This window comes from Oncorhynchus mykiss, chromosome Y (genome assembly GCF_013265735.2).
Source record: "Oncorhynchus mykiss isolate Arlee chromosome Y, USDA_OmykA_1.1, whole genome shotgun sequence".
Taxonomy (NCBI): domain Eukaryota; kingdom Metazoa; phylum Chordata; class Actinopteri; order Salmoniformes; family Salmonidae; genus Oncorhynchus; species Oncorhynchus mykiss.
In genome coordinates this window covers 29,906,291-30,032,400 of record NC_048593.1, presented here as the reverse complement: position 1 = coordinate 30,032,400, position 126,110 = coordinate 29,906,291, and the positions used below count along the sequence as shown (strand labels likewise).

Sequence of the window (126,110 nt, the reverse complement as noted above, 5' to 3'; positions counted from 1 at the left end):
TGCACAGAGCTGCTTCTAGAGGGAGAGGGGTGGTGGGGCGGCAGGAGGGATACTGTATGAGCAGCCGGGAGACTTCGTAGTTTAGTTTAGAGTTGAAAGGTAGTAAAATACAGGAGGGGTCTGGTCTTGTGTTTGAGACTGTTTGGGTGTTTTGGGGGATTTGTTGTTGGTGATAGGGATCCCTGTGCCAACCTGTGTACCACCGGAAGGTTCACCCCAGTGGAGCAGAGAGAGAGAGAGAAACAAACAGAAGACATCATCATGGGGACCCAGCGTCTGGTCTCTCTGCCCTCTGTGGCTAATTAACATCAGTGAACGCCCACGTGGCCTTACTCATCCTCATCCCCAACGTTCCTCTATGTTTCTCCCAAAGAAAGTTGCTGATGTACAGATGCATCACACATGCTCTCTCTCCCTCTCTCTCTCTCTCGCTCGCTCTCTTTCTCGCTGAATTATGTTCACTGTTAATGGAATGCAAGATATTCAGCATGTATCAAAGCATGAAGACAATTGATGAATGCAACACTTAACACAAATTAAACCCTTTCTTAGGCAGGCAACATCAATGATGTTACACATTTAAATGTTGAAAAGAGAACGAGGTTCAAAGCATGGCATTTATGAAGTGCAGATCCCATCTTTGGTGTTATTATTTTGCTGTCATTTTGTCACACAATTTTAGATTACAATGAGTCATGTCAACTGTGCTCCTCTTGTCCGTCTAATCTAGAGTGTTTTTTTAACAGTCCTTCTCCTTCCCTTTATTTATTGTAATCTGTATAAAAATAGTTTTTATAATGCCAACATAAATACCGTGTTTGTATAAAATGTACACTCACTCAGCCTCCCGAGTGGCACAACGGTCTAAGGCACTGCATCGCAGTGCTTGAGGTGTCACTACAGATAGGGTGCACAATTGGCAGAGCGTTGTCCGGGTTAGGGGAGGGTTTAGCCGGGGGGGGCTTTACTTGGCTCATCGTGCTCTAGCGACTCCTTGTGGCAGGCCAGGTGCCTGCAGGCTGACTTCCGGTTGTTAGTTGAACGGTGTTTCCTCCGACACAATGGTGCAGCTGGTTACACGGGCGGGTGTTAAGAAGCGTGGTTTGGTGGGTCATGTGGACGCATGGCTCGACTGTCGCCTCTCCCGAGCCCGTTGGGAAGTTGCAGCAATGAGACAAGATTGGGGAGAAAAAGGGGGTAAAATACCCCCCCCCAAAAAAAAAATATATATACAGTGGGGCAAAAAAGTATTTAGTCAGCCACCAATTGTGCAAGTTCTCCCACTTAAAAAGATGAGAGAGGCCTGTAATTTTCATCATAGGTACACTTCAACTATGACAGACAAAATGAGAAAAAAAATCCAGAAAATCACATTGTAGGATTTTTAATGAATTTATTAGCAAATTATGGTGACATAATAAGGCCTCACTCATATTTTTAAGTGGGAGAACTTGCACAATTGGTGGCTGACTAAATACTTTTTTGCCCCACTGTATATACACTACTGTTCAAAAGTTTGGGATCACTTAGAAATGTCCTTGTTTTTGAAAGAAAAGCACATTTTTTGGTCCATGAAAATAACATCAAATTGATCAGAAATAGAGTGTAGGCATTGTTAATGTTGTAAATGACTATTGTAGCTGGAAACTTTTGTAGCTATTGTAGCTGGAAATTTTAAAAGGCTAATTGATCATTAGAAAACCCTTTTGCAATTATGTTAGTACAGCTGAAAACTGTTGTTCTGATTAAAGAAGCAATAACACCGGCCGTCTTTAGACTAGTTGAGTATCTGTAGCATCAGCATTTTTGTTGGTTCGATTACAAGCTGAAAATGGCCAAACACAAGTAACTTTCTTCTGAAACTTGTCAGTCTATTCTTATTATGAGAAATGAAGGCAATTCCATGTGAGAAATTGCCAAGAAACTGAAGATCTCGTACAATGCTGTGTACTACTCCCTTCACAGAACAGCGCAAACTGTGTCTAACCAGAATAGAAAAAGGAGTGGGAGGCTCCAGTGCACAACTGAGCAAGAGGACAAGTACATTTGTGTCTAGTTTGAGAAACAGACGCCTCACAAGTCCTCAACTGGCAGCTTCATTACACAGTACCCGCAAAACACCAGTCTCAACGTCAACAGTGAAGAGGCAACTCCGGGATGCTGGCCTTCTGTATTTCTGATCAATTTGATGTTATTTTAATGGACAAAAAAATGTGCTTTTCTTTCAAAAACAAGGACATTTCTAAGCGACCCCAAACTTTTGAACGGCAGTGTATATAAATCAAATCAAATTTGATTTGATTTGTCACATACACATGGTTAGCAGATGTTAATGCGAGTGTAGCGAAATGCTTGTGCTTCTAGTTCCGACAATGCAGTAATAACCAACAAGTAATCTAGCTAACAATTCAAAAACTACTACCTTATAGACACAAGTGTAAGGGGATAAAGAATATGTACATAAAGATATATGAAAGAGTGATGGTACAGAGCGGCATAGGCAAGATGCAGTAGATGGTATCGAGTACAGTATATACATATGAGATGAGTATGTAAACAAAGTGGCATAGTTTAAAGTGGCTAGTGATACATGTATCACATAAAGATGCAGTTGATGATACAGAGTACAGTATATACGTAGACATATGAGATGAATAATGTAGGGTATGTAAACATTATATTAAGTAGCATTGTTTAAAGTGGCTGGTGATATATTTTACATCAATTCCTATTATTAAAGTGGCTGGAGTTGAGTCAGTGTGTTGGCAGCAGCCACTCAATGTTAGTGGTGGCTGTTTAACAGTCTGATGGCCTTGAGATAGAAGCTGTTTTTCAGTCTCTCGGTCCCAGCTTTGATGTACCTGTACTGACCTCGCCTTCTGGATGATAGCAGGGTGAACAGGCAGTGGCTCGGGTGGTTGTTGTCCTTGATGATCTTTATGGCCTTCCAGGGGCATCGGGTGGTGTAGGTGTCCTGGAGGGCAGGTAGTTTGCCCCCGGTGATGCGTTGTGCAGACCTCACTACCCTCTGGAGAGCCTTACGGTTGTGGGCGGAACAGTTGCCGTACCAGGCAGTGATACAGCCCGACAGGATGCTCTCGATTGTGCATCTGTAGAAGTTTGTGAGTGCTTTTGGTGACAAGCCAAATTTCTTCAGCCTCCTGAGGTTGAAGAGGCGCTGCTGCGCCTTCTTCACGATGCTGTCTGTGTGGGTGGACCAATTCAGTTTGTCTGTGATGTGTACGCCGAGGAACTTAAAACTTACTACCCTCTCCACTGCTGTTCCATCGATGTGGATAGGGGGGTGTTCCCTCTGCTGTTTCCTGAAGTCCACAATCATCTCCTTAGTTTTGTTGACGTTGAGTGTGAGGTTATTTTCCTGACACCACACTCCGAGGGCCCTCACCTCCTCCCTGTAGGCCGCCTCGTCGTTGTTGGTAATCAAGCCTACCACTGTTGTGTCGTCCGCAAACTTGATGATTGAGTTGGAGGCGTGCGTGGCCACGCAGTCGTGGGTGAACAGGGAGTACAGGAGAGGGCTCAGAACGCACCCTCGTGGAGCCCCAGTGTTGAGGATCAGCGGGGTGGAGATGTTGTTACCTACCCTCACCTCCTGGGGGCGGCCCGTCAGGAAGTCCAGTACCCAGTTGCACAGGGCGGGGTCGAGACCCAGGGTCTCGAGCTTGATGACGAGTTTGGAGGGTACTATGGTGTTAAATGCTGAGCTGTAGTCGATGAACAGCATTCTCACATAGGTATTCCTCTTGTCCAGATGGGTTATGGCAGTGTGCAGTGTGGTTGAGATTGCATCGTCTGTGGACCTATTTGGGCGGTAAGCAAATTGGAGTGGGTCTAGGGTGTCAGGTAGGGTGGAGGTGATATGGTCCTTGACTAGTCTCTCAAAGCACTTCATGATGACGGAAGTGAGTGCTACGGGGTGGTAGTCATTTAGCTCAGATACCTTAGCTTTCTTGGGAACAGGAACAATGGTGGCCCTCTTGAAGCATGTGGGAACAGCAGACTGGGATAGAGATTGATATACATACATACATTCACTGGCAAGATTATTAGGTACACCCATCTAGTACCAAGTCGGACCCCCCTTTGCCTCCAGAACAGCCTGAATTCTTTGGGGAATTATACAAGGTGTCGCAAATGTTCCACAGGGATGTTGCTCCATTCTGGCGAGATGGCATCACGCAGTTGCTGCAGATTGGATGATGGTACGTTCTTGTTGCGAACAGCCTGTTCAATCTCATCCCAAAGATGCTCTATTAGGTTATGGTCTGGGGACTGTGCAGGCCACTAAAGTAAACTGAACTCGCTGTCATCTTCCAGGCAATGTTTTTCCACTCCTCAATTGTCCAGTGTTGGTGATCGTGTGCCCAGTAGAAACGCCTCTTCTTGTTTTTAGCTGATAGGAGTGGAACTTGGTGTGGTTGTCTGCTGTAATAGCCCATCCGTGACAAGGACCAATGAGTTGTGCGGTCCAAGATGCCACTTTGCACACCACAATTGTACTGCGCCTTTATTTGTCTGTTTGTGGCCCACCTGTTATATTGCACAATTCTTGCCATTCTCTTTTGACCTCTCTCATCAATGAGCTGTTTTTTCCACCAAGACTGTCGCTGACTGGATATCTTTTGTTTGTCGTGCCATGCGTGAAAAACCCAGGAGGGCGGACGTTTCTGAGATACTGGGTCCGGCGCATATGGGCCCATTCTAAATCAAATCAAATCAAAATGAGAGTGAACAGAAGAAAAGTGAGTGAACAGAAGAAAAATCTACATCAAATCAATATTTGGTGTGACCACCCTTTGCCTTCAAAACAGCATAAATTCTCCTCGGTACACTTGTACACAGTTTTTGATTGAACTCGGCAGGTAGGTTGGCCCAAACATCTTGGAGAACTAACCACAGTTCTTCTAGGGATTTAGGCATGTGATCAGGGCTCTGTGGGGGCCATACCATCACTTCCAGGACTCCTTGTTCTTCTTAATGCTGAAGATACAGCGAAAGTCATTGAGAACTATGTTTGGGGTCGTTGTCATGATGCATAATACATTTGGGGCCAATCAGATGGTATTGCAAAATGGATAAGTATTTGCAGCCCCAAACTTGCAAGGAACCTCCACCATACTTCACTGTTGCCTGCAGACACTCATTTGTGTATCGCTCTCCAGCCCTTCGGCAAACAAACTGCCTTCTACTACAGCCAAATATTTCTAATTTTGACTCATCAGTCCAGAGTACCTGCTGCCATTTTTCAGCATCCCAGTTCCTGTGTTTTCGTGCATAGTTGAGTCGCTTGGCCTTATTTCCACATTGGAGGTATGGCTTTTTGGCCGCAAGTCTTCCATGAAAGCCACGTCTGACTCCTCCGAACAGTAGATGGGTGTACAAGTGTCCCTCTGTTTTCTGACAATTCTGAGCTGATGGCACTTCTGGACATCTTCCAATTACGAAGGGAAGTAAGCATGATGTGACTTTCATCTGCTGTAGTAAGTTTCCTTGGCCGACGACTGAGTCTACGGTCCTCAACATTGCCCGTTTCTTTGTGCTTCTTCAAAAGTGCCTGGATAGCACACCTGGAAAGCCCTGTTTGCCTTGAAATGTCTGCCTGGGAGAGACCTGATGCAGTATAACTACCTTGTGTCTTGTTGCTGTGCTCAGTCTTGCCATGGTGTATGACTTTTGACAGTAAACTGTCTTCAGCAACCTCACCTTGTTAGCAGAGTTTGGCTGTTCCTCACCCAGTTTTATTCCTCCTACACAGCTGTTTCTGTTTCAGTTAATGATTGTGTTTCAACCTACATATTGAATTGATGATCATTAGCACCTGTTTGGTATAATTGTTTAATCATACACCTGACTATATGCCTACAAAATCCCTTACTTTGTGCAAGTGTACCTTCAAAAATTGATGCTGTTTTGAAGGCAAAGGGTGGTCACACCAAATATGGATTTGATTTTTCTTCTGTCCTGGCGTCCGCCAAACCCAGATTCGACCGTCGGACTGCCAGACGGTGAAACGTGATTCATCACTCCAGTGAACGCGTTTCCACTGCTCCAGAGTCCAATGGCGGCAAGGTTTACACCACTCCAGCCGACGCTTGGCATTTCGCACGGTGATCTTAGGCTTGGAAACCCATTTCATGAAGCTTTGACGAACAGTTCTTGTGCTGACATTGCTTCCAGAGGCAGTTTCGAACTCGGTAGTGAGTGTTGCAACTGAGGACAGGCAATTTTTACGCGCCACATGCTTCAGGACTTCTGTGAGCTTGTGTGGCCTACCACTTCGTGGCTGAGCCGTTGTTGCTCCTAGACGTTTCTACTTCACAATAACAGCAGTTGACCGGGGCAGCTCTAGCAGGGCAGATATTTGACAAACTGACTTGTTTGAAAGGTTGTATCTTATGACAGTGCCACATTGAAAGTCACTGAGCTCTTCATTAAGGCAATTCACTGCCAATGTTTGTCCACATACTTTTGTACATATAGTGGATATGTATGTACAGTAGCTAAAAGCTATGTATAGCTAGCTTACCTTACAGAAACATTTCATATACAGTGTATTTGAGGTTTAAAAAGGCTTCCCGTGTAGCTCAGTTGGTAGAGCATGGTGCATGCAATGCCATTTGTGTGGGTTTGAGTCCCACAGGAGACTAGTATGAACTTAACTTACTCTGGATAAGAGTGTCTGCTAAATGATGTGATTGTAGAGTTAGAAATTTCAGATTTAATTTTCCATGTATTAACTCCTACAAAAATAGGCAATTAATTATAATCCACAAAATGATTCACATTTCATGTCGCTGCAGGATTATTTTCCTGCTGTAGAAAACTGCCTCAAATTAAGATCCTACACCTGTAGGCAGCGTGTTTTACATTCAAATACACCCTCTCTATTGTTGACTGCACTTGATATTACATTTCTTAATTGTTATGTAAGGCTTTGAGGTCCTCCCGAGTGGTGCAGTGGTCAAAATCACTGCATCGCAGTTGTGCCGCTAGAGATTCTTGGTTCAAGTCCAGGCTCTGTTGCAGCCGGCTGTGACCAGTAGACCCATGGGTCGGCGCGCAATTGGCCCAGTGTCATCCGGGTTAGGGAGGGTTTGGCCGTCAGGGATGTCCTTGTCCCATCGCGCACTAGCAACTCCTCTGGCGGGCCAGGTGCAGTTTCCTCTGATACATTGGTGTGGCTGGCTTCTGGGATAAGTGGGCATTGTGTCAAGAAGCAGTGTGGCTTGGGTTGTGTTTCGGAGTACGTATGGCTCTTGACCTTCACCTTCATAAGACTGTAACTACCAATTGGATACCATGAAAAAGGGGTAAAAAAAAATTAATGGCTTTGAGGGAAAACACCCTCAGAAAAGCATTCTGGAGGTATATAATTTCGCAGACAGAAAGACCACCAAATCCCTCATTTTATTAATGTCATTATTAATCAATTGTATTATCTGATCTCAACCTGTTTTCATTGGCTGGTCACCTGAGAGAGCAGGTTGGGAGAGGGCCATGGCTGAGAGGAGTCAGGGCTGAGGGGGAGGCAGGACAGTGAGAGAGAACGACGGGTAAAATGAGCAGATAGCCCCAGGGAATGAGGCCAGGGATGCTTTTGTGGCACTGTATGGTCAGAGTGTCTGCTCCGCTGAGCACCAAAGGGGATGACCGATACTGGTGAGCCATCTCGCTGTCCCATACCACCACTGACAACAAAAGTAAAACCACTTATAAAAAAATCGACTTTCTGAAAGCAAATCCGCGGCCCACACACATGCTCTTGAGATGTTTAAATTTGAACTTGTGCTGAGACATAACTGACTTAACAGCACTACTGATGGGTTCCATTGACTGAATGTGCTGTACACATTGCAATCTTTTGATCAAATTGATGAGCAAACAAGATTATATTGCTTCTTTGGGTAATGCTCTCTCTCACTCCCTCTCCTTTTCACACCCTCTCTCATGCACACACACACACTTTCTCTCTCTCCCTCTCCTCTTTCCCCTCTTTCTCTCTCCGTTACTCCCTCTTTCTGTTGATGTATGGTCTAGGTGACAGGTAAAACAAACACAGGGCCAATCGATGCTGTAAACAGGAATGGAACGAGGTTGTAAATAAGCCATCATAGCAGAGGAACAGGACAGCTAGGCGGAGGAGGAGAGGAGGAGTTCATTTTTAATTTCCTGCTTTAATATCTCATTTGCCTGTCAATACAATCAATAAAATCACACTGCATATGATAAACGCCTCCCCCTTTCACAAGAATTCTGTTAAACGCAGCAAAACTTTCAGAGGACAGGGGGTCCTGCGCAATCTCACTCAACCACTTTCATCAAATCCAATGAACATTTGACTTGACAGGAAATACTCCAATGAGCCACACAGAACTGAGATGAACAGATAACTAGTAACCAGTTCAAAGTATTTATACTGTTTATTATAAAGTGGGTGGTTCGAGCCCCGAATGCTGATTGGCTGTTTATTATGCGGCCTTGATGATGTCATCTGTGTTATCATTGTTATGAAATATTATATGAGGTAACCAACCAACCTATGATTAATATGTTGATATCATTCATCCCAACAGGTCTATTGTGGCTGTTTTCTCTCTCTCTTCTCTGTAGCACCACCTGGGTTCCTTGTTCCTACTGTTGTTGTTGCTGGGGGGAGAGTAAAAGGCTTCACACTGGGACTGCTATAGTAAGGTTGAGGACAGGGAGGTGTGGGGAACGGGGAGTTGTGTTGAGTCAGCACACACGTCTTGCCTGGCCTTTTATATGAAGAGGCCAATCATCACACAGAGGCTAACATAAATCACAGACATATCAAAAGTATGTATGCAGCATCCACATAGCCATTCAGTGCAGACACAAAGAGAGAGAGAAGGGCCTGGGGTTGGTACAAGCACACACAGCAGGGTGTGGAGAGAGAGAGAAAGAGGGAACAGTGGGGGTGCAGAAAGAGGAGCATCTCAGCAACACCGCACCCTCTCTGTTTGTGGTACCCCTCGTCTGTCTGGGGGGTGAGCTATTCTCCAAACAGGGCTCACCTCCCACAGACTCCAAAGACGTGTGAAATTACTAGTTAAGGATTCCTTTTGAAGATTCTCAATTAGAGATCTAATTTTCCACATCACTGGGTCAGTAGGGGACGGAAATATTGGAGGTGGAGAAGGTTGGAGGAGTTGCCATAGATGCATATGGTTAGAAGTGGTGTGTGTCTGTTGAGACTCTGGTAGAATGCTTTCTGATATGTAGTCCAGAATGTGTATTAAATGGATCTGCTTTACTCCTTCAGACATCTCTGGATTAATCCCTGTCACTCAACTCTAATTCTATTGTAGCATGACAGGGTTACATATCAAAGACCAGCATCTAAGGCCACATTTTGGCTATCAACATGTGTATACAAAAAGGTTCAATGTGCTTATGCTACACTCATAGAAAAAAATATGCTATCTAGAATCTAAAATGGTTCTTCGGCTATCCCCATAGGAGAACCCTTTTTGGTTCCATATAAAACCCTTCCCACAGTGAGCTCTACATAGAACCCAAAATAGTTCTACCTGGAACCAAAAAGGGTTCTACCTGGAACCAAAAAGGGTTCTCCTATGGGGACAGCCGGAGAACACTTTTGGAAACCCAGAATATGATCCTTAATGGACAATCCAGAACTGTAATCCATTAATAGTATTTATTTTACAGCATATTACCAGTATATTACTACCATATAATACAATTAACACACCATACAATCATACAAAAATAACAAATTGTAGAGTTTTTATTTCAGTATCCTCTCCCTTGTTCAGATCACATGTTGGACAAACACCCACTAAACTAGTGGGCTTGTCAGGCTGGCTGACTGACAGAGACAGCACTTGACAGGCTTCCATTGAGAAGATGACACAACAGCTCTAAAGGTTTCAGTCCAGCTGGCAGAGTGGGGAGTGGATACTTTAACATCCCTCTGAGCTCTTCCTGCTGGGCACAACTGTAATGATGACTGCCCCAAACTGTTCTATCCTGACACATACACAATGCAGTATTAGATCAATCTTAATGATGATGATAATGAGGGGAGGGATGAGGGGGGACTGACTGGTTGTGAACAATGTGGTTGCACTCCACTCCTCCTGTTTGCTTTGCGTGGTTCCTCTCTACTCTTCTTGTCACCTTTCTCCCCCCCCCCATCTTCCACTACTCCCTGCCTCGCAATCCTGGTATGAATCAACTCAAATGTAATCATTATGCTACACTGACACTGTTTGTGCACAAGGGCGAGAATGTAGTCAACACTGCATCCCTCAGTGGTTAGAGCTAGCTCCAACACACAGAGAACCTATAAAAGGCATCGGGCTTGTGAGGACTCTGTGACTGTATGCACTGTGAAGTCCACACTGCGATTCAGCTTCAGTTCAATAGAGAGAGATGGGGAGAGGCTAATAAGAGCAGTGGCGTCTCCACAATGCAGTTGATTGTGCTGCCTTTGAAATGATGGCGCTGCATGCGTTGTCTCTGTGCGTGCCTGACCGAACCCGTAATTGCACACACACAAGAGAGAGAAGGCCTTGACCTATATCACAGATGGACACAACAATTCATGACAGTTCAACATCCCAATAGACAAGGCTGTCCATTTCACAGCCTCAGTGTCTGATGCCCTCAGGCCTGCATTGTAAATTCCTCTGAACGGTCCCCTCACTTACAAGGGACAGTAGGCTACTAAGAAAGTACTATTGGGTGGGGCAGCTTGTTTATTTGAGGACAGAAATATGCTTGTGTTGGTTAGTTAATCCCACTGCCTGCGGTCCTACATCCCCCATCTCCCCCACTGTCCATCCCATTGTGTTTAACCTTGTCAGAGATACGCTGTAGCGTCCCATTAGGTTCTCTCTGCTGTTTCCAGATAGGGTTGAGCATTATAAGCTCATTTAGAATGACTTTCACTTTTTAATAAACTGCTCACGGCCCTGTAGATCAGATACTGAGGGAGGTGCACTTAACAATGACAGAGAGAAAGATGAGTCGTTATTTCATAGGAAATTATACCAACCAAAGGGCATCCGCCTGAAACCCTCTCTTCTGTGTGCTCCCTTTTCACCTCTCCTCCTCTAATTTGACATGTTTGACACCTTCAGCAGCCGTATCATCCTCTGCTCAGCGCTGAGAGAGAGACAGAGAGAGAGAGAGAGAGAGAGGAGAGAGAGGCAGAGAGAGAGAGAGAGAGAGAGAGAGAGAGAGAGAGAGAGAGAGAGAGAGAGAGAGAGAGAGAGAGAGAAGGAGAGAGAGGCAGAGAGAGAGAGAGAGAGAGAAGGAGAGAGAGGCAGAGAGAGAGAGAGAGAGAGAGAGAGAGAGAGAGAGAGAGAGAGAGAAGGAGAGAGAGGCAGAGAGAGAAAGAGAGAGAGAGAGAGAGGTGGGGCTGGTGGGTGGTCAGTCAGGGCAGAGCGGGGCAGGATGATGATAATTGGTGTTAGGGGTGGGGGTCAATGTAACATCACAGACAAGGGACAGAGAGTAAAGAAGACAGGGGTCATCCCTCACTCTTACCCTTTCTCTCTCAAATGAACCTGAAATGAAGGGATGAGAATAAAGGGGGTGGGGGTGAAAAGAGAGGGAGATGGAAGAGGGGGGTTGGCCAGTATGTAGGGCGAGGTTAATGGAATTGCAGGAGCAAATTAAGTTAGGGGGGTGAAATGGCATTTGAATTGAAAATGCCATTTTAGCCGTTGAATCGATGTACTGCTTCGCTGTCTGAGAGCCTGTCACAGTTGGGGATGGGGTTAGTGATGACTCGTGGTATAGGGGTGAATGGGTGCAGACTGAGTGAGGAGAAACTGGGGTAAACTGCTGTTTACGTTCAAGGAATTGGAAACAAAACATCAACAATCTCATTTATTTCAGCCCCGAGACCAATGCTGTAGTTGCTTAGGTTACCGTTGCACATCTCAGACAAATTAATACTGAGCTAGAAATTAATTGGTTTTACGAAATGAGTTTTTTTTTTAAAAATGTTACCAATAAACAAACAACCGATTAATCATTTCCTATATATCTGTAAAAGGTTATGCAAAGACTAGACATACCTCGAATCACTTTCATCAGCATGCAATGGAAGCATTTTGCAGAGGACGTGGGGCAGCCAAATTGAAGATGAATATGTCCTCTTATTTATTATTATGGAAATGGTTTTAATTTGTTTAAAAGGAAACACAACAGCTTTTCATTAGCACAAAAGACCATCTGAGTGTTTCAAGCAATAACCTCCATCAATCACGAGTCACAAACCAAATCGACATTCTAATTACCATAGAAAGAACAGAGTGGATCCCTAGCATAGCCTAAGGCAGGTATAATTATGATATAAGGGACAGTTCTGGTCCAACTCAAGGTGTCACAAAAAAAACAATGAACTCAAAAGAATGTTCACAACCACAAATAACAATAACTGTAGCAACCCTGTGTTTATAAACGTGGATATTGACTTTGCTACTTCAGCATGCTTTTGTGGCACAATCGATGCCTTGCAGGGCTACGGGTCAGAAGGTGGAGGGTTCGCCAATCACCACGGACGAGCTCACTCTCCTTGCCTGTTTCATTACACTACGATCAGAACCGGCTGCAGACAATGATCAGCTAGGGGATATCAGATTTTTTACATTTTGATGCTATATTTATAATTATATAAAATATATGCTACAAATTTCCCACCAACAGGTTTCTGTGCCAATCAGTGGTGCCCCGTCATCCAGGGCAGGTGGGGCAGAGCCCCACAGTTTTTGCTCAAAATAAAATGTAAAATAGGGGCCTCCCGGGTGGCGCAGTGGTTAAGGGCTCTGTACTGCAGCGCCAGCTGCGCCACCAGAGACTCTGGGTTCAGGCTCCGGCCGCGACCGGGAGGTCCGTGGGGCGTCGCACAATTGGCCTAGCGTCGTCCGGGTTAGGGAGGGTTTGGCCAGTAGGGAAATCCTTGTCTCATCACGCACCAGCGACTCCTGTGGTGAGCCGGGCGCAGTGCACGCTAACCAAGGTTGCTAGATGCACGGTGTTTCCTCCAACACATTGGTGCGGCTGGCTTCCGGGTTGGAGGGCGCTGTGTTAAGAAGCAGTGCGGCTTGGTTGGGTTGTGCATCGGAGGACGCATGACTTTCAACCTTCGTCTCTCCCGAGCCCGTACGGGAGTTGTAGCGATGAGACAAGATAGTAGCCACTAAACAATTGGATACCACGAAATTGGGGAGAAAAAGGGGTATAAAATAAAATAAATAAATAAAATAAAAAAATACCATGTTTTGCATGTTATTTTGGCATTAATACGTGCCATAAATCAGTTCATAAATAATAATAAATAAAGCCGCATACAAACATTTTCTCTTTTTTGATTTCTTGAGTAAGGCAGCTCCAAAACGTAGGTGTTTCAGCCTAGTTCAGTGCTTTCTGTAATGGTGGGGTAGCCAGCGGAAGATACAGAGCATAGGTGTTGGTAATGTTCTCTAGTTGCGCCGTGATTGGCTCAGTGTTCTGTCACTCATGGGACACTACGTCACCGCCAAGTCTAAGGGTAGAGCTTGAAAATTCAAGCCCCTTGGGTGCTGCCATAGAAGTACATTAGAAGTGCCCATCCAAGAAGGCTCAAGACTGTTGGCCACAGATAAAATGACATCAAATCACGTTATATCTACGGTAGCTTTGATTGGATCACTGACGTCATCATGATTCAACCTTGTTTTTTTCTGAGTTCCCAGTTGTCTTGAAAGCACCATAAATCCAGAGAATGTCAGACTTTGATGACCAAGTTTGATGATTTGCCCACGAAGGACCACCATACCACCTTCCTGTTCAAGTGAGCACAGCACAACAAGGTGAGTCCAAAAATGTCTTGTATGCTGCTGTATAATGATGTAATATATGTAATATATGTATATATATGTAATATATATATGTATACTATAGCTAAGAAAGTAATACTATGTGTATGTTGTGTCGTAAGCTGTTAGTAGCCCATGTGCCTCACCTTAATAATTTGGTATATTTTCCCCTCTTAATTTTGCTTACTGTTCTGACTTGGTGGTACACATGTAGCCTATAACCTGTTTTAGGGTTCTCATTTCCTCCCTGTAGGCCATCTCCTCGTTTTTGGTAATCAAGCCTACCAGTGTAGTGTCGTCTGCAAACTTGATGATTGAATTGGAGGCGTGCATGGCCACGCAGTCATGGGTGAACAGGAAGTACAGGAGAGGGCTGAGAACGCATCCTTGTGGGGCCCCAGTGTTGAGGATCAGCGGGGTGGAGATGTTGTTTCCTACCCTCACCACCTGGGGGTGTCCCGTCAGAAAGTCCAGGACCCAGTTGCACAGGGCCAGGGTCTCGAACTTAATGACGAGTTTGGAGTGTACTATGGTGTTAAATGCTGAGCTGTAGTCAATGAACAGCATTCTCACATAGGTAAGATGTCCAGATGGGTTAGGGCAGTGTGATTGCGATTACGTGTGGACCTATTGGGGCGGTAAGCAAATTGGAGTGGGTCTAGGTTGTCAGGTAGGGTGGAGGTGATATAATCCTTAACTAGTCTCTCAAAGCACTTCATGATGACGGAAGTGAGTGCTAGTCGTTTGGCTCAGTTACCTTAGCTTTCTTGGGAACAGGAACAATGGTGGCACTCTTGAAGCATATGGGAACAGCAGACTGGGATAGGGATTGATTGAATATGTCCGTAAATATGTCCGTAAACACTGGTCTGCGCATGCTCTGAGGACGTGGCTAGGGATGCCGCCTGGGCCGGCAGCCTTGCGAGGGTTAACACGTTTAAATGTTTTACTCACTTTGGCTGCGGTGAATGAGAGCCCGCAGGTTTTGGTAGCGGGCCGTGTCGGTGGAACTGTATTGTCCTCAAAGCGAGCAAAGAAGTTGTTTAGTTTGTCTGGGAGCAAGACATCGGGGTCCGTTACGGGGCTGTTTTTCTTTTTGTAGTCCGTGATTGACTGTAGACCCTGCCACATACCTCTCGTGTCTGAGTCGTTGAATTGTGACTCTACTTTGTCTCTATACTGACACTTAGCTCGTTTGATTGCCTTGCGGAGGGAATAGCTACACTGTTTGTATTCGGTCATGTTTCCAGTCGCCTTGCCCTGATTAAAAGCAGTGGTTCACACTTTCAGTTTTGCGCGAAGGCTGCCGAGCGTTTCCTGTTTTAGTTTCAGTCTATAGGCTGGGAGCAACAAAATGTAGTCGTGGTCAGATTTTCCGAAAGGAGGGCGAGGGAGGGCTTTGTATACGTCGCAGAAGTTAGAGTAACAATGATCCAGAATTTTACCAGCCCGGATTGCGCATTCGATATGCTGATAAAAATTTAGGGAGCCTTGTTTTAATCCCCAGCTACAATAAATTCAGCCTCAGGATATGTGGTTTTCAGTTTACATAGAGTCCAATGAAGTTCTTTCAGGGCCATCGAGGTGTGTGCTTGGGGGGGATATACATGCCCGTGATTATAATCAAAGAGAATTCTCTTGGTAGATAATGTGGTCGGCATTTGATTGTAAGGAATTCTAGGTCAGGTGAACAAAAGGACTTGAGATCCTGAATGTTGTTATGATCACACCATGACTCGTTAATAATAAGGCATACACCCCACCCTTCTTCTTACCAGAGAGATGTTTGTTTCTGTCAGCGCGATGCGTGAAGAAACCAGGTGGCTGTACCGACTCTGATAATGTATTCCGAGTGAGCCATGTTTCTCTCTGGAAGCCAACCCTTAATCATCAAATATTGTAAGAGCTTTCGGTTCTTATGGTTCTGATTTGGTGTATTAGGAGAAAACTTTAAGAACGGCCCATGTTCGGAATTCTGTCGCTGTACATTTCAAAAGTGCAGAACAAATAGTTATATTGACTACGTCCATCCTAGCTCGCTCATTAATGTCTTAATTTCAATTACGGATTGCCTCTTATTTGCTTATCATCCTCTTATGCCATAGTTTCTACTTCTCAATTGTCAGTTGAAACCACATTTGTTTAAGCAAGTCAGCCATATCAGCTATGTTTTTTAAAAAGGCAGTAAATGAGGCTGAATGAACTGTTTCGTGGCCAGAAAAGGCTCCACTGATAGCCAGGTGTAGTAGTGGTAAGGTGTTGGGTGTCAACAGTGTGCACAACTGGTCAACTGAAGTCAGGTGCAGGAGAGCAGAGATGAGTGAACAGGCACACTTTATTTGGCATAAGGAAAACAGTCGGACGCAACTGTGTAACGACACTCCCGCCAAAGGCAAAAGCGAATAGCGCACTTGTCACACAAATAATGTACAGCATACAATACCACGGGTTCCAAACAAGACCCGGCGAAAAACCAGCATGAAGCGTCACACATGACACGTAATGAACAATTACACACACAGACATGGGGGGAACAGAGGATAATATACACGGAGAGTGATGAGGGGATGTAAAACAGGTGTGCAGAAAAACAAGACAAAACAAATGGAAAATGAAAAGTGGAGCGGCGATGGCTAGAAGACCGGTGATGTCGACCGCCAAGGGCCGCCCTAACAAGGAGAGGAGGCGACTTCAGCGGGAGTCGTGACATTGGGACAGCTTTATGTAGGCCCTAACAGTTTGTGGTCACCGTTTGTCACCGTTATAGTGCAATTAATGTATTGTTTAGTGTTGTGTTGTGTATTGGCTTTCTTGCATGCATCCGACATTAAAAATATTTGCCCCACCAAGATTTACATGCTAAAATTTCCACTGGTCCCAATGAACCACACAACCAATAAAAAAATCATACCAACTTCGGGCACTTCAGTATCATGGTTTGCGTTTTCAACACCACAATAAAAATACTATGTCAATCTTAACAAACAGAAAATACATCCCTCCCTAGTGTACAAAAGAAAGTAGTGCACTGTTTTCTGTCAATATACCTGGTAAAATAATGGTTAATAAAAAACTCTAAGGGGGGCCCTATAAAATCTGTGACTTTCTTCTCCCAAAGTCTCTTTTATGTTTTCCCAAAGTATGGGATTTTTTTTATTTTTACAATTGTTCTTCGAGAAACAACAAAATTGGATGCTCTTGTCACGCCTACTCCCGTTCCCTCTCTCCGGGATTCGACGTCACCGGTCTACTCATCACCAGTACTGGCAACCCACATAATGCACATCTGGCAACCATCATTACACACAACTGCTCCCCATAGTTATGCACACCTGGATTTCATCATTACCTAAGTGGCGCAGCGGTCTGAATCTCAGTGCTTGAGGTGTCACTACCGACACCCTGGTTTGATTCCAGGCTGTATCACAACCGGCTATGATTGGGAGTCCCACAGGGCGGCGCACAACTGGCCCGGTGTAGGCCGTCACTTTATATTCCCCTTTATTCAGCCCTCAATAGCCTCAGTCTTCAGGCAGTATTGGTTTTGTTTATGTTCATGTTTCTTATTGACTCCCTGCATTTACGTTACAGAATATTGCCCCTGGGCACTGTCCCTTTTGTGGCCAGGTGGGGCACCAGCATCCCAACCTGGGGTTCACTAGAGCAGAGGGGCGGCCCCTTGACCTACCGTCTCCCAGGGTAGGTGTTACACACGTCACAGCACCACTCACCCTCACCATGGGAACAATTCACCTTCCCTTCCTCATCACCACCGCACCCGTACACAAAGTCATCCTCGGCCTCCCGTGGCTTCAACTTCATAACCCCACCATCTCCTAGTTGAGGATGAGAATCATCGCCTGGGGACGAGGATCTGCTTTCCTGCACCTTGTGGTTCCACGATGGTGGAGGGTCCTGTGAGTGCCCTCCAGCCTATCAATCTGTCCTCCCGAATCATAGACCCTGTGTGCTGGGACGTAGATGTAGACATCTGCCAGACTGGAGAGGGAACCCGCTCCTTCTACCTGCCCCCTAGAGAGCATCCATGTCCCCATGGGGGTGAGAGATCAGCTGTTGACCTGGGCACACACATCCATCACCGCTGGACACCCAGGAATCACCCACATCATCCAATCCCTCTCCGGTAAATACTGTTGGCCCACCTTGGTGCAGGACGTCGCTCACTATGTTAACTCATGCACCGTTGGTATCCAATCCAAATCTCCCTGGCACGCTCCAGCAGGAAAACTACTTCCCCTTCCTATGCTTCAGCGGCCTTGGTCACATCTGTCCAAAGACTTTGTAACTGATCTCGCCCTTTCTGATTGTTTAACCACCATTATGGTCGTTGTTGACAGATTCTCTAAATCCTTCCGTTTTATCCCTCTATCCGGTCTACCAATCGCTTTCTAGGTCTCTGAGGCACTATTCCAGCAGGTCTTCAGGCACTAATACCTTCCGGTGGACATCGTTTCTGACCGTGGTCCTCAATTCACGTCGCGGGTCTGGAAAACCTTTATGGAGAAGCTGGGGGCCACGGTCAGCCTCAAATCAGGATACCGGCCTCAGTCCAACAGGCAGGTGGAGAGGACCAACCAGGAGCTGGGGAGGTTCCTAAGGAGTCACTGCCAGGACCGGCAGGGGGAGTGGACCCGGTTCCTTCCCTGGGCAGAATACGCCCAGAACTCACTTCATCACTCCTCCACCGTGCTGACTCCCTTCCAGTGCGTTCTCAGATATCAGCCGGCCCTGGCTCTGTGGACTCCGAGCCAGACCAAGGCCCCTGCAGTGGTCAGAGTGGTTCCAATGTGCAGAGAAAGTGTGGAGCGATGCCCACGCGAGGCTCGGGTGCGCTGCCCGCCGTCAGAAGGATCAGGCGGACCACTACCGCAGTGAGGCTCCCGCGTTCCATCCTTGTGATAGCATCTGGCTCTCCAGCCTGTTGGACTGAGGCCGGTATCCGGATGTGAGGCTGACCGTGGCCCCCAGCTTCTCTATAAAGGCTTTCCAGACCCGCGATGTGAATTGAGGACCAGGGCTCTGTCTGCCCTGCCGGAAGCTGAGCCGGTTTGTGGGGCCCTTCAATAGTCGACCCTTCAATAGTCGACCAATTAGTCTACTCCTTACACTCAGTAAGATATTGGAGGGTATTGTGAGTAGACAAATGTGGGAGTGTATGGAAAAGAATGATCTGATTACAGCCAATCAGCATGCTTATCGCAAAAACCATTCCACTACCACTGCATTGGTTGACATGACTGACCAGTGGCTCAATGCTATGGATAATGGCAGGTTTGTAGGTGTACTATTTTTAGATTTCAGTGCAGCATTTGATTTAGTGGATCATGAAATTATTTTGACAAAATTAATGCATTATGGTTTTAAGGAGGTAGCATTGAATTGGGTACAGTCATATCTAACTGACAGGAAACAGTCCACCTATATCAATGGTTCATTTTCTTCCCCTAATGTGTTAAACTGTGGAATACCGCAGGGCAGCTGCCTTGGGCCACTTCTCTACTTAATATACACCAACGACCTTCCCTATGTCTTGGTTGAAACTCAAACTACTATATTTGCAGATGATACTACAATTTATGCAGCAAGACAATCGGTTCAACAGGTACAGCAAGCTTTGCAAGGAGATTTGGAGATTATCAGGAAATGGGTTTGCCAAAACAAACTTGCTTTAAACACCAAGAAAACCAAAGTTATGTTGGTCTGTTCAACTAGGAAAAGGCCAAAACAGCATGGGATACAATTAAGTATGGGAGGAGTATAAATTGAAGAAGTGGCAGAAACCAAACTACTGGGAGTGCAGCTAGACAACTGCTTATCATGGTCGTGTCAAATAACTAATCTATGTAAAAAAAATATTAAAACAGCATGCATAATCAGAAGGATAGCTAAATATTTACCAGGGAAAATCCTTCAGCAAATAACACAGGCATTGGTTGAGAGTCAAGTGAACTATTGTTCGGTGGTCTGGGGAAATGCATCATCTAGTGAAGTTAGGAGGCTGCAGAATGCACAGAATAAAGCAGCAAGGATTGTTTTAAGGCGGAGATATGGTTCTTCTGTTGCAGTCATGCGCAGTGTTCTTGGTTGGTCATCAATCGACAAGATAATTGAAAAAAACATGCTTATCTTATTTTATAATATACATCATTTAAAACGGCCAAGTTCTATTCACAATGGTATTCAGTTGGTAAGAGACAGACATTCCGTAAATACTAGGAATAGATTGTCCACCATCTATGCGTTATCCAGACAGAAAAAATAAATGGGCAAAAGAACATTTCGATTTAGAGCAATAAAGAAATGGAATAAATTAACTGAGCAAACTAGAAACCTTTCAATATATAAGTTTAAACATTATTTAAAAACAATTTAAATATAGTATATAGAAATGTTGTGGGATTATAGTAGATGAAGAATCATTTTTTTTAGATTATTTTTTTTAGATTATTTTTTTTAGATTGAGTATTTATTGGGTCATTATGCTAGTGTATTATGTATGTTTGTAATAGTGTGTTATATGTGAAAGTGTGTTTGTATTATAAATTGTATTTTAATGTTAAGGACTCTTGGAAGATTAGTCCAAATGGGGACTAAAAGAGATCCTAATAAAATAAAATAAAATAAAATGTTAATGAGGTAACTTACCATTTACAACTCCCCACCAACTACCAGATCTCACCCTCTTTTCATGTTTCCCTCCCCAGGCCGGTGGTTCGTGGTCCCCGCTGCCTATGCCATCAGGTCCCTCCCTACTGGACTCCCAACGTTGTGGGGGTAGGCTTCAGTACCTGGTGGACTGGGAATGGTATGTCCCAGAGGAGCGCTGTTGGGTTGCGGAGGCCGATATCCTGAACCCCAACATTATCTGCGATTTCCATCTCCTCCGGCCCGCTCCTCGCCCTTGGGGCAATCCTGTGTCTGGAGCCGAGCATCGGAGATGGGAGGGGAGGGTACTGTCACGCCTACTCTGGTTCCCCTTCTCGCTCAATGTCGCCGGTCTACTAACCACCGGTCCTGGAAACCCATATTATGCACATCTGGCAACCATCATTACGAACACCTGCTCCCCATCGTTATGCACACCTGGACTTCATCATTACCTTGATTAGTTCCCCTTTATTTCGCCCTCAGTAGCCTCAGTCTTCAGGCAGTATTGGTTTTGTTTACGTTCAGTACGCTACTCCTGTTTTGTTTATCTGCATGTTTCTTATTAATAAACTCACCGTCTGCACCTGCTTCCTGACTCCCTGCATATATAGGTACCAGCTCTGAGTCCATATCAATGCACATTTTTTTAGGTCTGGAAGAAAACAAACACATGTGGATTTGTGAATGTAATTCCCCTTTAATTGCGCATCTTGCCCTTTAATTGCACATCCATCAAGTGAGGAATGTGCATCTAATATAAGGGCTAGTGATGGTTCTGTACCGCTGCTGCTCATTTCATGGGAAAGTTTAAAAATAACAAATATTAGATACAATTTATATACTTACTCATGATATACTTCTGCCAGGTAAGCCTACTTTGCAGTTAACATTTAATTGAGAAGGTTTTGGGGAAAGTATTTATATCAACCCATAAGATGGTTATCACATAATAGCTGCTCGGACTGGAGGATGCAGAGAATTTATTAAGCTTTCCAGAAAAACTGGGCCTGCCAGGAGCTATGTGGCCATATTATTATAGGATGACTTGGGAGAATCATGATCTGCAATAGACAGCGCATTCAGTATCAAAAGTAAAAATATAGCCAGTATGCTAGACCTTATAAATTGTTGAGATTAGGCCCACAACTGATCCAAATGGAATAAAACATTCAAATCACAGGTCTTTTGAGACGCTATTCAAATTACATTTTCACTGCAGAATTTTGCACTCTTGAAAACAATAATGCAATTATATCTTGCATTGTGGTGTTGTTGTAAGTCAGACTTGGGTAGGAAACTTGCATTGCCCCGATCAATAGGAGGGCTTTTTGAGCTGCACGCTTCATGTCTTCATTGTTCTTTCATGCGCAATAATGCACCTGGCCTCTCCGGTTTGCTGCCTATCAGCTATTCCCATTTGTTCTTGTGGATTCATATTGAAAATGTATGCAGCTTTAAATACTTTTATGTGTGGTATGATTGCTAGTTGACCTATTGCAGATCCTGATAAACGATTCACCTACCACTATTGACACTATGAATGGTGGATACAGGGCAGGATATACAGTTACACTGGTAGACTATGTAGTGCATAAGGGAAATACCAAAACACCTTGGTAAAAGGAAGGCGCCCGCAAGCAGATGAGGAAATTTGGCTAGGATGGAAGAAATATTCGCAAAAGAGCGAATGTAAACCAGGTAAAAACCGCACTTCCCTCCCCTGTGCCCAATAAAAAACAACACAACCCTCCCCAAAGCAAAACAAACAGTTTGACAACCCTCCCTAAATATAAATCTGTTCCTAAATATAATCCAATTCAATATTGATCAATGATCATGATAACCCAAGGCTCTCAACAGCCGAGCTATTCAAATGAAATGTGTATTAATGTTTAAAAAGTCTTGGCATAAAACAATGAAAGATAGTTTTGTTATTTTTCAAGCTATTCAACTGCCAGTGGTAAAGTGGACGCTTACTGCAATGACAGGAAAAGGAGAGAGAGAGTGTACTGTGATTGGGTGTGTGTGTACTGTTCACACACTCTCTAAGTCAGATGTCTCAGACCTACTCACAGATGTTGACTGTTGCAATATTAAAGTGTCTTGTGCAAATGTCATTGAGTGAGAGGCAGGGAGAGGTAAAAGGGGACAGGACAGACACTGAGGATCACTCTTACCTCCTCTTCTCCTTATGACAGATGGCTAATGCAGTATTCAGCAAGACATCTCCCAAAGCATAAGGACACTAACACTGCCACCCACACATGCTGTATGGAGAAGCGCGCACACACACACATGGGTAACAATAACAAATCAGACACTGAATATACCTTTAAGCATGGCGAAGTTAATAATTATGCTGTAAATGATGCATTAAACCACCCAGACAAATCCTAGATGCAGTTGTCCTTCTGAACTGAGCTGCAGGACAGGAAGGAAAATGCTCAGGGATGTTACCATGAGGCCATTAGTGATTTTAAAACAGCTACAGAGTTCAATGGCTGTGATGGGAAAAATATTGTAGTGACTCTACAATAATGACCTAAATTACAGAGTGAAAATAATACAAATATACACAATAAAAATATTCCAAAACATGTATTCAGTATTCATAGCCTTTGACTTATTCCACATTTTGTTACAGCCTGAACTCAAAATGTATTAAATATATTTTTCTCACACAATACCCCATAATGACAAAGTGAAAACATGTTTTTAGGAATTTCAGCACATTTATTGAAAATTAAATACAGAAATATCTCAATTACATAAGCATTCACACCCGAGTCAATACACGTTTGGCAGAAATTATAGCTGTGAGTCTTTCTAGGTAAATCTCTAAGAGCTTTGCACACCTGGATTGTGCAATATTTTCCCATTATTCTTTTCAAGCTCTGTCAAGTTGGTTGTTGATCATTGCTGAACAGCCAATTTCAAGTCTTGCCACAGATTTTCAAGAAGATTTAAGTCTAAACTGTAACTTGCCCACTCAGGAACATTTACTGTCGTCTTGGTAAGCACCTCCAGTCTAGATTTGGCTTTGTGTTGTAGGTTATTGTCCTGCTGAAAGGTAAATTCCTCTCCTGGTTACTGGTGTTAAGTAAACTGAAGTAGGTTTTCCCCTAGGATCTTTCCTGAATAAGACTCACAGCTGTAATCGCTGCAAAAGGTGTTTATAACATGTATTGACTCAGGGGGGTAAATACTTATCTAATCAAGGTATATTAGTGTTTTATATTTCATGAATCTTAATTTTTTTTTAGAATTTGTGGAGATCGTTGATAAAAACATGACAATTCAATCCCACTTTGTAACAATAAAATGTGAAGAAATCCAAGAGGGGTGTAGACTTTCGATAGGCACTGTATGTTAGCCTTGCTTACGCATATTCCTTCCATGTTTTCCCCTGCGCCAGCAACACATCCGTCAATGTGACTCTAGTGCTCGGGCTTACAAATGAGCACTCACCACCAGTGACCTTGCATGCGGACACCCTCTTGGCCTCCAGTCACATGATTGCTGGTTTTGCCTTTTCTACCTGATAGCACTGGAACTGTTTGGGTTCAGTATAGAACATGCTGGTGATGGAATGTTTCTTCCTCGGGTTATATGGTGCACAGAAGTCATGTTTAGGTACCGGTACTTAATAATGAAAGGAGTTTTTAGAAATAAATAATACAATTTTGATGGCAGAGACTAGAGAGTGGTAGGTCTGCCATGAAATCAACCTTGATGCATTGACACAAGTAGAGCTTCTCTACTGTTTTAATTATTTAAAAGCTTGGTGGATGAATGTAAGACAAAGTCTATATGAGGTGTTTGCAGGGCTCTGAGGTCTGCCAAAGCAGTTTGCATGGGTCTGTGTTAAAGGGCTGGCTGTATCTGCTCAAGTATACATTTAATCCATCCCAGTGTGTGTGTGTTCGCGTGCTCTCTTACCAAAGGCAGGCTCATGCCTTGGGTCATTTCCAAGACTGCAGATTGTACTGTAATTATTGGAATGGTCATGATTTACAGTTTCATCCATATCCATCTGTGTCACGTTCAACATATCACAATTTCCCATTGAAATGATCCACTCAAGTATAGTTTTGATTAATGGCAAAATGATAATCACGTTATAGCCATGTTGTCTATTGGTTTTCAATGGCTCATTGTGCCTGTTGGCCTGCTACTGGTAAGCATCCTACTGCCCCCTGCTGGTTACATTAATACTAAAGTCAATTTCTGTCAACCGTCACAAACAATACTGTACCTCATGTAACAAATATTTCCTGGATGCATAAAATGCAAGACAAAGTTGAATTAAAAATATACATCAATCATTATCTCCTAAGCAAAAGGACTCACGGCAAATTTATGTAAGAGACTAAGAACTGAAGAAAATGAATAAATATTGAGTAAAATCATTTATTTTTCTCCACATTTAAGTGTTCGACACAAGACAAAGCATTACAAGTTATTGTGACATAGTGTATCTCAATATCATGATATGCTTTGAAGAACATTTGATATTTTTTGCCAAAAAGGACAATACATGGCATGGGCAGTAGCTCATTAAAAATAGTATCTCAAATTCATAACATTAAAAAGACAACATACGACATCAACAGCCAAATGAAAATACAAACAATAGCATAGAACAAAAGCACAGTTCCCGACATAAAATAATGTTTATAAGAAATAACGAAAAAAATATATATTTACTACATTAACTTGCAATAATGGTTTACCTGGAGACTAAGGAAAAGAGCACATATAATACCCAGAACCAGTCACGCTGCGCACACGCAAAACAATCAACATGCATACAGCACATACACTCAAACCCACCAAAGGTAAATCAGTCTGAAAACCATTACCACAGCATCAGAAAAACACATCACAACCCATAAAATGTAATAAATACTCAAATAAGCATTGTGTTTAAAGCTGAAATGTGTATCACTGATTAAATGACTACATTTGTGCGATATCCAGGTACAAATCTAATCAACAGTCAATATATTTGGGTAAAAAAGTGATTGGTAAATGATCAGTGTAACTGACATTCAATGATAAAATACCGAAATGTCTTTAAAAAAACACAAAATTCTTTAAATCAGGGTGACAATTCTTACTCACAGTACAAAATAATTCATATTTTGATTTGTCCCTTTGAGAAATATAGCGAAAAGTTGCTCTGCTCATAAGAACTCAACACCATGAGCTGTAGGGCACTGTCATCTGTTCATGAGAATATAAAATCAAATCAGAATGTTGATCATAACCCAGTGTTTATTTCCCCGGTTTATCTTATTTAGTCAGAATCATGATGCTTGTTCATTAATGAAGCACACATATTCACACACAGGACAATGGATGGCGTTATTTGACTTGCAGGTGAACTTCAGTGAACCAGTTAAGTATACACAGCGAGACCAATGTCAATAGATCACTGAAATCTCAAGCCAAAGAGAATGATACTAAGGTTCCTGTAAATTGGCAGTATGGGACATCTGGGTCACAAAGACTGCGTCCCATGGACTGGGAACATCACGCAGGGTCAAAGTTCACTTGAACAGCTGTCCGCAGTAATAATAATAGATTTTCTCTTTATATAGTACAGTAGCACCATTATTTCTCAATCTCAACCACACCATTAGATACAGTGAGAGACTTCCAACAGACTCCTAACCACTGCCTCGTTTTGTCATGCGATGAGTGCTGTGTATGTATCTACAAGTGCTCCGGTGTAGAGGTCATGACCTCCCTATGTATATATGGCTTGTGCTCATTATGGCTCCTCATTTCCCTTTACCTCTCCCTCCCGCCCGCCTGCCTCCCTCCACCCTGCCTCCCTCCCTCCCTCTGGTACTGAGAACATGTTAACATCAGGATAACTGCATGCTCATCATCATCACCCTGGCAAGGTGACTGAAACCTTCATTAGTATGACCTTAAAGCCAACAGTCTTCCATAACCTACCATACTGATATTTATCCTCTAGACCAGAGTTATGAAAACACTGGTCTAAAGCTTATTTCCATTCAAGAAATTACATGTTAGTTAATTTCTTGGGAAAATTAAATGAGATGGTACAAGCTACTGCAGTTTACTGCAAATGGTATAAACACATATAGATAAAGTCATTGCATCATTACGACAATGCAAAAAGCATCGTCTTTCTAGAAAACAGGGAGGTGAATCCTGAAATATTTAACTAGTCTCATAGTTGGTTCATAAATAAGCTCTTAGACTTAGAATTTGGAGATTCTAGATGACTTTGGAATTCAAATCAAGTCATCTCTGGTCTTTCAGAGACAGTATCCCAATCTGTCATATCTGAATTAATGTGCTTCCTTCTTCTAACTTTATTCCTCCCACTCTTCCCCCTCCTCCCCTTCTAGTGCTTTTCTAGCTTCGGGGGCAGAGTTTGGTGTGGTGGCTGGTTTTTTGAGTTTGTTGCAGCGGCAGAGGCAGCTGAGGAAGAGGAAGAAGAGGATGAGCAAGAGGAGCTCCGTCGAGTCTCCACACCTGTACTTGTCATCTTGAGCTTGCGTCGCTTTGCAAGGGGGGCGTTGTCAACACTCTTCAGAAAGAAGCCCTCCCTCTTCCCCTTGTTGAATGCCTAATGGAGAGAGGATGTACATACAATATTATAAATTGGGTGAATTGAGCTCTGAATGCTGATTGGCTGACAGCCGTGGTTTATCAGACCATTTACCACGGATACAACAAAACATTTATTTTTACTGCTCTAATTACATTGGTAACCAGTTTATAATAGCAATAAGGCACCTCTGGGGTTTGTATATGGCCAATATACCACGGCTCAGGGCTGTGTCCAGGCACTCCGCCGTGCTGAAGAACAGCCCCGCATACCCTTTATTATCTTCCTATAGTGCTTTTTTATATTGTGTTCTCTATTTGTTTTACTCCAACATTTAACTTAATTTTTGATTGAATACTTTTTTTATAGATGTTGCACTGTTGGAGAGGAGAGCTGGCGAGTAAGTAAGCATTTAATTGTAATGCGTACAATACGCTATACTCTGCATATGGCAAATAAACTTTGATTTGATTGGGAGATTCAAAAAATATATATAAATAAAAGAACACAAGGAATGTAATCTACTGGTTATAGAAAATGTATACTTTCTTCCCACTGGAATTCCATTACCTTGTAGGTGGCGTTGACATAGGAGCGGACAATGGGGCCGCTGGACTCTAGCACATCTGGGGTGCAGAGGGGGGTGGAGGATAGGATAGCCCCGCCCTGCAGCCAGCTGTTCTCTCTCAGAGCAGACAGCTTGAGACGCCTCTCTGGATCCACCGTCAGAAGCCCTGAACACAAACAGGAAGGAAGGAGGTTCAGAAGAGTTAGGGAGGGAAGGAGGGAGGTTTAGAAGAGTTAGGGAGGGAAGGAGGGAGGGAGGTTTAGAAGGGTTAGGGAGGGAAGGAGGGAGGGATGTTTAGAAAAGTTAGGGAGGGAAGGAGGGAGGGAGGTTTAGAAGGGTTAGGGAGGGAAGGAGGGAGGGAGGTTTAGAAGGGTTAGGGAGGGAAGGAGGGAGGGAGGTTTAGAAGGGTTAGGGAGGGAAGGAAGTAGGGAGGGAAAGCGAAAATGAAAAATATGAAAGGTTGGGAAGGGAGGGGGGTTAGTTTAGAAGAAAGAGAGAGAGAGGAAAGGAAGGAGCAGGGAGGGGCAGAGAAAGCATGACAGAAAAGAGGAAAGTGAGTGAGGGCAGGGCAGGGACAGAAAGGCGGGGGAAATGTTTAAAAGATTGAGTGAATGGAGAAGGAATAATTGCATCGTGATTGATTGATGATTGTGGACTACAGGAAAAGGAGGACCGAGCACGCCCCCATTCTCATTGACGGGGTTGTAGTGGAGCAGGTTGGAGAGCTTCAAGTTTCTTGGTGTCCACATCACCAACAAACTAACATGGTGCAAACACACTAAGACAGTCGTGAAGAGGGCACGACAAAACCTATTCCCCCTCAGGAGACTGAAAAGTTTGAGCATTGGTCCTCAGATCCTCAAAAGGTTCTACAGCTGCACTATCGAGAGCATCCTGATTGGTTGCATCACTGCCTGGCATGGCAACTGCTTGGCCTCCGACCGCAAGGTAGTGCGTACGGCCCAGTACATCACTGGGGCCAAGCTTCGTGCCATCCAGGACCTCTATACCAGGCGGTGTTAGAGGAAAGCCCTAAAAATTGTCAAAGACTCCAGCCACCCTAGTCTGTTATCTCTGCTACCGCACAGCAAGCAGTACCAGAGCGCCAAGTCTAGGTCCAAAAGGCTTCTTAACAGCTTCTACCCCAAAGTCATAAGACTCCTGAACAGCTAATCAAAGGGCTAAACAGATCCCTCTTTTACGCTGCTGCTACTCTCTGTTTATTATCTTTGCATATTTACTTTAACTCCACCTACATGTACATATTATCTCAATTAACTCAACTAACCGGTGCCTCCGCACATCCCTGTATATAGCCTTGCTATTGTTATTTGACTGCTGTTGTTTCATTTTTTGTTACTTTTTATTTTCTATTTGTTACTTAACACTAAAAAAACTAAAAAAACTTCTTAAAGCATTGTTGGTTAAGGGCTTGTAAGTAAGCGTTTCACTGTAAGGTCTACCTACACCTGTTGTATTCGGCACGTGACAAATAAAATGTGATTTGGATCATGTCAATGAGTGAATAAGGATAATGTAAGGGATGCAGAACATACCTTTCACAAGCTCTTTAGCCTCCCCTGACACACCCTTCCAGGCTTCTCCAGCAAACGAGAAGTCTCCCTCTTTAATTTTATGCATGATGTCAGCAGCATAAGAGGAGGTCATCCCCGCTCGCTGCTGCTGCTTACTCTGGAAGGGCACCTGTCCTGACAGCATGGTGTACTGCCGGACGGACGGACACACACAGTCATTAATAACATAACGATAATTAGTTTTACTAATGACACATTACAGAGTCAGGTTGGGAGAGTAAGTACCAGGATGACCCCAAGGCTCCAGAGGTCGCAGGCCTGGTCGTAACCGGTGCTGTGGAAGAGCTCAGGAGCAGCGTACTGCAGTGTGAAGCAGGGAGTCTGCAGGGGGGCGCTGCCCGCAGGGCACACCCGGGCAAAACCAAAATCTATCACCTTCAGCACCGAGTCCTCCCCCTCGTCTGCAAACAGCACATTCTGAAAAAGAGAAAAGGAAAGAGAGAGAGCGAGCGAGAAAGAAGTGAGTGGGCCGTGCAGGAACAACACAGTCAACAGAAGGTTACAGTCATTGGCTGATGTAATGGAGCAACAAATGTCAATTTATTTTAGCCTGAACCAACAAAATAAAATCATAAACCTGATAGGCCATGCTTAGTGGTTTTTACAGCATTGCTAAAGACTTTGATCTCATCATACTAACTGGCTACAGGCTTTGGTTGGTACAGAGTACTATTGCAGCAAACTCAATGACTTATTTCGGGCTATACATTTCTATAGAATATATTTAGACTCCCTCTCTCTCGCTGTCTGTGTCTGTCTGTTGGCCCACCTCTGGTTTGAGGTCTCTATGCACCACTCCAGCCTCGTGCATGAAGCCAACAGCTGACACAAGGCTCCTGAGCAGCTGACTGGCCTCTGATTCCCCAAACAGCTTCTTCTTCTTGATCCTCTCCAGCAGCTCCCCCCCACGCAGCAGCTCCATCACCAGGTACGTATGGAACTGAGAGAGAGGAGGGAGAGAGAAGGAGGGAGGATGGGGAAAGAGAAGGAGGTGGGGGGAGGGAGAATGGAAAAGAGGGGGTGTGCCTGTAGTGGTTAGTGCTTGAAGGTGGGTGCCTGTAGTGGTTAGTGCTTGAAGGTGGGTGCCTGTAGTTGTTAGTGCTTGAAGGTGGGTGCCTGTAGTTGTTAGTGCTTGAAGGTGTGTGCCTGTAGTTGTTAGTGCTTGAAGGTGTGTGCCTGTAGTTGTTAGTGCTTGAAGGTGGGTGCCTGTAGTTGTTAGTGCTTGAAGGTGGGTGCCTGTAGTTGTTAGTGCTTGAAGGTGTGTCCCTGTAGTTGTTAGTGCTTGAAGGTGGGTGCCTTTAGTTGTTAGTGCTTGAAGGTCTGTGCCTGTAGTTAGTGCTTGAAGGTGTGTGCCTGTAGTTAGTGCTTGAAGGTGTGTGCCTGTAGTTGTTAGTGCTTGAAAATGGGTATCCTGTAGTTGTTAGTGCTTGAAGGTGGGTGCCTGTAGTTGTTAGTGCTTGAAGGTGGGTGCCTGTAGTTGTTAGTGCTTGAAGGTGGGTGCCTGTAGTTGTTAGTGCTTGAAAATAGGTATCCTGTAGTTGTTAGTGCTTGAAGGTGTGTGCCTGTAGTTGTTAGTGCTTGAAGGTGGGTGCCTGTAGTTGTTAGTGCTTGAAGGTGGGTGCCTGTAGTTGTTAGTGCTTGAAGGTGGGTGCCTGTAGTGGTTAGTGCTTGAAGGTGGGTGCCTGTAGTTGTTAGTGCTTGAAGGTGGGTGCCTGTAGTTGTTAGTGCTTGAAGGTGTGTGCCTGTAGTTGTTAGTGCTTGAAGGTGTGTGCCTGTAGTTGTTAGTGCTTGAAGGTGGGTGCCTGTAGTTGTTAGTGCTTGAAGGTGGGTGCCTGTAGTTGTTAGTGCTTGAAGGTGTGTCCCTGTAGTTGTTAGTGCTTGAAGGTGGGTGCCTTTAGTTGTTAGTGCTTGAAGGTCTGTGCCTGTAGTTAGTGCTTGAAGGTGTGTGCCTGTAGTTAGTGCTTGAAGGTGTGTGCCTGTAGTTGTTAGTGCTTGAAAATGGGTATCCTGTAGTTGTTAGTGCTTGAAGGTGGGTGCCTGTAGTTGTTAGTGCTTGAAGGTGGGTGCCTGTAGTTGTTAGTGCTTGAAGGTGGGTGCCTGTAGTTGTTAGTGCTTGAAAATAGGTATCCTGTAGTTGTTAGTGCTTGAAGGTGGGTGCCTGTAGTTGTTAGTGCTTGAAGGTGGGTGCCTGTAGTTGTTAGTGCTTGAAGGTGGGTGCCTGTAGTTGTTAGTGCTTGAAGGTGGGTGCCTGTAGTTGTTAGTGCTTGAAGGTGTGTCCCTGTAGTTGTTAGTGCTTGAAGGTGGGTGCCTTTAGTTGTTAGTGCTTGAAGGTCTGTGCCTGTAGTTAGTGCTTGAAGGTGTGTGCCTGTAGTTAGTGCTTGAAGGTGTGTGCCTGTAGTTGTTAGTGCTTGAAAATGGGTATCCTGTAGTTGTTAGTGCTTGAAGGTGTGTGCCTGTAGTTGTTAGTGCTTGAAGGTGGGTGCCTGTAGTTGTTAGTGCTTGAAGGTGGGTGCCTTTAGTTGTTAGTGCTTGAAGGTCTGTGCCTGTAGTTAGTGCTTGAAGGTGTGTGCCTGTAGTTAGTGCTTGAAGGTGTGTGCCTGTAGTTGTTAGTGCTTGAAAATGGGTATCCTGTAGTTGTTAGTGCTTGAAGGTGGGTGCCTGTAGTTGTTAGTGCTTGAAGGTGGGTGCCTGTAGTTGTTAGTGCTTGAAGGTGGGTGCCTGTAGTTGTTAGTGCTTGAAAATAGGTATCCTGTAGTTGTTAGTGCTTGAAGGTGTGTGCCTGTAGTTGTTAGTGCTTGAAGGTGGGTGCCTGTAGTTGTTAGTGCTTGAAGGTGTGTGCCTGTAGTTGTTAGTGCTTGAAGGTGTGTGCCTGTAGTTGTTAGTGCTTGAAGGTGGGTGCCTGTAGTTGTTAGTGCTTGAAGGTGGGTGCCTGTAGTTGTTAGTGCTTGAAGGTGTGTCCCTGTAGTTGTTAGTGCTTGAAGGTGGGTGCCTTTAGTTGTTAGTGCTTGAAGGTCTGTGCCTGTAGTTAGTGCTTGAAGGTGTGTGCCTGTAGTTAGTGCTTGAAGGTGTGTGCCTGTAGTTGTTAGTGCTTGAAAATGGGTATCCTGTAGTTGTTAGTGCTTGAAGGTGGGTGCCTGTAGTTGTTAGTGCTTGAAGGTGGGTGCCTGTAGTTGTTAGTGCTTGAAGGTGGGTGCCTGTAGTTGTTAGTGCTTGAAAATAGGTATCCTGTAGTTGTTAGTGCTTGAAGGTGTGTGCCTGTAGTTGTTAGTGCTTGAAGGTGGGTGCCTGTAGTTGTTAGTGCTTGAAGGTGGGTGCCTGTAGTTGTTAGTGCTTGAAAATAGGCATCCTGTAGTTGTTAGTGCTTGAAGGTGTGTTCCTGTAGTTGTTAGTGCTTGAAGGTGGGTGCCTGTAGTTGATAGTGCTTGAAGGTGGGTGCCTGTAGTTGTTAGTGCTTGAAGGTGGGTGCCTGTAGTTGTTAGTGCTTGAAGGTGGGTGCCTGTAGTTGTTAGTGCTTGAAGGTGGGTGCCTGTAGTTGTTAGTGCTTGAAAATGGGTATCCTGTAGTTGTTAGTGCTTGAAGGTGGGTGCCTGTAGTTGTTAGTGCTTGAAGGCGGGTGCCTGTAGTTGATAGTGCTTGAAGGTGTGTGCCTGTAGTGGTTAGTGCTTGAAGGTGTGTGCCTGTAGTTGTTAGTGCTTGAAGGTGTGTGCCTGTAGTTGTTAGTGCTTGAAGGTGTGTGCCTGTAGTTGTTAGTGCTTGAAGGTGTGTGCCTGTAGTTGTTAGTGCTTGAAGGTGTGTGCCTGTAGTTAGTGCTTGAAGGTGAGTGCCTGTAGTTAGTGCTTGAAGGTGTGTGCATGTGCATAATATCATCCTTCTGTACCTGATCAGTGTAGACCTCATGCAGTTTGACAATGTTGGGGTGAGCCTCACACTGCCTGAGGGCAGCAATCTCCCTCTGAGTGTTCACTTCCATTCTAACAAGCAGGAGAGAGAGAGAGGCATTCACACATTAAAGGTCAACAACACAAAGCACCTCAGTGCGCCAAACAGCCTATGAAACAGCTGTGGTAATTTCTGTTGTTGTACTTTTATAAGGATCACCATTAGCTAACACCGTAACGCTAGCTAATCTTCCTGGGGTCCAACAACAATTAACAATTAACAAGACATTACAAACACAAATCAAGACTTCACAAATATTCAACAAATAGACAATTAAAATACCTGACAGGAAACACATTTAACATTCAGTTTATGCTTTCTATTTCCGGTCCAGTCATTTGGTCTGTCACATTAGATATTCTTTCTATTTCCTGTCCAGTCATTTGGTCTATCACATTAGATGTTCTTTCTATTTCCTGTCCAGTCATTTGGTCTATCACATTAGATGTTCTTTCTATTTCCTGTCCAGTCATTTGGTCTATCACATTAGATGTTCTTTCTATTTCCTGTCCAGTCATTTGGTCTATCACATTAGATGTTCTTTCTATTTCCTGTCCAGTCATTTGGTCTATCACATTAGATGGATGCGCTATTATTTTTTCTTGAAGGTGGATTTACTTTTTGCCTGAGAAGTATGGATTGGTAAAGAGTTCCATTTAGCTATGGCTCTATATAAAACTGTAGATTTAAGATGATTTGTCCTTGGCTTGGATTGTCTTAGCTTCCCTGAATTTGCCTGTATGGTTTGGTGGTTATGCGTGTTGCTAGTATGTACTAACTGGTCTGAAAAATACTGTGGTTGGTAATGCCAAGCGCCCTACCCCCCTTAAAATAAAAAAAATGCCATGGAATAGGCATTAAAACACAGCAGCGTGAAGTGTGTAATTCATCATGCTGGTGTAATAATGACACATTGCATTAGCGAGTGACAGTGTCTCAGCCAGCCCCACACCCCGGCTGACTCACCTGCGGCTGATGATCTTAACGGCGTACTCATGGCCACTCTGGTGGTGTCGACACTTCCTGCACACAGAGAAGCTGCCCTCGCCCAGGGGTGCCCCCTGCAGGCACAGCTCATACAGCTGGAAGAACGTAGAGTCCTGCAGAGGACAAAAGAGGGAAGTCAAATACAACTGCACAGGAAACTGTAGAATGTGTCCAAATTAAATATTTAAATTGCTGGCTGGACGGATATTTATTAAAGCAGCACAGATTGAGCTCAGGCCAGCAAGACCTGACGTAATACATTCACCTAACAACATTCATACAGCCCGGTCAGGACTAGTTCCATACCGCTAACATAGCACTGGCTTTCCTACAGCCATGTGAGGACTAGTTCCATACCGCTAACATAGCACTGGCTTTCCTACAGCCATGTGAGGACTAGTTCCATACCGCTAACATAGCACTGGCTTTCCGACAGCCCGGTCAGGACTAATTCCATACCGCTAACATAGCACTGGCTTTCCTACAGCCATGTGAGGACTAGTTCCATACCGCTAACATAGCATTGGCTTTCCTACAGCCCGGTCAGGACTAGTTCCATACCGCTAACATAGCACTGGCTTTCCTACTGCCCGGTCAGGACTAGTTACATACCGCTAACATAGCACTGGCTTTCCTACAGCCCGGTCAGGACTAGTTCCATACCGCTAACATAACACTGGCTTTCCTACAGCCCGGTCAGGACTAGTTCCATACCGCTATCATAGCACTGGCTTTCCTACAGCCATGTGAGGACTAGTTCCATACCGCTAACATAGCACTGGCTTTCCAACAGCCATGTGAGGACTAGTTCCATACCGCTAACATAGCACTGGCTTTCCTATAGCCATGTGAGGACTAGTTCCATACCGCTAACATAGCACTGGCTTTCCAACAGCCATGTGAGGACTAGTTCCATACCTCTAACATAGCACTGGCTTTCCTACAGCCCGGTCAGGACTAGTTCCATACCGCTATCATAGCACTGGCTTTCCTACAGCCATGTGAGGACTAGTTCCATACCGCTAACATAGCACTGGCTTTCCTACAGCCATGTGAGGACTAGTTCCATACCGCTAACATAACACTGGCTTTCCTATAGCCATGTGAGGACTAGTTCCATACCGCTAACATAGCACTGGCTTTCCAACAGCCATGTGAGGACTAGTTCCATACCTCTAACATAGCACTGGCTTTCCTACAGCCCGGTCAGGACTAGTTCCATACCGCTATCATAGCACTGGCTTTCCTACAGCCATGTGAGGACTAGTTCCATACCGCTAACATAGCACTGGCTTTCCTACAGCCATGTGAGGACTAGTTCCATACCGCTAACATAACACTGGCTTTCCTATAGCCATGTGAGGACTAGTTCCATACCGCTAACATAGCACTGGCTTTCCAACAGCCATGTCAGGACTAGTTCCATACCGCTAACATAGCACTGGCTTTCCTACAGCCCGGTCAGGACTAGTTCCATACCGCTAACATAACACTGGCTTTCCTATAGCCATGTGAGGACTAGTTCCATACCGCTAACATAGCACTGGCTTTCCTACAGCCATGTGAGGACTAGTTTCATACCGCTAACATAGCACTGGCTTTCCTACAGCCATGTGAGGACTAGTTTCATACCGCTAACATAGCACTGGCTTTCCTACAGCCATGTGAGGACTAGTTTCATACCGCTAACATAGCACTGGCTTTCCTACAGCCCGGTCAGGACTAGTTCCATACCGCTAACATAGCACTGGCTTTCCTACAGCCATGTGAGGACTAGTTCCATACCGCTAACATAGCACTGGCTTTCCTACAGCCATGTGAGGACTAGTTCCATACCGCTAACATAGCACTGGCTTTCCTACAGCCATGTGAGAACTAGTTCCATACCGCTAACATAGCACTGGCTTTCCTACAGCCATGTGAGGACTAGATCCATACCGCTAACATAGCACTGGCTTTCCTACAGCCATGTGAGGACTAGTTCCATACCTCTAACATAGCACGGGCTTTCCTACTGCCCGGTCAGGACTAGTTCCATACCTCTAACATAGCTCTGGCTTTCCTACAGCCCGGTCAGGACTAGTTCCATACCGCTAACATAGCACTGGCTTTCCTACAGCCCGGTCAGGACTAGTTCCATACCTCTAACATAGTACTGGCTTTCCTACAGCCATGTGAGGACTAGTTCCATACCTCTAACATAGCACTGGCTTTCCTACAGCCATGTGAGGACTAGTTCCATACCGCTAACATAGCACTGGCTTTCCTACAGCCATGTGAGGACTAGTTCCATACCGCTAATATAGCACTGGCTTTCCTACAGCCATGTGAGGACCAGTTCCATACCGCTAACATACAGTGCCTTGCGAAAGTATTCGGCCCCCTTGAACTTTGCGACCTTTTGCCACATTTCAGGCTTCAAACATAAAGATATAAAACTGTATTTTTTTGTGAAGAATCAACAACAAGTGGGACACAATCATGAAGTGGAACGACATTTATTGGATTTTTCAAACTTTTTTAACAAATCAAAAACTGAAAAATTGGGCGTGCAAAATTATTCAGCCCCTTTACTTTCAGTGCAGCAAACTCTCTCCAGAAGTTCAGTGAGGATCTCTGAATGATCCAATGTTGACCTAAATGACTAATGATGATAAATACAATCCACCTGTGTGTAATCAAGTCTCCGTATAAATGCACCTGCACTGTGATAGTCTCAGAGGTCCGTTAAAAGCGCAGAGAGCATCATGAAGAACAAGGAACACACCAGGCAGGTCCGAGATACTGTTGTGAAGAAGTTTAAAGCCGGATTTGGATACAAAAAGATTTCCCAAGCTTTAAACATCCCAAGGAGCACTGTGCAAGCGATAATATTGAAATGGAAGGAGTATCAGACCACTGCAAATCTACCAAGACCTGGCCGTCCCTCTAAACTTTCAGCTCATACAAGGAGAAGACTGATCAGAGATGCAGCCAAGAGGCCCATGATCACTCTGGATGAACTGCAGAGATCTACAGCTGAGGTGGGAGACTCTGTCCATAGGACAACAATCAGTCGAGACACACCAAACATGTGGAAGAAGGTGCTCTGGTCAGATGAAACCAAAATGGAACTTTTTGGCAACAATGCAAAACGTTATGTTTGGCGTAAAAGCAACACAGCTCATCACCCTGAACACACCATACCCACTGTCAAACATGGTGGTGGTAGCATCATGGTTTGGGCCTGCTTTTCTTCAGCAGGGACAGGGAAGATGGTTAAAATTGATGGGAAGATGGATGGAGCCAAATACAGGACCATTCTGGAAGAAAACCTGATGGAGTCTGCAAAAGACCTGAGACTGGGACGGAGATTTGTCTTCCAACAAGACGATGATCCAAAACATAAAGCAAAATCTACAATGGAATGGTTCAAAAATAAACATATCCAGGTGTTAGAATGGCCAAGTCAAAGTCCAGACCTGAATCCAATCGAGAATCTGTGGAAAGAACTGAAAACTGCTGTTCACAAATGCTCTCCATCCAACCTCACTGAGCTCGAGCTGTTTTGCAAGGAGGAATGGGAAAAAATTTCAGTCTCTCGATGTGCAAAACTGATAGAGACATACCCCAAGCGACTTACAGCTGTAACCGCAGCAAAAGGTGGTGCTACAAAGTATTAACTTAAGGGGGCTGAATAATTTTGCACGCCCAATTTTTCAGTTTTTGATTTATTAAAAAAGTTTGAAATATCCAATAAATGTCGTTCGACTTCATGATTGTGTCCCACTTGTTGTTGATTCTTCACAAAAAAATACAGTTTTATATCTTTATGTTTGAAGCCTGAAATGTGGCAAAAGGTCGCAAAGTTCAAGGGGGGCGAATACTTTCGCAAGGCACTGTAGCACTGGCTTTCCTACAGCCATGTGAGGACTAGTTCCATACCTCTAACGTAGCACTGGCTTTCCTACAGCCATGTGAGGACTAGTTCCATACCGCTAACATAGCACTGGCTTTCCTACAGCCATGTGAGGACTAGATCCATACCGCTAACATAGCACTGGCTTTCCTACAGCCATGTGAGGACTAGATCCATACCGCTAACATAGCACTGCGACGGACAGTGGATGAGCCCGGTCGCTCTGCTCCCATCTGGCCCTCCATGAAGTCCCCCATCACCACGTTCTTGTTGAATAGAATGGAGGGAGCAACGAAAGAATAGCCCTGAAATGGAAGAGAAGAGTCTTTTTATTATACTGAAAATCCAAAACATACAATATACTTGCAGTGAAGCCGCTCAACAACTACATCACACAAATCACCCAACAGACTCCCATTCAAAAACGGGGATACAAACCCTCCAAGATCCCCCCACAGTTCACCACAGCTGTCCCTCAACCATCCGAGACCCATCCCACAGTCACCCCCCCCCCCCAAGAAAAATCAAACAAAAAATGTAATTAATTCCATCCACCACCCCCAAGAACACCCCCTATGCACCAACAACCAAGAAAATGAGCTCATGAGAAAAAAGAAAGACAAAAGTAAAAAGAAAATAATGCAAAAAACAAAACAAAGGACATCAAGGACAACTAAAATCAAAAAAGGCCAACTGTATATATTTGAGTGCATGTCTGGCACTATTTACATATGTGTGTGTCTGTGTATGAGTGTATTTGAATGAGAGTGTGTATATATATGTGTACAAACATCAGCATCAGCCTCAGGCAAACCAGCATTAGCTGTAAAAACACTGTCCATCAGTGTCGTTCAAACTTACGTTTTATTATGTTTTATACTTTATTTTTGACCATCATTCTATCTCCTGCCAAGCAACTCCACTCCCACTTGTCTCCAATTCCACATCCCAACCCTCAGCCCATCCCACCTATCTGTGCTGGCCACCCTCTTCGGATTTCTACGCAACATACAGTGGGGCAAAAAAGTATTTAGTCAGCCACCAATTGTGCAAGTTCTCCCACTTAAAAAGATGAGAGAAGCCTGTCATTTTCATCATAGGTACACTTCAACTATGACAGACAAAATGAGGTAAAAAAAATCCAGAAAATCACATTGTAGGATTTTAATACATTTATTTGCAAATTATGGTGGAAAATAAGTATTTGGTCACCTACAAACAAGCAAGATTTCTGGCTCTCACAGACCTGTAACTTCTTCTTTAAGAGGCTCCTCTGTCCTCCACTCGTTACCTGTATTAATGGCACCTGTTTGAACTTGTTATCAGTATAAAAGACACCTGTCCACAACCTCAAACAGTCACACTCCAAACTCCACTATGGCCAAGACCAAAGAGCTGTCAAAGGACACCAGAAACAAAATTGTAGACCTGCACCAGGCTGGGAAGACTGAATCTGCAATAGGTAAGCAGCTTGGTTTGAAGAAATCAACTGTGGGAGCAATTATTAGCAAATGGAAGACATACAATACCACTGATAATCTCCCTCGATCTGGGGCTCCACGCAAGATCTCACCCCGTGGGGTCAAAATCATCACAAGAACGGTGAGCAAAAATCCCAGAACCACACGGGGGGACCTAGTGAATGACCTGCAGAGAGCTGGGACCAAAATAACAAAGCCTACCATCAGTAACACACTACGTCGCCAGGGACTCAAATCCTGCAGTGTCAGACGTGTCCCCCTGCTTAAGCCAGTACATGTCCAGGCCCGTCTGAAGTTTGCTAGAGAGCATTTGGATGATCCAGAAGAAGATTGGGAGAATGTCATATGGTCAGATGAAACCAAAATATAACTTTTTGGTAAAAACTCAACTCGTCGTGTTTGGAGGACAAAGAATGCTGAGTTGCATCCAAAGAACACCATACCTACTGTGAAGCATGGGGGTGGAAACATCATACTTTGGGGCTGTTTTTCTGCAAAGGGACCAGGACGACTGATCCGTGTAAAGGAAAGAATGAATGGGGCCATGTATCGTGAGATTTTGAATGAAAACCTCCTTCCATCACCAAGGGCATTGAAGATGAAACGTGGCTGGGTCTTTCAACATGACAATGACCCCAAACACACCGCCCGAAGGAGTGGCTTCGTAAGAAGCATTTCAAGGTCCTGGAGTGGCCTAGCCAGTCTCCAGATCTCAACCCCATAGAAAATCTTTGGAGGGAGTTGAAAGTCCGTTTTGCCCAGCAACAGCCCCAAAACATCACTGCTCTAGAGGAGATCTGCATGGAGGAATGGGCCAAAATACCAGCAACAGTGTGTGAAAACCTTGTGAAGACTTACAGAAAACGTTTGACCTCCGTCATTGCCAACAAAGGGTATATAACAAAGTATTGAGATAAACTTTTGTTATTGACCAAATAGTTATTTTCCACCATAATTTGCAAATAAATTAATTAAAAATCCTACAATGTGATTTTCTGGATTTTTTTTTCTCATTTTGTCTGTCATTGTTGAAGTGTACCTATGATGAAAATTACAGGCCTCTCTCATCTTTTTAAGTGGGAGAACTTGCGCAATTGGTGGCTGACTAAATACTTTTTTGCCCCACTGTATATATCTTTCAACTATGCTGTGATGTTTAACGTACAATTTCAATCTATCTAATCGAAAATAATCCACAGATTGCGAGGTGAAGATAAATACTTTTACTAAGAGTATTAGTATATAAGTAATTGACTGGCCCGGTCTCTCAACAGTACTATTGCTAGGGTCAATTTTAGATCAATGCTACAGTATGCATTTTCAGCCATTCCTGAACCTGAGACCAGAAACAGGCTACCTACCTGAGGGCAATACCAAAATAAATGGTCTATTGATTCTGTATCCTCACAACAAAATCTGCAGAGCTTGGATGATTTTATGCCCCAAATATTCAAGATTTTCTTGGTGGCAAGAATTCTATATAATCATTTTAGCTGAAAAGCACAAAGTCTTGAATCTTGCGTCGTTTTATATATCAAGTAATACACCCTGGACCATGGAATCGGTACATCAAAAATCTCTTCCCAACTATTTTGCAATCTGTATGGCACAGTTGTCAACATCCTGGTCCTCAAATGAAACTGGTATACTTTCCTATTTATGATAGTTTTATTCCTCCGCAAGTTTTGATCCTTTAAAGTGGGCAGACAGACCAGTTCCCTACCTCCTCCAGCTGCCACCAGCCTCCTCCATTTTGGGGGTAATGCTGTAATCAATTGGTTGTACTCTTGGATTGAGCAGACCTTCCCATACAATTCTGATAACTCCATGAAAGACATAACTCTGCCATTACAATTTACAATATAATTTAAGCACAAAATACCCTTCCCATAAATACAGGTATTTTATCAACCAGCACATTTGAGTTCAGCCATAAAATTTGTTGTAATATTTGTTCTATCTTTTCAGGGGGATGAAATTGAAATTGTAGCCAGCTCTGCAATGCTTGTTTAAGAGAGATACTTTGAAAAAAAGTATAATTTTCAATTAATCGAAAATGAGACTTGGCAATCTGCACAAAGGCCATTTTTAAACAATGGATGAGCTTTTCTTAATAATCTACTTGAGAACCGTTTAGGGTTCAAGTAAAACTTTTGAATAAGTGAAGCTTTCAGAGAGAGGTTTAGTGCTTTTATATTTAATAATCTCAACCCGCCTAATTCATTATATAGATAAGCACGCTTTATTTTGTCTGGTGTAGCGTCCCAGATAAAGCAAAATATTTTTTAGCTCATATGATTTGAAAAACAAAGCATCAGGAGTAGGCAGCGCCATAAGTAAGTGAGTAAACTGAGATATGACTAAGGAGTTAAATCAGGGCAATTTTTCCATAAATAGACAGGTATTTACCTCTTCATGGTTGCAGGATCTTGTCTACAAGTTTTCTATTGAAATTCATTGTGGAGAGCTTATTTATATATTTTGTGATATGAATACCAAGTATGGCTACTTCACTGGCAGCCCATTTTATAGGTAAACTGCTGGGTAATGTAAAAGTTGTGCTTTTAAAAGATCCAATAACATTGTACAGTTATCATAATTAGGTTTTTAGTCCAGAGAGTCCATAAAAATTATCTAGATCTTCAATGAGACATAGCAGGGATCTAGCTTGCAGACTTAATATAAAACTTGAGTCATCTGCATACATAGACACCTTTGTTATTTAGCCTTTGATTTCTAATCCTCTAATGTTGTTATTGGATCTGATATTTTAATAGCTAGCATTTCGATGGCCATAACGAATAGATATGGTGTCAGCGGACACCCTTGTTTAACTCCACTTAACAATTCAAAATCAAATCAAATTTTATTGGTCACATACACATGGTTAGCAGATGTAAAATGCTTGTGCTTTTAGTTCCGACCATCCAGTAATATCTAACAAGTAATCTAACAATAACTACCTTATACACACAAGTGTAAAGGAATGAATAAGAATATGTACATATAAATATATGGATGAGTGATGGCCAAACAGCATAGGCTGGATGCAGTAGATGGCATAGAATGCAGTATATACATGAGATGAGTAATGTAGGGTATGTAAACATTATATAAAGTGGCATTGTTTAAAGTGACTAGTGATACATTTATTTAATCCAATTCAAAACTCTCTGAGAAGTAGGCGTTATTTACTATTTTACACCTGGGGTTGCTATATATTACTTTTACCCATTTTATAAGAGAATCACCGAAATTGAAAAAACTACAGGCATTTATAAATAAAATCCAGTCTTACTTTATCAAACGCCTTTTCAAAATCCGTTATAAATATCAGGCCTATTCCTGTGTAATTTGACCTTCACACTGATCTTTCTGTACATTTGTTAATTTGACATTTTTTGTATTATTTAGAAATAATTCTTCAATCAGTGGGAGAGGATGAGATGGAAAAGAGAATATCTGCTTAAAATATTTAGCTTCCTCTTTTAAAATATAATTTGGAGAATCATAGACGACTCCGTCTTCAGTAACGAGTTTCTGCTGGAGATTCAGGAAGTATTTTGTGCATTTTTCTCCATATTCCATCCAGTATGCTTTATTTTTTTTAATAGATTACATTAGATTGTTCTTGAATAAGTTCCACAAGTTCTTTTTGTTTTTCCTGTAATTTATTTTGTATCTCTGGAGCAGCCTTTCTTAAAGTATGGGTCGTGACCCAAAGTGGGTCGTAGACCTGTTAATGGTGGGTCACAAAGTGTCAGAGTACATTTATAATTATTTCATTACTGGAATTGACTTTGGCCAAGTGCAACTGCACTCTCTGTTCAGTATGCTCTCTGCTTAGCAGCTGTGTCTCTACTCTCTGTTTAGTGTGCTCTCTGCTTAGCAGCGGTGTCTCTACTCTCTGTTCAGTGTGCTCTCTGCTTAGCAGCGGTGTCTCTACTCTCTGTTCAGTGTGCTCTCTGCTTAGCAGCGGTGTCTCTACTCTCTGTTCAGTGTGCTCTCTGCTTAGCAGCGGTGTCTCTACTCTCTGTTCAGTGTGCTCTCTGCTTAGCAGCGGTGTCTCTACTCTCTGTTCAGTGTGCTCTCTGCTTAGCAGCGGTGTCTCTACTCTCTGTTCAGTGTGCTCTCTGCTTAGCAGCGGTGTCTCTACTCTCTGTTCAGTATGCTCTCTGCATAGCAGCGGTGTCTCTACTCTCTGTTCAGTATGCTCTCTGCTTAGCAGCGGTGTCTCTACTCTCTGTTTAGTGTGCTCTCTGCTTAGCAGCGGTGTCTCTACTCTCTGTTCAGCGTGCTCTCGGCTTAGCAGCGGTGTCTCTACTCTCTGTTCAGTGTGCTCTCTGCTTAGCAGCGGTGTCTCTACTCTCTGTTCAGTATGCTCTCTGCTTAGCAGCGGTGTCTCTACTCTCTGTTCAGTGTGCTCTCTGCTTAGCAGCGGTGTCTCTACTCTCTGTTCAGCGTGCTCTCGGCTTAGCAGCGGTGTCTCTACTCTCTGTTCAGTATGCTCTCTGCTTAGCAGCGGTGTCTCTACTCTCTGTTCAGTGTGCTCTCTGCTTAGCAGCGGTGTCTCTACTCTCTGTTCAGCATGCTCTCTGCTTAGCAGCGGTGTCTCTACTCTCTGTTCAGTATGCTCTCTGCTTAGCAGCGGTGACTCTACTCTCTGTTCAGTATGCTCTCTGCTTAGCAGCGGTGTCTCTACTCTCTGTTCAGCGTGCTCTCTGCTTAGCAGCGGTGTCTCTACTCTCTGTTCAGTGTGCTCTCTCCTTAGCAGCGGTGTCTCTACTCTCTGTACAGCGTGCTCTCTGCTTAGCAGCGGTGTCTCTACTCTCTGTTCAGTATGCTCTCTGCTTAGCAGCGGTGTCTCTACTCTCTGTTCAGTATGCTCTCTGCTTAGCAGCGGTGTCTCTACTCTCTGTTCAGTGTGCTCTCTGCTTAGCAGCGGTGTCTCTACTCTCTGTTCAGCGTGCTCTCTGCTTAGCAGCGGTGTCTCTACTCTCTGTTCAGTGTGCTCTCTCCTTAGCAGCGGTGTCTCTACTCTCTGTTCAGCGTGCTCTCGGCTTAGCAGCGGTGTCTCTACTCTCTGTTCAGTGTGCTCTCTGCTTAGCAGCGGTGTCTCTACTCTCTGTTCACCGTGCTCTCTGCTTAGCAGCGGTGTCTCTACTCTCTGTTCAGTGTGCTCTCTGCTTAGCAGCGGTGACTCTACTCTCTGTTCAGCGTGCTCTCTGCTTAGCAGCGGTGTCTCTACTCTCTGTTCAGTGTGCTCTCTGCTTAGCAGCGGTGTCTCTACTCTCTGTTCAGCGTGCTCTCTGCTTAGCAGCGGTGTCTCTACTCTGTTCAGCGTGCTCTCTGCTTAGCAGCGGTGACTCTACTCTCTGTTCAGTGTGCTCTCTGCTTAGCAGCGGTGACTCTACTCTGTTCAGCGTGCTCTCTGCTTAGCAGCGGTGTCTCTACTCTCTGTTCAGTGTGCTCTCTGCTTAGCAGCGGTGTCTCTACTCTCTGTTCAGCGTGCTCTCTGCTTAGCAGCGGTGTCTCTACTCTGTTCAGCGTGCTCTCTGCTTAGCAGCGGTGACTCTACTCTCTGTTCAGCGTGCTCTCTGCTTAGCAGCGGTGTCTCTACTCTCTGTTCAGTGTCCTCTCTGCTTAGCAGCGGTGTCTATTCTCTCTGTTCAGTGTCCTCTCTGCTAAGCAGCGGTGTCTCTACTCTCTGTTCAGTGCACTCTCTGCTTAGCAGGAGGGTCTCTGTTGCTGTTAAAATACAAGCAATCATTTTCATTCCGAACTGGAATACAATGCAAGATGCTTTTTGAGGCTGAGAAACTGACTGAGAAGCAGTAGATGTTCTGATCCAGTTTGGCACCCCATACCCGTGAGAGTCAGGGTTCTCAACTGTCAAAAACTGAGCCCAGAATAGACCTGCTTGTTGAAAACTTCAACCAGTCACACACCATTCATTAGGACTGTGTGTGTGTGTGTGTGTGTTTTATGGTCTACATCTGTGTGATGTGATCAAACAGTTTATTCCAGTGAATTATGGTATTTTAACAGCAACAGGTCCAACCTAGACACATATGTAAGAGCTTTTTAATGGGGAAAAATAAACATGAATAGCTATTTTATATGGGTATTTCATTTAATTGTTCTTTGTCTATGTTGCATTTGTTAATGGTCATAAGGGCAATGAAAAGTATCGATATTTACGTAGTTACATGGTTTTGTAAGCTTGGGTCCCAGGAAAACACAGAATTTCTCATTTGGGTCCAAAGGCTGAAAATGTTTAAGAACCTCTGCTCTGTTGTATCGTTTTTATTGCTATCTACCTGTACTATTAGTTTATGCATTTCCCTTGTTAGTCTAGTCTCTTTAGCCAGAAACTGCTTTTTTATTATTGATGAATATTGAATTGAATGACCTCCGATGGTACATTTAAAGGTATGCCAAACAATAAGTGGATTTGCTGTTCCTATATTATACTGAAAAAATTCTGTTATAAATGATTCTGTCTTAGTTAAAAATAAGTTGTCCTCCAGTAAACTTAAAATGTCCAATATGCCCGTACACATGGAAATTATGCTATGTGAAGGCCAATTAGATGATGATCCGATCGCATTCTGTCTCCTATTAAAGCTTTTTTAACCTTTAATGCAAGAGACAACGAGACAAGAAAGTAGTCAAGACGACTAGCTTGATTAAGTCTCCTCCATGTATATCTCACTAGGTCTGGGTTTTTTAGTCTCCAAATATCCACTATTTCTAATGTGTCCATAATATTTGTGATTTCCTTAAGATTTCCTTAAGGGCACAGTGATGATAGTTTGTAGAGTGATTTCCTTTACGGTCCATTGAGGTACTTAACACTGTGTTATAGTCTCCTACCATAATAAGAATAGTCTTATTTGTGGAGGGACTATCAAAAGGTGTCTTCCTGTGACAGTGTAGGCACAGAGTAGGTATTCTGCATATTGCAGAGGGTAGGGTATAAGGGGTACCTGGAACAGTCGATCAGTGCTTGGTGGGGTGCTGGCTGGAGAGTAGAGAGGATTCATGCCAGTGAACTCCTCAGCAAAGTTTCCTGTATCCAGCTCACTCCTGATCTCTGGTTTGAACGGGCTGACTACCTTCTTCTCAGCCAGGTCTGACCAACTGAGACCCTATGAATATAGAGCAATGGAAAGAGTATGGTGAGAGTGTGTGTGTGTGGCAGTTGGAAGATAAAGAGAGGGAGTGAGATGGGCCTAGAGACAGAGCAGGAGTGAAGACGAGCACCTTGAAGAAGGCATGAGTCTTGATGTCTTCGGCCCTTCGGGGCCCAGAGCCCAGTCTCTTGTGGGGGTCTTTGACCAACAGCTTCCTCAACAGGTCCTGAGCCACGGCACCGATCATAGAGGGGAACGGCGGCTCACAATGTAAGATGCGCCTGAGAGAAGGGCAGGAAGGGGGAGGAACGAAAAAGAGAATGAGGGAAGAACAATCACTGTATACACTGTGTAAACCCAGCCCTAATTATAAGCCAACCATTATGGGCCATAAAGAACATGATTGCAAAGCAACACATTAACAGAATATCTAATTAAGCTGCAGGCTTTGTTACACAAAGGACGCAGCACAACTAATTTCTTTGTTATTGTATTCAGACAGTAAGCTAAAAGAGAGGGTGAAACGAGACACCTTTACAATAGATGTCATTATTTTGATAAGTTGCCGAGGGCCATAGACAATGATGAAAGAGTGGGACGGAACCAGTGTTTGTGAGGAGGGGTGGATGACACACAGCACTCACTTGGACACCTCACTCTGGGAGTTCCTCTCCCCCTCCAAGGTGAATGGTGACGCCCCCGTCAGTAACTCAAACATCAGGATCCCCAGACTCCACCAATCTACCGACTAGAGAAAGGAAGGATGATAAAATAAATGAAAGATGACTCTGTGTTCTACAGTAATTGATGTATAATAAAATGCTGTAGCTCACAGCGCATGTCCAAAGTTCTCTCCCTGTGTGATGCGTTAACTCTTACCTTTCCATGACCAGACTTCCCCCTGATGATCTCTGGAGCCATGTACTCTATGGTGCCACAGAACGAATACGTCCTTTCCTTCTGTAGTGGGGAAAATAAACACATGACTCAGTCTGTAGTAACCTAACGTAGCAGGTGTAAAAGAATGCAGTTTTCAGCGGAAAAGGAAGCTAGATTGAATTAGATATATCCCTGAAAACCAGATAAGACTAGTCTGTAGTGACAAACATATATGCATACAGTGCCTTGCGAAAGTATTCGGCCCCCTTGAACTTTGCGACCTTTTGCCACATTTCAGGCTTCAAACATAAAGATATAAAACTGTATTTTTTTGTGAAGAATCAACAACAAGTGGGACACAATCATGAAGTGGAACGACATTTATTGGATATTTCAAACTTTTTTAACAAATCAAAAACTGAAAAATTGGGCGTGCAAAATTATTCAGCCCCTTTACTTTCAGTGCAGCAAACTCTCTCCAGAAGTTCAGTAAGGATCTCTGAATGATCCAATGTTGACCTAAATGACTAATGATGATAAATACAATCCACCTGTGTGTAATCAAGTCTCTGTATAAATGCACCTGCACTGTGATAGTCTCAGAGGTCCGTTAAAAGCGCAGAGAGCATCATGAAGAACAAGGAACACACCAGGCAGGTCCGAGATACTGTTGTGAAGAAGTTTAAAGCCGGATTTGATACAAAAATATTTCCCAAGCTTTAAACATCCCAAGGAGCACTGTGCAAGCGATAATATTGAAATGGAAGGAGTATCAGACCACTGCAAATCTACCAAGACCTGGCCGTCCCTCTAAACTTTCAGCTCATACAAGGAGAAGACTGATCAGAGATGCAGCCAAGAGGCCCATGATCACTCTGGATGAACTGCAGAGATCTACAGCTGAGGTGGGAGACTCTGTCCATAGGACAACAATCAGTCGTATATTGCACAAATCTGGCCTTTATGGAAGAGTGGCAAGAAGAAAGCCATTTCTTAAAGATATCCATAAAAAGTGTCGTTTAAAGTTTGCCACAAGCCACCTGGGAGACACACCAAACATGTGGAAGAAGGTGCTCTGGTCAGATGAAACCAAAATTGAACTTTTTGGCAACAATGCAAAACGTTATGTTTGGCGTAAAAGCAACACAGCTCATCACCCTGAACACACCATACCCACTGTCAAACATGGTGGTGGTAGCATCATGGTTTGGGCCTGCTTTTCTTCAGCAGGGACAGGGAAGATGGTTAAAATTGATGGGAAGATGGATGGAGCCAAATACAGGACCATTCTGGAAGAAAACCTGATGGAGTCTGCAAAAGACCTGAGACTGGGACGGAGATTTGTCTTCCAACAAGACGATGATCCAAAACATAAAGCAAAATCTACAATGGAATGGTTCAAAAATAAACATATCCAGGTGTTAGAATGGCCAAGTCAAAGTCCAGACCTGAATCCAATCGAGAATCTGTGGAAAGAACTGAAAACTGCTGTTCACAAATGCTCTCCATCCATCCAACCTCACTGAGCTCGAGCTGTTTTGCAAGGAGGAATGGGAAAAAATGTCAGTCTCTCGATGTGCAAAACTGATAGAGACATACCCCAAGCGACTTACAGCTGTAATCGCAGCAAAAGGTGGCGCTACAAAGTATTAACTTAAGGGGGCTGAATAATTTTGCACGCCCAATTTTTCAGTTTTTGATTTGTTAAAAAAGTTTGAAATATCCAATAAATGTCGTTCTACTTCATAATTGTGTCCCACTTGTTGTTGATTCTTCACAAAAAAATACAGTTTTATATATTTTTTTTTTAGAAGCCTGAAATGTGGCAAAAGGTCGCAAAGTTCAAGGGGGCCGAATACTTCCGCAAGGCACTGTACATGCACAGATTGCGTCCACACAAATAGAAGCATCAATGAAAAAGGGTTTCCTTTTTTTTACATACCTCCTCCTCCAGGAACTCTTTGCTGAGCCCAAAATCTGTCAGCACTAAATGTCCCTCGCTGTCCAAGAGGATGTTCTCTAACTTGATGTCCCGGTACACGATGCCCAGCTGTGCGAATCATACCGAACAGGAAGTTACATACACGGGATAACATATGATTAACAGAGAGAGGATAGAATCTAGCCTTCACGTAATTATGTAAGATTAACATGTAGGAAGTAAATAGAATGGAATCTCTGCCAAGTAATGTAAAGGACAGAAATGCTCAATAACATACCTTGTGGAGGTGCTCCAGGGCCAGGATAATCTCCCCGATGTAAATCCGCACCTCTTCCTCAGAGAAGTGATCTCGCTGGTACAAGTGTGTGAACATCTCCCCTCCGCTCACATAGTCTACACACACGTGCACAGATACATATAACACTTGAATAGACAAACACAAATCACACACATACACAGGCATATAGACAGAAACATACAGTATACACTAGAGGTCGACCGATTAATCGGAATGGCAGATTAATTAGGGCCGATTTCAAGTCTTCATAACAATCTGAAATCGGTATTTTTGGGCGCCGATTTCCGATTATAAAAAAATATTTTTTATTTATTTATTTTTCTACCTTTTATTTAACTAGGCAAGTCAGTTAAGAACACATTCTTATTTTCAATGACTGCCTAGGAACTGTGGGTTAACTGCCTTGTTCAGTGGCAGAAAGACAGATTTTCACCTTGTCAACTCAGGGGTTTCAATCTTGCAACCGCACAGTTAACTAGTCCAACACTCTAACCATTGCACTCCACAAGTATCCTGCCTGTTACGCGAATGCAGTAGAAGCCAAGGTAAATTGCTAGCTAGCATTAAACTTATCTTATAAAAACAATCAATCACAATCACTAGTTATAACTACTAATCCAGTTTAGCAGGCAATATTAACCAGGTGAAATTGTGTAATTTCTCTTGCGTTCATTGCACGCAGAGTCAGGGTATATGCAACAGTTTGGGCTGCCTGGCTCATTGCGAACTAATTTGCCAGAATTTTACATAATTATGACATACATTGAAGGTTGTGCAACGCAACAAGAATATTTAGACTTAGGGATGCCACCCGTTAGATAAAATACCGAACGGTTCCGTATTTCACTGAAATAATAAACGTTTTGTTTTCGAAATGATAGTTTCCGGATTCTATCATATTAATGACCAAAGGCTCGTATTTCTGTGTGTTATTATGTTATAATTAAGTCTGATTTGATAGAGCAGTCTGACTGAGCAGCAGCAGGCCCGTAATCATTCATTCAAACAGCACTTTCGTGCATTTTGCCAGCAGCTCTTCGCAAGCACAGCGCTTTTTATGACTTCAAGCCTATCCGCCTAATGGCTGGTGTAACCAATGTGAAATGGCTAGCTAGTTAGCTGGGTGTGCGCTAATACTGTTTCAAACGTCACTCGCTCTGAGACTTGGGGTAGTTATTCCCCTTGCGCTGCAAGGGCCGTGGCTTTTGTGGAGCGATGGGTAACGATGCTTTAAGTGTGGCTGTTGTCGATGTGTTCCTGGTTCGAGCCCAGGTAGGGGCGAGGAGGGGGACGGAAGCTATACTGTTACACTGGCAATACTAAAGTGCCTATAAGAACATCCAATAGTCAAAGGTATATGAAATACAAATGGTATAGAGAGAAATAGTCCTATAAATACTATATTAACTACAACCTAAAACCTCTTACCTTGGAATATTGAAGTCTCATGTTAAAAGGAACCACCAACTTTCATATGTTCTCATGTTCTGAGCAAGGAACTTAAACGTTAGCTTTCTTACATGGCACATATTACTTTCTTCTCCAACACTTTGTTTTGCATTATTAAACCAAATTGAACATGTTTCATTATTTATTTGAGGCTAAATTTATTTTATTGATGTTTTATATTAAGTTAAAATAAGTGTTAATTCAGTATTGTTGTAATTGTCATTATTACAAATAAAAAAATGGACCGATTAATCGGTATCAGCTTTTTTTTGATCCTCCAATAATCGGTATCGGCGTTGAAAAATCATAATCGGTCGACCTCTAGTATACACACAGAAAGATACACTTTCAGCACTTCAAGATCATAGCCGGAGTGTTCCATGTATGGGTCTTTTTGACCCAGCGCTCACCCAAGATAAGATGGAGCTTAGTCTGGGTCTGGAAGGCGTAGTGCAGTGTGACCAGGAACGGGGACTGGCGGATGTGCTCCAGCACCTGTCTCTCTGTACGTGTGTGCTCTGCAGTCTTTGCCTTCTGAACGATGGCTGCTTTCTTCAACACCTGAGACATAATCATCAACAGTCAGTCAACCCTCCCATAAATTCTCCCTACATCAGACAATGTCAATGCTTGGGTTGTCTTTGGACCAATGTCACAGAGACTCACCTTCATGGCATACAGCTTCCCTTCATCATGACCACTGTTCTTTCTGACCAGAAACACTTTCCCATAGGCTAGACAGAGACACACAGCACAGAATGGAAAACTCTGCATCACATTTGATTGTAGCCACTACCACCCACCCAGGAGCCTGCACTACATTTAATATAGTTTATTCTTAATGTTCTACAAAAAATAGACAGTAAAATAAAGTTATCCAGGTCTCCAATAACACCATGACCCTATGCTATGAACCCCAGATCGGCACAGTGAGACTCACCTCCTGTGCCCAAGACTTTGAGAAGCTCAAAGTTCTCCATGCCCACTCTCTCAGTATGGCCCGTGAGGTTCGCTGGCATGGGGGAAAGAGTACAGTATCAGTGCTTACACACAACACACACTCGTGCACACACACACCGAGGAAACACAGCTGAGCACAGTAAACTGTAAATATTTTGTGACACCACAACAAACATTGATGGTCTGCTTGCATTCATCCATTGCTGTGATCCCAGGTGTCGGGTCATAGAACTAGGAACCTTGGAACCTCTAACCGCGGCAATTTGACTGTTAAACTCATGGGTACACTCACATAAGGCTGCCTGGTATTATGATGCAATAATTTCCATGGTAATGCATAATGTTCATTCAAATGATGTTAACAGATGTGGCTCATGCAATGGAATGTATTTTTTGTAACGTCAGTAGAATTAATCAACAAAGCAAAGCACACATTGAAGGGTACACTTCCTGCTTTTACTTCCTGCTTTACTCCAATGGGTACACCTGCAATGTCCGCCAGTCCACCATCGACTTGAATTGGGGAAGCCTGTTCTATTCATTCACTGAAATACTGATGGGCAACATTTACCCAAAGTGTATAGCATATTCAAATCCTTTGACAGGTTCAAATAATACATTATGAAACAGTAGTTTACTTTGATGGTTACGTACCATTGGTGATCTCATGTTTGACAGTGCAGGCTTTCCTCCGGATCCCAGTATCAGAGTCCTCGCTACTACTACTATCCGAGCCGTCTCCAGACATTTCAAATGTTTATGTGGCTACTCTTCAAAATAAATAAACCGATTTAGCTGAAGTGTTTTGTATAATAACCTCAGACGCATCAGATTTTATGTAGTCAAAGAAAATAACAAATGTAGCCTTATGTACGAATTAATTTGGGAGCCGTTGCATGCATTATAAACATAGTTTTGTTTTATTTTCTAAACAATATCATTGCTAGACTTAATCCCCTAGACATCCCGCTGTTCTGCCTAATCTACTACTAAAACGAAAATACTAGCGAACACTGTACTAATAATAAACCAGAATCGTACGTCTGTAGCTAGCTAGATAACGGTGTCCACTAGGATGTTATTGACAAACGTTAACTGCTGCTGATCTCTCTAGCACTGATTTGATTACAATATAGCGCCGAACTGACCAGACAGCATTAAACTGGCTACATAGTAGCGAGTGGCCTATCTCTTGCTAGCTAGCTACCTTTTGCAACAATATTTTTGACAAACTGAAATTAGCAACTAGCTAGCTACTCATTTGTAGCTACGCTAACCGGTTATAGACAATTACAGCTAGTTAACTAACCTTCAGTAATACGTCGAAACTATGTAAAACCTCGGCAACTTCACAACCAAACTGTTAACGTCATTAGCTAACTAGAAAGCTAGCTGTCCTGTCAGAGCTAGCTAACGTTAGCTAGCTTGCTGACTGTCGGTTAATTTTAATTTCATAGCAAGCGTACTGTTTATAGCTAGCATGTTGCGAATACCTATTTTATGCTATTTCGTCCGGATAGGATGTGACACACGCTGAAGATATACCACTTTTGAAGTTATTTGACAACAATGATTGTAAAAGTAGGTTAGGTAGCTAGTTGATGTTATGGCTGGAGTAGTCCATAGTACGGAAGCCGCAATGTCACAGTTTTAGGAACTTTTTGGGGAGACCTGTTGGTTAGACCGCTTAGAAGTGGGCTGCTACAGCCTAGAGGTAATACTTTTAGGTCTACTAACTACCCGAAATTGTGCTGATAATAGCTAGCTAAATTATTTGACTGTGGGGATGACAGTAATGGGGATGATGACGATGCTGATGATTATTGTTATGATATTGATTAATGATCAGCTATCATAATCATTCAGTAATATTATATAGTAGGCTGACACATTATTATTCCCAATTGTTTAATCTTATTCCATATAATGCTCCTTGTATTTCTGGCGTGCTTAATAAACCACCAGTTGTTTAATCTTATTCCATATAATGCTCCTTGTATTTCTGGTTTGCATAACAAACCACCAGTTGTTTAATGTTATTCCATATAATGTTCCTTGGTTTGAATGCTGTTTTGCATAATAAACCACCTATATGTGTATGTATGTATGTATGTATCTCCTCTCTGCTGCATGGCCTGCTGGGGCAGCAGTTGGAGTATTATCCCAGGGATTAGCAGAGTTGTGAAAGGTGTCAGGACAGAGGTCACAGACATAGCCCTACTCACAGCTTCCATTGCATTAATGACATCAATCATCATCTTCATAATTCTCTTCCTCCCACTGACTGACACTTACGGAGCACAGAATAACTGATACATTTACGAACGCACCCTTAGAGATAGGGTTACAGGTCGAAAGAGAATATGAGAAAAATAAAATGTGGGAGCAAAGTGTGTGTGTGTGTGTGTGTGTGTGTGTGTGTGTGTGGGGGGGGGGGGGGGGGGGGGGGGTCCAAAAAGTGGAAATGGTAGGGAAAGGAAAGCTGGTCAAAACAAAGACATAATGACAGAACTCCACAAATCAATTAAAAACTTGAACCTTTAATAATTCTCTGTCATAATAGCTCTGTAATAAAGTGCTGTGTTTGTCATATTGCTGAGGGTTACATAGCAGAGCATTGAATCTTTCTACAGTCAGCTTTACATTGCTGTTAGTCTTTTACTCAAAATGTAACATGTGCTTTTTAAAATATTCCCCAAAATGTAAAATGTTCATATAATTCTATCCCTTAGTAATTGGAGATATCTTTGCATTGTTAAGTGTCAACCATAATATTGTTGTGGTATTAACTGAGAGAACACTGCATTGGTGAGGTGGAAATAACCATGCATAGCAACCCCGAGTTATAAAATACAAAATTACAATAATGTGTTTTTTATTTCTCCTTTGGGGAGTATATGTAATTGATTAAACATCAAAAACCCAATTTAATCATGGATAATTGTGGAGGGCTTGGGTTTGGGATGAGGTTAATGTGATTAATGTGTGCCTCTATTTTTTTTGTGTGTGTGTGTGTGTGTGTGTGTGTGTGTGTGTGTGTGTGTGTGTGTGTGTGTGTGTGTGTGTGTGTGTGCAGTCATGGATACCTAAGACTGGGGTGCATTGTCCCCGGACAACTGATACAAAAATATATTAGCCCTCAGGTGACTGAAATAGATTACAACATTCGTGTCACTCGTTTAGGCAGAATTTCTCAAACTCTTTGCCCTAGCACTCCACAGCTAATTCAAATAATCAAAGCTTGATAATGAGTTCATTATTTGAATCAGCTGTGAAGTGCTAGGGCAAAAATCAAAACGTGCACCCCTTGGGGTCCCCAGGACCGAGTTTGGGAAACACTGCATTTAGGGGTAAAACATTAAACACAGAAAAATATCAGCATTAAAATGGATTGTGATGTCAAAGAAATACCAGATTAATTGATCAGTGTCTAGTTAGATTATTTATCACCCAATAAAATGCCACGTTTGTCCCCTACACCACCCTGTCTGAAACATTTAGATTTCTCCACTTTATCTGGCGGGGGTCGCCTAAGCTTCAGTGTCTTCACTGCCCACCTGGTTCAGCTGAAGGAAAACCAGTACAGGAGTCACATACTCCATGATCGTCTCCTTCACCCCTTTCTCCAGCAGGTAGCCCTCAGTCTCAATCTCAGTGTTCTCCTGCCCTGCCAACGCTTCCATGGTTGTCTGCAGGTATCGCAGACTTACCAGCACAGATGACTGGAGGGGAAGGATAGGAGAGGGAAGAGAAGGGAGAAAGGTTATACAGGAGGATGTTGGATATACTGTATTACTACTCAACAGCGAGCTACAAGTATAATTGTGGCCACTCACAGGAGTCCGGGTGCCTTCTGATTGCCACACAGGACATTAGCTCACTTTTAGGTGTATGGGTTGATATGTACTGTATATCTGCACAGTACCTGCAGCAGGAAGACAGACAGGACCCCAGCACCAATAGTGTTCATCAGGCCCATGTAGTAGTTGACTAGAGCTTCCCTGCAGCCGCGGATGTAGATGTTGAGCTCCTCGGTCTGGTGCTCATAGCTGTAGTGGGCTGAGTTGTTGGTGAGGCGGTCCTGGATGCAGGGTCTTGGGGAACTGGGGTTGCAGCAGCTGAAAGGGACCCCATCAAACAGGTAACGCCCATCCACATTGCTCTTAACACGGCTAAAGAAGAAGAGAGGAAGGAAGGGAAGTAAATAGAGAATAAACGGTCTACATCATGCCTTTGTATTACCTCAACCATCTCATTTCCTATAACCTTAATGATTTATTTAAATTATAATCTGACATGGGATTCTTCCTTTACCAAAGACTGTCAGACTGCTCCCAGTCCTCTAATACTCACTCCTTCACTTCCTTAGAGCTAAAGTCTAGGTAGCGGTTGCTGATCCACTGGACCTCGAACCAGTCCTTGAAGTCGGTGTTTCCGCAGCAACGGAACTCCATCTGCAGGCGGTCAATGTTCTGCTTCTGGAAGCAGCGGCCGGGGGTATCTGTGTCCTTGTAGAAGCGGATGCCGTTCTTCAGGCCAATCTTCAGGGAGGACTCCAGGTTCCCCTTCATGGCATAGCTCATGATCACAGCCATCAACATGAGCAGGGTGAAGAGGAGGGAAACACCCCAGTAGGGTTGCATGAAGGTTTTCCAGCGGGGAAAGCGTCCGGCATCCAGCGCATCCTGGCACATACGGCCTGCGAAGTAGTTGATACCCAGAGAGGCCAGACCCACTATCATCAGGGTGTTGGGCACAGCATGGATCTCTGTGTTGTCCATTACCTGTAGGCAGAAGAACCTCATGCATCAGTGATGCAGCAAACTATACAGTATAAACTGATATGTTAGGCTGTCAACCCATTGATCCCATATTTAAGGAAAAGTGAACATGTAGAGGTCAGTGAATAATCTCATGGTTTACAGTGGGGAACATAACTGAAGGCTATATTGTATAATGGAGGAAATCAATTAGGTTGTTTTTATTTTTACTGAAATTGAACATAAATATTTTCTGCAAAAAGGCTGCATTGAGAGGAATTTTGTTTCTGTTGATGTACTCAACAAGTGCAATAATTGACAGTATATTATTCCAAATACTGTAATCTCAAGAGATAGATGATGAATAGGATCATAATAAAACTGTCAATCACTCAGTCACTCCACATTCTGTTGGTCAGCTCATCTTATCCCTATTATGAGCTTATCACCGGTATGTTCAGACCAGAGACAGTTTCCCCTTGTTCATAACGTTCACATCTAACCACCTATCCAACAGATCTATAGATACCTCATCCCAATCCCACTCATGAGAGCATTATCAAAGGCTCCTGAATTCTACATGAGATGTTATCGTCAACACTCCAATGCCTTTCATTGTCATCTAGAAACACTAAAAAAATGTACTCTTAATTTAAGCTACAATGCACTAAAATAAGGTGTAATGAATTACCCCCCCCCTATTCACCCTCATGCTTTTCGTGCAGTTTATGACCAGAAGTTTACAAGTATCACTCTTTGATTCAGGCATACTGTAGAACTTCACTGAATACACCCTGAGAAAGTTAAGCTTCTGGATAAGTCATAGGCATTGTATTGGAAGAACCCTAGTGGCGTTGTACGCGCTTAGAAAAAAGGGTTCCAAAGGGGTTATTTAACTGTCCCCATAGGAAAACCCTTTTTGGTTCCAGGTAGAATTATTTGGGGTTTCATGTGGAACACTCTGGGGAAAGGCTTCTACATCAAACCCAATAGGCTTCTACCTGGAACCAAAAATGGTTTTCAAAAGGGTTTCTATGGGGACAGCCGAATAACCCTTTTAGTTTCTAGATAGCGAAACATTTTCTAAGAGCGTACAGTGTAAAGCTGTAGAGCATTGCAGTAGCCTACCTCTGCCCTCCTGCGGAGTTCGGTCTTGAGGAAGCAGCCCAGGGTGAAGGTGAACGCTCCGGCCAGTGTGGCCATCCAGGAGAGCAGCCACAGCCCCTGGGCCAGCTTCACCCTCTTCTCAAAAGGGAACTTCATCTTCATCAGCACCATGGAGGTGGTGGGAGCCCACGGAGGCTCCGAGGGTTACTGGGAGAAATAAATTAGGAATGTGGTGATGAAGGGATGATGAGTGGGATCTGTGGGGAAGGAGGAGAGTGCAGCGACTGACTACTGGAATGATCTGAGAGGCGACCTGGAAAGGGTGGGTAAGGTCAAAGGTGAAGAGTATGTCTGGAAAAACTTGAAGTGCAACAGGTAGAATTCAGTTTTAAATGAAGTTGACTGATTCGATGATTGTTTTTCAAAGGAGAGATGGTTAGAGGATTCTTGTAGGAGAAAGATGGGTTTGTAATCCAAAAGAAAATAAGGAATAATCAGACCAAAATTGTTTAGTGAACAAAATCTGTGGGGAGAAATAAAAGCCACAAAATACTGAACAGTGTATCTTAATTGGTATCTCCTGGATTTGTTAGTGGTGGTGTCAAAGTTCACCTGCTTGATCCCCCAAAAAAGTTATTAACGAAAGTCCAGGTGACCCTTCAGTCCTGTTCTAGCACCTGTGTGCCCATGCTTAGGTTGGTGAGACACACTGGATTTGGACGATGTTGGACATCGGGAGAGTCTTAGCACTAATCCCTCACCTGTCCTATTAAACAGGCCTTTCCAATTGGAATCCAGGCCATTGTCTGGTCAGCAAAACTAGCCTCCCTTGAACCAGGGGTGGGGACATAGATGAGCTCTGACTAACCAAATTGAAGATGACAGGGTGAAAGATACTGTATAAGCATGGCCACTGATACATTTGCCACTCTATAACCTCTCTGAAATGTTAGCATGAAGCTAATAATTATTATATATGTTTTTTAACTATGTGTATGGCCTTGCTCTCAAGCACTGTAGTCAACATTTATTGGTGATTGATATCAATTTTGATCAGATTGATAGTCAAATATACAATGGGGAGAACAAGTATTTGATAACCTGCAATATTGGCAGTGTTTCCTACTTACAAAGCATGTAGAGGTCTGTAATGTTTATCATAGGTACACTTCAACTGTGAGAGACAGAATCTAAAACAAAAATCCATTAAATCACATTGTATGATTTTTAAGTAATTAATTTGCATTTTATTGCGCGACATAAGTATTTGATACATCAGAAAAACAGAACTTAATATTTGGTACAGAAACCTTTGTTTGCAATTACAGAGATCATACTTTTCCTGTAGTTCTTGACCAGGTTTGCACACACTGCAGCAGGGATTTTGGCCCACTCCTCCATACAGACCTTCTCCAGATCCTTCAGGTTTCGGGGCTGTCGCTGGGCAATACGGACTTTCAGCTCCCTCCAAAGATTTTCTATTAGGTTCAGGTCTGGAGACTGGCTAGGCCACTCCAGGACCTTGAGATGCTTCTTAGTTGCCCTGGCTGTGTGTTTTGGGTCATTGTCATGCTGGAAGACCCAGCCACAACCTATCTTCAATGCTCTTACTGAGGGAAGGAGGTTGTTGGCCAAGATCTCGCGATACATGGCCCCATCCATCTTCCCCTCAATACGGTGCAGTCGTCCTATCGCCTTTGCAGAAAAGCATCGCCAAAGAATGATGTTTCCACCTCCATGCTTCACAGTTGTGATGGTGTTCTTGGGGTTGTACTCATCCTTCTTCCTCCAAACACGGCGAGTGGAGTTTAGACCAACAAGCTCTATTTTTGTCTCATCAGACCACATGACCTTCTCCCATTCCTCCTCTGGATCATCCAGATGGTCATTGGCAAACTTCAGACGGGCCTGGACATGTGCTGGCTTGAGCAGGGGGACCTTGCGTGCGCTGCAGGATTTTAATCCATGACGGCGTAGTGTGTTACTAATGGTTTTCTTTGAGACTGTGGTCCCAGCTCTCTTCAGGTCATTGAAGAGGTCCTGCCGTGTAGTTCTGGGCTGATCCCTCACCTTCCTCATGATCATTGATGCCCCACAAGGTGAGATCTTGCATGGAACCCCAGACCGAAGGTGATTGACTGTCATCTTGAACTTCTTCCATTTTCTAATAATTGCGCCAACAGTGGTTGCCTTCTCACCAAGCTGCTTGCCTATTGTCCTGTAGCCCATCCCAGCCTTGTGCAGGTCTACAAGTTTATCTCTGATGTCCTTACACAGCTCTCTGGTCTTGCCCATTGTGGAGAAGTTGGAGTCTGTTTGATTGAGTGTGTGGACAGGTGTCTTTTATACAGGTAACGAGTTCAAACAGGTGCAGTTAATACAGGTAATGAGTGGAGAACAGGGGGCTTCTTAAAGAAAAACTAACAGGTCTGTGAGAGCCAGAATTCTTACTGGTTGGTAGGTGATCAAATACTTTTGTCATGCAATAAAATGCAAATTAATTACTTACAAATCAAACAATGTGATTTTCTGGATTTTTGTTTTAGATTCTGTCTCTCACAGTTGATGTGTACCTATGATAAAAATTGACAGACCTCTACATGCTTTGTAAGTAGGAAAACCTGCAAAATCGGCAGTGTATCAAATACTTGTTCTCCCCACTGTATATCTCAAGACCCCAAATCAATATTTTTTTACTAACACATCTGGTTATCAGGAATATACTGTAAAGTCTGAAAAGGATGCAGGTAAGCACTAGTGCAAATGATCTACAAGCATATTGGTAATAAACTCACCAAGGATATACTATACCAAGTTACTATTCCTTAATGGAATTGAGAGGGGGAAAGAAAGAGAGAGAGTGAGAGAGAGAGACAGGGAGAGAGGGGGAAAGTGAGGATAATCCTGTCTAAAGCTCCCGTAACAGCCTCAGCAGGGTGAGTTTAAACTAACATGGAAAACCATTTCCAGCCTAAAAACCTAAGACTTGGACTTCTCTGTTTACTGGGTGGGTTTGTGACAGTAACACCCATTTTAAACTGCCATGATGTGGCTTGCTCTTGACAATTCAGAACGAATATACATGTGACACACTCAATGGGTTGCCACTAGTTATCACAGCAACAATAACCTGCCTATTTCTACAATTTTGATTTAAAACCTAACCCTAACCTTATATTAATACCAAAAAGAAAATGTTTGTTTTCATGAATTTTTACGATATAGCCCATTTTCACTTTGTGGCTGTGGTAACTAGTAACGACCATAAAGAAGGTGGACTGACATGACCTTATGAAAGTACATCAGTGTTAATAAAACCTTGGGACAAGCCAACTCCTAAGTTAAGATAGCAGGTGAAAAAATATGCTAGAGTGGAGTCCCCACATCCGTTTTTCAGGGGAAACGGAAGTTAGGTTGAAAATACGCTGGAAACATCCGCTTCATTGCCAACCACCGCAGAGAGTGCCCCTAAGTTAACAGGCCACTAAAATGGCCTGAGAAATGGGTAGAAAATACATTTACTCATATATTACTCATATCTCAGTAAAGCTGCTGCATGCAGAGAAACCATAAATCAAAAAGTGGCTCCCCATGGTGATAACTGACTGACTGACTCAATCTAACTCTGTCACCTTCTAACATATTCAACTGAATCAATTATGCTAGATGTTTTATGGAATTATTTGATGTTAATAAATTTGTAAATTATAGATGACTATATTTATTGAGAACATTCAGACACATTTATAGGACACAACACAAAAATACAGACAGTAGCAGCTCTACAGTGCTAAACCATATCACACATGGTTTGTTTAAATTAAGATCAACCTAGGGAATTAGAACAAGGTGAAATATGGTGATAGCAACCGCCACTTCTAAATAATAAATATGTAACATATACCGTAAATAGTGGAAATCTATCTATCACTGGTCCTGAAATACACCATGGAGGACAGAGGTATGGATTGGAGGGCGAGGCAGCAGAGAGCACGGCAGCATAGACATCACAACACACTCTGCTTTCCTCAAATGTTGACATGTGACATAGTGACTATGATTCTGGTTGAAAATAGAGATATATGTTCCCAACAACCTATATGCTAGGTTGAAGATAAATAAATGTTGCTTACAGTATTTTTTCAACTTTGCCTATATGCTTCTTCCAATCCATCCAAATATCTTTACTATGGTCACCAGCGGGAAATCCCATACAGGACAAAACAGAAATGTTATGTGGCATAACAACATTGCTTATACTGTATCATACATACACTACCGTTCAAAAGTTTGGGGTCACTTAGAAATGTCCTTGTTTTTGGAAGAAACACTCATTTTTTGATTAGAAATACAGTGTAGACATTGTTAATGTTGTAAATGACTGTTGTAGCTGGAAACGACTGAATTTTAATGAAATATCTACATAGGCGTACAGAGGCCCATTATCAGCAACCATCACTCCTGTGTTCCAATGACACGTTGTGTTGGCTGAGCCAAGTGGATCATTTTAAAAGGCTAATTGATAATTAGAAAACCCTTTTGCAATTATGTTAGCACAGCTGAAAACTGTTGTTCTGATTAAAGAAGCAATAAAACTGGCCTTCTTTAGACTAGTTGAGTATCTGGAGCATCAGCAGTTGTGGGTTTGATTACATGCTCAAAATGGCTAGAAACAATTTTGTTCTGAGAAATTAAGGCTATTCCATGCAAGAAATGCCTAGAAGGCCAGCATCTATGGAATCGCCTCTTCACTGTTGACGTTGAGACTGGTGTTTTGCAGATACTATTTAATGAAGCTGTCAGTTGAGGACTTGTGAGGTGTCTGTTTCTCAAACTAGGCACTCTAGTGTACTTATCCTCTTGCTCAGTTGTGCACCCGGGCCTCCCACTCGTCTTTCTATTCTGGTTAGCCAGTTTGCGCTGTTCTGTGAAGGGAGTAGTACACGGCACTGTATGAGATCTTCAGTTTCTTGGCAATTTCTCGCATGGAATAGCCTTCATTTCACAGAACAATAATAGACTGATAAGTTTCAGAAGAAAGTTATTTGCTTCTGTTCATTTTGAGCCTGTAACTGAACCCACAAATGCTGATGCTCCAGATACTCAACTAGTCTAAAGAAGGACAGTTGTATCGCTTCTTTAATCAACACAGCAGTTTTCAGCTGTGCTAAGATACTTGCAAAAGGATCAATTAGCCTTTTAAAATTATAAACTAACACAACATGCCATTGGAACACAGAAGTTGAAGTTGCTGATAATGGGCTTCTGTACGCCTATGTAGACATTCCATATATATATTTTTAATCTGCCGTTTCCAGCTACAATAGTCATTAACAATGTCTAAACTGTATTTCTGATCAATTTGGTTATTTTAATGGACAAAAAAATGTGGATTTCTTTTAAAAAACAAAGACATTCCTAAGTGACCCTTAACTTTTGAAAGGTAGTGTATCTCACTGGACTGTTGCATGCCTCTGGTGAACACAATGATAATGGTGATTCTGTTTTACATTATGTCATGTTGCTTTTTCCATCATATCAACATGGAGACATAAACATCAATATTATAAGATAAAACATAGTTTGCATGCAAGAAGAATACATATGTGTCTTTGTTTTCCCCAAGGATTCTTAACTATTACTTTAGGAAGGGAATCTTTATACATTTCAGCAGTTGGAACCATTCACACCAGACCACACGATCCATCCCCAAATTCTGTTTTCATTTTATCACCATTAACTAAAACTTAAGAAAGCTTGTTTCCAATCCACCGTGACGTCCAACGGATACTATTTGTAGTAAATATTTGATGGTATACATTGTCCAAACTAGACCTTGCATTATGTCTGTCTGCAGAGGAATTAATTTATGAGGACAAACAAAGTATATCTATGTACATGCCTTAAATCTTACCTAAGGACCTATATTCTGTGAAACACTTGTCGTCTTATCTAACATGCACGCACCGAGAGAAAGACACACACCAACCACTATAATGAATTATGCACAAGAGGTTCTGAAAGGATCTATTTTCTATAAATCAGTGGAATGGGCGAGATTTGGCCGGGGTCTCCATGGTGATGGGAAAGCGCTGGGCTGTGAAGTTCTCGGTGCTCTGCTATGATGAGACGGGAGGGAGGCCTGGACAGTGTTTCCCGGAGAGATCGCACCCGAGAACAGGAGATATCAAAGTGACGTGATTTTTGTTTGATGTTACCTCTGGAGGACATCAAAGCCATTCCCTGCAAAGCGTAACAACAACAAAAAACACACCAGGACATGTTTTTGACTATGAATAGAGAAATATATCATAAATATCAAAACGTGGAACTGGGGATCCTCGATCTCCAACTTGGGCCGCTTGCCTTAATAGCTTCAGGTGCAGAACAAAAATAATATTTTAGTTTCTTTCTTACTTGTTGCTGGCTGTTTTTTAAATTTTGAATAATATTTAGGCCTGGAAAATTTCTAATCAGATTTAAATAATTGAATTATAATTTAAATTATTATTATTTAATTGGTTATAAAGACCAATTATGTTGCTTTATGTTTAAAATACAACATACTCATAGATGAATTATGAATATCAAATGTAACAAAAGTCACTCTTAAGTTTAATTACTTAAACAACTATGCACCAACCCAGTCAACATCTGTGTCTCTGTGAAGAGATCAGGTGTCACAGCTGTGTTCTTTCCCCATTCAGCACTTTGTCCGGTATCCCATGTCCTCCCCCTCGCTGGGCTGCAGCTGGCAGATGAAGTGGTTGAGCATATTTTGGGCCGACTGCAAGTTTTCCAGACTGCTGCCAGGATCTGCCTCCGTGGTATCCACACCGCCATCATCACCCATGTCCCCGCTCCTTGTCCTCCAGTTACGGATGATCTCATCTTCTGAGTCATCCATGGTACCATCCTCTGGTTGGTGGAGGTCCATCATGGCCTCTGTGCCCTTCAGCTGGCCATGTTGCTCCTCCTGTCTTTGATTCTTCCCCCTACAGGAGGGGATCTCATCCAGACTGGCTGACAGGATGCGGATGGGAGAGCCTAGTTTGCGGCTTGCAGTGGCCCTGTACACATCCTCTGTTGGGCCATCAGCTGAGCTCTTGAAAATGGTGGTGAGGGTGACACCATCTCTGGGGGCTGGTAAGGTCTCAGAGCGAATGGTAACATGGAGATGGGGGACCTGCTGGGAGCGGGGAGGGTTTTGTCTGACAATCTCCTCACTCCCTGTCTCTCCTTCTCCCTGCCCTGCCCAGCTAATACGCTCTTGTCTCCACGGTTGAAACGCTGTACCACCATGATGATCTCCCCCTGACCTCAGAACACATTTTGGAGCCTCATCCCCCATTTCCGACCAATCAGATTCCTCCTCTTCTGGCAATGTTCCCAGCGATAGGTCCTCCCCTGTGGCGGTGACCTTTCCATAATGATGACTGTCCATGAACTGGACCGGTGGTGGCGCAGCAGGGAGATTTAATTGATTGACAGAATCATCTCGGTGGAAATGTTGGTCGAAGGCTTCCTGCAGCAATGATGTTACCTAAGGGGTGAAGGAGTAATCAATCGATTCGTCAATCATGGTCAAAAGTTAAAAACACAGAACAGAATACAGGCATGTTGTTGACAAAGAACAACGCACAATTATACATCAAGAAAAAAAAATCTAAACTAAAAGACAACTCATAGCTTCTTAACAATGTTTTTTTTTTAGAAACAATGGGTTATGTAAAACAACATTTATTAACTACATGCAGCTCGAAGCAAAAACAATGGTTTCTATTGGTGGTTTTACTCTCAACTAAAATGGGCATGATGAATAAACAGAAGGTCAAACTAAAGGGAGATTTGGATGGTGAAAGGTAGGAGACATTTTATACTATACAAAGAGGAACATAGTTACAATTTGCTACATTGTGTAAGTGCATACCATGCACTATAGCTGATTTTTATTGCAATATGCATTCCTAGGTTGGGGCTTGAGGGTCAGGCGATCATAGAGGTCAGGTGAATTTGTTTCAGGGCCTGTACTAGTAGTATTTTTTCTGTACTTGGCCTCTATGGGCTGGTTTTGCGCACGTTTTAGGTTGTCTTTTTGTCTCGGCTAGATCTGTTCATCAGGAGTTCTCACGTTAATAGTCTCCATGCTGTGGATGGTGTTCTTGGCTGAGGACAGCTGATCTGTCAGGGATGTGATCCGCTGGTTCAAATGCTCATGCTCCCCGTCCATACTCTGAGCCTGACAGACCACACACATAAGACAGAACAAACATAAACATGATGAAAATGGTGATACAATTTTCCAGATATGTGAACAAAATTCCTTCTATTGACTTATCTAATGTATACTTGTATGCAAAATGAGCTTTTGATCTTCTGGTGCCTCACCACTGAATGAAGCTTCTGCTCCAGGAGATTGTTGGTCTGTTGAGTGTAGGAGTTGTTATCTGTAAGTCTGAAGTGGGAGAGAGATACATAAGGACTGTAAGAGGTACAATAATAGCACTATCTAAGCTTGACAATGTCATGCATATTAACTCAAAATGAATGCTGATTTGAATTTTTCTAAACTTTTGAACGAGTCCCTGTAAAAGACAAATAAAATGGATTGGAACTACCACTCCTCTCTGAACCCCCTCATAATGCTAGAGGTACCCATCCCAATGTCTCATCACACCCATGACCTTTTGAATTTGTCCAGGAGGTTGCTCAGCTCGACACAAGTGTTCTGTAGTTCTGACTCAAGGAGCTGGTGACTGCTCTTAAATTCGGTTCCCATGCACTCCATTCGCACGACAGTCTGGCACAAACTGTGGTGCAGATCCACATTTTGCTCCTGAAGCTTCCTGAATGAAGTAGGAGAGCGGAGGGGGAGGGGTTTAGTGCTCAGTTAGATAATAATGTGTATCGTCAAGAAAATAAGTTTTTTTTAAACTTTATTTTATCAATTAAAATGATTCCCCCAATAAACAATAAGACGGAGATCAAATTAAACAAAATCAAACTCACATTATTCGATTAACCTTAGATGCTTCCTGTATGGGAAGGACAAAACAAAAAAGTATTTACAGTCGTCCACAACATGCATTTCAGAAATAGAAATTGATTCTGCAGCTTCTAGTTAATAGACATTGATAACACATTGTGTGGTAATTTGATGTGCATGAGTTTGCATGTGATCACTTTTTCCATGTGTCATCCATGATTACGTAGTTAGGAAGGAGCCTGGATGTTTAATTCCACAATCGATGGAAAACAAATGAGTGGAACATTCTTACATAATTGCTTAATTAAGAATGTAAAACATGTTCAGCGGTACAAAATGGTCAATAAATATACAGTATACTGTAGATAATGCTTGACATAACTAGCGATAGTGATAAACCCAACCCCCGGAGCAATGTCATACTTTATGTAAAGAGGTAGTTGAGCCGCTGTAGCCCGTCTGCCGCTCGTCCTGACTCATGGGGCTGCTGGTATTCCTGGAATAACCAGACTTGCTGGAATGGGACAATGACTCCAGCTCTGTAGCCGATGCACTGACAGGAAAGTGCTCCTTAGAATGGCTTGATGGGCTGTGGTGACCGTCATGGTGCTGATGGTGGTACTGTGTGTCTGCAGGTGAGGGATGTTGGTGAGATTCAGAATTGGAAGGATGGTGGTGATGATGAGATTCTGGGTTGGTAGAAATGTGATGGGGTTCAGAATGGGAGTGTGAATGTTGAGATTCTGAATGAGAGAGGTGGTGGTGGGAATCTTGGTGGGAACTATGGTGGTGATGGAGAGATTCTGTATGCGAGCCATGGTGTTGGAAAGATTCTGTATGCGAGCCATGGGGATTGTGAGATTCTGAATACGAGCCATGGGGATTGTGAGATTCTGTATGGGAGCCATGGGGATCGTGAGATTCTGAATACGAGCCATGGGGATTGTGAGATTCTGTATGGGAGCCATGGGGATCGTGAGATTCTGGATGGGAGCCATGGGGATCGTGACATTCTGGATGGGAGCCATGGGGATCGTGTGATTCTGGATGGGAGCCATGGGGATCGTGTGATTCTGGATGGGAGCCATGGGGATTGTGAGATTCTGGATGGGAGCCATGGGGATCATGAGATTCTGGATTAGAGTCTCGGTGATGGAGAGATTCTGGATGGGAGCCTTGGGGATCGTGAGATTCTGTATGGGAGCCATGGTGATGGAGAGATTTTGGATGGGAGCCATGGTGATGGAGAGATTCTGGATGGGAGTCCTGGTGATGGAGAGATTCTGGATGGGAGCCGCGGTGATGGAGGGATTCTGGATGGGAGCCGCGGTGATGGAGAGATTCTGGATGGGAGCCCTGGTGATGGAGAGATTCTGGATGGGAGCCGCGGTGGTGGAGAGATTCTGGATGGGAGCCCTGGGGATGGAGAGATTCTGGATGGGAGCCGCGGTGATGGAGAGATTCTGGATGGGAGCCGCGGTGGTGGAGAGATTCTGGATGGGAGCCCTGGTGATGGAGAGATTCTGGATGTGAGCTGCGGTGATCGTGAGATTCTGTATGGGAGTCGTGGTGATAGAGAGAATCTGGATGAGATCTGTGGTGATGGAGAGATTCTGGATGGGATCTGTGGTGATGGAGAGATTCTGGATGGGAGCCGTGGTGATGGTGTGAATCTGGGTGGAGAGGATTGTGGTGGTGTCCATGGTGATGGGGATGAGTTGGGCTGTGGTGGTGTCTATGGTGATGAGTTGGGCTGTGGTGGTGTCCATGGTGATGAGTTGGGCTGTGGTGGTGTCCATGGTGATGAGTTGGGCTGTGGTGGTCTCCATGGTGATGGGGATGAGTTGGGCTGTGGTGGTCTCCATGGTGATGGTGGTGAGTTGGGTTTTGGTGGTGTCCATGGTTTTGGGGATGAGTTTGGCTGTGGTGGTCTCCATGGGAATGGTGATGGGTTGGGCTGTGGTGAGCTTCATGGTGATCGGAATGACTTGGGCTGTGGTGGTCTCCATGCTGATGGGGGTGAGTTGGGTTTTGGTGGTCTCCATGATGTTGGGGATGGGTTTGGCTGTGGTGGTCTCCATGGGAATGGTGATGGGTTGGGCTGTGGTGGTCTCCATGGTGATGGTGATGAATTGTGCTGTGGTGACCTTCATGGTGATCGGAATGACTTGGGCTGTGACGGTCTCCATGGTGATGGGAAAGTGTTGGGCTGTGATATTCTCCATGGTGATGAGTTGGGTTGTGGTGGTCTCCATGGTGTTGGGGATGAGTTTGGCTGTGGTGGTCTCCATGGGAATGGTGATGAGTTGGGCTGTGGTGGTCTCCATGGTGATGGTGATGGGTTGGGCTGTGGTGGTCTCCATGGTGATGAGAATGGCTTGGGCTGTGGTGGTCTCCATGGTGATGGGGATGAGTGGGGCTGTGGTGGTCTCCATGGTGATGGGAATGAGTGGGGCTGTGGTGGTCTCCATGGTGATGGGAATGAGTGGGGCCGTGGTGGTCTCCATGGTGACGGGGATGAGTTGGGCCATGGTGGTCTCCATTGTGATGGGGATGAGTTGGGCTGTGGTGGTCTCCATGGTGATGACCAGGGCTGTGATGATCTCCATGGTGATGGGAAAGTGTTTGGCTGTGAAGGTCTCCATGGTGATGGGGGTGAGTTGGGCTATGATGGTCTCCATGGTGATAGGGGTGAGTTGGGCTGTGGTGGACTCCATGGGGATGAATTTGTCTGTGTTGGTTTCCATGGTGATAGGATTGAGTTGGGCTGTGGTGGTCTCCATGGTGATGGGGATGAGTTGGGCTGTTGTGGTCTCCATGGTGATGAGTTGGGCTGTTGTGGTCTCCATGGTGATGGGGATGAGTTGGGTTGTGGTGGTCTCCATGGTGATGATTTGGGCTGTGGTGGTATCCTTGGTGATTGGGATTAGTTGGGCTGTGGTGGTCTCCATGGTGATGGGTTGGGCTGTGGTGGCCTCCATGGTGATGGGGATGAGTTGGGCTGTGGTGGTCTCCATAATGATGGGAATGAGTTGGGTTGTGGTGGTCTCCATGGTGATGGGGATGAGTTGGGCTGTGGTGGTCTCCATGGGGATGAGTTTGGCTGTGGTGATCTCCATGGGGATGGTGATGGGTTGAGCTGTGGTGGTCTCCATGGTGATGGAGATGACTGGATCTGTGGAGATCTCCATGATGATGGGGATGACTGGGGTTGTGGAGGTCTCCATGGGGATGAGTTGGGCTGTGTTGGCCTCCATGGAGATGGGGATGACTGGGGCTGTGAAGGTCCCCATGATCACGGGAGTGGCTTGGGCTGTGGTGGTCTCCATGGGGATGAATTTGTCTGTGGTGGTGTCCATGGTGATGGGGATGAGTGGGGCTGTGGTGGTCTCCATGGTGATGCTTTGGGCTTTGGTGGTCTCCATGGTGATGAGATGGACTTTGAAGACCTCTGTGATGGTGGTGAGATTGAGAATGGGAGAGATGCTGGTTATGATGGTGTGGTGTTGAAGAACGGGAGTGATGTCTTGATGAGGGGCTATTTCCTGGGCTACTGCTGTCATCGGCGTGGCTGCTAGGACTGTGGTGTATGTCTCTTGCAGGCTGATGGTGGCAATGGTGTTGGTGATGCTGGTTTGCGCCGAGATGGGAGCGAGAGTGCTTGATGGAATGAGAGTGCTTCCTGGAATGGGAATGCCTACTGATATGGGAGTGAACACTAACTGTCGTAGAGCTTGCACTGCCAGGCCTACTCTTCTGTCTTTGACTCTGCTCCCCTGTGCGTTCCACCTTGGGGAACCTCAGGGAGGCTTGTCCTGGGCTACTAGGCCTGTGAGCAGCTGTGACTCCAAGAGAGGTGAGTCTGTATGGGCTGAGCACCTGCCTGGTGATCTCATTCAGAAAGGCAGAGAACTTCAGCTTGTCCTTCACTAAGTTCTTATTGGCTACCTCCTTGCTTTTCCACAACTCCTCCTGATCTACAATGGTATCTGCATCTCCATTCCTGTCCTCACAATGGGACAGTGCCTCCATTGACTTTGCCTTGCGGACTTTGCCAGCCATTCCTACCAATTTAGCACTCTCCTGCTTCTTCAGGGTGATCTTGGCAGGGGTCAGATGAGAGGACACAGCTTTCTTTTTCTTTTTTCCTTTCAGGCTCCTTTCCTGGCTTGGGGACTTGTGGAGATAGCCTTCATCATCTATCAAAGGAGATGTCTCATCTTCCTCTTCATCATAGGCCTTCCTCCCCTCAGAGATTTCAGTGCAGGACTGTGAGCACTTGGGGTTCTGCAGTGGATGTTTGTAATCCTTCACAGACTCATTTATAGTGGTCTGAGAGGACCAGGTGGATGAAGAGCCAGAGGATGACGAGGAGGAAGAGGAGGATGTTAAGGAAGAGAAGGAAGATGAGAAAGATGATGATGAGGAACCAGAGGTGGAGCTGGAGGAAGTTGCTGCAACCTGAGGGTGGGAGGTCACATCTGTAGCATGGTGATGCGGTTGGTGTTGGTGATGAGGATGGCCAGGGGGAGAGTGGTGTGATTTCTCATTGTGGTGGTGAGGGTGATTGTTGTGGCCATGGTTGCAGACAATGTTGCCCTCTGATGTTGAATGGTTGTTACTGCAAGAGGAGAACAGGATGACAGCAGCGTTCAGAGACCATACTCTTAGGGCTCAGTTACACCAGTGGAGGCTGCTGAGGGGAGGACAGCTCATAATAATGCATGGAACATGGAAACCATGTGTTTGATGTATTTGACACCTTTTCACTTATTCCGCTCCAGCCATTACAACAATTCTGTCCTCCCCAATTAAGGTGCCACCAACCTCCTGTGAGTTACACGTTTTACAATAACGCAGGGCTGGTTATTAAACTAGGCCAAGATAATTTTGTCACATCTGAATATTTCTCAAAATATGTACAATTTCCAAAATGTTGAATATAAAAACAAGAAATTCCATCCAAGATTTCAGAAATTGGTGAACTAATAAACTAATTTAATCAAACATACCCATGACAATTGTGATCCTTTGACCAATCTAGCTCGTGCTGGTGATGAGGATGGTGATGATAATCATGGTTGTGGTGATGGCGGAGATGGTGTTTGTGGTGATCAGTTTTTTGGTCAGCAATCTTGCAATGCTTGTGGTCCCTCTCGTGATGGTCATGGAGGTGGGGCCTGCTGTGCCTGTGGCTCCTGGTCCCCTGCTTATGCTGCACGGGAGTGAAGTACTTCTCCATCCCCTGCTGCTTCCCCAAACCCAAGTCCTCCTCCACTGCTTTTGTGTGGTAGTCCCTGGGTGCAGGGACAATCTTTTCCCTGCTGTGCGGTCTGCAACTATTCCTCTTCCTGTGTTATTTCCTTGATACTTTCTGATGATTCAAATATATTTTCTGAACCATAGCTCAACTATTTGGAAAAATAACAGAATTATAGCAAAGTTAGGACATTACTACATGCTGAATACATTTTCTGTGAGCTAATTTAACTGAGCACTTTCATAAGGGTATAATAGTTATGCTAACTTAAAACAGGCCATTAACCACAAAACCACAAAACTATTAACATCTGTTAAGTTATTCTTGAAATACTTTAAGTCAACACAAACATAGTATATCAGCAAATACCATCAATCTCAAATCACAGTCAGACTTACCTAAAACATGGTGTGAAATGTTTTAAACGTGCCAGTAATTCAAGAATCCTTATCTGTCTAAGTCAAGAAGCATATATAGTCAACTTAACTCAATTAACTTGATCTTAATCATTAATTCTGATATCCTAAACCACATAAGCAGTGAGTGCTAGCACATACTCTGTCAGAGGACCCATAAGAATGACACAGGTTGAGATGCTCATTGATGTTTTGTACCAGGATTCTGCTTGCACCCTCCATCTGATGTAACAATTTTCCAATTGCGGTGGAGCATGCATGAAACATCAATAAATCCTTTGCACCCATCCACTAGCCTAAAGCGATTTTTCAAATCTCATGTGAAAACTACTGCATAGACAAAACACGTGCTCTTTTTCTATTTTTATCACGCCCGATAAAATTAAACATTGGTCAGCTACTCTATTCAAATGACATGGTATGGGCAATGTTCATAACATTTTTTTAAAATACCTATTTGTGCAACAAGCTTAGTTTACTCAATAACAATATTCAAGAATTCATTATTGTTATGTTCATGTCAAGGAAGTTTAGACTGAAACCAAAATGTTGTCTGTGCATTTTCTCAAATAAAGTTGCCCTTAAGTTATGTATACAATTCAACTGTTTGGATTCCAGTGTTTAGGAGATTGACTGGTTTATTAATGTCCAGCTTGCTATTGACCTGCCTGTCCCTAATTGTATCACTGCAAAAGACATCATGACAACGAAAATTAAGGAAAGCGTTGAGAACCCCATTGAATTACAATAGCATGTTAAGCAACCACATACCAAGAAACATGATTGTTTGCAATTAATGATCACATTCAATTACCATATCACTAGACCCTGACAGTTGGTAGGTACAGAGGGACACAAGTGCTTTCGGGATGTTTGACACCAGTTATATAGACATTCATTTTAATTCATTTCTAGCTCTGAGGTTATAGCAATACAATCCTATTGTCTGTAGTTGTCCATCGCCCGCAGCCCCTTTCCCCGAATCGATTGCCAATTGTGTGATACAGCACAGCCCTCCACTCACAATCAATGGCAGTACTGCATTGAGACCCTCCAGCAAAGAGAAGGGAAGGACAAAGCAGTGTGGGGCTAATGTGAGACCCAACCCAAATATAGGTTAGATAACTCAGAAATCAAGTGACTCCTTAAATTCTAAGGACAATCTTTTTTCAGAGACCTAGAACATTGATACTTAATATAAACAAATTGACATTCAGGATCACTGGCCTGGTAAAATGTTCCTTCAAAACGTATGTTTAAAGAAACATGAATTACCTTAATACCAAACCCATACAAAAGGACACAACATCTACAACTCAGTGTGTTTCGTACAACCATTACTAGACAGAATATAGCTCAAACTATTTATTATATTCATGAAACAGAAATTTACAAAAAAGCAACCACTATAAGTACAACAACAAAAATTCAATATACTGGAGTCAGTCATGGAGAAGACAGCCAATAAGAAGTGTTAAATCTGATAATAAATTTGATCAGATAAAGTCTTAAATCACTCAAATCTAAACCATCATACAGTTGAAGTCGGAAGTTTACATTGGTGTCATTAAAACTCATTTTTCAACCACTCCACAAATTTCTTGTTAACAAACTATTTTTTATTTGAATCCATTATTTTACCAGGTAAGTTGACTGAGAACACATTCTCATTTGCAGCAACGACCTGGGGAATAGTTACAGGGGAGAAGAGGGGGGATGAATGAGCCAATTGTAAACTAGGGATTATTAGGTGACCATCAAATCAAATCATGATAGTTTGAGGGCCAGATTGGGAATTTAGCCAGGACACACCCCTACTCTCACGATAAGTGCCATGGGATCTTTAATGACCTCAGAGTCCGGACACCCGTTTAACATCCCACCCGAAAGACGGCACCCTACACAGGGCAGTGTCAATCACTGCCCTGGGGCATTGGAATATTTTTTTTAGACCAGAGGAAAGAGTGCCTCCTACTGGCCCTCCAACACCAATTCCAGCAGCATCTGGTCTCCCATCCAGGGACCGAGCAGGACCAACCCTGCTTAGCTTCAGAAGCAAGCCAGCAGTGGTATGCAGGGTGGTATGCTGCTGGCCAAACTATAGTTTTGGCAAGTCGGTTAGGACATCTACTTTGTGCATGACACAAGTAATTTTTCCAACAATTGTTTACAGATTATTTCACTGTATCACAATTCCAGTGGGTCTTAAATGTACACACTATGTTAAATGTGCCTTTAAACAGCTTGGAAACTTACAGAAAATGTCATGGCTTTAGAAGCTTCTGATGGGCTAATTGACATAATTTGAGTCAATTGGAGGTGTACCTGTGGATGTATTTCAAGGCCTACCTTCAAACTCAGTGCGTCTTTGCTTGACATCATGGGAAAATCAAAAGAAATTTCAGTCAAACTCAGAAAAAGATGTGTAGACCTCCACAAGTCTGGTTCACCCTTGGCAGCAATTTCCAAACGCCTGAAGGTACCACGTTCATCTGTACAAACACCATGGGACCACGCAGCCTTCATACCGCTCAGGAAGGAGACACGTTCTGTCTCCTAGAGATGAAAGTACTTTTGTGTGCGAAAAGTGCAAATCAATCCCAGAACAACAGAACAACCTTGTGAAGATGCTGGAGGAATCAGGCACAAAAGTATCTATATCCACAGTAAAACGAGTCCTATATTGACATAACCTGAAAGGCCGCTCAGCAAGGAAGCCACTGCTCCAAAACCACCATAGAAAAGGCAGACTACGGTTTGCAACTGCACATGGGGACAAAGCTCGTACTTTTTGGAGAAATGTCCTCTGGTCTGATGAAACAAAAATAGAACTATGTTTGGAGGAAAAAAGGGGGAGACTTGCAAGCTGAAGAACACCATCCCAACCGTGAAGCACGGGGGTGGCAGCATCATGTTATGGGGTTGCTTTGCTGCAGGAGGGACTGGTGCACTTCACAAAATAGATGGCATCATGAGGGAGGAAAATTATGTGGATATATTGATGCAACATATCAAGACATCAGTCAGGAAGTTATAGCTTGGTCACAAATGGGTCTTCCAAATGGACAATGACCCCAAGCATACTTCCAAAGTTGTGGAAAAATGGCTTAAGGACAACAAAGTCAAGGTATTGGAGTAGCCATCACAAAGCCCTGACCTCAATCGAATAGAACATTTGTGGGCAGAACTGAAAAAGCGTGTGCGAGCAAGGAGGCCTACAAAACTGACTCAGTTACACCAGCTCTGTCAGGAGGAATGGGCCACAATTCTAAAAGCTTAAATAAATCATTCTCTACTGTTATTCTGACATTTTACATTCTTAAAATAAAGTGGTGATCCTAACTGCCCCAAGACAGGGATTTTTTTTACTAGGATTAAATGTCAGGAATTGTGAAAAACTGAGTTTAAATGTATTTGGCTAAGGTGTATATAAACTTCCAACTGCAACTGTATATAAGAGGAATAAATAATTACATTTAAACTAATATTTTATATGTAAAAACAGTGATGGCTTCCACAATGAGAGGGTGAGAGCACCCTCTAGAGAACAAATGTGACAAGGGAATGCATGACATGCAGGCTTCAATCAAATCCAAAAACACAAGTTCTGAAATCATAGTAGGACATGACAATCTGCCATGATAAAGATTCTTAGTTTGGACATCTTCTGTGCCAAATTCTAACACTTAGGAAAAGAACAAAGTAAAAAACAAACAACTGTAATCTCAACATCACAGAAAAGGCTTTGTAAATAAATCTTACAAGTTAAAACACACCCGATGTCTGTAATCCAATTTACAATGATTTAAAATATAAAAGGGTGCTCTTCAACACAAGATAATGTCCCTGTGACCTAATGAAGTTGTTATCTCAAAAATAAAAGAAATATCAACCTATCAAAGTGACAGGAACATCAGTGAAGATAGAAACTGGTTTTAAGATTACACAACTCGTATTAAGTCACTTTTTAAACCAATCTCACATTTAGAACATTGAAAAAGCCTACATCTGTATTGTAAATTAATCCTGTTTGTTGTTCCCATAGGTGCCATAATTATGCAAATATCAACTACTTTCACACCTCATCACCTTAGAAATGCAATCATAGAAGTGTAAAAAGTTTACTTTCTCCAATCTTGGCAAAAAGGATTTCTAGTTACATGTCAAAGTCTTTGAGGATGACCTATGAGTTTATTCCACCACCAAATCAAATCCTTCCGCCTCTTCAAAATCTGCATTCATCTTTGCAGCAAGGTCGTCCAACTCTGCCAGCTGGGTAGGAAGGAAATGGAAAAGTAGATCAACACAAAGGTACATATGCTATAGGGTCTTTCACATCTCCATCTTGAAAATAGTTTAAGCAAGCAATAAGTGTTACTTTTCATTTCTTGATGGTGTTTGGCCCTCTTTGGGGGTATCGTCGGAAGGTGCCTTAGTGTCTCCCAACTCCTCCCGTCTCAGCCTTCAGTATTTATGCTGCAATAGTTTGTGTGTCGGGGGGCTAGGGTCAGTCTGTTACATCTGGATTATTTATTCTGTTTTATCCGGTGTCCTGTGTGAATTTAAGTATGCTCTCTCTAATTCTCTAGGAGGACCTGAGGTCTAGGACCATGCCTGATGTCTCCTTGCTGTCCCCAGTCCACCTGGTCATTCTGCTGCTCCAATTTCAACTGTTCTGCCTGTGGCTATGGAACGCTGACCTGTTCACTGGACGTGCTACATATCCCAGACCTGCTGTTTTCAACTCTCTAGAGACAGCAGGAGCGGTAGAGACACTGAATGGTCGGCTATGAAAAGCCAACTGACATTTACTCCTCTATAATCACAGTGATTATTATTATTTGACCCTGCTGGTCATCTATGAACATTTGAACATCTTGGCCATGTTGTTAAAATCTCCACCCGGCACAGCCAGAAAAGGACTGGCCACCCCTCATAGCCTGGTTCCTCTCTAGGTTTCTTCCTAGGTTCTGGCCTTTCTAGGGAATTTTTCCTAGCCACCGTGCTTCTACATCTGCATTGCTTGCCGTTTGGGGTTTTAGGCTGGGTTTCTGTACAGCACTTTGTGACATCAGCTGATGTAAGAAGGACTTCATGAATAAATTAGATTGAATATACACTGTAGTCTACTATGGTTAAGTTGTTTATTAATGTTGTCAACAGTGACCGCAGTAGTATCATATGCCCTCTGTTCTCACAGAATCACATTATTGGAAACCAAGACTGTTCTCAGGCAGGAGTGGTTATAGCTAGATATGTTCAAGTTGTGGACAATTTTAGCTAACCCTATTCGTAATTGTACTAACCTGCTGCATAAGTTCTCCTAACCTCCTACGTAGTCACTTCTGCTATTCAAATCCGTCAGACCTGCCCTGAGAGGAGTGGGTATCCACTAATGCGATACAGTTATGGTCTCACTTACTTTTATTTGAGGAACCTTCTTCCTCCTCCTCTTCTCCTTTACCACAGCAACTCCAGGAATGTTGAAATCTGGCTCAGGAGCAGCACTGTCGTCCCCTTCTATCAGGGTGAAGGAGCTGACCCCACAGAATGACTTGGAGGCCTCAGAGCCCACCCTGGACTGCGCCACCTTGCGGAAAACCTGGGGTGTCTGAAGCTTCTCAAATCCAAACAGGGTCTCCCGACGCAGAGATGGGGAGGACACGTCCTGGCCTTGGGGATGCTCAAACGAACGGTCCCCTAGGCTTAGGCGGCTGTAGGACCGACGAACCTTCTGTGACCATGCTGAGTCCTCAGGGTTCCCTGCAGCCTGGGGATAGGGTGGTGAGGGGGCCAAAATCGGGGAGAGCATGGTGGCTTTTGGTGGAGGAACCTGGGCAGTTCCTGGGATAGAAATGTTGGCCTTCTTCAGACTGCCTTCAGACAATCTTTGTTCATTTTCTTTGTTGTCCTCAGAGGGTACCTGAAACAAAAGCAATTGTGCACATATGACTGGGCTGATATGAAATAGCAGGACCAAACATATTAAAACTATGCAGCTTATTCTGTAAATGAATTTGATGTGTTCTTTCAACTCACATTGAATTGTGTTTTCCTGGGTGCAATTTTCCTCACAGTGATGCTGCGTTTCACAGTGTCTGTAGGAGCCTGTGGATTACAGTAACATTATATATACTTAGACAAAGCACTGACAAGACTGAAGATGCTTGCAGGATGCAGTTTGACTACATCAAAAGGTAAATTGAAATGTTACTGGTTGTGCTGACAAAAGGTACTACTTACTGAGTTGGGGACATTTTGATTTGGAGAGGTCAACCGCGCTGACCTCCTTCGTGGCTGGCTGGTAGAATCTGGTATGATAAGACAAATAATGTTCCAACCATCAACAATATTGGCTCATTGGCTTCCCTTTATACAGCTAACAATGATGTGAGATCTTAAGTTAGCAACATGACTTGACTGGTCCATTGACTGATAGTCAATTGACAGCTTTTTTTTTTGTTATCTAAAAACTTGGAGTAATGTCGAGATGTTGTGAAGATCCAGCTGTATGCCTCAATATGAAGACGACCATCTGTTTCCATAATTGTACTGTCCATCTTCGCCATTGATTTGAGATTGATGCATATAGGTAACTGTCTAACTGAGTCTGCACAATAGGCACCATTTGACAATTTGACTGATTTAGAATAATCTCGCCATTGGAGTGAACCACACATCTGCTAATTACAGACAAGCACTACTATAAACAGAAGCACTTCTCTAAATTAAAAAATAAAGAACAAAATATTAAACATACTGACCAGCCAAAAAGGATTGATGTGTCTCGTTGCTCATCCTTGCCGTCTGTCCAATTTATTTACTAACGTTAATACACGAATTCGGTGGGTGATTAGCTAGCAAGAATACACATGAACGTTATCTGGCTAGTAGCTATCGACAACCTAGCTGACTTGAGAAATTAGTAAAACTAATTATTAATTAATTAGCAAATACATATCACACAAGCTAACTAAACAACAAATAACTAATGCAAAACTACGACTGAATAACTTGAGAGCAGTTCATTTTGATTTAACTCGTTAGTCCTCAAAGTTTCAAAATTCCCCGCCTGGAAGTACCGGAAGTGACATTGGAGTGCAGTTCCTGTCCGTTATTTTTATCTTTCTTTTTTATTTGATTTAACCTTTATTTAACTAGGCAAGTCAGTTAAGAACAAATTCTCATTTACAATGACGGCCCACCAAAAGGCCTCCTGCAGGGGGGACTAAAAATATAAACTTAAATAAAATGTATAGGATAAAGAGAGACAACAAATCAAATCAAATCAAAGTTTATTTGTCACGTGCGGTGAATACAACAGGTGTAGTACAGTGAAATGCTTTCTTACAGGCTCTAACCAATAGTGCAAAAAATGTGAAAAAACACATAATAGCACAATTGGTTGGGCGCCCGTAAAACAGCTGCCATTTCTTCTGGCACCATTTTAGATCCTCCAAACACAACACTACCTAAATAGATACCTAAAACAACAACAGAGCATGGCAGCAACATGTGACAACACAGTATGGTACTGTAGCAACACAACATGACAACAACATGGTAGCAACACAACATGGCAGCAGCACAAACATGGTACACACATTATTGGGCACAGACAACAATAAATAATGCAAAGCAGACACAACTGTCAGTAAGAGTGTCCATGACTGAGTCTTGAATGAAGAGATTGAGATAAAACTGTCCAGTTTGAATGTTTGTTGCAGCTCGTTCCAGTCGCTAGCTGCAGTGAACTGAAAAGAGGAGAGACCCAGGGATGTGTGTGCTTTGGGGACCTTTAACACACTAGAGCTTGAGGTAGGGTTAAGAGAGCTTGAGGTAGTCACCTCATACAAGTACTTGGGAGTATGGCTAGACAGTACACTGTCCTTCTCTCAGCACATATCAAAGCTGCAGGCTAAAGTTAAATCTAGACTTGGTTTCCTCTATAATAATCGCTCCTCTTTCACCCCAGCTGCCAAACTAACCCTGATTCAGATGACTATCCTACCTATGCTAGATTACAGAGACGTAATTTATAGATCGGCAGGTAAGGGTGCTCTCCATTCGGCCATCAGATTTGCCACCAATGCTCCTTATAGGACACATCCCTGCACTCTATACTCCTCTGTAAACTGGTCATCTCTGTATACCAGTCGCAAGACCCACTGCTTGATGCTTATTTATTAAACTGTCTTAGGCCTCACTCCCCCCTATCTGAGATATTTACTGCAGCCCTCATCCTCAACATACAACACCTGTTCTGCCAGTCACAGGTAGAGGGGGCATTCTTACCAAATCACATGTATTTTTTAAATTTAACTCGGTAAGTCAGTTAAGAACAAATTCTTATTTACAATGACGGCCTACACCGGCCAAACCTGGATGACACTGGGCCAATTGAGCACCACTCTATGGGACTCCCAATAACGACCGGTTGTGATACAGCCTGGCCTTTCTTTTTGGAGGTGTTCTTCAGAACCTTTTACTTCAGCACTGCATAGATACTAAATTAATGATACAGATGGGATTATATCTAAATAAATCAACTACGATAAAGACGCGAGTGTATTAGAATTAGAAGCAAGTTGAATGAGGCAGGGCTTGCAAACTATTACAGACTACAAAGGGAAGCACAGCCGAGAGCTGCCCAGTGACACAAGCCTACCAGATGAGCTAAATAACTTCTATGCTCGCTTCGAGGCAAGTAACACTGAAACATGCATGAGAGCATCAGCTGTTCCGGACAACTGTGTGATCATGCTCGCCGCAGCTGATGTGAGTAAGACCTTTAAACAGGTCAACATTCACAAGGCCGCAGGGCCAGACAGATTAAAAGGACATGTAGTCCGAGCATGCGCACCAACTGGCAAGTTTCTTCACTGACATATTCAACCTCTCCTTGACTGAGTCTGTGATACCAACATGTTTCAAACAGACCACCATAGTCCCTGTGCCCAAGAACACTAAGGTAACCTGCCTAAATGACTACCGACCCGTGGCACTCACGTCTGTAGCCATGAAATGCTTTGAAAGGCTGGTCACCCACTCTAATTTGCATACCACTCCAACAGATCCACAAATGATGCAATCTCTATTGCACTCCACACTGCCCTTTCCCACCTGGACAAAAGGAACACCTATGTGAGAATGTTATTCATTGACTGCAGCTCAGCATTCAACACCATAGTGCCCTCAAAGCTCATCACTAAGCTAAGGACCCTGGGACTAAACACCTCCCTCTGCAACTGGATCCTGGACTTCCAGATGGACCACCCCCAGGTGGTAAGGGTAGATGACAACACATCCGCCACGCTGATCCTCAACACGGGGGCCCCTCATGGGTGCATGCTCAGTCCCCTCCTGTACTCCTAGTTCACTCATGACTGCATGGCCATGCACGACTCCAACACCCTTATTAAGGACTGAGCACGCCCCCATTCTCATCGAGAGGGCTGCAGTGGTGCAGGTTGAGAGTTCCTTGGCGTGAAGAGGGCACGACAAAACCTATTACCCCTCAGGAGACTGAAAATATTTGACATGTGTCCTCAGAACCTCAAAAGGTTCTACAGCTGCATCATCGAGAGCATCCTGACGGGTTGCATCACTGCCTGGTATTGCAACTGCTCGGCCTCCGACCATCACTGGGGCCAAGCTCCCTGCCATCCAGGACCTCTATACCAGACGGAGTCAGAGGAAGGCCCTAAAAATTGTCGAAGACTCCAGCAACCCTAGTCATAGACTGTTCTCTCTGCTATCGCACAGCAAGCAGTACCGGAGCACCAAGTCTAGGTCCAAGAGGCTTCTAAACAGCTTCTACCCCTAAGCCATAAGACTCCTGAATATCTATATTAGCTCAATTAACTCGACTAACCGGTGCCCCCGCACAGTGGCTCTGTACCGGTGCCCCCTTTATATAGCCCCACTATTGTTATTTTACTGCTGCTCTTTAATTGTTTGTTACTTTTATTTGATACTCTTTTTTTTGTATTTTATTACAACTGCATTGTTGGTTAATAAGGGCTTGCAAGTAAGCATTTCACTGTAGGGTCTACACTTTTTGGATTCGGCGCGTGTGACATAACATTTGATTTGATTTTGATTTGAATTAGTAAATAAATCGAACTTTAATGTGGGTGAGGCTGACACGCCCATTAAGTGCGCCAACGTTTCTTTCTAATGTAAAATAAAATAGAATTGATGATCAGCTCTCTCCAAACCAATAGTAACATGACAACCTAAGTTCAAACTGTAAAACCTGCCCGTGGACCAGCTGGTATAAAATGTGGGTCCCTGGCTAAAATGGTTCCACCTTTTGTCAATTTAATGTCGGATTTGATTTTTCGAAGCAGGTTAGGAGAATTAACGTAGCCGGTTAGGATAATTAGGTAAAAGGTTAGCTAAAATGCAAAAAAATATAAACTTTTGACTTTTAATTTTAATAAAAGCTGGATCCTTTCTAAACATTACGGTATATGTTCCACGTTTATGTGACATCATTATACTGCGACTGCCGGAAGAGACGTGGCAAAATGTCCGCTTCTGAAAACGTTCGCATTATCTAGCTTTAGTTATTTGTACCACCTTTTCCTTCAAACGATAAATCATCGAGGAGAAAACTTGTGTGACAGGTAGGGTTCAGTTAACTTACAACTAAAGCCACCCGAAACGCATCTGATGCTCGTGAATTAGCTTCGTTAACGTTAGCTCTAACTATAAATCTACATTTTCAATACATACAAGTAGTGTATGTATGCAATATGTAATAATCAAACTACATTTGAACCATGAGTAGATTTGCCTTGGTTATCAGACTATTGCATAATTAATAGCTATAACGTTAACTAGTTATGTCGTTGCTGAAGCTTGTTTTGGTGATCACTTGTCTACAGCACGACAGACAGACCATGGGTCTGTGCAAGTGTCCTAAGAGGAAGGTGACCAACTTGTTCTGCTTTGAACATCGGGTGAATGTGTGTGAGCATTGCCTGGTCTCCAACCACAACAAGGTCAGTGGATGGGCAGCTCTAAGTACCCAATGTGTCATGTTAAATTAAATATGGACCACAAAGTAGTTGTGTTTGCCACTAAACTAAGCTATTTTCTCTACCTGTCTGATCCCAAGTGTATAGTGCAGTCCTACCTCCAGTGGCTTCAGGATAGTGATTACAGCCCTAACTGTCGACTGTGTAATAACCCACTGATCTCCCAGGATACTGTCAGATTGGTCTGCTATGGTAAGAATGTCAACATCTAGGATAGATCCTTATTGCTGTTGCTTGATATTACTGCTGTATGGAATTTGCTCAAACCCTCTGGTTCATTGCTCTTTCTCTCTATCCAAGATGTATTCCACTGGGCCTGTCTTCATCACCTGGCAGCCCGGTTGCCCCTACACACTGCTCCTGCAGGATACCAGTGCCCCAGCTGCCAGGGTCCAGTATTCCCCCCCTCCAACCTGGCCAGCCCAATAGCTGACATGCTGAGGGAACAGTTGTCCTTAGTCAACTGGGCCAGAGCTGGACTAGGCCTACCTCTGGTGAGGAATTTGGGTGGGCTGAGTCACACTAGCAGTCAGGGATATTGAATAGTGACAAGGGGGATACTGGTTCAAATGCTGGCTGACATTCAGTTGTGTATTATATTTGTGTAAAATACTGTATGTCAGAGCTTAAACATAATTCACTTTTTAGGACCCCATAAATCAAGTGTTTCTTTTAGAAAGAAGACACAAATATTATGAAATAGGTATTCTGTGACAATTCAACTCTAACAGGTACATCGTTTCTCCACTGCAAGATTGAAGAACCTGTAAAAGCTATTCAAGACAGCACACAGGATGTCACTGATTATGCTGACTGGTCCACGTTTGATGGTAAGTAATTGTTTCTGCTGTTGATACTGCCTTATTGGTCCACAGTAAGGGAGCCTGTATTGCAACTGAATGTTGCAATACATAATAATATATGCCATTTATCAGATTTTTTATTTTATTTATCCAGGGCGTCATGACATATGCTAAGCTGAATGTTGGAAATGTTTGTTTGAATCTGGGAGTTTACTGTAACATTTGCCTTCCCTTCTCCCCTACTCTGCTAGCACCAGCATTGGAGCCTACTGAAGCTTACCCCACCCACTCCTACGCCTCCCAACCACACCCTAGCCTCGCCCCTACTCCAGTTCCAAACACAGTTCAGGAAGATCATGGAAGTCTCCACAACAACGGGGAGATTGTGGCTCATGAACAACACTCTTTGGTCAACATGATCACTGCAACCACCAGTGACACCATCACCCTACACACAGGTAAAGGACTATGAATGGTACCCAGGTTTAGTGGAGCTATCTTAATCCTAACCATTACCAGCCACACACAGTGTTGTCATGCCATACGTTAATCCAATCCTTAGCCTCAACTCTAATCCTAATTCCTGACATTTTTGATGACACGTCTGATATTCCTCATGTAGTGTATAATGTATGCTGTATCCTCATATATTTGGTGTATTCATTTAATGAGAATTATTGCTTCCAGCATCATCCCCAAGGAAGATATATGACACTAGGGACTCCGGACACAGCTCTGTGACACAGATCGACTTTGATGACGACAAGTACCGGCGACGACCAGCACTCAGCTGGTTTGCACGGATTCTCAAGTCAGTAATGTTACTAGTTATTTAAAGTTTTGCTTCATTTTGTTATTACACAGCAAGTACATCTTTCCTAGCAAACCTCCTTACATATGGACAACAGTATTTGACTTACATTTTATAGATCCGATTATCTATTACTCTGTCTCCAAAGGTCGAGTCCTTTTTCCAATTTCTCTTAACTCTGAAAGTGTAAATTAATTTGTTTTCTCAGAAACCGGGCAGGTTCCAAGAGGACAGGCCTGTCCTGGAAGCAGAGGGTCTTCATGCTCCTTCTGGTTGGAGTTCTGGGATTCTTTACCTTGATCATCATTATGGCTAAACTGGGCCGTGCTTCAGCCGACTCCGACCCCAACTTAGACCCCCTACTAAACCCCAACATCCGAGTGGGCAACAACTGACCAGCACCCACCTCCAAGTCCTAGTGAGTGTTGAACATAGGGCCGATATAGGCCATCTAAGATGGTGGGACCAGTAAAGGCAGAGAGATACCTTCTCTCTCTCTCAGACATGAAAGAAAAAAGGATGGGATGGTGCATTTTGTCCTGGAAATGATGGCAACCTTACACCCTTCTTCCTTCTTTGGGATAGGCAGTTGCTTTTAGAGCTATATGTACAATGAATTTATATATTTTGACCCACTCCACATCAAATGAGATTGCAATGTTGGAATGAATGGTGATGGGGAAAACAGATTTTCACAACAGAAATACTGTATTCTATGACACATGGCTTTTTGCAACATCTGCTAAAACAGGTATTTTTGAAGGGGGCGTCAATAAGTTGTTCAAGTTAATTGACAGAGTGATGTTTGTGTTGAATTGGAAGAATGCTACGCCTGACATTCACATACTACATTGTATGGTGATTAAATGAGTCTGTAAATATATAAATTTAATGAGATGATAGTGTGTTTTGTGTTGAACTGGAATAAATGTTTAACCAATTCTCATTCTGTATGCAATATACGTTCATATTTTGTCGATAAACAAAATGTACAACAGATACGGTGAGGATATTCAAGTAGTGGTTAACCCACTGGACATTGGTCTTGGTTTAGCATTAAAATGGCACATGCAGTCTTAAATCCACAAGTCCCCTGTGCTCAGACACTTTGATAGAGTGATCTACTTTCTCCTGAGTTTGAAGTGTTATGAAAGGTGTGTTGATGGGCCCTCTAAAATAATTACAGTGCATTCGGACTGTATTCAGACCCCTTAACTTATGTTAGACTTATTTTAAAAGGATTAAAGTTGTTTTTTTCTTCAATCTACACACAATACCCCACAATGACAAAGCCAAAACAGGTTTTTAGACATTTTTGCAAATGTATTAAAAATAAACTAATCAAATTTACATATGTATTCAGACCCTTTACGCTGTAGTTTGAAGGGTCTTTGGCATTGATTACAGCCTTGAGTCTTCTTGGGTACAAGCTTGGCACACCTGTATTTGGGGAGTTTCTTCCATTCATCTCTGCAGGTCTTCTCAAGCTCTGTCCCGGTTGGATTGGGGGGGGGGGGTTGCTGCATAGCTATTTTCAGGTCTCTCCAGAGATGTTTCATCGGTCTGGGTTCTGGCTGGGCCACTCAAGGACATTAAGAGACTTGTCCTGAAGCCAGTCATGCATTGTCTTGGCTGTGTGCTTTGGGTTGTTGTCCTGTTGGAAGGTGAACCGTCACCCCTGTCTGAGGTTTTCATCAAGGATCTCTCTGTACTTTTCTCCGTTCATCTTTCCCTAGATCCTGACGAGTCTCCAAGTCCTTGCCGCTCAAAATTATGCTGCCACCACCATGCTTCACCATAGAGATGGTGCCATGTTTCCTCCAGTTGTGACGCTTGGCATTCAGGCCAAAGAGTTCAATCTTGGTTTTGTCAGACCAGAGAATCTTATTTCTCATGGTCTGAGAATCCTTTAGGTTCATTTTTGACAAACTCCAAGCGGGCTGCCATGTGCCTTTTTTTTTACTGAGGAGTGGCTTCTTTCTGGCCACTCTACCATAAAGGCCTGATTGGTGGAGGGCTGCAGAGATGGTAGTCCTTCTGGAATGTTCTCCCATATCCACAGAGGAGCTCCGTCAGAGTGGTCATTGGGTTCTTGGTCACCTCCCTGACCAAGGTCCTTCTCCCCCGATTGCTCAGTTTGGCCGGGCGGCCAGCTCTGGTAAGAATCTTGGTGGTTCCAAACTTCTTCCAATTAAGAATGATGGAGGCCACTGTGTTCTTGGGTACCTTCAATGCTGCAGAACTTTTTTGGTACCCTTCCCCAGATTTGTGCCTCGACACAATTCTGTCTCTGAGCTTTACAGACAATTCCTTCAACCTCATTGCTTGGTTTTTGCTCTGACGTGCACTGTCAACTATGGGATAGACCGGTGTGTGCCTTTTTTAAATCATGTCCAATCAATTTAATTTACCACAGGTTGACTCCACTCAAGTTGTAGAAACATCTCAAGGATGATCAATGGAGACAGGATGCACCTGAGCTCAATTTCGAGTCTCATAGCAAAGGGTCTGAATACTTATGTAAATAATGTATTTGTTTTTTATCTTTTAATAAATTAGCAAAGAAATCTAAAAACGGTTTAGGCTTTGTCATTATGGGGTATTGTGTGTAGATTGAGGAATTGTTTTTATTTAACCAATTTCAGAATAAGGCTGTAATGTGGAAAAAGACACGGAGTCTAAATACTTTCCGAATGCACTGTGTATATGTTTGAGAAGTCACATTTCTGTATTGAAATCAAATTCTACACCACCTATATCAGTCTGCTGTTATTATATATCTCTGCACTTTTCTCCAAGTGACATTAAACACGTTCAATTATTTGAGGAACAAACATCTCTCTTGCTGATGCTTACTCTGCAGAAGGCAATTCTGTCAGTGTAACAATATGTAGTTTTTGAGGAATATATGCTTTTGATAAAGCAGACATACAAAACACCCATTACGTTTTTCTATACTATTCACATATTTCTCAATTAAAATATCTGTAAATACTTTATTTATCTATGAACACACACTTGTAGGCCTTATATCATGTCATACTGATAATTTTCACATGGCAACATGTCCTCTGAGAAATAACGATGACCCTTGCAAGTGGTCTCTGTTTCCTGAGGTTAAGGTGATTAATTTATTGTTTTCAGAACTGCTCTCTTCTGTACTGGATCATAAGTAACTCATAACAGAAGCGAGTGATGAAAATGACCAAGTTAAAAACTAGAAAAAAGAGAGAAATGAAGGCGCTCATGTCAAACAGTAACTGGGGCATGCAAAACAAATAAGATCTGTATCTCTAAAATTAGGAGTGATGACCATGCAGACATTGATTGACTCACAGACTGACAGTAGGGCAATGAAGCCCATCTTGCGATTTCCTGCTTGGAGTGAATACACTGAGCCCATCAGTGACCAGTAGAAACTCACCACCTGAAACAACTGAGTAAAAAAATATATATCAGGGATTGTCTTAATATCAACCTGATATCAATACCCAGACAAAATATCTCCATTTTCATAAAACCTCTATCAATGATAATTATCAAATGAGAAGTAGCCACCAGTATGGCTTCTGTGTGGTGCTGGCTTGGAAAGCTGTTGTCCTTGATAACAAAGTGCAGGATGACATCAGCGACCAGTAGGCCTAGCTGAAAGATGCAGAGGAGCAGCGACATGGTTGTGTACAGCCCTCTCTTTGACACAGACAGGGAAAACAGCCATGCCATCAAAGCGGAGGTGTTGCCCTGCTCACAAAATGGATGAGATGAGAACAAGCATTTTCTGTAATTGAATATAAAATAAGGATAATGAGTAACTGGATCTAGGATAAATATCATACATATCATTCATTATATGATCATATTTGTAAAGCATTGTCTTTGTCCAGCAGATTGTAAGACATTTACTATTTATGTATGTGTGAATTGATTTGTGTGTAAAAGGAGAAACGGAACATAGTTTACATTCTCCAAGAGGTCACCACTTTCTGCCATGTCACAGACTACTGGTGGCCCACTCTTGAGAGACCTAGACCGACACTTGCACAATGATACAGATTCTTGGACTGGATAAAATTGTCCCAACTTGTAATTTGTCAGCACACCTACTGTGATGAAGTGTGGATCTGTCTGAAGGTAATAGAATGTTCATATTCTCCAGCTATGACATCACAGAAACATCAAGAACCAAGATTCTAAATATTGGACCAAAATAAACATTTTTGTCTTGAATGTTTTCATTGTAATGAACACAAGCCTATTTACAAATAAATAGAAGGCTCTGGGCACGGAAAGGGGGATACCTAGTCAGTTGTACAACTGAATGCATTCAATTGAAATGTGTCTTCAGCATTTAACCCAAACCCTCTGAATCAGAGAGGTGCGGGGGGCTGCCTTAATCCACATCCACATCATCGGCTATAATGTGTGTAGTGAAGGGTCCTCTAAATTAGAAATATGTACTGTAGTCATACCAAAGGTGTAGTTTTTAATTAACAAAATTGAAGACTCACCAATCAGAAGAATGAAAATGACATTTGATTCACCATCATACAGTTTAATGTGATTAGATAAAAAGCTACCTTTTCATGTGTCAATAAAACAAACATTAAGAAATTAATGTACAATCTGTCAACAATCATGCATGGAATCACACCACACCACATATTTAGACCTACACTGTCTGTAACAATACATAGGACAACAGGCACTCAATCTCCTGTAGTTTTCCTAAAGAGGGCCAATCAATAAGATTAGCAAGTACAATATTTTATCTTTCACAAGAGGCACACTGTCAACTAGAAATGTATACATTAATTCTATAAATTTATGACATTATCCTGGTGAGCAGGGTTTCCCAAATGTGGTCCTGGTGCCACCCCCTCCCCCGGGTGCACGTTTTGGTTTTTGCCCTTGCACTACAAAGCTGGTTAAAATAATCAACTTATAATCAAGCTTTGATTGTTTGAATCAGCTGTATAGTGTTAGGGCAAAAAACAAAATGTGCACCGGGGGGAGGCCCCAGGACCAAGTTTGGGAAACCCTGTTCTAGGGGGCAACTAGTAAGCAAAGGGCAGAAAAGAAAATGCATGTGTCTAATTTTAGACTAATTGATTTACAAATAGCCTACCAAATGTCGGGAATTATACCCCCTGTCAAAAAAAATTGTTCCGCTGTCTCTGCATTCACCCCAGAGGTAGACGGAGGAAGGTGACTCGAAGGTTCAAAGGAGTATCCGCTTTTGTTTTGACTTCACACAAGAGATGTTTGATGCTGCATTCAGGGCCTTCATGCCAATCGCCACTGCTCTAACACCTACGCCCAGAGCATAATATACCTGCAAAAAGAGATTAGATCATAACAGCAACCACTAACCAATGAGAAACACCTATCCCCAAATAAACTTGTTTTCAAATGCAAATAGAGACCTCATGTCCTAAACAGAATGATTCTGATTTTTTTCCCCATTAATAGATCAGCTCTGATGGGTAAATATCTGATGTGATTAGTGGAAAAAATATCAGAATTGGGCTGCCTGTCTAAACGCAGCCATGTGGGCTTTAATATGTAACATGCATCTCCCATTTTACAAGGTAGTGTCTGATTATCTGACTAGTCTCCTTGGTCAGGTCAACTGTTCCTAAACTGAATACATTTTTATTTAACCTGGCAAGTCGGTTAAGAACAAATTCTTATTTACAATGACAGCCTACACCGGCCAAACCCGGACGACGCTGGGCCAATTGTGCGCCTCTCTATGGGACTCCCAATCACGGCCGGTTGTGATACAGCCTGGATTCAAAGCAGGTTGTCTAGTGACACCTCTTGCACTGAGATGCAGTGCCTTAGACCGCTGTGCCACTCGGGAGCCCATTAGTCCAGCTTGGCAACTGGCAGAAACAATAAACCAAGGCATAGACCAAAAGTATTGCTTTACCAACATCACAGGATATGTTATGATATCCTTAGAAGGATATCATGATTGTCAGCACACACACCTGCCGGGACTCTCCCTTCCCATATCTCAGCTCTGTGACAAAGTGTTCACAGTTTCCCCTCAGGATGCAGTAAGGCATCTCCAGGCCCAGCAGGCTGCGGGCATCCCTCAGTATGTCATAAACACTCCGGGGTTTGTGTTTGCCATCCAGCAGGTTGTTGACAAGGAACCTGTCCTTCCCCACTATCTCCTCCAGGCTTTCCTTGGTCACAACGGCTGTGTCACACAACACAGACACTAGGCTAAAGGCACCAGCCCCAGCTGCCTCAGCTTAGGTAGGGGAGATAGGATAAGTGGGATGAGCCAGGGACACGTGAGAGTGGAGGAAAGAGCAGAAAGGAAAATCTTAGGAGGGTATCAGAATCAGATCAGTGATGTGTACTATGTTTTTCTGATAGAGTATATATACGATTTTATAAACATAATCATAAGCATATCTTTTCTAGGTCCTTGAATCCCTTAAACATGTACTTTATAGGCTTCTCTGTGAAATGACATCCAGTATTAAAGATCAGGACCAAATTGTACTTACTGGGGGGACAGAGGTGGACGATGTAGCCTTCTCCAACATACAAGGCCCAGTGCTGATAGGTCCCCCGGAATATCTCAATCAGGTCCCCAGGTTGAGGCTTTGTTTGATATTGACAACACAATATCAGATTTTTACATTACAACTGGCAATTAGTAAACAAGTCTATATTCAATGTTAATTCAGTATTTGACAAAGATTACCCCACAAGCACAACAAAAATACCAAAGCAGGTCTGTCATCAAGTCAAATACACTGCACGTTGTTACTGACTTACCATTACTGGGACAATGTCATTCCTTTTGATAAGATTGTGACAAAAACATAACATATCCAGGTTTTGATTTGTTCTTGCGTATACTGTAGTTATCCAGCATGTGAAAAAAGTTCATACTTGCAATATGCTCCCCTGTTGATTAAAACAGACATGCTAACCTAAAGCGTGTGTTGCTTAGGCTACAGTGGATCAAGCCATTAATTGGATTTTCACAGTCTATTTTGGGTAGTAAACACTGATCTCTGACTGTTGGAGTAGTACTTGTGAGTTGTGTTGAACGGACCTCTCAAAATATGCAGAGCTGACCTCTCAAAATATGGATGGCTTTCAACTAGAGTTTCCTTTGCCAATGAGATAATCTATTTAACTGTCTAATGGAAATTAGTGATTGGTGCTTTCTTGGGACCAACAGTTTCCACTGTTAGACCAGGTTTAGCATTGAAATGATGTAACATGTCTGGTGTGTTATGGTCGGCTTCTTTTATGAAACTTTCTTCTTGCCTGTTATGGATTGTTTATAAAGTGATCATAAAAAGTAACATCAATCCATAACAGGCAAGAAGGAAGCTGCAACGATTTAAGCGCTGCAATACAAATGACAAATGTACATATAAAGGATTTTTTAAATATATAATGAAAATGTTCAGACCTGAATTTGGAAAGCAAATACAGTTATATCAACTATAGTTCAACTTTATTTTTTCTTTAACCTTTATTTAACTAGGCAAGTCACTTAAGAACAAATTATTATTTACAATGATGGCCTACCCCGGCCAAACACTAACCCAGACAACTCTTGGCCAATTGTGCGCCGTCAAATGGGACTCCCAATCACGGCCGGTTGTAATACAGCCTGGAATCAAAACAGGGTCTGTAGTGACACCTCTAGCATTGAGATGCAGTGCCTTAGACCGCTGTGCCACTCGGAAGCCTATACTCACAACGGGTTTTAAACTTGAAAGCCTTTCTATACAATGTGTGCTCATAATGTTGCTAATGGCTATCCAATAGGAATTCAATTAACCATAATAAAATGCCATTATAAAACAATCTTTAAAAAATATATAATATATTTCACCTTTATTTAAACCAGGTAGGCTGGTTGAAGAACAAGTTCTCGTTTACAACTGCAACCTGGCCAAGATAAAGCAAAGCAGTGCGACACAAACAACAACACAGAGTTACACATGGCATAAACAAGCGTCAATAACACAATAGAATAAACCATTTTTTAAAAAGTATATATACAATGTGTGCAAGTGGCATGAGGAGGTAAGGCAATAAATAGGCCATAGTAGCGAAGTAATTACAATTTAGCAAATTAACACCGGAGTGATAGATGTGCAGATGATAATGTGCAAGTAGAAATACTGATGTGCAAAAGAGCAGAAAAGTACATAAAAACAATATGGGGATGAGGTAGGTAGATTGGGTGGGCTATTTACAGATGGACTATGTACAGCTGCAGCGATCGGTTAGCTGCTCAGATAGCTGATGTTTAAAGTTAGTGAGGGAAATATAAGTCTCCAGCTTCAGCGATTTTTGCAATTCGTTCCAGTCATTGGCAGCAGAGAACTTGAAGGAAAGGCGGCCAAAGGAGGTGTTGGCTTTGGGGATGACCAGTGAGATATACCTGCTGGAGCGCGTGCTACGGGTGGGTGTTGTTATCGTGACAAGTGAGCTGAGATAAGGCGGGTCTTTACCTACCAAAGACTTATAGGTGACCGGGAGCCAGTGGGTCTGGCGATGAATATGTAGCGAGGGCCAGCCGACTAGAGCATACAGGTCGCAGTGGTGGGTGGTATATGAGGCTTTGGTGACAAAACGGATGTCACTGTGATAGACTGCATCCAGTTTGCTGAGTAGAGTGTTGGAGGCTATTTGGTAAATGACATCGACGAAGTCGAGGATCGGTAGGATAGTCAGTTTTACTAGGGTATGTTTGGCGGCGTGAGTGAAGGAGGCTTTGTTGCGAAATCGGGATTCTAGATTTAATTTTGGATTGGAGATGTGTAATATGAGTCTGGAAGGAGAGTTTACAGTCTAGCCAGACACCTAGGTATTTGTAGTTGTCTACATATTCTAAGTCAGAACCGTCCAGAGTAGTGATGCTAGTTGGGCGGGCAGGTGCGGGCAGCGAACGGTTGAAAAGCATGCATTTAGTTTTATTAGTGTTTAAGAGGAGTTGGAGGCCACGGAAGGAGTGTTGTATGGTATTGAAGCTCGTTTGGAGGTTTGTTAACACAGTGTCCAAAGAAGGGCCAGATGTATACAGAATGGTGTCGTCTGCATAGAGGTGGATCAGGGAATCACCCGCAGTAAGAGCGACATCGTTGATATATACAGAGAAAAGAGTCGGCTCGAGAATTGAACCCTGTGGTACACCCATAGTACACCCTCTGATTTTTTCACACTGAAATCTGTCTGAGAAGTAGTTGGTGAACCAGGCGAGGCAGTCATTTGAGAAACCAAGGCTGTTGAGTCTGCCGATAAGAATACGGTGATTGACAGAGTCGAAAGCCTTGGCCAGGTCAATGAAGACGGCTGCACAGTACAATATTTTATCAATGGCGGTTATGATATCGTTTAGTACCTTGAGCGTGGCTGAGGTGCACCCGTGACCAGCTAGGAAACCGGATTGCACAGCGGAGAAGGTACAATGAGATTCAAAATGGTCAGTGATCTGTTTATTAACTTGGCTTTCGAAGACTTTAGAAAGGCAGGGCAGGATGGATATAGGTCTATAACAGTTTGGGTCGAGTGTCACCCCCTTTGAAGAGGGGGATGACCGCGGCAGCTTGCCAATCTTTAGGGATCTCGGACGATATGAAAGAGAGGTTGAACAGACTGGTAATAGGGGTTGGCGACAGATCATTTTAGAAAGAGAGGGTCCAGATTGTCTAGCCCAGCTGATTTGCATGGGTAAAGGTTTTACAGCTCTTTCAGAACATCTGCTATCTGGATTTTGGTGAAGGAGTAGCTGGGGAGGCTTGGGCAAGTAGCTGCAGTACGGAACTGTTGGCCGGGGTTGGGGTAGCCAGGAGGAAAGCATGGCCAGTCGTAGAAATTGAAATTCTCGATTATCATGGATTTATCGTTGGTGACAGTGTTACCTAGCCTCAGTGCAGTGGGCAGCTGGGAGGAGGTGCTCTTGTTCTCCATGGTCTTTACAGTGTCCCAAAACTTTTTGGAGTTAGAGCTAGAGGATGCAAATTTCTGTTTGAAAAAGCCAGCCTTTGCTTTCCTGCTTTCCATAATAGCAAACTTCAGAAATAGTCTAATGTTGAGTCCATGCCACGTGGCATCTTTCTCATTTAATTTTAGACAGTACCATACCCATCTTTTCCATTAATTTGGGATGGACTACTGGCTACTTTCAGTTGCCGAACGTTGCAAATAGAAATTACATGAACGAATAGAGCCGAAGTGCTTCCTGTTCTACATAGTATATTTCTATCTGAACGTTCCAAAACCCCAACGTGTTTAACGCACCTTTGCTATGCACACGCGCCTCCCTCGTCAAAATGAACTGACCAATCATTGAATGACTCGCGGCAATGTGGAGCGCATTCAAGATCAAAACGCTAAGCAACGGTTAACAGAAAGCACCATGTTTAGAGCGTTTGTTATTATAGCATCCCACTATCATTTCAAGTTAAGACAATAACAGGAGTTCGTCTAATTCGAAAATGTGCCAATACGTCTACAAGATGGACAGGGTTGGCTCTGACTGTCCCCCAAATAACACATTTTGTTTCTTATAGGCATCTATACTTTCTATTTGTCAAATCATCCGCGTGCACATGATTTGAAGGGGCGAGGCTTGAGAGCGTAAGCAAGCTGAATCGAGAGCGTAAGCAAGCTGAATCAAGATGGCGAGCTTCATTGAACGGTAGTTATTTCAGAATTCAGGTTCAGTTAGCCTGCTAGCAAGCCATTACAACAGAAAACATGTGTACTATTGCATCAGTCTTTGTGGATATTATCTATAAATGCCGCATTTGGTCAGTTGTCTTTTGTCACGGATAGCTTGCTACCTAGAGGAAAACTACCTACCTAACTAATCAGTTCAGCAGCAACATGATTTAGCTAGCTGGAATATGATAATTGCAAACATAGTTACATCACTGTTTATTTCCATTCTTCCCTAGGATGTGCTTATATCGTGTGCTCGTGCTGTCTGTTTTCCTGAGCATCACTCAAGCTGTGGATCGCAGCAACTTCAAAACATGTGACCAGAGTGCCTTCTGCAGGTGATGGCTGCCTACCATCAATTAACTTGTAGAAAAATGTGTAACAACAATAACGTTACCTAGATGGACATTTTGAGACCTAAACGAAATAACGTGTGTGTGTGTGTGTGTGTGTGTGTGTGTGTGTGTGTGTGTGTGTGTGTGTGTGTGTGTGTGTGTGTGTGTGTAGTCGTCAAAGGGCGATGAAGCCAGGCCAGTCATCATACACAGCCTTACTGGAGACCCTGGAACTCAGTGACTCCCACCTCACAGTGCAGCTCCTGAATAACAATAATAAGGTCAGAATGAACAAGACCTGCTGCACACGTAAATAAGTTGTCATGGAGATTGGGTGAAATTACTTTCAATGGATTACTTGAATGGCACACAATGGAAATCCACCATACACTTAGTGTTCTTCCACATCGTGCAAACCATGTGATAATTTCATTGCCTGTGTTCAGGTGCTCTTGCTGCTCGAGTTGTATCGCCTTCAGGGGAACATGACCAGAGTGAAGATCAATGAGCTGAAGCCCATCAAGCCTCGATATGAGGTGCCTGATGTTCTCATCACTGACCCTCCCACTGAACTGTGAGTTTGTTCATTTCAATATCAGCCCACTATTGATGTCTCACATTCTGGGATGGTTTTGTAATGGATGTAAAGTATAGAGAAGGTCCATAGTGGGTGTGTTGGCATGGGTGTGATGTCTGTTTCTCTCCAATGCAGTATGTCAGTGTTGGCCCAGGATGAGCACAGGGTGGTGTTGTCTCTGGGTGGGGAGGACTGGAGGCTCATCCTCAGTGCCCAGCCCTTCCGCCTGGACATCATGGAGGGCCCACAGGTGCTGCTGTCCCTCAACTCCCGGGGCCTGCTAGCCTTCGAGCAGCTCCGCATACGCAAGGACACGTGAGTCGCTTATGCAGTCTTGCATGTACAGGATGAAACCATGCATTTATATCACATGGAACAATGCAATTGAATGCATATACTAGACCTGTGATGGACTTTGACGGAATATTGCCGTGTAATATATGTTGTGTAATTTCATGGAAGGCTTTTAATGAAGGCTTCCACTTGTGCTCTCCTGCTGAATTTGATAATTGTCTCAAAGGTTTTCTAAAATGCACTTAGCTGTGCTGTACTGATCTGTTTTCCCGTCCTATTCTGTTCCTTTCCTTTCCCTCCTGTTTCTCACCATGTCCTCCAGTATTTCCCACAAAATAAGTAGCACAGTCGGTAGCATGTGGGATAAGATCAAGAGCGTTTTCTCTAGGTAACTGGTCTTAGCTTGCCTCTTGATGTAATGTTTGTGTGACACCTGAGTTGAACTACTGAAATAGCTTGCGGCTGTATTGTCTTATAGTAGAAATGCCACAAGTCAAAAATGAAGTCAACAGATTTTTACTTTTGATCTTAACTTTACCAGAGCAACAATAAATATATGTAAACATGTTGCTGTGTGCAATTTCTTCATAAGTCTGTACAGCCTCTACTGCTCAGTGTAGTGTACATATATTTACTAAGCTTCCCACCACCCTCTAAACTAAACAAATTATTGCATGTCATATTTTATTGTTCAGTGATTTGATTGGTTTACCCATGGATAATTATTAACAAATAAAAAATCTTCTGAATCATTGTCCTGCAAAGTTTCGAAATGTGGGCATATTACAAAGCCCATTACCAAGTCATTTTCTATGGGCTGAATCCTAACTTAAAATCTGCACATTTTTGTGCAACCCCCACATTAAGATCAATGCAAACACAAGTTAAGATGAACTGCTATGTCAACAAGATGCCAGTACATAATGCATGTTTAACTCAATGACAATTATCAAATGGAAAGAGTTTGTCCTTCAATCGATCACTAACAACATGTCAATCCAGGTGATGAAAAGCAGTTTATATTGCTTTACTTGTTCTTCACATTTCTCCATGTGGTTTCTATAGCAATCAATCACTCTTTTGACATTGATATGTATTATTGTGTGATGCAGCAAAAGCCAAACAGACACAGAGGAAGCTGGGGAGAAAGAGGACACAGAGAAGCATGACAAGGAAAAGGTGTGTGTGGTGTTCTATTCCAAATACCTTATTGTTCTGATACAAACACTGCATGGGTTTATTGGTGCATTTATAGACCCCATTCTGTCCATGTTTTGTGTTCAAAGTGTGTAGAGATAACAGGTTGTGAGTAGTAGCCTAGTAGGGTGCGAGAAGAGCTCCAACTTCTGGTATCAATTTGATGTGAACTTTGAACTAGGGTGTGTACGAGTAGCACCTTTCTGAGACACTTGAGCTACACGTTTGGCCTCTTTTCTGGTTCTCCACAAAACCCCTCTCTTTCCAGGTGTCAGAAGGAGAGGAGGAGGAGGCAGAAGAAGAGGTGGATCAGCCAGGAATGTGGGAGGAGACGTTCAAGACCCATGCTGACACCAAGCCTAATGGTACATCATTGTACACTACAATTCCATAGTAAAACAAACTGTTACTCAAGTCCATTTATTTGTTTTCACCTATTTACTTAACATTATGTGTTTAATTATTCAAATATATATAAATAAAAACACTGCTCTAATGTAACCTGCCTCCTGTCCTCCAGGTCCCTCCTCCATCAGTCTGGACTTCTCCCTGCCTGGAGTAGAACACGTCTACGGCATCCCTGAACACGCAGACGGCCTCAAACTGAAAAACACAGAGTGAGACTATAAACGCTCTTTTGCCCCAATGTCATTTGCTCATCAAAGTGTAGTTTTCTGATTAATTTTTTATTTTACTTTTATTATCTAGGTCAGTATCTAGTCAGTTAAAACAAATTCTTATTTTCAATGACGGCCTAGGAACAGTGGGTTAACTGCCTTGTTCAGTGGCAGAACAACAGATTCTCTGGGATTCGATCTTGCAACCTTTCGGTTACTAGTCCAACGCTCTAACCACTAGGCTACCTGCCGCCCCTTTTGTTGGTCATCCAGTGCTAACCCAGTGATTCCTGTTCCTCTCCTTAGTGGAGGAGACCCCTACAGGCTTTATAACCTGGATGTGTTCCAGTATGAGCTCTTTAACCCTATGGCTCTGTATGGAGCAGTGCCTGTCCTCCTCTCACACAACACCCACAGGACTATGGGTCTCTTCTGGCTTAACGCAGCAGAGACATGGGTGGATGTCAGCTCTGGACAGGTGGGTGTGTGTGTGACTGGATCTCACACTGTCTTGCCTTTCCTTCTTTGCCCTTGGATCCACTTGGTTTGATCTCTGAATCCTCTTTGTGCATGTTTGATTGTGTTCAGGGCTCCAGTGAGGTCCCTCAGACAGACGTCCGATGGATCTCTGAGAGTGGCATCATTGACGTCTTCATCATGCTGGGACCGCGACCTAATGATGTGTTCACACAGTACTCTTCCTTAACAGGTACACTACTTACACACTCACTAACAGGAACACAGGTACACGTCACTCACGGTATATTCTACACATTCACACCAAGCACATTTTAATGTTCAATACATGGTCGGTTTATAGCTTCACTGCTCCCTATCCCAGAAGTGTTACCTTCACTTTAGAAATTACCTGTTCTCTGGCTGTCGTAGGAACTCAGGCCTTCCCCCCTCTCTCTTCGCTGGCCTACCACCAGTGCCGTTGGAACTACAACGACCAGGAAGATGTGAGTGCGGTGGACCAGGGCTTTGATGAACACGACATCCCCTATGACTTCATCTGGCTGGATATTGAGCACACGGACGGCAAGCGCTACTTCACCTGGGACAACAACAAGTTCCCACAGCCCAAAGACATGCTGCAGGGCCTCCTGGATAAGAGACGCAAGGTGAACTTAATGATGGAAACATAGGATTTTGAAATGGTGTGTGTGTGGTAATGAGAAGATAATTTACATTTTTGGCACTGTTCTCTCTTCCTCCTCTACTCACTGCGTCCTCTCCTGTCCCGGCTGTCCACAGATGGTGACCATAGTGGACCCTCACATTAAGGTGGACAGCAGCTATAAGATCCACACTGAGATTCGCTCTCGAGGCTACTACATAAAAAACAAAGATGGCGGAGACTATGAGGGCTGGTGCTGGCCAGGTAGGAACACGTCAGTATGTACACTATGTACAAAAGTATGTGGACACCCCTTCAAATTAGTGGATTTGGCTATTTCAGTCACACCCGTTGCTGACAGGTATATAAAATTGAGCACACAGCCATACAATCTCCATAGACAAACATTGGCTGTAGAATGGCCTTACTGAAGAGCTCAGTGACTTTTAACGTGGCACCGTCATAGGATGCCACCTTTCCAACAAGTCAGTTCGTCAAATTTCTGCCCTGTTCGAGCTGCCCCAGTCAACTGTTTGTGCTGATATTGTGAAGTGGAAATGTCCAGGAGCAACAACGGCTCAGCCGCGAAGTGGTAGGCCACACAAGCTCACAGAACGGGACCGCCGAGTGCTGAAGCGCATGGCACATAAAAATAGTCTGTTCTCGGTTGCAACATTCACTACAGAGTTCCAAACTGCCTCTGGAAGCAACGCCAGCACAATAACAGTTCGTCGGGAGCTTCATGAAATGGGTTTCCATGGCCGAGCAGCCGCACACAAGCCTAAGATCACCATGCGCAATGCCAATCGTTGGCTGGAATGGTGTATGGCTTGCTGCCATTGGACTCTGAAGCAGTGGAAACGTGTTGTCTGGAGTGATGAATCACGCTTCACCATCTGACAGTCCGACGGATAAATCTGTGTTTGGCGGATGCCCGGAGAACGCTACCTGCCCCAATGCATAGTGCCAACTGTAAAGTTTGGTGGAGGAGGAATAATAGTCTGGGGCTGTTTTTCATGGTTTGGGCTAGGCCCCTTACTTCCAGTGGTGGGAGATGTTAACACTACAGCATACAATTACATTCTAGACGATTCTGTGCTTCAAACTTTGTGGCAACAGTTTGAGGAAGTTTCTGTTTCAGCATAACAATGCCCCTGTGCATGAAGCATGGTCCACACAGAAAGGGTTTGTCGAGATCGGTGACAACTGGCCTGCACAGAGCACTGACCTCAACCCCATCGAACACCTTGTGGATGAACTGGAACGAAGCCTGCGTGACAGGCCTAATCACCCAACATCAGTGCCCGGCCTCACTAATGCCCTTGTGGCATTAGTCCCCACAGCAATGTTCCAACATCTAGTGGAAGGCCTTCCCAGAAGAGTGGAGGCTGTTATAGCAGCAAAGGGGGAACCAATTCAATGTTAATGCCCATGATTTTGGAATGGGATGTTAGGCGAGCAGGTGTCCACATACCTTTGTTAATTTAGTGTATTTATGGATTGATAAATTCTAAAACGTACCAGACAACACAGTGCAGGTTAGCATTTGTCATGAATGTTGCCCTGGAAGCAGATCTGCAGAGTGGTCACTTGCTGGCAAAGCCACAGTCATGAAATCTGATTTTAAACCTAACCTTAACCATAACACTAACCCTAATGCCTAGCACTAACCTTTTTAAATTAAGACCAAAAAGCTAAATCATACATTTTTCTGAAATAGCCAATTTGCCCCATCTAACGGAAATCTCTCAGTTCTACCTCCAGGGCAATATTTTGGCAATAAATGTCAACGCAGTATAAGATTTGCCTGTTTTTCTACTGATTCAGTCACCCAAAGGCTAGAATTGTTTAGAACTGTTATGTATATGTACTCTATTTTCTTGTAAAAGGGAATGCAGGTTACCCAGATTTTACCAACCCTGAGATGAGGAAGTGGTGGGCCAGCATGTTTGCCTATGACCAGTATGAGGTGAGTAAACCCTGTGTCAGTTAGTCTCATCTACACATTTTAAACGCAGTTACTTTTTTCTCTTTCCTTCTTCTTTCTTGACTTCCTTTGGAAACTTTGTCCTCTTCACTGAGTCAGTTAGCATTGATGTCACTGGTTAACCAGTAAAGCTGCTGGAGCCTTGAGCTACTGAGACCACAGATGTACTGACATGTCATTATCTCCTGTTTCTCTTCTCCAGGGCTCGATGGAGAACCTGTACACGTGGAACGACATGAACGAGCCGTCTGTGTTCAACGGTCCAGAGGTCACCATGCACAAGGATGCCCTCCATGGGCCCTGGGAGCACAGAGACATCCACAACCTATACGGCTTCTATGTGGTGAGGAAGGGAAGGGCGTTACTAGGACTAGATAGCCCCGGGGGTGTTCACTGTCCACACTGTTGGGATTGTTTTGGATTAGTTACAGCATCCTTACTTATTTACTGCCATCTACTCGGTCTTCCCTTCTTTCCCTCTCTCAGCAAATGGCGACAGCAGAGGGTCAGATCCAGCGCTCCGGGGGGTTGGAGAGGCCTTTTGTCCTGACCAGGGCCTTTTTCGCTGGGTCTCAGCGCTATGGTTAGACCCTTCAATAACACCTCCCTCTGGTTACCATAAATGTTGTATATTGTATGTCTTCACTGAACCCCAACCCACTCTTGAAGTGTTCACTCTCTCACACACGCATTCACCCACTCTCCTCCAGGTGCAGTTTGGACTGGTGATAATGCAGCTGAGTGGGGCCACCTGAAGATGTCCATCCCCATGTGTCTCAGCCTGGGCCTGGTTGGCATCTCCTTCTGTGGAGGTGAGGCTGGCAGGGATTGGTGCTGCACAGATTGGATGGCTCGGTCTATCCTCGTTTGATGGTCATTCTTAAAGTATCCTAATCACTCCTCTCATCCCAGCTGACGTGGGGGGTTTCTTTAAGACTCCCAGTGCGGAGCTGCTGGTGCGTTGGTACCAGGCGGGGGCCTACCAGCCCTTCTTCCGTGCCCACGCCCACCTGGACACCCCGCGGAGGGAGCCCTGGCTTTTTGGCCCTGACAACACAGCTCTCATCCGGGAGGCTGTGCGTCAGCGCTACACCCTTCTGCCCTACTGGTACCTGCAGTTCTACCATGCCCAACGCACTGGCCAGCCTGTTATGAGGTAGGCTCATCAAGCCCCATGTAGGGCTTGACAATAACTTTTTTTTAGACACTTTTTAGTTTATTTTTTTGTTAACTTTTTACTTGTCAGCTCAAGTCACTAGTGCAAAAATAAACAGTCTTCTGTAACACCATAATAACCATTATTATCACTGGGATTGACAATGGAAGGCTGCTGGTCTCTGATCCCATGTATTGTCTCTGATCCCATGTATGGTCTCTGATCCCATGTATGGTCTCTGATCCCATGTATTGTCTCTGATCCCATGTATGGTCTCTGATCCCATGTATGGTCTCTGATCCCATGTATGGTCTCTGATCCCATGTATTGTCTCTGATCCCATGTATGGTCTCTGATCCCATGTATGGTCTCTGATCCCATGTATGGTCTCTGATCCCATGTATGGTCTCTGATCCCATGTATGGTCTCTGATCCCATGTATGGTCTCTGATCCCATGTATTGTCTCCTGCCGTTGTGGCCTTGAGCAATGCACTTAAACCCCCCACAAAGTAAAATACTGCACTGATAGGCTGTACTGTATAAACTTACTGTATAAACATACTGTATAAAACCCATATGTGGAGAGCTACTGGGTGTGCAGGTTTTTGATGCACACTATCTAATTCTGATCGGAGTAGGCTTTTTTTTACTTGTCCATGTGGAAAACTTAACTCTATAATCGTCTTTCTGACTATTTGTTTTACATGCCCAGGCAAGCGGACAAGTGTTAATGTCGAGCCCTGCCGCGTCTATGTTTTGAAGGTCTATAGCTGGCACCAGTCTTTGAGAAGATATTAGAGAGAATCCTTGTATTTTGATTCACCTTGGGTTGTATTCTCTCTCTCTGTACTATAGGCCCCTGTGGGTGGAGTATCCAGAGGATATTGCCACATTTTCCATTGACAATGAGTTCCTGATTGGTAAGTAGGTTAGGGAGAGCGGCCTTTAGACCGGTATGTACTTCTTAACTTTTGATGGTACAATACTTTTGAATACTTCAATGTTTGGATGAAGTTGAGCTCTTCAACCTGGTGAGGATGATGCATTACCCCAGGCTACCTCTCCCCCTGTGTGTTCATCAGGCAGAGATCTTCTGGTTCACCCTGTAACAGATGAAAGGTCTAGTGGGGTCACAGCCTACTTACCTGGGAATGGAGAGGTGAGTTTTGAGGATGGAGAGAGAGGGAAGGCTGACCTGGAGTTTTGCCTGTTGAAATATACCACATGTTCAATCAACCTGATACCTTCTCGTCCTCTGACCTCCTCGCGCTTCTCTCCCCGTCACAGGTCTGGTATGACGTCCACACGTTCCAGAGACATGATGGAGCTCAGAACCTCTCTATCCCTGTCACCATGAGCTCAGTAGGTTCTCTGTTAACATGGATCTGCTGTTTGTTTCTCTCAACTCCTATGGTCTTTAGCCATCACCCACCTCTCAGCACCTTTTCCCACAAATAACTCTCGCTTTTCTCTCTCTCTTCTCTGTCCCACCACCTCTTCCTCTCACAGATTCCAGTGTTCCAGCGAGGAGGTTCCATTATCTGCCGGAAGAACCGTGTTCGCAGGTCCTCATCCTGCATGGAGAACGATCCCTACACCCTCTACGTGGCCCTTGACTCACAGGTATAACCTTCGTTTACACCACTATGATATCACTACCATTGTTGTTGTACCATTTTACTTGCAGGGGCTTTGTCGTCATTTAAATGTTTCTCTTTGTTCCAGGGCAATGCAGAAGGAGAGATTTACATAGATGATGGTCACACCTTTAAACATAAGACAGACAAGCAGTTTATTCACAGACGCCTGAGTTTCACTGCGAACAGCCTCTCATCGAGGTCTGTCCCTCTAACTAACATTATCATTCCAACCAGGCCATGTTCCCCCTGTGTTTCTGTATCGAGTGTAACCTGTCTCTTTCTCTGATGCTGCAGTGATCTGTCTCCTGACTCCCAGTTTCCCACGGCCTCCTGGGTAGAGCAGGTGAACATCCTGGGAGCTCAAAAGCCTGATGCTGTCACCCTCACAGCGACAGGTTAGTCATGTACCGTTAATAACCAGGCAACATGGTGTCACGTGTAGAGCTAGGAGTTTCCCCTGAACGTCCTTCTGGTCTGGTAATGGAAAAATAACTTGTTGCAGCGAAGTTATTTTTGTGTTGGCAGGCTAGTGCATAAAGTGGTAAGGGTCGTGAACATTGTGGTTTGTTACAATGTGCCTGATGTTCTTCACCCATCCTCCACAGATGGTGGGGAGTCTTCTGTGGAGTTTGAGTTTGACCCGGACACGGCAGTCTTAACTCTTCGTAAGCCAGGCGTGAACGCAGGGGTCAACTGGACATTACATCTGCGGTAACACAGGACACACACACAGAAGTCAAGAGATAAATTAAATGTCACACACAGACTTTTGGACAAACAAGTAAACATACAACTACAGAAAAGCACACAACCAGATTCAAAAGTGTGGCTAGGATTTGGAGCAGTTACCCGAACCCTGAGAAAGAAACCGCAGGAGAAATGGATCAGGGTTGTTGAAAGAGTATGAAACTCAGGACCACAAATGGTGTTAGTCAGGAGAAATTCTGCACCACTAACAAGAGGCTGAATCTTTGATACTTAATTTTAAGAAATATTTTTTCCAGGTTGAAATTATGACTGATGATAATGACTCCCTATAAGACTCTATATGACTAGCTAAATAAAATAAAGAAATTATGACAATGAATGTCCAAATGTAATGTTTGCATTTTTTTCCTTTCCATTTTTGTTACAAGTTAATGAATTTGCTTTTACCTGGGTTAGCATTGTGAATAGACAAGTATGAAGAAGAGATGACGTTCTATCGGACATTATGAAATACAGTATTCACCCCCTTGGATTTTTTTCACATTTTGTTGCATTACAATGAAATTAATTTAATAGTTTTTGTTTTTTGTAATTGATCTACATTATTGCTCTGTCAAAGTGGAATATTTTATTAGAATGTAAATTAAAAATAACTATACCTTGAATAGATAAGTATTCATTCCCCTGAATCACCTTTTGGCAGCAATTTACAACTGTGATTTTCTTAGGTAAGTCTCTTAAGAGCTTTAGCATACCTGGATTGTGCAAGATCTGGGAAGGTGTTGAGGATCATAGCTAGACAGCAATTTAAGTCTTGCCATAAATTTCCAAGCAGATTTAAGTCAAAACTGTCTACAGTGTAGATTTGGCCTTGTGTTGTAGGTTATTGTCCTGCTACAGTGTAGATTTGGCCTTGTGTTGTAGGTTATTGTCCTGCTACAGTGTAGATTTGGCCTTGTGTTGTTGGTTATTGCCATGCTGAAAGGTAAATTCCTCTGTGTTTGGTGTAAAGCTTAGCTCCATCCCATTTATTTTTATCCTGAAACTCCTGTCTTTGCCAACGTCAAGAATACCCATACCATGATGCAGCCACCACCATGCTTGAAAATAAGGAGGCAGTTACTCAGTGACGTGTTGGATTTGTCTCAAGCATAAGGCTTTTTATTTAGGCCAAAAAGGTTATTTTACTTTTATTCTTTACATTTCATTGTGGAGTAACTGAAATGTTGATCCATCCTCAGTTTTCTCCCTTCACAGCCATTTAACTGGAGCTGTTTTAACATTGGTGACATCTCTTAGCAGTTTCCTTCCTGTCTTGCAGCTCAGTTCAGAAGAACGACTCTCTTTGTGTGTGTGGTTTAATACATCATCCACAGCATAATAAACTTGACCATGCTTAAAGATGGATAACAATACTAGATCAGATATTTAATCTACCAATCACTGCCCTTCTGAGGCTTTTGAAAAGCTGCCTAGTCTTTGTAGTTCAATGTATGTATTGGGGACAGAGGAAGAGGTAGTCATTAAAAGAAATGTCAACCCCTATTATTTCACACAGAGTGAGTCCATGTAACTTGTGGTTGGTTAAGCCGCATTTGACTCCTGAACTAATTTAGGCTTCTCTAAACAAAAGGGCTGAATAGTTTTGCAACAACTGTTATTATATGCTAACATTTTTGAAATCTTTTCACTTTGGTATTCTGTGATGCTCAATGACAAATCACAACTAAGTCCATTTCAATCCCACTTTGTCAATCAACAAAATGTGAATAAATCCAAAGGGGTGAATACATTGATTTATGCAATAAGTAGAAGATGCATCATTTTACTAAATGTTTACATTTTGGGGAAGGGGGTTTATTTAACTAAAAAAGTTGATTTTAATTGAGGATTGGTTGTCAGCAATAAACCAACTACATTCCCATTGCTTCACATTTTGTTAATTAAAAAGTTTAATAAATGAAGGCTATGAAGTTCATATAGTATACCAGTACATAAATACACCATGTCTTGGTATAAACATTTGGTTTCCAGGTGTTTTCATATTCAAGGTTTTGTCTCATGATATAAAATACTGATGGTATCATAGCTCTGTGAGAGGTGATGCTGTATGACAGTTTGCATCCATAAGTATGGTGACACCCTATGATATCACAGCACTGTGTCCTACTAAAACAGCATCATGAGCCCTGTCTGAGTGCCCACATTGAGGATAACACAAAGTGTGAAACTCCAGTTTAGGAGATACAATTGAGTATAGCATGCTAAGGTATACTGTATATACCAGTTCATTTCACATAATGGTTTGCCCATCCAATGTTGCTATTCTTTCCATCATTTGGTCCGACCGGAGTGTATCCAGGAGATGCATATAGTCTTGTGGTCAGTCTGCAGACGGCCGGGTGAGGAAACGCATCAGGCTCTCATAGCTGAGGAAGGTAATGGCGTTGACAGGGAAGGCCCTCAGGCTGTTCAGGAGGAGCCCCTTAAAGAACACTCTCACCCCCTCCTCCTTCAGACTCACACTCATGCAGTGCAGGACCCCCTGGTACACCCGGCCCCCAGCACCGGACATCTGCAGCCGCGCTTTCATCACATCCATGGGCGTGGCAAAGGCCCACGTCACCACGCCTGCCACCCCACCCGCCATCAATACTGCAAATGTGCCTGCAGATACAAACCAAATAATTACCTGAAAATCTATGTAATTGCACTAGCACTCAAACCATCAGCAATAAACGGTCAAATCTAGACACAGACTCGCTCTCTTCTCACAGACTAGCATGGCCTTTGAACTGTTAATGACACACACACACTCCAAGTCGTCTCTATTGCAGTGACGTATAACAGTTTATATCTCAAAATGCATGGAGATGAGCGTAACATCTCAGGAACCACATAATATAGCAATCTTTTCGCATGAAAAGATGGCCTGGAACACAATCTCTCTCTCCAACTGACCTGGCCGTTTGCCTTCTTCAGTCAGAAACCTGCAGGTGATTTCGTAAGGCAAGAAGTAGATTCCATAGCAGGGTACATCTCTCAGGGTAAGAGCCAACCCCCCTCGAAACAATCCCCTTGGCCCCTCCTCCCTCAGGATGACAGTCACACAGTGAATGGGACCTCGATACCCGTCACCACCGACCCCAGCCCAGCCCTTGGTCTGGGACTGCAAGCGTACCTTCACCAGGTCAACAGGCGCAGTAACCACCACCTGGCAGCAAAGACAAGCTTGGTGTTAAAAAGTACACATAATGCCATATTTCAGGGCCATTTAAAGCACGTTCCATATTACCTGTGCCAGACCTGAGAAACAGCCAGCTGCGAAGACTGCTGATGCCGAGGCAGGGTTGCCTTGGATTCGGTCATTCCGTTGGGACTGGGTGAGGCAGTCTAAAACATTGCTATAGGAACCAAAGACCACAGCGTTGGTGATGCCAGTAGTCAGGACAGGAAATGTCATGCCCTTGAAGAACCCAGGGATCTGATCCAACAAATACAAAAATAGTATAGTTAAGGAATTACTGATGGTACAACAATGTAGCGAAAAAAACAAAACACTCATCGACAAATCCCACTGGGCACAAACTGGTTGAATCAACGTTGTTTCAACATAATTTGTCAACATATTGTGACGTGAAATCTACGAGGAAAATACATTAGATTTGAAAATAGTAATCAACTGTTGGAGATTTCAACCACAAGATTATGTCATCATGATAACCAAATTTCAACAGACAAACCTTGAATAAAATATGTTAAATTTGTACCTTTAAAATAACTTCAGATCTTCAATGATAAAATCTACTATCGGAATAAAAAAAACTATAGGCTGAGCAGCACCTCCTCCTGGAGAATTGATCTATCAGAAGCTACCCTTTGGTATCCCATCCAGGGTTTTAACTAAGCCCATTGCTGCTTAGCTATGATATTTGCCACTGACTATTACCAATGTGCTATCATGACATTGATTGTTGTGAGAGCTCCCCTAAAAACTAAGATTTACTGGACTCTACAAGGTGTTGAAAGCATTCCACAGGGATGCTGGCCCATGTTGGATCCAGTGCTTCCCACAGTTGTGTCAAGTTGGCTAGATGTCACACAGGAAACTGTTGAGTGTGAAAAACCCAGCAGCGTTGTAGTTCTTAACACAAGCCGGTGCACCTGGGTTGGCACCTACTACCATACCGTGTTGAAAGGCACTTACATATTTTGTCTAGCCCATTCACCCTCCTTCATCTACACTGATTGAAGTGGATTTAACAAGTGACATCATTAAAGGATCATAGCTTTCACCTGGATTCACCTGGTCAGTCTATGTCTTAGAAAGAGCAGGGGTTCGTAATGTTTTCTATACTCAGTGAGGTGCATTAAAACTACAGTACCATTCAAAAGTTTGGACACACCTATTGATTCAAGGGTTTTTCTTTATTTTTACTATTTTATACAATGTAGAATAATAGTGAAGATATCAAAACTATGAAAAAACACATGGAATCACGCAGTAACCAAAAAAGTGTTAAACAAATATTTTTGAATTTAGATTATTCAAAGTAGCCACCCTTTGCCTTGATGACAGCTTTGCACACTCTTGGCATTCTCTCAACCAGCTTCACCTGGAATGCTTTTCCAACAGTCTTGAAGGAGTTCCCACAAATGCTGAGCACTTGTTGGCTGTTTTTCCTTCACTCTGCAGTCCAACTTATCCCAAACCATCTTAATTGGGTTGAGGTCGAGTGACTGTGGAGGCCAGATCATCTGATGCAGTACTCCATCACTCTCCTTCTTGGTCAAATAGCCCGTACACAGCCTGAAGGTGTTGGGTCATTGTCCTGTTGAAAAACAAATGATAGTCCCACTAAGCGCAAACCAGATGGGATGGCGTATCCCTGCAGAATGCTGTGGTAGCCATGCTGGTTAAGTGTGCATTTAATTCTAAATAAATCAACAACAATGTCACCAGCAAAGCACCATCACACCTCCTCCTCCATGCTTCACGGTGGGAACCACAGATACGGAGATCATCCATTCACCTACCATGCGTCTCACAAAGACACAGCGGTTGGAACCAAAAATCTACAATTTTGACCATATCAGACCAAAGGACAGACTTCCACCGGTCTAATGTCCATTGCTCGTGCTTCTTGGCCCGAGCAAGTCTCTTCTTCTTATTGTTGTCCTTTAGTAGTGGTTAGTAGTGCAGCAATACGACCATAAAGGCCTGATTCACGTAGTCTCCTCTGAACAGTTGATGTTAAGATGTGTCTGTTACTTGAACTCTGTGAAGCATTTATTTGTGCTACAATCTGAGGTGCAGTTAAGTCTAACAAACTTATCCTCTGTAGCAGAGGTAACTCTGGGTCTTCCTTTCCTGTGGCGGTCCTCATGATAACCAGTTTCATCAAAGCGCTTGATGGTTTTTGTGAGTGAACGTCAAGAAACTTTCAAAGTTCTTGAAATTTTCCTGGATTGACTGACCTTCATGTCTTAAAGTAATGATGGACTGTCATTTCTCTTTGCTTATTTGAGCTGTTCTTGCCATAATATGAACTTGGTCTTTTACCAAATAGGGCAATCTTCTGTATGCCATCCCTACCTTGTCACAACACAACTGATTGGCTCAAACATATCAAGAAGGAAAGAAATTCCACAAATTAACTTTTAACAAGGCACACCTGTTAATTGAAATGCATTTCATGAAGCTGGTTGAGAGAATGCCAAGAGTGTGCAAAGCTGTCATCAAGGCAAAGGGTGGCTACTTTGAAGAATCTTACATATAAAATATATTTTGATTTGTTTAACACTTTTTTGGTTACTACATTATTCCATATGTGTTATTTCATAGTTTTGATGTCTTCACTATTATTCTACAATGTATAAATAGTAAAACATTGAGAAAAACCCTTGAATGAGTAGGTGTGTCCAAACTTTTGACTGGTACTATAATTCGGTGGGGACCCTAGGAACCTCAAGAGTTAACCAATACTTTGTTTTTATACTTCAACAACGAAGATATGTAATCTTACATAGCTTTTAAACAAGCTCACCAGTTGCCTCCCGGGTGGCGCAGTGGTTAAGGGCGCTGTACTGCAGCGCCAGCTGTGCCATCAGAGTTCCTGGGTTCGCACAATTGGCCTAGCGTCGCCCGGGTTAGGGAGGGCTTGGTCGGTAGGGGTGTCCTTGTCTCATCGCACACCAGCGACTCCTGTGGCGGGCTGGGCGCAGTGTACGCTAACCAAGGTGGCCAGGTGCACGGTGTTTCCTCCGGCGCATTGGTGCGGCTGGCTTCCGGGTTGGATGCGTGCTGTGTTAAGAAGCAGTGCGGCTTGGTTGGGTTGTGTATCGGAGGACGCATGACTTTCAACCTTCGTCTCTCCCGAGCCCGTACGGGAGTTGTAGCGATGAGACAAGATCAGTAGCCACTAGGGGGTATAAAATAAAATAAAAAAATAACATGTTTTGCATGTCATTTTGGCATTAATACGTGCCATAAATGGTCTCTTTTTTGATTTCTTGAGTAAGGCAGCTCCAAAACGCAGGTGTTTCAGCCTAGTTCAGTGCTTTCTGTAATGGTGGGGTAGCCAGCAGAAGATACAGAGCATAGGTGTTGGTAATGTTCTCTAGTTGCGCCGTGATTGGCTCAGTGTTCTGTCACTCACTACAACAATTGGATACCACGAAATTGGGGAGAAAAAGGAGTAAAAATTAAAAATAAAAAAAAAAAACAGGCTCATCAGTATGTTTTTTAAATCATTGTCAATCCAAATGCCCAGATATTTAAAGCGGGAACCCGATCAATGAGAGAACCATTCGATGAATAAATAAAACAAAAACATTAAGAGGTTGGGGTAATGGCATATACAGATAAATATTAGCATTTTTTGTGTTTGGTTGTCAACACAAGCATATATCAACATTTGAAGGAGATGTATATTCTGTGCCACTGACTTTAATTCAAGTTTGTTTTCAAATTGATAATAAATATGTTGGATTCACGTATCTATCTCAACCAAAAATCTAGTTAAAGAATAGGACTAAATCAAATCAAACTATTTAAAGTGCATTTCAAGTTTGTTTTGATTTAGTCCTATTCTTTAAATTAGATTTTTGGTTGAGATGGAGACATAAATCCAACATATTGATTATTAATTCATAAACAAACTGGAATTAAAGCCAGACAGTGGCACAGATGGAACTATCCAAGCAGAAGATAAATCTCGTTCAAATGTTGATATTTGGTTGTGTTGACAACCAATGAGCTTAACACCTTGATAAGCTAATTTCACGATGACGGCTCACCACTCATCGTACTGGGCGACTTTAACCTCCCGACAAGGACTTCAATTAATTTCCACCTCTTTCTTTCCTCGTGACCTCACCCTTTCCCAGTCACCTCCTACTCACAAAGCAGAAAAATGCTTGACCTCATCTTTACTAGAGGCTGTTTGCCTACTGATCTCACTACAACTCCCCTCCAGGTCTCTGATAACTACTTTTTCTTTTCTCTCCTAAAACCCTAACCACTCAGCCCCTACCCAGATGGTCATGCGCCACCGCAATCTTTGCTCTCTCTCTCCCGGGTACTCTCTCCTCTTCTATCCTATCCTCTCTTCCATCTGCTAAATCCTTTTCCCACCTGTCTCCTGACTCTGCCTCTTCAACCCTCCTCTCCTCCCTTTCCTCATCCTTTGACTCCCACTGTCCCCTTACCTCCCAGCCAGCCTGACCTTCCCCTCTCGCTCCGTGGCTGGGTGACTCACTGCATTCTAACAGAACAGGGCTGCGGGCAGCTGAGTGGAAATGGAGGAAAATAAACTTCTGGAGGACCTATCATCCTTCCACACCCTCCTCTGTAACTTCTCTTCCTCTGTATATGCTGATAAAGCTCTAAATGTAATCACTCTAAATGTAATCACTCTAAATGTCACTATACATGTCAAGCTTCTGCCGCCAACCCTGGGAAACCTCTCTCCACTTTTTCCCTCCCTCCTTAATCCTCCACCTCCCCCTTTCCTCTCTGTGGACGACTTTGTCAACCACTTTGAAAAAAGGTTGACAACATCCGCTCCTCGTTCACTCAGCCTAGTAAGTCCACTAGTCCCACTCACACAGAACTACCCTATGCGTTGAGCTCTTTCTCACCTCTCTCCAGATGAAATCCTGTGACTAGTGATGTCCAGCTGCCCAACAACCTGCCCACCTTCTGACACACAGCTTCTGACATCTCAGCTTGGATGTCAGCCCACCACCTCAAGCTCAAATTCAACAAAACGGAGCTACTCTTCCTCCAGGGGAAGATCTGCCCACTCCAAGACCTCTCCATCACTGTTAACAACTCTACGGTGTCCCCCTCCCAGAGTGCAAAGAAGCTTGGCGTGACACTGGACTACAACCTGTCGTTCTCTGCAAACATCAAAGCAGTGACTCGCTCCTACAGGTTCATACTCTACAACATCTGTAGAGTCCGACCGTTCCTCACACAGGAAGTGGCGCAGGTCCTATTCCAGGCAGTTGTAATCTCCCGTCTAGACTCCTGCAACTCTCTGTTGGCTGGGCTCTACACTTGTGCCATCAAACCCCTGCAACTTATCCAGAATGCTGCAGCCCGCCTGGTGTTCAACCAATATTCTCCCATGTCACTCCTCCTCACACTCCACTGGCTTCCAGTCGAAGCCCTGGTGCTTGCCTATGGAGCAGCAAGGGAACTGCACCTCCTTACCTTCAGGCTATGCTCAAACCCTACATCCCAAACCAAGCACTCCTTTCCTCCACCTTGGGTCTCTTGGCCCTCCCACCCCTACGGGAGGACAGCTCCTGCTCAGCCCAGTCAAAGCTCTTCTCTGTCCTGGCACCCCAATGGTGGAACAAATTTCTCCCTAAAGTCAGGACAGCGGAGTCCCTTCCTATTTTGGGGAAAACATCTGAAACTCTACCTCTTTGAAGAGTATCTTAAATAACTCTCACGGCGCCCCGACGCCCCCCTCCTCCCAATTAAAAAAGAAAAGAAAACTAGCACTGACCTTGATGATAAATACTTTGTTGAGGGAAAATGTACTTGATACGATTGTGATGTTGTTGTCTTACCTAGCTATCTTAAGATGAATGCACTAATTGTAAGTTGCTCTTGATAAGAGCCTCTGCTAAATAACTCAAATGTAAACATTTTAAATGTAACCAAATACAATTCAATATTTAAAATACAATAAATAGCCTATTAACTTGTTAACAAATTTTATGTTGGATTTACGTCTCCAACTCAACCAAAAAAATAAAAGTTAAAGAATGGGCATAAGCCAGCTGCACAGATGGGACTATCCAAGCAGTAGATCTCCTTTAAATGTTAATATTTGGTTGTGTTGTCAACCAAATACAATTTAATATTACTTTTGTAATACAGTAAATAGCCTTCGTTAAGGCTATCTTACAAACTAATGTAACATTTTACCCCAAAATGAGTAACATATCCATGGCCACATTTTGAGGTTGCTGTAACTATACATGTATTTTTATGTAATAATGTAAAGTGTGGATGTTCAAGATAACATGCATAGGTTGTCACAGGTCTGTGGAGATCTTCACCTTTGTGTAATAATCTGTGCAGAATCTCGAACGGCATAGATCCCCTGCACTATGTACTTTTAATGTAATCTCAACAGCAATCCAGGTAATTTGGTTCTGCTATTAGATTAAGCACAGCGATAACACATTAACACATTAAATATATTGTATAAATAAACTAAAATCCTGACATTGTATTCCCACTTGAACTTTGCTGTGCATGGTTGAAAGCGCAGTGATAGACATTTGAGTGAAAACTAAACCAAAAAGAAGACATTGTTTTTTTCATTGGAATTTGGTTGTGCTAGGCATAACACATTGGAAATTCATCTAACTTTTGGCTGTCTTTTTGAGTTGGTGAATATAGGTTGTAATCTCATTGTTTGTCTCAACCAAATATCACCCAATTATCGACATTGAAATGACGTGCTATGCACAGTGGGATGAGTCATATAATACCAAAGTATTCAAAACCTTACCCCTTCACGAGTGTATGTCCTAGCCACACAGTCACAAATCCCCTTGTATTTAACCTGGGTCTGCAGACGCACCTACATATGGAGTATAATATACATGTTATGTGACTTGTCAACAAGTTTAGATTCCTTGGTCTAAATTAGTGGATATAATCATAAAGTTTGAGTGAGTCCAGTACTTGTACCTTCACTGTGTCCATTGGATGACCAAAAGCCAACCCTACTGCTCCTAGAACATATTCATATACGCCTAGTCAAATTCACCCTCCATATTCATGTCCAAAAATGTTTTTATACACAAAGATCTATGTTACTCCTTCCTATTCATTACCTGAGATGCATCCTGCTATGAATTCCACAAACGGCATGCTCAGTTGCTTGCTCACACTAAAACAGATAAATTACAGTACAAATATCAGTCGCAGGTTAATCAAGGTAGTTGGGTTTACAATCTCTCACCTTGTAACCATCTAGTCAGAATTCAGCATTTTTTATGATGATACATGAATTGCCATTACAGTTTAGGGGAAAATATAAAATGATTAATCATTTTCTCTGATGACATTACCCAGTGGGCACAGACGTCAATTCAATGTATCAACGTTGGATCAACATAATTTAATTGAAATGACGTGTAAACAACGTTGATTCAACCAGTGTTTGCCCAGTGGGTAGACTCATTCAACTTTAATACAGATTTCACAGCACATGGTTCTGGATCTCAAAGAGTGATCTTTGAGCTTGGGAGTGCAATCCTTGCAGTCTTGTGCATGTCAATGTTTTGTTTTATTGTTTTTATGGGGGCAGGGGGTGGGGACTAACAGACAACAATATGCCTTTACTGCTACTTACAGCTATTTTCGCTCGCATACAGCACACTGCAATCTTAATTCCAACACTCAGAAACTAACAAACTAAACCATCATCCACAAACTAACCCATCTTTCCCAGTACATTACTATTTTACTGTTTCCTTTGACAATACATCATTCTACTTTACTCTGATGTCTAACGAGGTTCTTGAACCTCTGTATGTGTACCGTTTCAACCTAGATTGCCCTAAAAAGAAATACTTTACCGAAGAGTATAATCATATTTCCCATTGGTTGATCTTGGTTTTTCAGATCTCTTAACAGTATGCCTACTGTTCGTAGGTCAATCTGAACACAGACATTATCACTTACCTGTCTTCAAAAGCAAGCCACCGCAAGTACAGTACCAAAAAAGATAAGAGTCTGCACAGGGTTGACTGTTCAATGTCAAGATACCTATTGGAGTCCCATTCTAAATCATTGATAGAAAATATAGGTCGCTAAAGCATATAGCATTGCTTATATGGCTTGTATATGGCTAGTGATATGCTGCTTTTCAACCTGTGCAGATTTAAACGCACACATCAGTCTGGAGCAGTAAACCAGTTAAAAATATACTAAATGAATTTGGGGCGAACATCCACGTTGCTTTTTGCGCTTAAAAGAATGAAAGCAAATATTTTGAAGAGTGGGTTCGACAAGAAAATTTGGTTGGTGACCTAGATCAGAGGAAGATTTACCTGATTTGAGCGTTACCTCTTCGTAGAATACACACCAACACAAGTTATATCGGAGCATTATACTTTATTGATCGACCCGCACTATTGTATGACTGCCTACAAAGTACTATATCTCAAGGCAAATCGTCTTTGATTCATTTTTCTAGGGTAGGGTTTTGCTGGCCTTTAGCGGTAAAAATGTGCACTGTCCGCTATATATATATAGTTGTACTATATATATATATATATAGCGGACAGTGCTATATATATATTAAAGTGCAGTGCATGCAACGGACGACGCAACACAGAGTGCCTGAATAAAGCCCTTAGTCGTGGTATATTGGCCATATACCACAACCCCCGAGGTGCCTTATTGCTATTATAAACTGTTTAGCCACGTAATTAGAAGAGAAAAAGGAACGTTTTGTCATACTCGTGGTATATGTTCTATCATAAAATTGGGGGTTCAAGTCCTGAATGCTGATTGGCTGACAGCTGTGGTATATCAGACTGTATACAGTGCCTTGCGAAAGTATTCGGCCCCCTTGAAATTTGCGACCTTTTGCCACATTTCAGGCTTCAAACATAAAGATATAAAACTGTATTTTTTTGTGAAGAATCAACAACAAGTGGGACACAATCATGAAGTGGAACGACATTTATTGGATATTTCAAACTTTTTTAACAATTCAAAAACTGAAAAATTGGGCGTGCAAAATTATTCAGCCCCCTTAAGTTAATACTTTGTAGCGCCACCTTTTGCTGCGATTACAGCTGTAAGTCGCTTGGGGTATGTCTATCAGTTTTGCACATCGAGAGACTGAAATTTTTTCCCATTCCTCCTTGCAAAACAGCTCGAGCTCAGTGAGGTTGGATGGAGAGCATTTGTGAACAGCAGTTTTCAGTTCTTTCCACAGATTCTAGATTGGATTCAAGTCTGGACTTTGACTTGGCCATTCTAACACCTGGAAATGTTTATTTTTGAACCATTCCATTGTAGATTTTGCTTTATGTTTTGGATCATTGTCTTGTTGGAAGACAAATCTCCATCAGGTTTTCTTCCAGAATGGTCCTGTATTTGGCTCCATCCATCTTCCCATCAATTTTAACCATCTTCCCTGTCCCTGCTGAAGAAAAGCAGGCCCAAACCATGATGCTACCACCACCTGTTTGACAGTGGGTATGGTGTGTTCAGGGTGATGAGCTGTGTTGCTTTTACGCCAAACATAACGTTTTGCATTGTTGCCAAAAAGTTCAATTTTGGTTTCATCTGACCAGAGCACCTTCTTCCACATGTTTGGTGTGTCTCCCAGGTGGCTTGTGGCAAACTTTAAACAACACTTTTTATGGATATCTTTAAGAAATGGCTTTCTTCTTGCCACTCTTCCATAAAGGCCAGATTTGTGCAATATACGACTGATTGTTGTCCTATGGACAGAGTCTCCCACCTCAGCTGTAGATCTCTGCAGTTCATCCAGAGTGATCATGGGCCTCTTGGCTGCATCTCTGATCAGTCTTCTCCTTGTATGAGCTGAAAGTTTAGAGGGACGGCCAGGTCTTGGTAGATTTGCAGTGGTCTGATGCTCCTTCCATTTCAATATTATCGCTTGCACAGTGCTCCTTGGGATGTTTAAAGCTTGGGAAATCTTTTTGTATCCAAATCCCGCTTTAAACTTCTTCACAACAGTATCTCGGACCTGCCTGGTGTGTTCCTTGTTCTTCATGATGCTCTCTGTGCTTTTAACAGACCTCTGAGACGATCACAGTGCAGGTGCCTTTATACGGAGACTTGATTACACACAGGTGGATTGTATTTATCATCATTAGTCATTTAGGTCAACATTGGATCATTCAGAGATCCTCACTGAACTTCTGGAGAGAGTTTGCTGCACTGAAAGTAAAGGGGCTGAATAATTTTGCACGCCCAATTTTTCAGTTTTTGATTTGTTAAAAAAGTTTGAAATATCCAATAAATGTCGTTCCACTTCATGATTGTGTCCCACTTGTTGTTGATTCTTCAGAAAAAAATACAGTTTTATATCTTTATGTTTGAAGCCTGAAATGTGGCAAAAGGTCGCAAAGTTCAAGGGGGCCGAATACTTTCGCAAGGCACTGTACCAAGGGTATGACAAAACATGTATTTTTACTGCTCTAATTACATTGGTAACCCGTTTATCATAGCAATAAGGCACCTCAGAGGTTTGTGATATATGGCCAATATACCACGGCTAAGGGCTGTGTCCCGGCACTCCGCATTGCGGTGTGCATAAGAACAGCTCTTAGCCATGGTATATTGGCCATATGTAACAAACCTAATCTGGCCTTATTGTTTAAATATACCACGGCTGTCAGCCAATCAGAATTCAGGGCTCGAACAACCCAGTTGTAAGCAATAAGGCCCAAGGGGGGTGTGGTATATGGACAATATACCATGGGTCAGGGCTGTTCTTAATCACGACGCAATGCGGAGTGCCTGAATACAGCCCTTAGCCGTGGTATATTGGCCAAAAATCACAAACCCCTAAGGTGCCTTATTGCTATTATAAACTGGTTACCAAAGTAATTAGAGCAGTAAAAATAAATGCTTTGTCAAACACGGTCTGATATACCACAGCTGTTGCAAAGCCCTTAGTGTCACACCCTGATCTGTTTCACCTGTCTTGTGCTTGTCTCCACCCCCCCCCAGGTGTCTCCCATTTTCCTCCATTATCCCCTGTATATTTATACCTTTGTTTTTGTTTTTTTGTTTTTTGCTGGTCTGTTGCCAGTTCGTCTTGTCAAGTCTTACTAGCGTGTTTTCGCGTCCTTCTGGGTCTGACCATTCTGTCCCCTATTGAAGCTGTTTTGGATTACCGACCTCTACCTGCCGTCCTGTACCTGTCGGACTCTGACCTGGTTACGAACCTCTGCCTATCCTCGACCTGCCCTTTGCCCCCTCTCTCCCATGTTATAATAAATTATCTAGAACTGAATACTTAGCCATGGTATTTTGGTCATATACTAAAAACTGCTGAGTTGCCTTATTGCTATTATAAATGGTTACCAACATAATTAGAATAGTAAACAAATAAATGTTTCGTCATAACTGTGGTATACAGTCTGATATACCACGGATGTCAGCCAATCAGCATTCAGGGCTCAAAACCACCCAGTTTATAATTGCAGGTATTTTTGCAAGTAGAATTCAATGGTTATAGTTCATTTTTACATGTTCTATGTTTGAGCTGCTTTTGAAAGTAAAAGTCAAATTGAAAACATTACTGCCATTGTTGAATTGGATTTTCATAATGGCAAGCTTGGACTGATGGGTTGGTTAGCTAAACTAGCAAGTCTGTTTGAATGGTTACCACGGCAACTACTGTAGCTATGTAGTCAAATTGCCAGCTAGCTACTTCAGTGGATGTTGAACACATTTCTGGTGGCAAATGTGTTAAATTATAGCAATGGTTAAATCAACTCTGGAGTCTGCGTTGTATGGAAAATAATGCAACTCCGTAGAAGTTCAGTTCCACTCTAGAAAGTCGTGGAACACGCCTTCAACGTGGTTCATTATTTTCCATAGAACGCATAGCCAGCCCCCTTACGTAATGTATACATTTCTATCAAGTAGCGATATAACCCAAATGTATTTCGAATAGCTAGACAGACAGTGTTCCCCAATCCCATTAGGCGAGTTCAATTGTATTGCTTCTGCTCTAGACACAGTGCTCACACCGCCTCTGGTTTTAGCATAATTGCTCAATTATATCTAAACACAGAATAATAGTTAAGCAACAAACTACAATTCCAGAACGATAGATGGCGGTAATGCACCATAAAAGTTGAGCTGCACAACAACAAAAATATGAACATTTTTACCAAAGAACAATGAGACAGATATTTCACTGGATGTATAAATGTGAAGCATCTACTTGGCGTTTTCACTCACTACCAAATATGGTAGTGAGAGGAAGCCCGATGGCGGGCAGTGGGAGAAGATGGAACGAGATGGATTTTGTCCGACATTCTGCACATTTTCTCATCGATGAATCATTTGATCTCAATACAGTTTTCTGTTCCCAAAACTACAATCTGTTGTGAAAATAGTGGATTAAGTTTTGTATATTTAAAGTTTTTAAAAATCGCGTTTAGAAGTTGTGCAAAGGCGAATTGAGCTATTGCACACGCGCACTGCACAGAGTAGGGGTTTCCTAACGCGACTTTCTTTTCCCCAACGCAGTTAAACCAAAATCACTCCCCGTTATTCAGAGGGGCGTTCTACAACGCTTTGAGCCACCACCAAGTCCGGAAGTGAATATCACCTAGCGCGAAATTCCAGTCACTGATTAATAACATGTGCCCTTGTATTTCAAGATTGAAAAATATAACAACATAACGTCGTGGACCAAGCTAGCCATTAACGTCCATTGACGCTCAAAGACAGATTCAATGGCTGTAGCAGAGTAAATATTTGAGAAAGTATGAATAATAAGCATATGCTTTTACCGGAAAATAGACTACTAACGATAAATTAACAACTTCAAATAACGAGCTAGTAACGTTAAGTAGGCACGGTCTCAGCGCTAATTGCCTGTGAGTGAGACAACGCTAACTAGCCAATGGGAGCGTAGTAGAACGTCTCTTTGAATAACGGGGCGTGGTTTTGGCGTAACTGCGTTTGGAAAAGAAAGACTCTTCCCAAGTCCCTAATGGACATGTGCAGATATATGCTAGTAGAACACGCCAATAGGAGCTTGCTTGGCTCTGCCCACCTCCTTGCTTGTTCTGCCTACTATGACTAATTTGTTACAATTGGAAACGACAGGCTGTGGTTTATCTTGGTTTACGTATAAAATATTTGTTTTTACTGTCTCGACACTTCCGGATTGGAGTCTGGACCGCGGTGGACGCAGTTCCCCAGAGTTGTCAGTTTGCTGGTAAACTGTTGAGGTTGTTATACACTGTCAATACCACCTCGTCATTAAAAGAAGGTAGTTGAATCTTACTGGTTTAGCGCACCGCTGACTTCTTGCTACTAGTAACTAGCTAGCTAACATAGCTCGTGTACGAATAGCTACTGTTCGCGCAGGGTGCTAGATGTGAAATGTCGCTATCCCGCCTGTCAAAAGCTGGCGGCTAACGTTAGCAATTACTATTTTCTTACGACTTAAAAACGACGAGTAAATCAAAGCCTTGATATAGAATATAGTTAGCTTCTAGCAACCAACGTAGCCTCTGAAATGTCTAACGTTAAGTGTGTCCGTGAATTTGCTGGATAACCTTAAATAAAACCCTATTTAATATTTGTCCTACATAGATGGAAGGAGATGAGTGTGGGAGGTTTCCTCCAGAACCATCGGAGGGTAAATCACAGAGGGGAAGTGTGGCCTCCTCAGTCACCCGCGGTCAGTTCCCTTCTTTCTTTCAGTCTGGTGTTTACAATGTAATATTGTTTTGTCCCTCTGTGTGTTTTCATATTTGGAAGATCCAAGATTGTGTTTTGCGTTAATGTTAGTGTTATGTCAACTTCCCTCCGTGTGTTTTCTCCTACAGCTCAAGATGTGCTTGTGTACCTGGTGGGTGACAGTGCTGTACACTTGTGTGTGGAAGGGGTTGGCTGTGTGAGTGTCCAGGAGCTAGGCCACAGTGTCAGGGAGGCTCTCCACATTCCTGATTCGGCGATGGATGTCTTTGCCTTCTGGCTCTGCTCTCCTCTGCTCGGTAATGACAGCTCTCTCTGTAATGCAGCTAATGCACCACTCTTCCTCCTCCCCTAGCCCTCAAACAGCTGTGCTGCACATGCTGTGCTGTTATTTTAATATAAACAACTGGGTCATTCATTTGACATTTTTGCTGATTTAACCAGGCTGATTTGTATTACAAAGGAATAGTGTTGTGGCTGGTCTAGTACCATGGCTCACTGTATCATGTAGAGGTCGACCGATTAATCGGAATGGCCGATTTAATTAGGGCTGATTTCAAGTTTTCATAATCGGAAATCTGTATTTTTGGATGCCGATTTTGATGAATTATAAGACTTCGGGATGCCACCCATTAGATAAAATACCGAACGGTTCCGTATTTCACTTAAATAATAAACGTTTTGTTTTCGAAATTATAATTTCCGGATTCGACCACATTAATGACCTATGGCTCGTATTTATGTGTGTTATTATGTTTAAGTCTATGATTTGATAGAGCAGTCTGAGCGATGGTAGGCAGCAGCAGGCTCGTAAGTATTCATTCAAACAGCACTTTTGTGCGTTTTGCCAGAAGCTCTTTGCAAGCACAGCGCTGTTTATGACTTCAAGCCTATCAGCCTAATGGCTGGTGTAACCGATGTGAAATGGCTAGCTAGTTAGCGGGGTGCGTGCTAATAGCGTTTCAAACGTCACTCGCTCTGAGACTTGGAGTAGCTGTTCCCCTTGCTCTGCATGGGTAACGCTGCTTCGAGGGTGGCTGTTGTGTTCCTGGTTCGAGCCCAGGGAGGAGCGAGGAGAGGGACAGAAGCTATACTGTTACACTGGCAATACTAAAGTGCCTATAAGAACATCCAATAGTCAAAGGTATATGAAATACAAATGGTATAGAGAGAAATAGTCCTATAAATACTATATTAACTACAACCTAAAACCTCTTACCTGGGAATATTAAAGACTCATGTTAAAAGGAACCACCAGCTATCAAATGTTCTCATGTTCTGAGCAAGGAACTCAAATGTTACATGGCACACATTGCACTTTTACTTCTCCAACACTTTTGCATTATTTAAGCCAAATTGAACATTTATTTATTTGAGGCTAAATAGATTTTTGTTGATGTATTGTATTAAGTTAAAATAAGTGTTAATTCAGTATTGCTGTAATTGTCATTATTACAAATACATTTTTAAAAATCGTCCGATTTAATTGGCTTTTTTTGGTCCTCCAATAATCTGTATAGGCGTTGAAAAATCATAATTGGTTGACCTCTAGTATCATGTATGTGTGAAGATTGTAGAAAGCCCTTGGGCCATAAGTGGAACGCTGCCCGTTTGTATGCTTCTCTCTTGAAAATATGGAAGAGATCACTACAGCAAAATTAGTCTAAGCCAAGTCTATAGCTTGTGACTATAGTGTGAAAGATTAGCATGCTTTGTCATGCCAATCATTTGATCTCTATTATACCATGAGAATGTTTATTCATCCTTTCATAAATAATGACATTTGATTGTCTACATCCTGCCTTTTCCTCCTCTCTCAGAACTGCAGTTAAAGCCGAAGCATCAGCCTTACAAACTGTGCCGCCAGTGGCAGGACCTTCTGTATCGCTTCACTGAGGCCTCGGAGGAGGACATATCTCAAGGTGAGACTGCCTGTGTCTCTGTGTGTAGGGATGACTGTTACAAAAAACACTTAATTGTTTTTATTTTAAATTTGTTTCTGTATTTTGAGCAGATTCATATTTTGTCTCCATATTATTTCCCCCCCCCCCCAATTGTTACATTTTTTTCATCCCCACTGCTGAATTCATATTGCTTTGTCAACCTGACTTCCTGTTAACTCTGACCCAACATCACTAATACTAAACTGTACATCTGCCATCATATAAAATGTTCTGTAATACCTTCATGCTGTATTTCTTTTCTCCAGATGAGCCGAGCCTGCAGTACAGAAGGAATGTGTTTTATCCCAAGTCTAAAGAGCTGCAGGTGCTACTTGTTCCATTTTCTCAAACTTTACATGAAGCTGCTGGGGAAAACATTTTCCTTAATATCAGTAAGGTTGTATTGTCAAATGGATAGATTATACTTTCCTGGTTGTAGACACACACCCAGAGTACTCTAGCACCAACCCTCAGAAAAGATGCTGAGATTGGTCAAAGAATTTCTGTAAAATCTCCTGTTATTTTGTTTCCATGTTTTCCAATAACTGTTAAATATCTGCTCTGAATTAAGATTCAACAATGTCTACATAACAAATGGGGTGTCAGCTATGACATGAAACTAACTTTGAAAAAGTATATTTTGGTTATTGACCTACAGTAGTCTAAGTGAAGGTGATTTACACTCGGTAATGGAATTTCATCATGAGTCCCTGATCTGTACTATACATCACATTTTTTATATAGCCCTTCTTACATCAGCTGACATATCAGTGCTGTACAGAAACCCAGCCTAAAACGGCAAGCAATGCAGGTGTAGAAGCACGGTGGCAAGGAAAAACTCTGTAGAAAGGCCAAAACCTAGAGAGGAACCAGGCTATGAGGGGTGGCCAGTCCTCTTCTGACTGTGCCAGGTGGAGATTATAACAGAACATGGCCAAGATGTTCACATTTTCATAAATGACCAGCATAGTCAAATAATAGTAATCACAGTGAACAGGTCAAGGTTCCATAGCTGCAGGCAGAACAGTTGAAACTGGAGCAGCAGCACGGCCAGGTGGACTGGGGACAACAAGGAGTCATCATGCCAGGTAGTCCTGATGCATGGTCCTAGGGCTCAGGTCCTCCGTGAGAGAATTGGAGAGAGCATACTTAAATTAACACAGGACACCGGATAAGACGGGAGAAATACTCCAGATATAACAGACTAACCCTAGCCCCCCGACACAAACTACTGCAGCATAATTGCGTAATTATGGTTATGAATGTCCTTCTCTTCATGGTATCTTTTAAATGGGTAGAAAAAGCGTGAATATGCTATCCTCCTTTGCATATTTGGGTGTTATTCTACACACTGGCTATTATTTTAATGAGATCTGTCCCTAAACAAAACCACATTTATTT

The 126,110-nt window shown here is 43.1% G+C and overlaps 8 protein-coding genes and 1 long non-coding RNA gene across 18 annotated transcripts in view; 4 read left to right on the top strand and 5 right to left on the bottom strand.

Moving 5' to 3' along the window:
• Positions 1-24,939: 24,939 nt before the first annotated feature.
• Positions 24,940-53,927, bottom strand: LOC110509999 (ribosomal protein S6 kinase alpha-4). Its single transcript, XM_036967378.1, has 18 exons — positions 52,922-53,927; positions 52,248-52,319; positions 51,974-52,041; positions 51,718-51,868; positions 49,838-49,953; positions 49,561-49,668; positions 47,619-47,699; positions 47,384-47,487; positions 46,870-47,020; positions 46,593-46,754; positions 38,302-38,427; positions 34,204-34,337; positions 33,176-33,269; positions 30,068-30,238; positions 29,524-29,715; positions 29,260-29,428; positions 27,706-27,869; positions 24,940-27,153 (listed from the first exon to the last, which is right to left on the bottom strand). Exons 1-18 carry the CDS (start codon positions 53,013-53,015, stop codon positions 26,929-26,931), a joined length of 2,382 nt encoding a protein of 793 aa, XP_036823273.1. The 5' UTR covers positions 53,016-53,927; the 3' UTR covers positions 24,940-26,928.
• Positions 30,811-33,177, top strand: LOC118945270. 4 transcript variants are annotated; one of them, XR_005040365.1, is made up of 6 exons: positions 30,811-30,852; positions 31,240-31,448; positions 31,656-31,773; positions 32,070-32,279; positions 32,546-32,605; positions 32,697-33,177. It is a non-coding gene; the product is annotated as an uncharacterized LOC118945270 (long non-coding RNA). The 4 variants fall into 4 exon arrangements; XR_005040364.1 differs by lacking the exon at positions 31,656-31,773 and having other exon boundaries at positions 31,240-31,568; XR_005040363.1 differs by lacking the exon at positions 31,656-31,773 and having other exon boundaries at positions 31,240-31,598.
• Positions 53,928-54,809: 882 nt separating the features above from the next.
• On the bottom strand, positions 54,810-58,835 carry LOC110509374 (RDS/peripherin-like protein xRDS35). The gene is made up of 4 exons (XM_021590273.2): positions 58,156-58,835; positions 56,621-57,051; positions 56,193-56,439; positions 54,810-55,989 (listed from the first exon to the last, which is right to left on the bottom strand). The coding sequence occupies exons 1-4, from the start codon at positions 58,303-58,305 to the stop codon at positions 55,798-55,800; spliced, it is 1,020 nt and encodes a 339-aa protein (XP_021445948.1). The 5' UTR covers positions 58,306-58,835; the 3' UTR covers positions 54,810-55,797.
• Positions 58,836-76,207: 17,372 nt separating this feature from the next.
• On the bottom strand, positions 76,208-79,909 carry LOC110509998 (sororin-B). Its single transcript, XM_021591258.2, has 5 exons — positions 79,561-79,909; positions 79,040-79,107; positions 78,836-78,904; positions 78,219-78,719; positions 76,208-77,068 (listed from the first exon to the last, which is right to left on the bottom strand). The coding sequence occupies exons 1-5, from the start codon at positions 79,592-79,594 to the stop codon at positions 76,988-76,990; spliced, it is 753 nt and encodes a 250-aa protein (XP_021446933.2). The 5' UTR covers positions 79,595-79,909; the 3' UTR covers positions 76,208-76,987.
• Positions 79,910-83,147: 3,238 nt separating this feature from the next.
• LOC110509997 (zinc finger protein-like 1) lies at positions 83,148-86,401 on the top strand. Its single transcript, XM_021591257.2, has 8 exons — positions 83,148-83,427; positions 83,689-83,805; positions 83,922-84,033; positions 84,142-84,335; positions 84,596-84,671; positions 84,896-85,102; positions 85,332-85,455; positions 85,664-86,401. The coding sequence occupies exons 2-8, from the start codon at positions 83,704-83,706 to the stop codon at positions 85,848-85,850; spliced, it is 1,002 nt and encodes a 333-aa protein (XP_021446932.1). The 5' UTR covers positions 83,148-83,427; positions 83,689-83,703; the 3' UTR covers positions 85,851-86,401.
• A 5,014-nt stretch (positions 86,402-91,415) lies between these two features.
• Positions 91,416-92,094, bottom strand: LOC110509996 (phospholipase A and acyltransferase 4-like; the record flags this gene model as incomplete). Its single annotated transcript, XM_021591256.2, has 2 exons — positions 91,416-91,717; positions 91,980-92,094. Coding segments are annotated over 2 exons (417 nt in total), but the record flags the coding sequence as incomplete, so codon positions are not given.
• A 3,749-nt stretch (positions 92,095-95,843) lies between these two features.
• On the top strand, positions 95,844-106,192 carry zgc:171967 (GH31_N and GH31_GANC_GANAB_alpha domain-containing protein). 2 transcript variants are annotated; one of them, XM_021591254.2, is made up of 25 exons: positions 95,844-96,145; positions 96,405-96,506; positions 96,676-96,784; positions 96,950-97,077; positions 97,216-97,395; positions 97,697-97,762; positions 98,487-98,553; positions 98,840-98,936; positions 99,092-99,188; positions 99,495-99,666; positions 99,777-99,897; positions 100,077-100,312; positions 100,446-100,572; positions 102,198-102,277; positions 102,498-102,638; positions 102,782-102,878; positions 103,006-103,107; positions 103,208-103,451; positions 104,308-104,372; positions 104,535-104,611; positions 104,740-104,814; positions 104,962-105,075; positions 105,178-105,290; positions 105,387-105,487; positions 105,698-106,192. In XM_021591254.2, exons 1-25 carry the CDS (start codon positions 96,126-96,128, stop codon positions 105,805-105,807), a joined length of 2,841 nt encoding a protein of 946 aa, XP_021446929.2. In that variant the 5' UTR covers positions 95,844-96,125; the 3' UTR covers positions 105,808-106,192. The 2 variants fall into 2 exon arrangements, with proteins under 2 accessions (XP_021446929.2, XP_036823315.1); XM_036967420.1 differs by lacking the exon at positions 97,697-97,762.
• Positions 106,193-106,723: 531 nt separating this feature from the next.
• LOC110509993 (solute carrier family 25 member 45) lies at positions 106,724-117,544 on the bottom strand. Of its 3 annotated transcripts, none has more exons than XM_021591252.2 (7): positions 117,387-117,544; positions 116,166-116,221; positions 116,020-116,063; positions 115,838-115,909; positions 109,096-109,284; positions 108,762-109,014; positions 106,724-108,467 (listed from the first exon to the last, which is right to left on the bottom strand). In XM_021591252.2, exons 2-7 carry the CDS (start codon positions 116,200-116,202, stop codon positions 108,184-108,186), a joined length of 879 nt encoding a protein of 292 aa, XP_021446927.1. In that variant the 5' UTR covers positions 116,203-116,221; positions 117,387-117,544; the 3' UTR covers positions 106,724-108,183. The 3 variants fall into 3 exon arrangements, with proteins under 3 accessions (XP_021446927.1, XP_036823316.1, XP_036823317.1); XM_036967421.1 differs by lacking the exon at positions 117,387-117,544 and adding an exon at positions 117,019-117,249; XM_036967422.1 differs by lacking the exons at positions 115,838-115,909; positions 116,020-116,063; positions 116,166-116,221; positions 117,387-117,544 and adding an exon at positions 111,848-111,900.
• Positions 117,545-122,034: 4,490 nt separating this feature from the next.
• LOC110509991 (FERM domain-containing protein 8) overlaps positions 122,035-126,110 on the top strand; it is a 9,201-nt gene continuing 5,125 nt past the window's right edge. The window contains exons 1-5 of one of the 4 annotated variants that reach the window (XM_021591249.2): positions 122,035-122,335; positions 122,662-122,749; positions 122,898-123,065; positions 124,587-124,688; positions 124,976-125,034. In XM_021591249.2, the coding sequence (XP_021446924.2) occupies positions 122,662-122,749; positions 122,898-123,065; positions 124,587-124,688; positions 124,976-125,034 (417 nt within the window). In that variant the 5' untranslated portion in view covers positions 122,035-122,335. The remainder of the gene's footprint in view (positions 122,336-122,661; positions 122,750-122,897; positions 123,066-124,586; positions 124,689-124,975; positions 125,035-126,110) is intronic. The other 3 variants (XM_021591248.2, XM_021591247.2, XM_021591246.2) reach the window with 3 other exon arrangements.

What these genes read in the sequence shown, in the direction of transcription:
- LOC110509999 (XM_036967378.1), bottom strand. Translation starts at nt 53,015, where the DNA reads ATGTCTGGAGACGGCTCGGATAGTAGTAGTAGCGAGGACTCTGATACT. An exon ending in CAAACATGAGATCACCAATG is followed by an intron (nt 52,320 to 52,921) that starts GTACGTAACCAT and finishes CCCCCATGCCAG; the next exon opens with CGAACCTCACGGGCCATACT. An exon ending in ATAGAGACCTCAAACCAGAG is followed by an intron (nt 29,716 to 30,067) that starts GTGGGCCAACAG and finishes TCTCTTTTTCAG; the next exon opens with AATGTGCTGTTTGCAGACGA.
- LOC110509374 (XM_021590273.2), bottom strand. Translation starts at nt 58,305, where the DNA reads ATGGTGCTGATGAAGATGAAGTTCCCTTTTGAGAAGAGGGTGAAGCTG. An exon ending in AACTCCGCAGGAGGGCAGAG is followed by an intron (nt 57,052 to 58,155) that starts GTAGGCTACTGC and finishes TTCTGCCTACAG; the next exon opens with GTAATGGACAACACAGAGAT. An exon ending in TGTCTGTCTTCCTGCTGCAG is followed by an intron (nt 55,990 to 56,192) that starts GTACTGTGCAGA and finishes CTTCCCCTCCAG; the next exon opens with TCATCTGTGCTGGTAAGTCT.
- LOC110509998 (XM_021591258.2), bottom strand. Translation starts at nt 79,594, where the DNA reads ATGAGCAACGAGACACATCAATCCTTTTTGGCTG. An exon ending in CCAGGAAAACACAATTCAAT is followed by an intron (nt 78,720 to 78,835) that starts GTGAGTTGAAAG and finishes CTTTTGTTTCAG; the next exon opens with GTACCCTCTGAGGACAACAA. An exon ending in AGAAGGTTCCTCAAATAAAA is followed by an intron (nt 77,069 to 78,218) that starts GTAAGTGAGACC and finishes CTTCCTACCCAG; the next exon opens with CTGGCAGAGTTGGACGACCT.
- LOC110509997 (XM_021591257.2), top strand. Translation starts at nt 83,704, where the DNA reads ATGGGTCTGTGCAAGTGTCCTAAGAGGAAGGTGACCAACTTGTTCTGC. An exon ending in TGGTCTCCAACCACAACAAG is followed by an intron (nt 83,806 to 83,921) that starts GTCAGTGGATGG and finishes TCTGATCCCAAG; the next exon opens with TGTATAGTGCAGTCCTACCT. An exon ending in TGACTGGTCCACGTTTGATG is followed by an intron (nt 84,672 to 84,895) that starts GTAAGTAATTGT and finishes CTACTCTGCTAG; the next exon opens with CACCAGCATTGGAGCCTACT.
- zgc:171967 (XM_021591254.2), top strand. Translation starts at nt 96,126, where the DNA reads ATGGCGAGCTTCATTGAACG. An exon ending in GACCAGAGTGCCTTCTGCAG is followed by an intron (nt 96,507 to 96,675) that starts GTGATGGCTGCC and finishes GTGTGTGTGTAG; the next exon opens with TCGTCAAAGGGCGATGAAGC. An exon ending in ACTGGCCAGCCTGTTATGAG is followed by an intron (nt 103,452 to 104,307) that starts GTAGGCTCATCA and finishes TCTGTACTATAG; the next exon opens with GCCCCTGTGGGTGGAGTATC.
- LOC110509993 (XM_021591252.2), bottom strand. Translation starts at nt 116,202, where the DNA reads ATGCCGTTTGTGGAATTCATAGCAGGATGCATCTCAG. An exon ending in CATAGCAGGATGCATCTCAG is followed by an intron (nt 116,064 to 116,165) that starts GTAATGAATAGG and finishes AATATGTTCTAG; the next exon opens with GAGCAGTAGGGTTGGCTTTT. An exon ending in GGACATACACTCGTGAAGGG is followed by an intron (nt 109,285 to 115,837) that starts GTAAGGTTTTGA and finishes TTGTTGGATCAG; the next exon opens with ATCCCTGGGTTCTTCAAGGG.